General features: G+C 35.8%; 23 protein-coding genes, 2 non-coding genes and 2 pseudogenes across 34 annotated transcripts; 16 read left to right on the forward strand and 11 right to left on the reverse strand.

The window, feature by feature from the left end:
• The first annotated feature begins 3,004 nt into the window (after positions 1-3,004).
• Positions 3,005-6,811, forward strand: LOC148930074 (chloride channel protein CLC-b-like). The gene is made up of 6 exons (XM_089068181.1): positions 3,005-3,390; positions 3,472-3,672; positions 3,800-3,977; positions 4,467-4,999; positions 5,109-6,261; positions 6,507-6,811. Exons 1-6 carry the CDS (start codon positions 3,077-3,079, stop codon positions 6,612-6,614), a joined length of 2,487 nt encoding a protein of 828 aa, XP_088924307.1. The 5' UTR covers positions 3,005-3,076; the 3' UTR covers positions 6,615-6,811.
• Positions 6,725-11,421, reverse strand: LOC148930075 (S-adenosyl-L-methionine-dependent methyltransferases superfamily protein). The gene is made up of 15 exons (XM_089068182.1): positions 11,213-11,421; positions 11,015-11,129; positions 10,824-10,935; positions 10,665-10,709; positions 10,506-10,573; positions 10,306-10,360; positions 10,153-10,232; positions 9,987-10,070; positions 8,884-8,997; positions 8,544-8,662; positions 8,336-8,453; positions 8,041-8,156; positions 7,782-7,935; positions 7,528-7,607; positions 6,725-7,027 (listed from the first exon to the last, which is right to left on the reverse strand). The coding sequence occupies exons 1-15, from the start codon at positions 11,419-11,421 to the stop codon at positions 6,943-6,945; spliced, it is 1,554 nt and encodes a 517-aa protein (XP_088924308.1). The 3' UTR covers positions 6,725-6,942.
• Positions 11,422-11,660: 239 nt separating this feature from the next.
• Positions 11,661-14,909, reverse strand: LOC148930076 (receptor-like protein EIX2). The gene has a single exon (XM_089068180.1). It carries the CDS (start codon positions 14,623-14,625, stop codon positions 11,680-11,682), a length of 2,946 nt encoding a protein of 981 aa, XP_088924306.1. The 5' UTR covers positions 14,626-14,909; the 3' UTR covers positions 11,661-11,679.
• A 320-nt stretch (positions 14,910-15,229) lies between these two features.
• Positions 15,230-19,466, reverse strand: MPL1 (Myzus persicae-induced lipase 1). 2 transcript variants are annotated; one of them, XM_089068184.1, is made up of 9 exons: positions 19,163-19,466; positions 18,964-19,074; positions 16,690-16,830; positions 16,494-16,604; positions 16,255-16,356; positions 16,106-16,146; positions 15,935-16,014; positions 15,752-15,847; positions 15,230-15,661 (listed from the first exon to the last, which is right to left on the reverse strand). In XM_089068184.1, the coding sequence occupies exons 1-9, from the start codon at positions 19,328-19,330 to the stop codon at positions 15,339-15,341; spliced, it is 1,173 nt and encodes a 390-aa protein (XP_088924310.1). In that variant the 5' UTR covers positions 19,331-19,466; the 3' UTR covers positions 15,230-15,338. The 2 variants fall into 2 exon arrangements, with proteins under 2 accessions (XP_088924310.1, XP_088924309.1); XM_089068183.1 differs by having other exon boundaries at positions 16,255-16,398; positions 19,163-19,464.
• Positions 19,467-20,800: 1,334 nt separating this feature from the next.
• On the reverse strand, positions 20,801-24,247 carry LOC148930078 (uncharacterized protein At3g27210-like). The gene is made up of 3 exons (XM_089066920.1): positions 23,854-24,247; positions 22,075-22,155; positions 20,801-21,364 (listed from the first exon to the last, which is right to left on the reverse strand). Exons 1-3 carry the CDS (start codon positions 24,035-24,037, stop codon positions 21,054-21,056), a joined length of 576 nt encoding a protein of 191 aa, XP_088923046.1. The 5' UTR covers positions 24,038-24,247; the 3' UTR covers positions 20,801-21,053.
• A 6,380-nt stretch (positions 24,248-30,627) lies between these two features.
• On the forward strand, positions 30,628-32,563 carry LYK2 (Protein kinase superfamily protein). Its single transcript, XM_089069430.1, has one exon. It carries the CDS (start codon positions 30,682-30,684, stop codon positions 32,536-32,538), a length of 1,857 nt encoding a protein of 618 aa, XP_088925556.1. The 5' UTR covers positions 30,628-30,681; the 3' UTR covers positions 32,539-32,563.
• A 318-nt stretch (positions 32,564-32,881) lies between these two features.
• LOC148930080 (large ribosomal subunit protein P1-like) lies at positions 32,882-33,420 on the reverse strand. Its single transcript, XM_089066574.1, has 3 exons — positions 33,352-33,420; positions 33,059-33,262; positions 32,882-32,946 (listed from the first exon to the last, which is right to left on the reverse strand). The coding sequence occupies exons 1-3, from the start codon at positions 33,418-33,420 to the stop codon at positions 32,893-32,895; spliced, it is 327 nt and encodes a 108-aa protein (XP_088922700.1). The 3' UTR covers positions 32,882-32,892.
• A 4,696-nt stretch (positions 33,421-38,116) lies between these two features.
• LOC148930081 (calcium-binding protein CML38 pseudogene) lies at positions 38,117-38,768 on the reverse strand (annotated as a pseudogene).
• A 2,295-nt stretch (positions 38,769-41,063) lies between these two features.
• Positions 41,064-41,555, reverse strand: LOC148930082 (calcium-binding protein CML38-like). Its single transcript, XM_089069367.1, has one exon. It carries the CDS (start codon positions 41,509-41,511, stop codon positions 41,086-41,088), a length of 426 nt encoding a protein of 141 aa, XP_088925493.1. The 5' UTR covers positions 41,512-41,555; the 3' UTR covers positions 41,064-41,085.
• A 3,459-nt stretch (positions 41,556-45,014) lies between these two features.
• On the reverse strand, positions 45,015-45,587 carry LOC148930083 (calcium-binding protein CML38 pseudogene; annotated as a pseudogene).
• A 1,574-nt stretch (positions 45,588-47,161) lies between these two features.
• Positions 47,162-47,762, reverse strand: LOC148930084 (calcium-binding protein CML38-like). Its single transcript, XM_089067790.1, has one exon. The coding sequence runs from the start codon at positions 47,675-47,677 to the stop codon at positions 47,252-47,254; it is 426 nt and encodes a 141-aa protein (XP_088923916.1). The 5' UTR covers positions 47,678-47,762; the 3' UTR covers positions 47,162-47,251.
• A 3,413-nt stretch (positions 47,763-51,175) lies between these two features.
• Positions 51,176-51,248, forward strand: TRNAK-CUU (transfer RNA lysine (anticodon CUU)). The gene has a single exon. It is a non-coding gene; the product is annotated as a tRNA-Lys (tRNA).
• Positions 51,249-52,026: 778 nt separating this feature from the next.
• Positions 52,027-57,213, reverse strand: LOC148930086 (uncharacterized). Of its 2 annotated transcripts, XM_089068658.1 has the most exons (10): positions 57,048-57,213; positions 55,771-56,533; positions 55,090-55,612; positions 54,588-54,990; positions 53,935-54,214; positions 53,522-53,746; positions 53,136-53,309; positions 52,841-53,044; positions 52,642-52,755; positions 52,027-52,542 (listed from the first exon to the last, which is right to left on the reverse strand). In XM_089068658.1, exons 2-10 carry the CDS (start codon positions 56,482-56,484, stop codon positions 52,207-52,209), a joined length of 2,973 nt encoding a protein of 990 aa, XP_088924784.1. In that variant the 5' UTR covers positions 56,485-56,533; positions 57,048-57,213; the 3' UTR covers positions 52,027-52,206. The 2 variants fall into 2 exon arrangements, with proteins under 2 accessions (XP_088924784.1, XP_088924783.1); XM_089068657.1 differs by having other exon boundaries at positions 54,588-55,612; positions 57,048-57,212.
• A 5,632-nt stretch (positions 57,214-62,845) lies between these two features.
• On the reverse strand, positions 62,846-66,818 carry LOC148930087 (Ribosome recycling factor). Its single transcript, XM_089067949.1, has 9 exons — positions 66,515-66,818; positions 66,042-66,218; positions 65,848-65,963; positions 65,184-65,275; positions 64,641-64,662; positions 64,460-64,528; positions 63,826-63,954; positions 63,655-63,751; positions 62,846-63,135 (listed from the first exon to the last, which is right to left on the reverse strand). Exons 1-8 carry the CDS (start codon positions 66,738-66,740, stop codon positions 63,671-63,673), a joined length of 912 nt encoding a protein of 303 aa, XP_088924075.1. The 5' UTR covers positions 66,741-66,818; the 3' UTR covers positions 62,846-63,135; positions 63,655-63,670.
• A 103-nt stretch (positions 66,819-66,921) lies between these two features.
• MDA1 (Mitochondrial transcription termination factor family protein) lies at positions 66,922-69,610 on the forward strand. The gene is made up of 4 exons (XM_089067948.1): positions 66,922-67,082; positions 67,865-67,914; positions 68,007-68,207; positions 68,310-69,610. Exons 1-4 carry the CDS (start codon positions 67,009-67,011, stop codon positions 69,422-69,424), a joined length of 1,440 nt encoding a protein of 479 aa, XP_088924074.1. The 5' UTR covers positions 66,922-67,008; the 3' UTR covers positions 69,425-69,610.
• A 250-nt stretch (positions 69,611-69,860) lies between these two features.
• On the forward strand, positions 69,861-72,066 carry LOC125209955 (uncharacterized). Its single transcript, XM_089067950.1, has 4 exons — positions 69,861-70,416; positions 70,497-70,663; positions 70,809-70,920; positions 71,519-72,066. The coding sequence occupies exons 2-4, from the start codon at positions 70,584-70,586 to the stop codon at positions 71,747-71,749; spliced, it is 423 nt and encodes a 140-aa protein (XP_088924076.1). The 5' UTR covers positions 69,861-70,416; positions 70,497-70,583; the 3' UTR covers positions 71,750-72,066.
• Positions 72,067-72,223: 157 nt separating this feature from the next.
• On the forward strand, positions 72,224-76,069 carry LOC148930089 (COP9 signalosome complex subunit 3-like). Of its 3 annotated transcripts, none has more exons than XM_089067429.1 (11): positions 72,224-72,587; positions 72,980-73,029; positions 73,115-73,361; positions 73,465-73,522; positions 73,654-73,743; positions 74,097-74,165; positions 74,752-74,841; positions 74,936-75,094; positions 75,193-75,314; positions 75,583-75,655; positions 75,773-76,069. In XM_089067429.1, the coding sequence occupies exons 1-11, from the start codon at positions 72,391-72,393 to the stop codon at positions 75,839-75,841; spliced, it is 1,224 nt and encodes a 407-aa protein (XP_088923555.1). In that variant the 5' UTR covers positions 72,224-72,390; the 3' UTR covers positions 75,842-76,069. The 3 variants fall into 3 exon arrangements, with proteins under 3 accessions (XP_088923555.1, XP_088923553.1, XP_088923554.1); XM_089067427.1 differs by having other exon boundaries at positions 72,226-72,587; positions 72,914-73,029; XM_089067428.1 differs by having other exon boundaries at positions 72,227-72,587; positions 72,914-73,029; positions 74,100-74,165.
• A 555-nt stretch (positions 76,070-76,624) lies between these two features.
• Positions 76,625-81,174, forward strand: LOC148930090 (cytochrome c1-2, heme protein, mitochondrial). 2 transcript variants are annotated; one of them, XM_089068945.1, is made up of 8 exons: positions 76,625-76,743; positions 77,474-77,542; positions 77,937-78,154; positions 79,075-79,354; positions 79,440-79,511; positions 80,364-80,480; positions 80,579-80,644; positions 80,741-81,174. In XM_089068945.1, the coding sequence occupies exons 2-8, from the start codon at positions 77,483-77,485 to the stop codon at positions 80,855-80,857; spliced, it is 930 nt and encodes a 309-aa protein (XP_088925071.1). In that variant the 5' UTR covers positions 76,625-76,743; positions 77,474-77,482; the 3' UTR covers positions 80,858-81,174. The 2 variants fall into 2 exon arrangements, with proteins under 2 accessions (XP_088925071.1, XP_088925070.1); XM_089068944.1 differs by lacking the exon at positions 76,625-76,743 and adding an exon at positions 76,778-76,871.
• Positions 81,175-84,487: 3,313 nt separating this feature from the next.
• On the forward strand, positions 84,488-88,114 carry LOC148930091 (uncharacterized). Its single transcript, XM_089068470.1, has 2 exons — positions 84,488-85,366; positions 87,828-88,114. The coding sequence occupies exon 1, from the start codon at positions 84,630-84,632 to the stop codon at positions 85,341-85,343; it is 714 nt and encodes a 237-aa protein (XP_088924596.1). The 5' UTR covers positions 84,488-84,629; the 3' UTR covers positions 85,344-85,366; positions 87,828-88,114.
• Positions 88,115-93,413: 5,299 nt separating this feature from the next.
• On the forward strand, positions 93,414-95,850 carry LOC148930092 (lysine histidine transporter 1-like). The gene is made up of 8 exons (XM_089068469.1): positions 93,414-93,639; positions 93,730-93,887; positions 93,969-94,355; positions 94,448-94,841; positions 95,055-95,160; positions 95,252-95,343; positions 95,439-95,507; positions 95,600-95,850. The coding sequence occupies exons 1-8, from the start codon at positions 93,580-93,582 to the stop codon at positions 95,747-95,749; spliced, it is 1,416 nt and encodes a 471-aa protein (XP_088924595.1). The 5' UTR covers positions 93,414-93,579; the 3' UTR covers positions 95,750-95,850.
• A 1,609-nt stretch (positions 95,851-97,459) lies between these two features.
• LOC148930093 (lysine histidine transporter 1-like) lies at positions 97,460-100,063 on the forward strand. Its single transcript, XM_089069067.1, has 7 exons — positions 97,460-97,631; positions 97,706-98,247; positions 98,616-99,009; positions 99,085-99,190; positions 99,292-99,383; positions 99,464-99,532; positions 99,637-100,063. Exons 1-7 carry the CDS (start codon positions 97,569-97,571, stop codon positions 99,733-99,735), a joined length of 1,365 nt encoding a protein of 454 aa, XP_088925193.1. The 5' UTR covers positions 97,460-97,568; the 3' UTR covers positions 99,736-100,063.
• Positions 100,064-100,106: 43 nt separating this feature from the next.
• TRNAD-GUC (transfer RNA aspartic acid (anticodon GUC)) lies at positions 100,107-100,178 on the forward strand. The gene has a single exon. It is a non-coding gene; the product is annotated as a tRNA-Asp (tRNA).
• Positions 100,179-103,240: 3,062 nt separating this feature from the next.
• LOC148930095 (lysine histidine transporter 1-like) lies at positions 103,241-105,801 on the forward strand. 2 transcript variants are annotated; one of them, XM_089067389.1, is made up of 8 exons: positions 103,241-103,414; positions 103,577-103,734; positions 103,967-104,055; positions 104,182-104,350; positions 104,547-105,046; positions 105,123-105,214; positions 105,401-105,469; positions 105,561-105,801. In XM_089067389.1, the coding sequence occupies exons 1-8, from the start codon at positions 103,367-103,369 to the stop codon at positions 105,657-105,659; spliced, it is 1,224 nt and encodes a 407-aa protein (XP_088923515.1). In that variant the 5' UTR covers positions 103,241-103,366; the 3' UTR covers positions 105,660-105,801. The 2 variants fall into 2 exon arrangements, with proteins under 2 accessions (XP_088923515.1, XP_088923514.1); XM_089067388.1 differs by having other exon boundaries at positions 103,967-104,350.
• Positions 105,802-106,908: 1,107 nt separating this feature from the next.
• On the forward strand, positions 106,909-109,199 carry LOC148930096 (lysine histidine transporter 1-like). Its single transcript, XM_089066359.1, has 8 exons — positions 106,909-106,917; positions 106,974-107,006; positions 107,243-107,400; positions 107,501-107,884; positions 107,949-108,448; positions 108,556-108,647; positions 108,834-108,902; positions 108,991-109,199. The coding sequence occupies exons 1-8, from the start codon at positions 106,909-106,911 to the stop codon at positions 109,087-109,089; spliced, it is 1,344 nt and encodes a 447-aa protein (XP_088922485.1). The 3' UTR covers positions 109,090-109,199.
• Positions 109,200-112,997: 3,798 nt separating this feature from the next.
• LOC148930097 (lysine histidine transporter 1-like) lies at positions 112,998-115,759 on the forward strand. 3 transcript variants are annotated; one of them, XM_089066848.1, is made up of 8 exons: positions 112,998-113,274; positions 113,347-113,504; positions 113,707-114,029; positions 114,107-114,500; positions 114,581-114,686; positions 114,782-114,873; positions 114,962-115,030; positions 115,140-115,759. In XM_089066848.1, the coding sequence occupies exons 2-8, from the start codon at positions 113,418-113,420 to the stop codon at positions 115,254-115,256; spliced, it is 1,188 nt and encodes a 395-aa protein (XP_088922974.1). In that variant the 5' UTR covers positions 112,998-113,274; positions 113,347-113,417; the 3' UTR covers positions 115,257-115,759. The 3 variants fall into 3 exon arrangements, 2 of the variants coding, with proteins under 2 accessions (XP_088922974.1, XP_088922973.1); XM_089066847.1 differs by having other exon boundaries at positions 113,000-113,274; positions 113,646-114,029; XR_016136342.1 differs by lacking the exon at positions 114,782-114,873 and having other exon boundaries at positions 113,646-114,029; positions 115,140-115,206.
• Positions 115,760-117,920: 2,161 nt separating this feature from the next.
• LOC125209956 (lysine histidine transporter 1-like) lies at positions 117,921-120,275 on the forward strand. Of its 2 annotated transcripts, none has more exons than XM_089066814.1 (8): positions 117,921-118,181; positions 118,249-118,406; positions 118,607-118,929; positions 119,009-119,402; positions 119,495-119,600; positions 119,711-119,802; positions 119,888-119,956; positions 120,040-120,275. In XM_089066814.1, exons 2-8 carry the CDS (start codon positions 118,320-118,322, stop codon positions 120,163-120,165), a joined length of 1,197 nt encoding a protein of 398 aa, XP_088922940.1. In that variant the 5' UTR covers positions 117,921-118,181; positions 118,249-118,319; the 3' UTR covers positions 120,166-120,275. The 2 variants fall into 2 exon arrangements, with proteins under 2 accessions (XP_088922940.1, XP_088922939.1); XM_089066813.1 differs by having other exon boundaries at positions 117,923-118,181; positions 118,546-118,929.
• A 3,849-nt stretch (positions 120,276-124,124) lies between these two features.
• LOC148930098 (lysine histidine transporter 1-like) lies at positions 124,125-125,750 on the forward strand. Its single transcript, XM_089069218.1, has 6 exons — positions 124,125-124,243; positions 124,329-124,607; positions 124,684-125,183; positions 125,266-125,357; positions 125,431-125,499; positions 125,580-125,750. Exons 1-6 carry the CDS (start codon positions 124,200-124,202, stop codon positions 125,676-125,678), a joined length of 1,083 nt encoding a protein of 360 aa, XP_088925344.1. The 5' UTR covers positions 124,125-124,199; the 3' UTR covers positions 125,679-125,750.
• The last annotated feature ends 525 nt before the right edge of the window (positions 125,751-126,275 follow it).

A 126,275-nucleotide genomic window follows, 5' to 3' on the forward strand; every position in this document is an offset into this window, starting at 1 on the left:
ATAGTGATGTTTTCAAATTTAACAATAGTAACTTTAGTTATTACACAAGCCCAATAATAAGTCTTGGCCCATTTCTCATCGGGTTTCTACACAAACCCAAGATTGAAATGATGGGTTTATAATGGATGGTTAGTGGTTCCATTTTCAGTAGTGTGTGCAAAATAAATAATTATGTACTTGTTATATCGCGAAAAATCGATAAGAGATTAACTACTATTTTTTTTTTTTTCCCTGTAGTGTATATGATATATCGCACATGTATTAAAGAGATTAACTCATTGTGTCATATCAACAAGAAAAATTTAATATCCATGGACTTCTTATCGAGTCATTTTCATATTCTTTCTTATCATATTGTTTCGATAAAAAAAAGATTACACAATTGATGGTCCCCAATACGATGTGTTATGCATGCCTACTTAGGCTGGTTTAGGAAAGTGATTCGCAAATTATTCAAATCAACTCAATAAAAATCTCAAAATTGACCGAAATTTATTAAGTTGAGCTACCCAAATCCAACTATACCATGATTAACAGGCTACTGAACTAATCAAGCTTAACTTAGTCTCAAAATATTTGCAAAGTTGTTCACTCCTAATCTTTTCAATTAATCAGTTTTTTAGTAATGAAAACTTAACATATGATCTATAATTTTAATACTTAATTTATTGTCTAATGGGGTAGCTAAGCTTGAGCTTATCTTTGAATCTTCTTACTTGCCACCTATACAAAATAGGAACTTTACAAACTATTAATATATCGAAAATCAAAACTTTAGACTAGACCAAGAAGTCTAATGATAAAACAATATCTTTAATTGATAAAATGCAATTACATGTTAGAGTTGGAGTGGCCATGAATTTAGAACAAGACCGGTGGGTAGCAAGTGGCAAGCTACGGCTTGTGGTGGTCGTGGCATCCTTACCCTTATTTGGTGCATCATGTGGATATCAATAATATCATTGGCCTACAAATCTTTCTATCATATTATTACACCAATAATTTCTATCTTAAATTCTCTAACAAAATCATCATTTAAATCACGCATATAATATCATGTTAATTTGTGTGTAGATTCAAATTCTATCAATAGTATGTCTACTTAATTAGAGTGGAAAAAAATGGAGGACAATTTCATCTAACTATTTAGATCTAACTTCCAAAATTATTACTGTAATCTACGAAAATAGTGAGATAAATAGCACGTACTATTATTCACTAAATTAACATTCGCACCAAACGCATAATTCGTATAATATCCATTATCCATTACCTTGTAACATAGCTACTAAAAGTCTAAACACCATCTTAATATAATAAACACAGATGAAGATTGACATATGCAGTTGGGCTCATTTTGCATATTTTATGGGAGTTTATTCAACAATACAGCATAAGGTACCCGATGCTTACAAAGTTACGTATAATAAATGCATCACCTGTAGAAAATATGACATTCCTTATTTCAATATATTGATTCATTAAAGCAGATGAAGTGACACCACCAGCGTACATGTGCAAGCATTAAAATTATTTTAATACCTATTTTTTGTTCACAGCTAGTACTTCAAACTTTAATCCGAAGTAAATAACTATTAGAAATAGGTCACTCTCCCCTTAAAAGGTCTTATAAGAGGAAAAGTTATGTACTAATAGAAATGAGCCACTCACCCCTTAAAAGGAACCGCTTTGATACCATATTAGAAATCAGTCACTCACCCTTTTTAAAAAGCCTTATAAGGAGTAGGGTTATCCATATTTTTATAAGTGAACTAGGATCGTTACCAAGCCGATGTGGGACAAGATATTAAGAATTTTAACAATAACAATAAGAAATTACTAAAACTTTGTTAATCCGAGTGTTTAAGTACTTTTAAAAATTCAGACATGATTGTAAAAATCGATACTTTTAACGGTTTAGTAATAAGTGTGTGGAGGGGGTTACCAGATTTAACATACAATTTCACGTGGATACCCCATAATTTTGTGAATCAATTTCCAGATTTAACATACAATTTTACGTGGATACCCCATAATTTTGTGAATCAATTTCCATGGCCCCCTACCGATTTTACAAATGAATACGAGGCCCAACATATGTACTATAATGTATAGGTGCAAGATACTCATTGCTCAATCATTGCTTTCACATACGAAAAAACATTTAATAGGCCAATTTGCAATTTAAAAAGTGACTCGTCAACAATACAAAGGTCGTCAAACAAGCACCGTCAGATCCATTTATTTGGACGATTTGGATCATCGTTCCAACATTTTTCCTTCACAAGATTGATACTACTACCTATCTAGTTGGATGAGGATTTCAAATAATTAATTACAACATACAAACAAGTTGATCTAATTAATCGGCACTAGATAGATACTTTAATGCAAGAATCTTGGAGCATAATTGTTCCAACATAATTCAGTTCTAAGTTAATAATCCTTTCCTTTGTACAGAATCTTGGCTCACATAGCTCAATGATTCCATAAAAATAATCATTGAAAGGGAATCAATGTGATATACCAATGGAAATGTAACAAGTAATACTCCCATTACCCAACTTTTACTTAAAGAATTTATTGAGTCACATTCATGCTGAGCTCCACCCACCATGCCAAGTTAAACACTCACCTAAAAAAATTATGGTTAATGAGAAATAGGTAAAGGTTAAATATAAGGTCACTTGCAATAAGTTGGTTGGATAGTAGGCTGCAAACCACCTGATAATCACACAATTAATATTTATATTATATGTACCTTTCATCCCAAGAAGATATTTTGTGTGTCTTCAATTATGCATTAACATATATGGTGGTTATCCATAATGTTCCTCTACTACATAAATTATTAATAAGGACTGATAGTATCTAGTAACTTTCAAATTTGAATTATCAATTCAGAAAACACAAACTTAATGTAATAACTTGGTAGTATAATCTAACTACACTGATTGTATGAAGACAAATTTCCAACAAAGCAATGTCCATATGCAGCCAGGAAGAAGGCCAAGTCCACGTTAGCATTATTAACCGCATACAGACAAAGACTGATCTGTGTGGTGCCTAATTCTACATGTTATATATTCCAAGGACAAAGGAACAACTTACTCTTTATCGCAACTTCGAACTGATAACTGACTCAAGCAAACTTTTCTCCCACATTCCGCTTCATCATCCCGCTATCCTGATGGACGATTTTCGCAAGTTATCTGAAGCTGAAGCAGTAATAAATACACCAAGGCAAGAAGAAGACGAGGAAGAAGTCGACCCTGAAAGAAGCATGCTGCATCGGCCTCTGCTCAAAGAAAATCAAACACTTTCTTCAAACTCTATAGCCGTAGTTGGAGTTGGAGCAAAGGTTTCTCACATAGAGAGCTTGGACTATGAGTAAGGAGATTTTCATCTTTCTCCCATACCCTTTCTTGTGTTCACAAAATTTACTTGAATCTTCTCTTCTGACTGGTTTAGGATCAACGAAAACGATCTGTTTAAGCAAGACTGGAGAAGCAGATCGAAAAAAGACATACTGCAGTACATCTTCTCGAAATGGTTGCTGGCATTCCTTATTGGGCTGCTAACAGGGCTAATAGCCACCCTCATCAATCTCGCGGTCGAAAATATTGCAGGATACAAACTTCTAGTTGTCGTTGAATACATCGAGCAGAAAAGGTACAGTCCCATACCTTCTGGCAAGAGTGTGTTTAGTGTTTCAAATGTCTTGATCATACCTGCGTAGAGATATTGCCTGGATGATGGAACTTGTAATTTAGGATTGCTTCAATCTTGATGGTCGCAGATACCTAATGGGATTCGTATATATTGCTGTGGCAAACCTTCTCCTAACTCTGGTGGCTTCCGTTCTCTGTGTCTGTTTTGCACCTACAGCAGCAGGACCAGGAATTCCTGAAATAAAAGCTTATCTCAATGGAATTGACACCCCCAATATGTTTGGGGCAGCACCATTGTTTGTGAAGGTACCCTTTTATACAGAAAATTTAGCATCTCATATCATTGATCATGTTGACACAGCACCATCACATCAGCCTTAGCTTTCCAGCACTCCCATGACCTTTTTCTTTCAGCCTTATTTCTATGGACACCAAATTTTGGACTGTATATATATAATCTACTTAAATCAGGAACAGTTTCAGAAAGGTTATCAGAAAACTGTTTATCAAGTAATACTAATAAAGGGAATATAAAAATTATATAGGTAGAATCAAATAAAAATATTCCCTGAATTAACTATTAATCAATTTGGACCATTGATCTTTTTAAAACTTTTTTTCCCTTGAGTTAGCTTGCTTGACCCACGAGGCAAGATGAAACAGCCATCATGATGGAACTTATTTCCTCCGTATTTGTGTATCACACTAGTGCCACTCTAGCTATCACTGATATGCCAAAAGCTAGGAAAAATACCATCTTGTTAGCTGAGAGGTGTGCAACTCGCATCATCACAGATCATTGGAAGCATTGGAGCAGTTTCTGCTGGATTAGATCTTGGGAAAGAAGGTCCTCTGGTGCACATTGGTTGCTGCATTGCATCCCTATTGGGTCAAGGTGGCCCAGACAACTATCGCGTCAAATGGCGTTGGCTAAGATACTTCAACAATGACAGGGACCGTCGTGATCTAATCACATGCGGCTCTTCAGCTGGAGTATGTGCTGCTTTCAGGTCCCCAGTTGGTGGTGTCCTATTTGCTCTTGAGGAGGTGGCGACGTGGTGGAGAAGTGCTCTCCTTTGGAGAACCTTTTTCAGTACCGCAGTTGTGGTTGTAATTCTTAGGGCCTTCATAGAGTACTGCAAATCTGAAAACTGCGGCTTATTTGGGAGAGGAGGCTTGATCATGTTCGACGTGAGCGGTGTTTCTGTAACATACCACCTAACCGACATCATCCCTGTTGTTGTCATAGGAATTCTTGGGGGCGTCTTGGGAAGCCTCTACAACCACTTTCTCCATAAGGTCCTCAAGGTCTACAATATCATAAATGAGTAAGTACCATAAGTGACTTGTACTTTGCTAATATAACCGTGACTTGCCTGACTATATGAAGGTCTTTCTTCAATATTAAAATTATCCTGACTTGAGGCAATTTTGCAGGAAGGGAAAACTGCCTAAACTTCTTCTCAGTCTGAGTGTATCCCTTTTCACTTCTATATGCATGTTCGGGCTTCCTTTTCTTGCAAAGTGCAGACCATGTGATCCCGCCCTACTGGATATGGGATGTCCCACAACAGGTGGAACAGGAAACTTCAAAAAATTCAACTGCCCAGCAGGCTACTACAATGACCTAGCCACTCTTCTCGTTACCACCAACGATGAAGCTGTTCGGAACATTTTCTCCATAAACACTTCCGATGAGTTCCATATTTTCTCTCTCGTTCTCTTCTTCATACTATATTGCATACTGGGACTTATCACCTTTGGTATTGCCGTCCCATCTGGTCTCTTCCTCCCTATCATACTCATGGGTTCTGCTTATGGTCGTATTCTAGGTGTTATCATGGAACCATACACGAAAATTGATCAGGGCCTCTATGCTGTTCTTGCAGCAGCCTCCCTTATGGCTGGTTCCATGAGAATGACTGTTTCCCTGTGTGTCATATTCCTTGAGCTCACCAACAACCTTCTCTTGCTCCCCATTACAATGATAGTTATTCTAATTGCTAAAACAGTAGGCGACTGCTTCAATCCAAGCATTTATGACATAATACTGGAACTAAAAGGACTACCTTTCTTGGACGCGCATCCTGAGCCATGGATGAGGAATATTACAGTTGGTGAGCTCGCTGATCACAAGCCAGCAGTAGTCACCCTAAGTGGAATTGAGAAGGTTGGTCGAATTGTGGAAGTACTAAAAAATACCACACACAATGGTTTCCCAGTCGTAGATATGGGAGTAGTTCCACCAATGGGGGCACCAAATGATGCGGCTGAACTCCATGGCCTGGTCTTGAGAGCTCATCTCATTTTAGTGCTGAAGAAAAAGTGGTTCCTGCAAGAAAGAAGAAGAGCAGAAGATTGGGAAGTGAGACAGAATTTCACTTCTATGGAATTGGCTGAAAGGGGAGGCAAGATTGATGAGGTTAGAGTAACCAAGGATGAAATGGAGATGTTTGTTGATTTACATCCCTTGACCAACACGACTCCATACACGGTGGTCGAAAGCATGTCAGTAGCCAAGGCAATGGTGCTCTTCAGGCAATTAGGGCTCCGCCACATGCTTATCATACCCAAATATCAAGCAGCTGGGGTAAGTTTAAACTGCAACTTTTCGTATTTCTTGATCAAAATGGAGACATGGATGTGTTGCTAAAGTCCATGCCTGATCACCTACTACAAAATATGGTAGCAGATCATTGTTTACATATTCATCCCAATTGTTTTCTTTTTCACTAATAGAAAATTGATAAATATAGGAAAAACATACGATACTTAAGAAATATGATGCAGGTAGAAATAAATATATCTAACCTGTTGTTTTGACCCTTCAAACAGGTGCATCCTCTGGTGGGAATTTTGACAAGACAGGACTTGAGAGCCCACAACATTTTGAGTGCATTTCCTCAATTGGAAAAGTCAGCTGGAAATAAAAGGGGACATTGATCTTCAAGACTTCAACACAATTGCTCATTCACTTTCCAGATACATCAAATTCTTCTTTTAATTTTCCCATCATTTTGTTGCATAATTCATTCTATTTTAATCCATATGCATAGAATATACAAAGGGATGTAGATTGTCTATCATGATACAATTGTTAATCGTACATCATTTATAATTCATCACATCTCTTTGATCAATCTATCTATATATACAATGTTGCTCAAAATAGCAGCTATAATGACAAGATTGAAATGGTGTCATTCAGAGCTCATTTAACAAAATTTCTCCAAATCTTTATCTGGATCACATATGGATGTAGAAGTGCTCCTCAAGCCAGTCTTTTCTTTTTCCCAGATTTTTTTCTCTTTACTTTTACTCCAGAGCCTCTCTTAAACACAGCCAGGACCTCAATACTGCACATATAAGGACACCACGCTAGATTAGTCACTTGTAAAGAAGATAACTCACTTACAAGAGCAGTTCAAAGAGCACATCTTCAGGTTTAGCACATGACCTCATAAACTGGCTTTTATCACCTATGTACTCATACAAAATTTCTAAGACAAGCTCAATCTTATAGTCCATCTCAGATTAACCTCACTAAAGCATGCTCCAAAAGTATCTGGTAACATACACTCTTTATCTTTACCAGTACACTACATAACTAGCATTCAATTTTCTTCATGTTTATAATATTACTCTTGATACAAAGAAAAGCAGGCAACACGTCACAAAATAGGCATTCTCATCGGTGCGATATGGTAGGGTAGTTAACGATTTGAGTTCAATAAATTATACACTGGTTCGGTAATTTTATACCCCCGGTGAAATAATAGGAAAAGGGACTCAGGGACTCCCGATAAGAAGGGGAAACATAAATATATATAGAGAGAGAGGGGGGAGAGAGAAAGACCTCTGTGTTCCAGGAAAAAAATTGAAACCATGCGCCTTGGTCAGTTCCCATGCCTTACTAGAGAGCAGAGATTTGCAATCCTGTAGGTAAAATGCAGGATTATAAACTCGATATAATAGTGACAGGTTTCCAAAGCCAACAACTAAAGGTTTTAATAAAAGTTTAGAAATATGATATATATTCCGAACTTGGTTTAGTAATGCTGAAGCTCTGGGCGCAACAATATTTAATACTACCTAAAAGGCAGAAACTACCTTTTTGAAACTATCCCATCCACAGCTGATATATATAAGAGTTTGTGGCAGTGACGGAGCTTCATCTTGAGCCATCTGACCATTACTTTGCACAGAAGTCTCTCTTTCTCGAAGAACCCATGGTCTCTTTTCCATTTTGACCTTCTTCTCAGAGCTGAAATAATATGTTAAAAGTATGTACAATAATAAAAAGCAACATTTCACATGGTTTTGAAGTACTCTTTTCAAGCAATCCCTAAGATTTTCATCATAGCCCTACCTGCTTCTCTTCATGAATGCCACAGACTGCAAAGCACCAAGCAGAGATGGATCTAGTCCTTTCCTAGGAGGGTCAACCACAACGACATCGGATCCCAGTAGCCAAGTATGTGGTTCCTGAAAATTTGTGGTAACTGATAAAATGAACCCATATGCTGCAGCATTGTTTTTCGAATAGCAGTTCAAATGTGCTGCAAGGTGTGTGGTAGGATCAGACTGAGCTCCAATTCATTAACTTCATGTCATCAAGTATAAACATATGTTGACTAAGATAGGGAATGGGGGTCAAAATGTACTTTTGATGTATCTGCTTGATGCCAGCTGATGCTACTCTCCTCATCAATTTGTAATCGAGAAGCTGTCTTTTCAAAAGAATGCTTTGCTTCTTTATTCACCTCCACACATTTCACAGACCTGTTAATATGAAAATTTTTGTAACAAAATGCTGTTCCTAGTTACTCTGATTTAATTAATGACAATTAAAACCTCAAATATCAATTCCACCTGCACTTCCTTGTGGCTGCTAAAGACAAACCAATCACCCCAGCACCAGCATAAAGATCAACAACTGACGCTCCATAAGGGACGTATTTGTGAAGTTTACGGAGTAAAGAATCAAAAGCCTGCAAAAGTTCCAGGGAATAGGTCTATCATATTCTAGCAATGCATGTACAATTTCGGTTGTCTAAGGAACAAACTTTTATATTATATTAGTTGCTCAACTTTATGCAGCCACAATATGTAGCAAGCAGCACACTTTCAGTAAAAAGGAGGCACATGTGAAGTAAAATTTTCATTTTCATTGAATAAAGAAATTATATGAGCGTTTATTCTATATCCGAACCCGTGTATTTGCTTGCCCGAAGCTTGAGGGGGCTATTGAAACATCAATTCCTCCAACATGCTCCCAGAAGTCTGACTCCCCTAAAAGATGTCTCCATCTGTTCCCAAAAATAACCTGTACCAGCGCCAGAGAATTTGGGTACTGAGAGAATGTTTATTTGACTATGTCTATGTTTGCTTATGTTAAGCAGCTGTTCTCTTGAGCAAATATAGGTAAAGATAGATTATCACAAATTTCCATTTTCTGTCGAGAATAACTTAGTATCTTTACAAAACAAAGACTGGGCTGACATGTTAATAAGTTATTAAATCAAATAACTTCAGTAGATACAGGCATAAGCATTGTGAACAATGGAGGCTTTCAGAGAGAAAATATGAAGATATAAACATGTTTACAAGCATATGCAAGTGTCTTCCTTCTCCTAACAGTTTGCACTTCCTTAATTTAAATTAAGCTGTCAACATGATTTGTATATTTTTCAGATACCTTTCTCATACTCTCGAAGGTATTTCAAAGAACATATGCTAACTCACAAAATTGGGAGTTGATGATGACTATTAGCTGTTGATCTAAGTCAAATTTTAAGACTTGATTTTGCCAGATATGATTGCTCATCATTAAAAGAAAAAAAGATGTGACTTGTGAGATACTGAAGACTCAAAGTCTCGAAACATCATATCATAGTTGGATCAACATCTTATAGGTTATCTCTACAAAAACATAATTGGTTCTACATTTACATTCATCCACGGAGAAAAGATTTATTCCCCATAAGCAGGTAAACAATGAAAACACTATTCAAAATTCCCCACATTCAAAAAGGGAACCCTATCCCATAGAGAAATCTCCCGTCAAGCAGTCTTGTTCTACTTTCTCCACTTTAAAATTCAATATGAGAACAACTAATAGGTAACCAAAGATGGGCCTTAGAAACCAAGAGCAGCTATTATAACCATTGCATGAATAAAATATTAAAAAATCAAAATAAAGTGTGTGAAGAATGATTTGACACAAAAATAGTACGGTGAACTCTATTGTATTCACCAGGTTTACAACGCAACCAAACAAATACTTTATGTCTAACTTTCATGAGAGAAACTCACATTGCTTGTTGATGTCTGAAAGTTAGCCCAAACAGAATGAATCAAATGTAGTTCCCTCCTTGGCCCCCCTTTTCTCCACATGTACTATCATTTGGATATCCATCAATAGTTGTAGAAAGGATTTTTATACACCAAAGTGCCAGTAAAATAATTGAATTAATCTTACAGTGGCCAAGGCATTTAACTTTGCAAAACTAGTCGAATTCTCACTTCTATCATTCCAAACCAAAGCAACTTGCACCTTACCTGTTACATTTTCATGAAATCCATAAGCTCAATAATCAATTAAGCCACAATCTATGATGAAATACACACCGACCATTTTTATATCTTTCTGAGGCAGGAAGAGAAGTGTTGTATGTTGTGACAGCCATCTAACCGGTGCAATTTGTTGCCATGAAAGAAAATGTTAGTACCATCCATCAACAAGTGCTGAGGAGGGAATCCACTTCATATTCTAGGAAAATGTAATACTATAAAAAGAAGGCATGGATTATACATTTCCATTAAATACATCACCTGGACATATCTTAATTCACCCGTTCCTTCGTCTTCATCATAGGGCTCAATATTAAGTTCGGCCATTCCTTAAAGAAGTACACAAATAGAGCACCATTGGCAACATTTAACGGAAAAGGTAATTCAAGAGGTTTATTCTAATCTGATATGGAGTCTCACCTTGCTTGAGCAGGTCAACAGCTGCATTGATGCTCGGATGATGAGCTACAGAAAGAAAACTAGTCAGCCATACAAATAACAAAAACAATGTTGTAGCCGTTTATATATAGAAAACCAAAAGAAAGCAACGGATATATGTTAAATTGGTCATTATGTGACCTTTGCATTCAGGAATATCAACCACATTATGAGTGCCCTCTTCATAAAGACCAATTAAAGGTTTCATAGATGAGCCTCGAACTGCAAGCTTGGCGCGACACCTCCATCCCCACTAAGAATTCGAAAAAAAAAATTCAAAAAACAAATAAATTCACAAAAGTCCTAGATTTAGGAACTGTACATGAACTTACAAGTCTGCAGGTATCGAAAGTGAAGTTAGAAACACCGGTGCTCTTAAAGAATCTTATTGCCTCATCCAGAATTGGTGGCTGGTGCAGGTTGTACTCGTGAGTACAACCGGAGCAGCTGCAGATTTAGTTAGAGAGAGAATTAGGAAAATTTCGCAATCAAATAGCACGAATAAGATATTTCAGTGAGACTGAACCTACGATTCAAAGTGACGGCAGTGAAGCTCACAGGAAGAGGATTTGATAGGGTTTGTCTTCGGCTCCTCGTGAGTGAGCAGTAGAGGCGCCGACGCCGGCTGCGGAGAAAATCTGGTTGTTGTGGATGGCGAGGCGGTGCAGCGTGTGACAAAAGTGAAGGAGGGTGGCGGGGCACGTGCGGGAAGCGAGACGAAGCTTACGACGGCGGCCATGAGTTTGAGCTGCGGCTGAACTGCTCGTGGCGGGAAGCATGGAGAAAGATATAGATTTTCCGATGCTCGTTATCTCTTCCAAGAAATCGCTGTTTGCGCGGTCGGATATGTAATGCGATTTATGGTGAAATCTTTAATTTATTATATACGCATTTCTTTTATTTGAACGGAGTACAGTACATTATATAAAAAGAAAAAAAAAAGGAATTCATCAACTGTTTCAATTGCTAGCTACGGCTTGTGAGTTGTGAGGAGCTCTCAATAACGCACAGGTATTCGACGAAATGCTGAGCAGAATCTTGGCCACACCCTGTCAGCAAAACCAAAATATGCAGCCCTCCACCTGTCCTTGACAACCAAAGAACCACAAGTCCCCCAAAATCCAACAAAGAACCCGATCCCAGCTGAAACTAACACCCATAGCTTCTCGTATCTATCTTCGTCACCGTCACCATCACCATCACCATCACCTTCTTCTCCACCGTCCACATCTGGTAACGGAGCGATATCACATCGCGGCAATGGAGCGCCACACAGAAACTCGTTACCTTCATAGATTGACGGATCATTGAATGTCTCAAACTGATTACCATTTGGAATCTGCCCGGACAGATTATTATTCGACAAGTTCAAGTGGTTCAAGAAAGTTAGCGTTGCCATGGTCTGTGGAATCGGCCCCCAAAGTTGATTGCTTGACAAGTCCAACGTCTCAATCCGTTCCAATTTGTCGATATCGGTAGGGATTCTCCCAATTAGGTGATTCCTCGACAGGTTTAGGGTTCCCAATCTGAATAGGGCCGTGATTTCTTGAGGGATTTCTCCGGAAAATTTGTTTATCGAGAGATCAATGCTGTTGACAAGATACAGTATAGAGTCATACTGCAGTAATCTTCCCTTGACCACCAGCTGCACCCGCCCTTGGTAAAGCTGATCAGTGTCTTCGGGTGTCAAGTCTCTCTGAAAGCCGCTGAGGTTCTTGAAACAGGCAGGAATTGACCCCGACAGCTCGTTTTTCGATAAGTCCAGTATGTGTAGGACAGAGAGATTGCATATTTGTGAAGGGATGTTCCCTTTGAACGAGTTGTTTCTCAGGCGTAGGATTAGCAGTGATGCCATCTCAGCTCCAATCCAAGGCGGGATAGCTCCAGACAATGCGTTGTCACCTAGATCAATGCTGACTAGCTCAGTGCAGTTGCTCAAGCTGGAGGGTATTTGGGATGAAAGGATGTTGCTTGAGAGCATCAAGATTTTGAGAACGTGTAGGAATCCTAGGGAAGAAGGAATTCTTCCGGTGAGACTGTTGTTTGAGGCGTCGACAATGTAAAGCGTTGGTATGCTGGAGAAGACATCAGGGATTTGCCCCTGCAGGTTGTTGCTTGAGATGACTAAAGTGGTTAGTTGTGTCATATTTCCTATGGAAGATGGTATTGTGCCACTTAGTATGTTTCTTGAGATGTCCAAGTCTGTGAGATTAGGCAATGCTGTCCCAATATCCCGTGGAATGGCCCCGGAGAATCTGTTGTTGTTCAAATACAACGAGGTCACATTGCTTGACCAGAGTGGGAGAGGTCCCTCGAAGCTATTTTCACTCAGATCAACGTTGGATTTGCTGCTGAACCTTAACTTCTTGGGAACCTGTCCATGCAGTTGGTTGCTTGCGACATCGAATTCTTGCAGCTGCAAATCCATCTCCAAGAACCAACGAGGTATGGCATCGGAGATCCCACCTAAGTTGATGATGATTGTTTTAAGATCAGTTTGGTTTCTGAGGAATGTTGGGAACTTGGGGCCTAATTGGCAGCCTTGAATCTTGAGGTACTCGAGCTTGAAAGGAGGAGTCCAGCCGGTGCTGATGTTGAAAATGAGGGAAATGTTGGAGGAGAATCTGCCAATAGAGATCTCCCTCAAGCTCGAGAGATTGGCAAGATGGGCTTCTGTGACGACACCTTCCCAGGAGTTGCGAGACATGTCGAATGAGTTGAGGGAGTTAAGCTGCCCAAAGCTCTCTGGGATGTTCCCACTCATCTCATTGTCTTGGAGAGAAAGCAACTCCAATGATGACAAGTTTCCAATTGTTTGTGGAATTGGACCCGTGAATGAGTTTTGCGAAAGAATGCGATACCTCAGTCTTTTGAGTTGGCCTAATGTGATGGGAAGATTGCCATCAAATTCATTATATCCCAAACTTAGGCTCATCAACTTGCTATCTGAGCATCTAGATAGGCCATTGACAAACTCCGTTACACCACCATTGAGCCTGTTGTTTGTAAGAGTCAGAGTCTGCAAATTACAGAGTGCTTCGAGCCCTCTTGGGAGAGAGCCTTCAAGGTAATAATTTGAAGATAGATCCAACTTTTCAAGGGAAGTGAGCTCAGAAAATGCATCAGGCAGAGCCCCATATAGGTTATTTGTATTCAGATCAAGACTCTTGAGTCTAGTTAGACTGAACATCCACTTTGGCAGTGTGGAGTTGAACAGATTACCTGAAAGGTCAAGAACCAAAAGGGATGTGAAGTTGAGGGATGGGAGAGAAGGTGGAGGATCAATGAGCTGACACTGTGGCAAATGAAGTTCCAAGAGAGAAGGCAGGGTGTTCACGGCTTTGAGCCAGTGAGACGAGGTGGAGTGAAGATCAACGCTATTTAGATTTAGGTATTTCAACGAAGAGAGGCCGGGTAACCAGTACAGATCATTTGCAACAGATTCTGAGGTGTATAAACTTAGGTCTAAATACTGCAAGGCAGAAAGATTCCCTAGACTTGGAGGTATCCTACCACTAAAAGAAGCAGTAGAAAGATTGAGATATGTTAATCTTGAAAAAGAGCCAAGGAAATGAGGAACTTGAGCCCCTACAAAATTGTTCATGCTCAAGTCTAGATGCCTCAAGTACTTCAACTGAAGCAAAGAAGAACTTATCTCTCCACCCAGCGCGCCCGTTTCCACATCACTGTCTGGACTAGTTGGAGACGTGTTGCGGAGGCTGAGCTTGACCACATCCGCAGTTGTGCTGCTGCAGCTGACGCCTCTCCATCTGCAGCAATCTTCTTCTCCCCGCCAAGAAGAGAGCCTGCCTGTAGGATCGGTTAGATTATCTTTAAATTCGAGCAATGCTTTCTTTTCATGTTCTTTGCAACAAATTGTTTGGTGAGGAATATAGGACAAGAGCATGAGAAAGAAAAGATGGCGAAGTGAAACCTTAATCATATTTGTTTGTGCTGAGATTAAGTTTTGCTGTGAAAGCAGCTCAAATGGGATACAGTATATATACACATTAGTATTTCTTACTATTCCATGAGATTATTTCTATGATTTGCGTGTTTATTTGCTTGGAAAGACTTTATCGAGGTAGTTTCCTTTTGTCCACCCCTATCAATACGTTTGGCTAACTGAATTCCACTCACTTTTCTTGATAAATGTCAAGCTCAAATCAAAATATGAACGTGAAGGCTGATGCAGAAGTCATAGATCCAAAAACCTGTCTATTTTTTTTAATTTATAAAGTGCCTTAGTTTTCTTTGAACATCGAGTCAAGATTTTGGTCCAGATATAGAAAATGTATTATACTCCACATATTATCAAATTCAAAAAGCAAAATAATTATTCTCTCTCACCTACAGGGGCAAATGTATTATGTTGGTCAAACGGTAGAATGGTTAATATTCAGACCAGAGGTAACGAGTTCGAGTTCATTTTTAAAAATTATGTTTATTTGCCAATAAAAAAATGTGAAAAGTCGAATTGTATGAAAATGATTTTTATTTCACACCTTCGCACAGGGGTAGATGCAAATGCAGGAAGTTGCGTGATCTCTTTGCTATATACTCATATCTATATTTTGGTAAAAAGGTTTATCCAAGATCTCTTTTACTTCATAACCTTACACACTACTTACTCTCTAACACCTCAAGATTCCTGACTCAGTTGACGCTCTTAAAAAACGAGATCATCTGATTGTAGACAAGATCCTTAGCAGTAACCCCCATTATGAAATCCGCATGAGCATAATCCTTTATATACTGCACGTGCAGCTTCCCCACGTCATGCAGTTTAAGGCTGTCGAGCAACGTGGCCACGTCTCTGACATCCGAGAGAGCATCCTTGCCTCCATAACTGAGGAAGAGCGGCAGATTGCGAGGGATTCTCGATAGGTCGTAGACAGGGGGCCTCGCTTGACCGTAGTGGACCATGTTGAAAGGGGCATTGCCGTAGTCGTATTTCGACAACAGACCATCTCTTACGGCTGCACACATTGATTACCATCATCATATACTAATACTGTATGTATTAAGGATCTTTGTAATGGTAAGAAGATGTAGTGAAGAGAGCATACTTTGAGCCATGTGAATAAGATTTTTGGTGGAGGTGGATTGAGGCTCGTTCTTGAGAAACAGGTCAACCGTGGATGCATTCAGACAGCAATTCTTTCCTGAGAGAGAGAAAAAGAGAGCATGTCTGGTTTATAACACTTTTATAGGCCCTAAATTAGGAAGTAATTATTTGGAAAGATATATACCTGTGAAAGCAGTCATGAGATCGTAGCAATCTACATCATTAGCGGCACACAATGCTCTCAGAAAGGTGCTTACAATCTTACTGCGAATGCAAAGGCAAGATTCATCAATCTAACGTATCACTAAAAGTAAACGTCTCCTTAATAACAATTTGATGAGGCATGTACGTATACCTTTTCGGATTGAACTCCGCAAGGCCAAATACTTTAGTGATCTGAAGAACATAAGAGATCGGTAATTAGCATCTCGTGTTTCATTTGATCGGGTGTAAAGCATACTACATATATAGACGAGACAGACGAAATGAGATGAGAAGACGTACTTCACCAACAAAGGCCCTAGCAGAGAGAACTCCAATAGCAGTGTTCATGTAACTGAGATAAGCAATGGGGCTTAACATCACAGCTGATTTAATCTTGTCCACCTGCATTCCTTCCGAGAAGGATGCCAAAGCTATTAAAGTTCCCTATTTTCCACAAACAATGAACCAGCATTGATGAGATTATATCAAAGCATTCAATTAAATAAATTCAAATACACAACATATAAATTTGTAATCACCATTGAATGGCCAACATAGTGAACTTTCTGACCGGTTTGCTTGAAGACCAAGTCGATGAAAGATGGTAGGTCATGGCTAACCAATTCGTCCCATGTCCAGTTCCAGTAATCCTGTAATGCACGTGTACGTCTCATTTTTATTTTCATCCCTAGAAAATGAGTTTTAAGAGTAATATATAGTAGAAATTAGAGTTACAGGGTCGGAAGAAGTGAGTGTTTGATGGTTGCGGCTGAAACGAGAACCTCGGAGATTGGAAATCCACACATCAAATCCATTATCCGCCAATACCATCGCCAGCGACTCTTCCGGCGAATTTATCAGCCACGTCATCCCATCCTTTTCAATTCAATACCATTTTTCATTAATTTTCCTTTATTACAAAATACTCCATACAAATCTATAGTACTATAAAAAATATAACTATGAGTCAACCTTACGCCATTTCCAATCATTTTCGGTCAAGCTTATCCTCATATATATTTTGCATTGCCAAACAACACCTTAAGGATTAGGACGGAATGAGTATATTTTTAGGGGAAAAAAAAACCTAAAAAAGGGGGTGGGAGGAGTTTGATTCTATCCATCAAATTTCGCCTGATCACCTCGGAAACAGTTGTTTGGATTTAAGGAATAATAGAAACAAATTTAGCCGATCCCATAAAAAAAATTTATATATAAATAAACCAATAATAATTTTTCAGTGATGGGCTTAAATATATACTCCCTCTGTCTCGATTAGGAGTCACTCTTCCATTTCGCTCCGTCCTCAATTAAGAGTCACACTTCATTTTTACCATAAATAATAATGTAGGTCCCACATTCCACTAATTCAATTAACTCATATTTTATTATAAAACCAATATAAAAAAATGAGTCACACATTGCACTAATTTTTTCAACCAACTTTTCTTTACATTTCTTAAAACCCATGTTCGGTTAAAGTGTGACTCTTAATTGAAGACGGAGGGAGTAATTCTCGACCTATCCAAAGAAAATATGAACCATTTTTTTGGTGTCACCAATCACGGCCAAAATTTCGAAAAGTGCGTATTGATAGTTTCATTTTCAATTTCTGGGTTTCTAGCTACACATAATAAAAAACGCAAAATTAAATTTCCAAGATTGATTTCCCGACAAACTAGGTTTTACTGTACATGAATACATATTATATAGAATTAACTAATCTAATAAAAATACGATAGAAAATCTAGTACCGGACTGGTAATTAATTAAATTTAACTTGGCAATATGCATACGTATATGTACCATCAATGTAACGTGAACGTATAACTAGAGAATCCAAAACAGTTGCATAGTTAATGAAAAATGTAAAGTCTATTAAATTACTTAAGATCCTTCATTAATATTCATTTTTAGATTACTATAGATCATTCATTAATATTCATATTTTGGAATATAAATTTTTACAAGTATCGTGATAAATTCGGTTAGTTTTTTAAATAGTATTGCCATACATATGTATATAGCTAGTTCAATTTTTCAATGTCGTCATCACATATCAAAATAAAAACACTTTGCCAAGTTCAAAATTGTCAAATTGGAGTAGTTTTGATAGTAAACCACTAGTTTTAATACTCCCTCCGTCCCACTTTAGGAGTCCCGATTGAGTTTGGCACGGGTATTAAGAAAGGTGAAGGAAAGTTGGTGAAAAAAGATAGTGAAATGTGGGTCCTACTTTTTTATATTAGTTTTATTAGTAAAATGTGAGTGGAGAAAAGTTAGTGGAATGTGGGGCCTAATACCATTTATGGAATATTCCAACCGGGACTCCTAAAGTGGGACACTCAAAAATAGTAAATCGGACTCCTAAGATGGGATGGAGGGAGTAATTAAAAAAACACTAAAGCTATGCAACCAAATTTTGTACAACTAAAAATTGGTTTATTTGAAAAAAAATGTAATTTATTTATGCATTTAATTAAAAAGTTAGACATATTTATATTATAGGGATCATGCATAATATTATGGTATTTATGTATAATTTTTTAAAAAAAATTGAATCATAAAATATAATTAATGCATACTTTAATTCAAATTTGAAAAATAATAGAGAAATAATTCAAATATAAAAATAAAAAATTAAAAATGAAGCCAAAAACTAATAAAGTGTTTTTAATTTGTTAACCATCTATATTTATTATTTTAATATTTAATTAACACATCAAAATTAGTAATATAATCTTGTTTTGGTTGTACAAAATTTGGTTGTTTATCATTACTCTTAAAAAAAAATGTAAAAATTGTAACTTGTAATGACGAGGGAAACATGGACCAGTCACTCAAACAAAAATAATTGCACAACGTACTATATTAGTTTTATTGTCGGATTAACGTTATAGTTTTCACTAAAATCTTTGTACAACTACCTACTTACTATTTATAACTACAAAAACACACAATCAAGCACACACATACATTACTCAAAATAGAAATTAAGTAGATACTAACCACAAGAACACCATGCTGCAGCAAAACCGGCGGCCGCTTCCCGGCGACGCCTCCCCGGCGCCCCTCCGGAATTCTCGACACGCTCAAAATGTACCCATCGTCGGTTGTCACCTTACCAACCAGTCAACAAAATATCAATTTACCATATAATATGATCCCCCCAAAAAAATAGAAAAATGCAAATTTCTCTTTTAATTACTTTGAATTCTTGACACTTATAGCCGCCTACGGTGGCGATTGCGGCGCAAATTCCTTCCGACGCATCGTCGGGTGGAAATACAAGGCGACTAGAGCCCAATGCTTGATGAGAGAGAAGGGATAAAGCAAGAAGGGCAAAATTGAAAAAGAAGCAGCTGCGATGATCCATTAATTTACACTGAATATTATGAACTGAGGTGTGTGTGGTTTTGTGGGAGTTTCAGTAGAGAATAAAGAATTTATAGTGTGAGAAAAAGAAGTGTGAACACGAGAGCCGAAAATGGAAATATGGAGTATATAATGATTAACTATTTATAAATTCAAGGCTCAACTGAAATTATCAGTTTCGAGATTTTTGTGGGCTTTTATACTCCTACTAGTACTTAAGTGTGAAGGAATGGGCCTTGGCCACGCTGTATTCACATATCTTATCCATTCATTTATATGCCTCCCATTTATGCTTCATTTTTTGTATCATCAAAATATAGGCAATACGTGTATTCAGACATCTTATCCATTTATTTATATACATTCCTTTTATGCTAGATTTTTTGTATCAAAATATAGGAAATAGGAATAATGTAAATGGATGATTGTAACTTTTGGAGTTAGCTAAATTTATGATAAAATCGAGGAGTTGATAAGGCGGTTCTAGATTTAGTATCCAATGTGATAAATATCAATGGAGTTCTTGTAAAATTGTAGATACCAAAATCAAATCGAAATTAGAAAAAGTAAATCAATTCGTTAGATTTAATTCGGTAAAAATTAACTTCAATTAATGTTCTGCCCTATGCGTAATGGCATGGGATTTAAATATAGGAAAATTTTCATATAATGAGCTTATCTAGATTTCAGATTAATCTTATTAATAAGGGTCATATTCTTTATTTTTCTTAATTATTGTGTATCAAATTCCAATAATGACCCATTCAAGTGTAGCAACAGAACTTAGTAATTTTGATAAAGAGAATATGATGGAGTTAGCGTTTAATTAAAACTTCCAATTAGTTACACCCTAGTTAAATTGATGGTTATTTTTGTTACTTGATTTAATTAATGTATTCTTCGACGGGTTATAGTATGTTTATAAACACCCTAAATCCCTAATCCATGTATATTACAAATAATTAAATATCTGCTTCAATGATTGAAGAATTGGACAATTATAGCTAAGTCAATAGATTACATAACAATTCAACTCAAAAAAATATTGCTAGTGATTGAGCCCCACCAACACCACCACCACTACCCCATCATTATAATACCACATCTTCATATAGTTTTCACACAGTGACACAGTGTTGTATAAAATCATGACAAATTTACTAGGCATCTAAAAATCATTTTAAAATGTTATCTTCATAACCGTGAAAATAAGTAAAAAAGAAATGGAATTATGACAAGCAACCAATGAGACTTGTTACACGTTATTCTGCACTTGAATTGCGCCATTCACCAAAAGGTGATTGCATTTATGTGACGTTTGGGAGCAACTGTTTCAACTAAAAATGAACTTTTGTGGAGCCAGAAGAAAGCAAGAAAAGGTACACTTTAGTTCGAATTAGACTTTGTCAAATGGATGGGACCCTGATCGGGCTAGTAAAAAAAAATGGAGCGGGTTTGGGTTGAGCTACTCTTGAATTAGAAACGTCGTCTATATATAATCGTTCAGGTTATGCCAATAACCAAATAATCTCGAAACATAAATTCGGTATACACAGTATATATATAGTCTCTCGACCATAATATGGTGCTTTGCACAAAATTTAGCTACTAAGATTGCCAAATATGCACTTTGATTGTTCATCCACATTGCTATAAGCCTATAAGTGAGTGAACTGTATCTCATCATAACATATTATTTTCATTTCTCACCATGTTCATGGTGCCTAAACTTTCTCAACCTGTGCAGTTGCGAATGTTCGTCTTGATCGCAGCCTGGGAAGGCAACATTGTACTGACTTCTCCTCCGCTCCATTGCCACTTTTTTCACTGCTTGCTCCGTTTTCAACAACCACGCTCTCCTCGCTGGTGTCGTCCTCCTTATCTCCCCCTTGCTGGTGGCGTAAGCTGTCTTTGAAGAGCTCCGAGAGCCTCTTCTTTGGAGATGGTTCAGGCACCGGTGGGGGCTTATTGACCGTTGGATTCCCAGAAGAGAATCTGTGGTGGACAGGAGTGCTTCCACGAGATGGGGTGAAATCTGCAACAAAATCAACACTGCATTATGTAATGAGATCATATGAGGCGAAGGCTATGATATCCCTGTTTAGATAGTATGCTCCCTTATCAAACGTAGCCATGAAAGAGATATCGATCAACAACAAAAAGAACACCCTAGAATCAACATATTATGGACTTGGACATCACTACCTCCCCTTAACCACACCAGATTCCGCAACTGTAAATAAACCGAACCTTGCCCATTGCAATGCACCTTCATCGTATTAACAAGTATGGTCTATGAGATACAGTCCATTTAGTTCTTGACCCAAATAGTCATAAAGGATCACCTAATCCCCATCTCCCCTTATCATGAGTAAACGTTCACGCAGAATTTTAGTCAATGTGTCTGAATTTCAACTTCATCCAAATGAGGTTCCCACATAACTTTTCTATACACGAGATATCAAGATATTATTAGTGGGAAAATGATTTAGCTAAAAGAAGCGATATCGAGCTCATACAAAGTCTCGTCAAGAAATTCCTTTGCAATTAATTCACTTAAAGAGCAGAATGAGTTGTGCAGATGGATGTTACAGAGTAGTAAAGTTTTAACTGTAACAAATCTACACTTTGCTTGTTCTTGATCCAGCAATTTTGTTGTTTGCCAGGCATGCAGCAACCAATATTCGCTAATTAAGAAGTTAATGGAACAAAAATATGATATTCAGATAGATGTATATATTTTACCACCATTCACGCTTAAGAAGTCATCTTCACAATCTGACTCCAACCAAGGCTGGGAGTCGAAGAATGCATCATCTTTGCTGCCTGATAGAAATTGAGGGCACTTAGATCAGCATCATGTACAAAAAATAGGTTAAAAGTGGCATCAGTATGGCTAGATGTTCGAGGCCTTACATTTCTGATGCGAAACTTAACCAATCTGACTAGATTTCTAATGTTATTCACCAACTATAATAAAGCTCAACAAAATTAATCCTTTGAATTATGGAACCAGGGAAGAGGATAACTTTCAAATATTGGAATAAAAAAATGGGGACATCACAATATACATCTCAAGATATGCCTCGTTGTTGCAAATACATCATCACATAAGAGAGGGGAATGAGATACAGGGCACTGAGAAACTCAATGGACCGAATTGATGGACAAACACTTTAAAATCTTAATGTTATGACCTCTGTAGGAACTAAAACAAACTTCAAATTTCTACTCAAAACAAGTCGATAAAATTCTTTTTCTTTGACAGAGGTCATCGTATTCAAGTAATAAACAAGAAAAATTATCAGAGACAGTCACATTACATCAACAAAGAAAATCATCATTCATCAATAAAAATAACTTGACCCTATGGCCAGCATTGCAGATTTGCATAACAATTGTAGGAAAATATTTCAATTACTAGAAGGAATCTCTTTCAGCAAGTCAATTACTAGTTGATAACAATTCAAGTTCCCTTAAGAATGAGTTCGCATGATTAGCAGTCAGGTGATAGTTCTGTCACCCGAAGGGATATTTCGTTCGCATTGGATTTGGATGTTACCAGTTCCATAAAAGAAGCTAGACCCCACTGAAGGACATAATGTGCAAGGCCCTACCGAAGAACAAAATGTGCAGTTCCTAAACTTTAGTTGCCTTGTCCTTATCAGACAACAATTATTCTTGATGGGGTGGCTATGTAATAAATATTTTGTAGGTTGCTTTTTGTATTGTTAGTAAAGGGAAAGCACATCTCAAATCTTCAAGAAAAAGCTTCACCCTCAATTCCAACTGGTAACTAATTCACCTACCAAGAGATTTCCATGATATATCAAATTTGGACCAATTCATTTTGACAGCTCACAATCCTATTTTTTGCATAATTCTTGTTCACCAAAATTATAACCACAACCAACCACAAGATTGATTATCTGTGAATAAAAATTTAACAACATGATTGTGACCAGCTTGATAAACATTAATTTAATCTTGGTACAAGCAAGATAACAAACCTAAATTCTCCAGCCTTGTTGACAAGCCCAGAAATATTATTATGAAGTCAGCTCTGTAGCCAGTTGGACCACCAAACGAATAATAGAAACACTCATATATATTAACCACCATATTAAATCCAATTATGTCAGAATTAAAATATTTGCATCCAGACAAAATCATCATAAACTATAGACCTGTAGTTTGCAAGAAAAAAAAAATCCTGCAACCAGTCAACCTAGAAAAGTAATAGGAGAAAATTTCCAAATAAAAAAACATTAATCAGAAACAAATTTCAATTTGATGAACACCTCTTAAAAACAAGAAGCAGACAAAGTTTTAGAATCAAGCTCTGCACATAAATTAGTAGCACTATTATAAAATACATCTTCAAAACAGCAGCTATTGATGATTGAAATCATAATGAATTAGCCTTAATTTGAAACTAATTTAAACATGAAAAGAGCAAAATCATCTCATAAAAAACGTAGCAATATAAATGATCGAAAAAGGAGAGGTAGAAAATGAAAATACCATCGGCGCGGGAACGCGTACGAGAGCGAGAGCGGCGAGACATGACAGGCAAGTCGGCGGCGGAATGATTGTGGCCGTTGACCGTGAAGGAGTTGTGTTTGACCGGCGATGGTATGGTGAGATTCTGATTTTTGGAATGGAGTGGCTTGTGTGAGTGGTTGTGAAGAGAAACGCATGAACCCATAGATTTAGGGGCAGTAAAGCGAAAACAGTGTTCCGAGTTGTGCGGTGATGCTGTTTAGCAATAGGAAGCCATTTTTGAAGAGGAGTGCTTTGTTCCTATTTGTTTCTTCTTCGCTCCTTGTAATCTTGTATTGTATGATTCGTATCTACTGGAAATAAATGAGGAGAGAGACAGAGTGAAGTAGAAGGGAGCGAGATAAAAAGAAAAGGAAGAGGGGCCAGGGCTCAATTTCTCCTTTCCTGAATTTGATTGGTCAATCACTATAAATACACAACATTTTTATTGGTATTTTATGATTTACAAATTTATATGCGAAATGTGGTTTCAACGGTTTTCTGAGTACTCTCTTCTTCCAATTTAAATTAATCCACTTCTTTTTAGGAGTATGTTACACTAGTAAAACAACATCACTTTATTTATTTTATTTTCACTTTCACTTTATTCTCATATCATTAACTACTACAAATATTGTATAAAATCTAAAATCTAATATCGACTATAAAATACTCTACTTTATTAGTAGTTTTTACATTAAGATGTGCATGGATTGTAATGTATATGCAGAATATAAGAGCTAGTACATCCGAAAAATAGTTAAAGGGGAATGATATATTTAATGGTAAACATAGAAAATATTGTTTTAAATGAAATTAATTTTATTCTCTCGCGCTATCTTTTAGCGTCAATTTCTCGGCTATCAATATTAGCAGGAATATTGACTATAATTACATGGTCAGTAAAATCAAGACTCGAATAATTAATAATCAAATAAAATTATTATATATATACTCCTAGAAAGTGATAAAGTTTATACATAACCTTAAAGCAAATAATTCTAAAATTACGAAGTATCAAAACCATGAGTTTCTTCGTGGCTGATCGTAATATGATGTGATTATTAGGATGTGATGTGATAGTGAAACTATAACTAAGAAGTAAATAGTATTTGAAATCCCAAAATTATTCTCCTTTCATTATAAATGAAATGAACTATAAAAACATATTCATCGAATCGTGAACTGTGGAGGATATATTAAAAATATCTCAGGTTCATTTCGTCTCCGTAATATTTGTCTGGCTTGTCACATGCTACGAGCTGCAGAATAATTATCATTGTTGGTTATTTTATTTAAAATTAATGTGGGGTGTAGCTGCAAATAGGATTATTGTCGTAATTATATAGTAAGAATCTACATATTATTCGATTATGCTCTGGCCATAGTAGTTTAGACAAAATGGGTGAAAATACATATATGTAGAAAAGATTAGTAATCATACATGCCTTTTTTTGGAGGTGGGTACGAAAGTATCAATCTGACTATAAATTTTTTGTGTTCATGATTGAAATTTTACTGAAAGGCGCAACATATACTAATCGACTCGAGAATGAAACGTGTTTGTTTGAACTATTCTAAAATAGCAAAAGGAGGCAAGTATTAACATTGTTGTAAAAAGAATAATAAAATCAGAGTTAAGGAGTAAAAATTCAATGATCGGCGATATTGTCGTATGACGTATTTAGGCAATCATAATTGTAGAAAACGAAAAAAAAAATTACAATTATAATTGGCTGGACACACTACATGACAATATGTCTAGACATATTATATGTATTGATGTCCCTCTAAAACGGTGCAAAAGAGTTGTTTGTTTCTGGTAAATTTCATAATATGAGAAGCTTCAAATTATAGTAGGGGATTATGAATTTTTTTTATTTTTTATTTTTTATTTTTAATATAAGCTGAATGATAATTATGGTTTTACATACATGTAACAAATGCTGGTGCATGGTTACATAGAAAGATCAAGACAAAGTAACATTAGGGCTTAACCACTTGGGTATTATATGCCCCCTGAAAATTTAAATAGTGGAGTAGTATTTTTTTAATATTATATATAGTACATATTTAACCTTAGTGGTATTTATTTGTGCACTAGCCGCTAGCGTAAGTGATTCTAGTTGAGTCATATTTAACCCATTTATGGTTTTTATTATTATATGATGGGTACTCATGAAAATATAATCAATTTCATTTCCACCTTCTATATAACCTAATCCTCGTTTATTTTTATAACATGATCCAATTGTTTTTCTATTTACTCAATTTCAAATAACAATACTTTGATTATTTGTTTTTTTTTTTTCTATATATCAATTTAACATTAAAACTTGTGCACTATCAAAAATTTAATAGTAGCTAGGCCGAATTGAAGGAGTACATGTTACACATCTTTGTAATATTTTACTAATGTTGTACAAGTTTTTTGTTTTAGATATAAATTTTACATTTAATTTCTTATAGAGGAGTACAATTTTACTAGTAATAACCTCGATTTAATTGGTACAAGAGTTATTATCACAGACTTTTGAAAACCTGGTTTTAAGAATAAACTTTCAAGACACCAATTTTTTCTCGAAAATGTTATACTAATAATAACAAAGTAAATCTTTACAATAATTTCACACATATACACATCGAATTGTTATCTTTTTATTTGGTCTTGCTTTTTTCACAATATTGATCTTATGTCAAATTGCTAGTGGCCGACACTGGATATTTGCAAGAAAAGTTACACCAGGGAAAGGGAAATAATCTGAACCCAATGTGTATATGTCTGCATCGTCACGTTATTTAATGTTAAGTGGCAAAATTAAAGAAAATGACAAATAAAGGATGCGTTGTGACTGATATACTAGTATTATAGTAGTTGGTTGGTGGAATTAAAACATTGACTTTAACTGATCACATAAACGAAATAAATAATATAAGGAATTAACATATGTTAACAATAGTTAATATTAGTATAACAATCTCTCTTTGCATGTTCATTCTTTTATTTTCATTCATTTGTGTTTAATTATCAAGCTAAAACAATTCTAATAAAAATTGCTCCTTGTTTATTTCTTTAAATTACAACTCTATCATACACCCACACTCACAAAATTGAAGTCACTCTCGTTACCTATCTATTGAATTGTTAGTAAAAGATTAGTATTAGTATGCAAAGAATTTGAAACTTAAGCTTGATAATATATTGCATGCAATTGGATATGATCTACACACAGAAGGAATCAGCATTGAGGTTTCATCTATTCATTCAAGCATCCTTTTGATTTGGGAAAAGCATTTACTTAATTTTCACTATTAACCTTATTATGGAATTTCAAAGGGGATTAAAATGCTTTTGTTATTTTTTGAACAATTTATTTCATTTAATGTTTTGAATAATGATAATGCAACCTGTTGCATCTGAGTTTGATTAATATATACTGATACTGTCCTAATTAGGCTAGGGTTAAATTAGTTTGTCGTTTTTGTTAAATGCCAAATGTTGAAATATCCCACGGTAAACTCAACGGAAAGGGACGTGATGAGATATGAGTCATTGATGTCGATGCATCTATGTATGTTATCTTCGCCAAAAATGTTACAAGAAAAACTCATCATTTGGTTTAATCAATTTTGGGCATCCGTTCTTTTTGTGTATTGTTTTATAGTATAATACTCCTGTAATATTGCAAATTTCTCCTATTGAATGTATGAATATAGAAGAATAAAAAAATTTTGATACTCCCTCCGTCCCCCATTAGGAGTCACACTTTCACCGAGCACGGGTTTTAAGAAATGTAAAGAAAAGTTAGTTGAAAAAGTTAGTGGAATGTGAGACTCATTTTTAATATTGGTTTTATAATAAAATGTGAGTGAATTGAGTTAGTGGAATGTGAGACCTACTTACTATTTATGGTGAAAATGAAATGTGACTCTTAATTGGGGACGGATCGAAATGGAAAATTGTGACTCTTAATCGGGGATGGAGGGAGTATAAAGATACAAACAATTAAAATTATTATTGAAAAATCAAATACTACGACTATAAATTGTTTATAATTCCATACACTTACGAGTGTTGGAGGAGGCAATTTCCAAGACAAATAGTCCATAAACAAGTCTCGAGGCCATATGTAGATGATTTAATTTTGTTAATGTTTATTTATACTCCTTCCGTCCCACGTTACTTGATACGTTTATTTTCGGCATGGGATTTAAGAAAATTGTGTTTAGTGATTTAAATATAGTAGAAGAGAGAATAAATAAGAGATAGGAGAAATGGTAAAGTAAAAGAAAGAAAAATAAAGAATAAAATATGTGTGATTAGATGTATTATTTTTAGCTAAAAAAAATGACTCAAGTAACTTGGGACAATCCAAAATAGAATACGACTCAAGTAAATTGGGACGAAGAGAGTATATACTTGGTATTTTATTAAATAATTTATTTACAAAATCAACATATACAACCTCCATCCCATAAAAACATAATCTATAGTATTTTTTAAGTTTATCTCTTAATATTATAAAAACTTTCTATTTTTAAAAAAAATTCTCACTACAATGAGATGGGACTTATTCAATAATATTTCAATCATGCTTCCTTTGTCTTGCAAAGCTCTTACTAAAGGATATGCTAGTTTCATTTAACCTATTATTTTAACTGACCAATAGGAATATGACACGTGTTGATGATATACCATGGAGAAGAAAGGCTACTAAAATTGCGCCATTTATTAAAAGCCCATAATACGGTGGCCCAAAACTTGCACGCCCACTCTTCTTAATCGATGTTAGCTATAGTCCAAAGTCCAAACACCCCAACAAATATTCCAAGATTATCAAAGTGTTCTTTGAAAATCAAATCAAATCCACAAGCATCTCAGCTCGATACTTATTCACTAGAAAGATTTTTATTTTTACTTATATATGTGCGATTATATTACTCCCTCCGTACCGTAAAAAAAAAAAGTCTTATTTGAGCAACACAGGTTCTAATGAGAAATTGATAAAATAAGAGAGAAAAAAAAAGTGTGTAAGTATGAGTGAGATGAGAAAAAGTGGGTAAGTATGAGAAAAAAACTTTTTATTTTTAGAAATGAGACTATTTTTTACGGACAAATGATAAAATAAGACTATTTTTCGTAAAGATAAGGAGTATTCTGTTTTTGGAGGATTGACATGACACTAGTGTTAGAGTAGATTTGTTTTACAAGCCACAAATCTAGTTCGTTTCTCTTTAAAATCACTGTATAAATTTGAGTATATCTCTATTGGACTTGCTTTAATATACTCCAATGTTAGAGCATGGTTTTCAGTGATACTATAAATCTGTATTGTTTCATCAGAATTTCGTTATTGCACCGTAATTGATTGATGATTCTTTAAAATAAAGTAATGTTATCATGTGATATTGCGTTTGCTTTCTGACTCTAATTTACCTGCATATTATTAGTTTTGATAAGAAAAGAGAAAACACAGCCGATAGGATAAGCCGAATGTACAAGAAAAATATTGCCAATCGAGTGCAAATGAGAATTCTCTCCAATTTCTATGTTTTGCTTTAGTAATAAATATATTTATTGCCTCTGCTTTTCCAGACATTCATTTCTTTTCAATTATATATATCCTCATCCTTTTTGCCGCATACACACACTTGCCTCTCCTTCTTAATTCCAAAGTCTACACAATCATCTTTCCATCCAACAAAAGATGTTTCTATTCATCAAAATTCTTCGCATCCTACATTTCAATGGTGGCACTCATTATGTTAACTTTATCTATTACGTTACATGAATGACAATTATTTGATTTAATATATGTAGAATAAAAATTTTAGTTTACGTAAAGTTAAAAGAATAATGGATATACATCGATCATTTGGATAACGATGATAGTGTGCTATAACCTAACCATCAACCATTTATTCTGGTGCTACATAAATTCTCATATGATTAGAGTTAATATTTTTTGTAAATTATTTTTATTCATGTGATATCTTGACTTTATTTCTAGTCATATTAATGTTTTTCACTTAATAACATTAACTTTGTTTCTTTTCTTTTCTTTTCTTTCTCCATTTTGCATTCTCAGAAAATGGCATTACATCGGTTTATTAGTATAGTAGGAGTACTCCACTATGTAGTAGCATTATATAATTAAACTAAATGGGAAAAAAAAAAAAAAACACACAAGTCACCTCCTCTTTCCTATGACTCTAGAGATGCACAAACTACTGTGCCAGTTTCAACCTATAGAAAAGTTGTCACATTTATCTAAACATCATTAACAAGAACAAATAAAAAGTTCTAGGAATCCCCACATCTCTCTTAATTCTTATACTAGTAGTATTAAACTGCATGTAGTACTTTTTAATTTCATTATCTTTAATACTCATCAGTCATCACCAACTAACCCCATGTACATTGGTCACATATATTTAGATTTTTGGGAACAAACAAATCTCAAAATTCCTTGTCAACACGACTTATTCAACTGTCGATAAATTCTAAAGAAATCAATCTCCCACCAAAATGTATCAAATTCAAAGAATTCCATCATGACTAGCATAATAACAAATCTTTTACTTGGGATATTTAGCCACCCCAAAAGCCATTAAAATCACCAATGAACAAAAACCAACGTCATAAAAAATAACACTAACTTGTGCTAAATCCAAGAATCTTGTCCCTCAATTCTCCTTATTAAATAGATAAACCTTGTTATAGATCCAAAAATATTCACACCACCGCCCACCTTATAAAAGTTGCTCCCATTTCTTCTTTAACTTAGTTTTTTTCTGTCTTACACAAATATGATTCAAGTCACAGTTTTTGTATTCTTCCATCTTGTTATTACATCTGCACTTAGCCTAAACTGTGACAAATTCCCTACATCACAAGACTATCAATGTCTTGATAAAACACCTGATCAAAAATGCAATACTTATGCTATCCTTCATGCTAACTCTCACTACTCATCCCTCTCAAATCTGACCTCTTTGCTGAGCACGTCTCCGGCCGATCTTCTAGAAGCCAACGCCTTCTCCAACTCCGTTAACTTCTTGATCCCGATCCAATGCAAGTGCAGCAGCAATGGCTTCTCCACAGCTGAGTTGACAAAGATTAGCATCAAAGGTGAGAGCTTCTCTGACATTGCTGAATCCCTCAAGGGATTGACTTCTTGCAGCGCCATCAAGGCAAAAAACCCGAGCATCCCGCCACGGAACCTTCCAGAAGGAAAGAGCATTATAGTCCCAGTGAAGTGTGCCTGCCCTGCTTCGGATGAGTCTAGAAAGTTCCTAGTGACTTATCCTGTTAAGGCAGGCGACACACTAACTGAATTAGCTGCAAAGTTTAATATAACCCGAGATTTATTAGTCTCGGCTAATGCTAAGTATTCAGCATTGGGGTTCAGACAAGATCAAGGCAACCTTGTACCAACCTCAACACTTGTGATTCCTTCACAAGGGAAGCCGATTCTCGGCTTCTTGGAGCGGCCGGAAGAGAGTATTCGTGTTAAGAAGCAGCGGAGGAGGAGGAAGACGAAGAAGTGGATGATCGGATTGTTTGTAGCGATTGGAATGATCGGTTTCTTGGCGTGCATAGGCTTCGGATTAGCCTTTTTCTTCACTAATGTGAGGAAAAAGAGGGAGGAGGAGAGTTCTATAAAGAGGAAGAGGGCTTCGGATGTGGAAATGCAGCAGCTGAGTTTAAGCATCAGGACGACGAGCGATAAGAAGGTGTCGTTCGAGGGGTCTCAGTACAACGTGGAGGAGGCGACGAAGGCGAGGGTGGAGAGCTACGCGTTTGAGGATCTGCACAAGGCGACGGAGGGGTTCAGCTCCAGCAACCTCATCGCCGGCTCAGTTTTCCAAGGCCGTTTCAATGGGAAAAACGTGGCTGTGAAGCGCGTTTCTTGGGAGAAAATGAGCAAGATGGATTGTGAGGTGGTGGTGAATGGAGCCGTCCATGGCCACCCAAACATCATGGCAATGCTGGGGACTTGTTTGGTTGAAGGATCTGATTCTTTCATCGTGTTTGAGTACGCGAAGAATGGTTCGTTGAAGGACTGGATCCATGGGGGATTGGCGATCAAGAGCCATTTCATTGCTTCTTGCAGCTGCTTCCTCACTTGGAATCAGAGGATTAAAATCTGCCTCGATGTAGCTACCGCGTTGCAGCATATGCACCACATCATGAACCCGAGTTGCGTTCATGGGAACGTAAGGAGTCGGAACATATTCCTTGACGAAGATTTCACTGCAAAACTAGGTTTGGCGAAGTTGGGAGATGAGCAAGAATCCGACACTTGGTATTTAGCACCGGAGTTTGTCAGTCAAGGCAGGGTCTCGAGTGGGACGGATGTGTTCGCGTTGGGTGTGGTGATGCTGGAGGTTCTATCGGGGAAGCCTCCGGTGGAAAGAGACGGGGCAGGGAAGGTGTCGGACGAGATTAAGAGGATTCTGGAAACAGAGGAAACAGGGGAACTCAGGGGATGGATGGATGGTGCTTTGGGTGAGAGTTATTGCTTCGATGCGGCTGTGATGTTGGCCAACGTTGCGAGATCTTGCGTGGAAGACGACGTGTCGTTGAGGCCTAATGCGGGGGAGATCGTCGAGAAGTTGCTCAGATTAGTCGAGGAGTTGCCGGAGAAGGACCAGTTGAGTTGAGTATGTGTTGCAAACCACATTTTAGTATAGTGCTAAGGACTAAGGAGATGTGAAAGTTGGTCTTGTTAGTTTATGTATACATACGTTATAGGTTGTTCAACCTAAAAATCTAATTTTGTCAAGTTGGGTATCGAATTAGTACATATAAATGATAGGTAACGTTTAAGTTGTATTTGTACTTTTGCACTTGAGGGGCATAAATTGTACCTAGGCTATATTGTGTACCCTTGAAATGAATGAAAACTCAACTCACATTACAAAGTGAACAAAGCGCTTCGAAAGATACATGCAGTAACACTACATTTTAAAGTAAGATTTCACTAGAACAAAAAATGCCATTCAAACTAAATTCTCTTAATCAAACAAGTTGAGCATCAAGTCATCATCACTTCCCCCATCTTCCTCTTCCTGAAATGATTAAAAACAGAATAGTAATTATCTTCATAAAAACATCCACACAAAAATCATAGTTAACCAACAATTTTAATGAAGGACAATAAAATACAGTTGAAAGTTATACCTTCTTCTCCTCAGCAGCAGGGGCAGCTGCAGCAGCAATTGGAGCATTCGCAGCGGCTGCGACCACTGCAGCGCCACCACCAGCACCGAGGTTTAAAATAAGATCGTCAACATTCCTGTTCTGGCAAAGCTTAGCGAAAAGAGCTGGCCAGTACGATTCAACAGACACATTCGCAGCCTTGAGCACGGTCGATATTTTCTCAGCCTAAAATGGAATGCATATGAATTAAATCTACGAATACAAACATATGAAATTCCGACCAAAATGCGAAGATGTAGTAAAAAAATAGTTACAGTGATCGGGATTCCATCGTCGTGGAGCAACAAAGCAGCGTAGGTGCAACCGAGCTCTCCAACCGACATCTTTCCTTTAGACGAACTGACTTGTGTGGAGATGGAGATGTTGCTGCAGATATATATAACAAAGTATTTGCTACACTAACCAAACAAATAGATTGGAAATCAATTTTGTAATATTTTCTGTACGTGCATTGTAATACGATGCATTTCCAGTAGCAGTAATTCATAGTATTTAATTTGAGTAATTAAGGGAAATATTTACAATTTAAGAAAATTGACTATATTTGATTATGAATTATTTCGCCATGAGCAATTAACATAAATTCCGAAAGAGATCTTATGGAAATTAACAGAAGCCTGCACTGAGAGATCGTTAGTATATTCATACAATATGACCTCCAGAATATAGCTTGAATTTATATATAATTTTTAAATAATTATGCACAGATCAGAAAATAAATAGTCCATATATGTTGTTATACTCCAAAGTCAAGGTGCAATGCTGATATTTTTAATTTCAGCCAAAGAATTTATAAAGGGTTTCGTAAATCCAATTTAAATTTAATTACATATTAAGTATTTGCACAAATTACAATTATCATATAAGAGGAATGATATTCTACATATATTATGTGAGCTCCTTATGTGAGCATTACTCTCCTTTGACGCATGTTTTTTAATATTATTGAAAATTTTTATTTCACAAAATTCATAAAAATCGAAGGTCGATTATCCTCATTTTCTTTATAATTTCAAATACATTGATAAAATAACAAATCAAGTTTTGATGTTTATGAATTTTGTGAAATTAAAAAATTCAATAACATTAAAAATGTATTAGAATCAAACTAAATATATAAAACGAAACGAACAACGCTAAACGTGAGCTTCATTTTCGTTTGACGCACATTTAGCATTGTTCATTTCGATTTATATATTTAGTTTGGTTCTAATACCTTTTTAAATTTTATTAAAATTTTAAAATCAAAGGTTGGGCTTTATGAGCGAGCCTATTGAAAACGAGCTAAACGAACATGGGATATTATTTTATACAAGTAATTGGGCTTTGTGGGCCTAAATTAACTCTGCAGTGGGTTCACTTTAGCTGATACTGGGCTGTTATTTATTGAGCTAAAAAATCTTTTTTCACGCTTGTGGTAATTGGGCTGTGACAATATAGATCCGAGTGCAACATGTCTTTAATTATAAAGAATAATACTCCTATTAGAGAAAATATTACTCGACTCATATTTCTTTTTCAGTCGTCTTTTCCTGTTTTTTTGACATATTCTCTTCTATTTTTTTTTTTATCTCTATTCTATTTTTAGTACTTATACCTTTAAGGCATATTTGGTAGGGGTGATAACTCATGTAGGGATGAAAATCCATAAACTAAAATGTCAATTTTGTTCATAGATTTACATCTCTAGATGACTTACCACTCCTGATTGACTAACAAAACTCTAATTACCTAACCATATTAAATGGCATATTATAATTAATCCAGGAAATAAAAGTCAACTAATTAGATAAGGAGTGGTGGGGGAGATTTAGAACTTTATACTATATACTTTCTTTTAAAAATAATTTTTTGAGATAAAAATAAATATATATTGAAATATTGTTAATAAAGAATGAGTCTTACTTATTAGTAAAAATAGTATTTTTTTAAATTAAAAAGAAAATATTTTAAGAAACAAACAAAAATAAAATTAGTTTTATTTTTAATGGTATGAATATTTTTGCTTAAACATGATGAGAATTGAGTAAAAAATTGACGTAGGTGTTTTGAACACATTCCGGAATCCTAAATCGTGTAATGATGGACGCGACATTGACTTGAGTGTAAAGTTGTGGATGATATTTGAGTTTTGACTTGCTCTTTCAATTCAGCAACCGACTTAATTACCGACCCATGCATGGACTATCTATCATTCCAAGTCCAACTTCAATTTCATGCTATTTTTGTCTGCATCCAACTTTTAAGAGCATTCCAGAAGATTCTTCAACTTCTCGAACATTCTTTTTAAATGATCGTTAACTTCTTCAACATTGGACCAAACAACTCGATATGTAACCATCTCAAATTACTTTACATATATTTGACCTAGCTATTATTTTCTGAATTTCCATTGATATGATTTCAATTTTGTTAGGTTTATCTTCATGAATGTGATACCCATAATAATTGAATTGATCAAGGTTTTGATTCAAAATTATGGATTCGAAATACTTAAAACATTAAAAGGTATATTTGCAAAATAAATGTATATAAAAAATTGTCACACATGTGTAGGTGAGAAATGAAAATTATTTTCAACCTTTTAATTACAAAGATCTAACGTGGGTGCATCCCCTTAACGAACTATTGCAACACATAAAGAATGGAAATTTAATACTCTCTCGGTCCCATAAAGATTGTCCCCATTTTCCATTTCTGTCTGTCCCATAAAATTTGTCTCATTTCACTTTTTTACCATTTTTTGTAGTGAACCTCATATTCCACTAACTCATTCATACTCACATTTTATTAGTATAAAACTAATATATATAAAAGTAGGACTCACATTCCACCAATGTTTTAAAAATCGGACCGGACCGGCCGGTTCAACCGGTTCGACCGCGAACCGGAAGGCAGTCCGGTCCGGTTTGCCTCTAAAAATCGTTCGTAGGTTGACCCGCCCAGAATCGGTAAAACCGGCCGGTTGAACCGGTTAAACCGCTAGCCGGAAATCGGTTTACCTCATTTAAATATTTAATTATTTATTAAAATAGTATTTTACTTGGGTGGTGGGGCTATGCATTTAGATTAGGCGTCCCTTCCACTTCCCAAGCTTCCCACTTTCCAAGTTGTGGGCCATTGCTTATGTATTTATTTGTCTTTTTGATTTTTGAACTCAATATTTATTGTAAATTCTTGATGCAAGCTGACGAGCATGCATGCCAATGTGTGGAAAAATACTTTAAATGCATTTGTGGCCCAAATCTTTTATTTTTGATATTTTTATAAGGCCTTTTTTATATTTTATTCACATATTTTATTATATATATTTAATATTATATAATATATATGTTTATTATATATTCCGGTTCAACCAGTGGTTCGATCAATGAACCAGTTGAACCAGTGAACCAGTAACGACGCCGGTTCGCCGGCCGATCCGATTTTTAAAACATTGCATTCCACTAACTTTTCAACTTTTTTTTCATTACATTTCTTAAAATTCGTGTCTGGTCAAAGAGAGACAATCTTTGTGGGATGGAGGGGGTACTTGTTTGTTCATTTTCTATTCTTAATGCGTGCGTACGTGCTTTATCGTTCTCATTCTTCATTAAAAATATAATTCTCACCTAATCCTAGTAGATATGCTCCCTCTCGTCCCCAATTAATCGTCCATTTTAGCTATTTTCGTCTATCCCCTATTAATTGTTCACTTTCACTTTTTATAATAAATGATAAGTAGGTCTCACATTCCATTAACTCATTTTACTCGCATTTTATTACATAAAACTAATACTACCTCCGTCCCCCAAATTTTGACACAGTTTACTATTTCGGCCCGTCCCTGAAAATTTGACACGCTTCACTTTTTACCATTTTTGGTAGTGGACCCAATATTCCACTAACTCATTACTACTCACATTTTATTATAAAACTAATACTTTAAAGATAAGACCCACATCCCACCAACTTTTTCAACTCACTTTCCATTACATTTCTTAAAACCCGTGCCGGGTCGATCAAAGTGTGTCAAAATTTGGGGATGGAGATAGTATATAAAATCGAGACATGTATTCTACTAACGTTTTAAAGTCACGTTCCTAACATTTTTTTAAACCCGTATCAAAATCAAAATGGGCAATTATTGGAAAACGGATGGAGTATTAATTATGCTCTAGTTATTCCCAAACAGCAACTCAAAATTATCAAATTAATTTTTCCTTGCTTTAATTACTACACTGAGTAGGGCAGCAACTCAAGTGGATAACAATAACTGAATAATAACTCATTTAAGTTATCAAATTAATGTGTGTTCTAGCCGTTCCTATTTAGTTGGTAGCAACTCAAGTTGATAACAATAACTTAGTATAACAATATATATGTAACTAGAATCATCCACCACAGCACTAAATTATTAGCTACTGTTATATTGGAAATGACATGATAATTGACTTTGAACATCTACCATGGAATGTTTGGCTGTTTTCCATGCTCCTTTATCAATAATACTAGTAACTTTTTTTATTAAAAAAACTAACATCATATCTAGGCTAGTACTAATAGATTGTTTTTCATATTTTTTAAACTAAAATTTAACTTAATTTTCTCATGCTAATTTGATTTTAAAAAGTCGTTTTTATAAAAGTGATTTGAGATTAAATCTAATTTATGAAGACTCACTTCTAGGAAATGACATTATTAATGCGCTTTGCCATCTTATTATAATAGTAAGTGACAATTCAATATGGATAAATACTCCTAAACAATTGTACTCTATTACTATAAAATAGCCGTGCAAAAAATTAATTTGATTTTATAATCCTCCTATCTACTAGTACTTCATGGGTGTGTAAAAGTTTTAATTTGCAATACAATATCCACTTCATTAATAAGTGGAGTAGTACTCATCCCCCGAAAAGATGAAACAAATCCAGTTTGATTTAATTGACATAATTATTTAAAACTGATATCCGAACTAAATGCAAAACAAGATTTCGCATATCTATCATAAAAACCAAGTCAACGCTTCCCCAACAATAATTCAAAAACAAAACTTTACTCTATTATTTATTCAGCAGAATAAAAAAAATGGATAATGTGTATGACCAGATTAAGATTAATCAAACTCAATCAGAAAACAATAATCTGATCTAAAAAAAACTTAACAATCTGAGATCCATCAACAAGCAGACGACATCATAATCTTAAACTCATCGAAATTAAGCACTCCATCGCCATTGATATCAAAAGGGGCGATCATATTCTTGCAGTCATGAACACTCCTCCTCTCCCCCAATCTGGTGAGCATCTTCTTCAAGCTCTCTGCAGTAATGCACGAGCTTCCCTCCGGTGCGTACAGTTTGAACGCCGCCATCAAATCGCTCTGCCTCTCCTCCTCTCCCGCCCCCTCCACTATCTTCACGAAATCCTCCAAACTCAGCAACCCGTCCCCGTCCGAGTCCATCAGCGCCACCGCCGCCTCCGCCTCCTCACCCGTCATGTCGCTGCCGATCGAGGCCACGCACTGGCACAGCTCCTCGGCGCTTATTTTGCCGTCGTTGTTCGAGTCGAAGTGGCTGAAAACTCTCTCGAATTGTTCGTATTTCTCCATTGAGGAATTAGTACGAATATCGGAATTCAAAAAGTAAAATGTTTGGATTTTTGATGTGTTTGTTTTGTGGAAGTGAGGTTGTGTTTGAAGTATATATAGAGTTGTTTAGGATCATTATTTGAAATACTAACTTGGTATTATTAGGAAGAAACGAGGAAGCCTATTTTAGATATTATTAGCGACTTGCATACGTTTTTCATACGGTAGGACTTGCACTAACGCTAGTCTTTTGTTTTTATTTATCAAAACTATTGACGATGGCTCAACTTTAGAAAATAAAATTTTACTACTCAATGAATAATTACTACTCCTACGATTATAATTTTCATATATTATAGTTTTACATTAAAACTTGAGTTGTTCACTGTTAAAATGATTAATAAATTAATACTAGTATATGAATGTAGTATTTTTCATGTTCACCTTATAAATCATTAAAATTTCAGGAAATCAGTCACTATCTTATTCGGATTTTAAATCTCATCATCTATCATCCTCAATTTTGTTCATGAGAAATATTCACACTCATCAAATTGAAGATGAGCGGAATTGATTCGTTGAAGTACGTATCTGAATTACACCGATCTCCATCATTGATGGATTCGTACCATCTTATAAAATATTTTATTTTTATTTTTCAATAAAAACTTCACTTTCAATTAATTCATTTTATTCAAATTCTTTTTATAAAATTAATACTCGTATAAAAGTATATATACTAATATTTCATTCATTTTTTTCACAGACTTTTCTTTATAGCGTACAAGTACTAGTTTAGTTACGTTTACAAAAAAATGTTTGTTTTTCTATTTGGGATCATCTATAAAATTTAGTCTCTATTTACTATTAGTAAATTTTTCCTAAAATCAGATCCAACGGAGGAGGTAAACATACAAGTAAAAAAAAATACTCCCTCCGTCCCGCTACAAGTGAGGCGCTCCAAATTGGACATTGTTTTGCAAAAATAATAATAAATAGTTAGAGTAGAAATAAAGTAAAGTAAGTAAGATAATAATGTATGAACGACTCTCTTCTATATTATTATCTATCTTACTTTAATTTTTTTCAATTCTAACTATTTATTATTATCTTCATAAAAACACGGCCAGAAAGAAACGCCTCACTTGTAGTGGGACAGAATTCACTTCTTTTTCATAAAAACTATCTCTCCAATGGGAAAGATATTCGAGAAAATATTATACATCTTCTTATCCACCTAGAAGGTAAATATGATAATTACTTTTGTATACAGTTTACAATTACTATATTTTCTTTTTGAAGAGGAATGAGAAATATCTTCTCTTTTTTCTCTTAAAGATACTCTAACTAATGTAGCGGAAATCTTCATTTTTCACTAATACTAATAGTCTAATACTTTAGAAGTATTTTATTTCTCTATTTGTCTTTTACTTTACTAATTCTATCAAAACACGTGTCATCTACAACTAATACTATCTTTTATAAATGTGTATAGTACTACCTCCGTCTCTGAAAATTTAGCCCATTTTTTCATTTCCGTCCGTCCCCAAAATTTGTCCCATTTCATATTTACTATTTTTGGTAATGGACCTCATATTCCACCAACTCATTTCTCTTCACATTTTATTATAAAACTAATATATAAAAGTAAGATCCACAATCCATTAATTTTTTCAACCTATTTTCCATTACATTTTTTAAAACCCGTGCAGGGTCAAAGTGGGACAAATTTTAGGGGACGGAGGTAGTATTTCTTAAGGTGCATGAAGAATCAAAGTGAGATATTTTTCCATCTCATTTTTAGTTGAGTTATAGAGTATTCATTTTTTTGGTATCTTATTATGATTGAATATTTTTAAAAAGAAAAAAACAATATATTTAGTCTTTTTTCTTTTCTTTTCTTTTTCTTCTATATTCATTGTTATTTTCCATTTAATTGACTAAATAATTTTTTTGTAAGTCACATACAAAATGAAATGTCACGTAACTAGTGATTAAATTAATTATTTTTGAATTAATTAGTACTTTCATCTAAAAAATAATTATACTACTCTATTTTTTTGTTCGTCAATCATATTGTTGTTTGAAGTTTGAAGTTTGAACCACTTTTTCATGACCTAATTTTGCATTAAATTTTTCATTATCAAAACTATAGAAAGTTAAAATGGATTCATTATTTGATTATCAGTAAAGATTTCGAGTGACTTAATTAAGTCGGCACATTCTATACTCTGTCAATAAGAGGATCAGGATTCAGGGCGTAACTTTTGAAACAAATTATCATTGTATCAAAGTTAAATTGGATTTTATATGCAGAAATAAATATCAAATGAGGAACCAAAACATAAAACTATCGATTATTCAATCCATATATATATAGTCATCATAATCAGCTCAGCAGGTCATCATAATCAGCTCAGCAGGTCATCATAATCTTAAACTCGTCGAAATTGAGAACTCCATCGCCATTGAGATCGAAAGAGGCGATCATATTCTTGCAATCATGGACACTTCTTCTCTGCCCCAATTTACTCAGCATTCTCTTCAAGCTCTCAGGAGTGATGCACGCGCTTCCCTCCGGCGCGTACAGTTCGAACGCCGCCTTCAAATCGCTCTGCTTCTCCTCCTCTCCCGCCCCCTCCACTACCTTCACGAAATCCTCCAAACTCAGCAGCCCGTCCCCGTCTGAATCCGTGAGAGCCACCGCTGCCTCCGCCTCAGCCGCCGCCATGTCGCCGCCGATCGAGGCCACGCACTGCCGCAGCTCCTCCGGGCTTATTCTGCCGTCGCCGTCCGAATCGAAGTGGCTGAAAACTCTCTCGTATTGCTCGAATTTCTTCATTGACAAATTTGAGGGGGAAAATGTAAGATACTACTACTATAATTGATCGAATTATCAATTAGGAATGAAGATATTTTGTGCTGATGTTTTTTTTGGGATGGAGTTTGGGCTATTTATAGGTGTTGTAAAGGGAACGCGGAGAATGATGACGTGTCTTTTTCCTATAAGTCCAGAGTAATGGGAAGCATCTGCGAAGGCTGTTTCACCTTATCATAAACTTCGCCTACGTTTTCAAAACGGTTAACATAAATTTGCCAGTTATTTATGTAAGATTATTGAACATAAATTTGTTTTTTAATAAAATAATATATTCTACTTAATAGAGAATGTACAAAGTTCAATTCTCATCCTCGGTCATCCCATTCCTTCGATTCCAAGAGAAAAAAATCTAAATTTTGCAAATGTAATGAAGAATTAAGCAGTATGCTTTGACCATGTTTGGTAGGGGTGATAACTCATTTAGGGATGAAAATCCATGAACAAAATTACAAAAATGTCATTTTTTTCATAAAATTTCATTCCTAAATGAGTTATCACCCTTACCAAACATATCATTTGTATATAAATCAACAAAGAAATCACATTTCTAGTATCTTTTATGAGACGAGGAGAACAATAAGAATTTCATATAATTCATGAAAAAAATGATTTTAACATGGTTAATCCAACAAGAAAGAACACCGTCAAGTACGGTGGTAAATCTAATTTTGTTAAAGAACATTCCATAGTCCAATAATTGAGTAAAGGGAATAATTTACTATACTTTTTTGTTTATTAATTCATTGATACACGAATGAAAATTTAGAGAAACTCAAATCTAAAACCTTAAGCATTACATATTAAGCACACTATCATTAGAACAATGCAAGCACAATAATATGTGATTTTTTTCTGCATAAAGTAGTTATGCATGATTTGAAATTTGAAAAAAAAAATAGAATTTGGTTCTTAATTCATTGTAATTTCTGTATTAATTAAATGATATAATTCTTAGTCTCACTATTCAAAAATATAGCTTATTTGATCTCGACACCATTAATGTTATGGAGATAGTGGTGAAAATTGCAATAATATATGTAGTACTAATAAATTATACGTGTTGTGAATGCATAAAAAAGGTTTACTGCATAAATTTTAAACTTAATATGTATGTTACCGTAATTTTCACGATTCTCGCAATAAGAATTAAGGTAAACTATAGATTTATTGATAGTGGTATGGAATACTTACGTGATTGTTAATAATCCATTGAAAAGACTGATTTGATCGATGCCCATATCATAGTCTTGAGTCTCTTGGCACGATGAAAAAGCCAACTTAAAATATTAAAAAAATTAAATGTCCCAAACAAATAAACTAGTAAAATATACAGAAGAGCTGCAATTGATTGGTCCAAGTGGTCGGTCTTAATCCTTGTCACGATTACATCAACATGATTAGTGGTAATCCGACGGTTACCAAATTGCACAAACAATAAATTTCTGGTCTCTGTCAACATGAGTGTCATTGTTCAGGTCAAGATAAATTAATAAACTAATAATATGGTGCAATTTGCATGCCTATAATGTTTGTAGGTAAGACTATGAGCTATGATCCAACTGTCGACAAAGACCAATGGATGAATTAAATAAAACAACTGCGCAGAGATGAAGAATAAAAGATCTATATGTATAAATAATTTAGAAATAGAGATCGATCGACAGAGTCAAATATTTGGCCATGATGTGTGCATACTTTCTCATTTTCTGTGTTTAATACGTGGCACTTATTTTTATTGGCCGGTTGCGAAGATTCATTGATTCGGTTTACTTAATAGCATGGTGATTGACTTTTCTACCCTTGAATCAATGACAAATGGACTACTCCCACATTAATTTGGTGTCGTTATGTGAGACACAATTGATTTGATATGTTTCGTTCACTAAGATTTGCATTTTGATTGCTCAAAATTAATAAGAACGGATGATATCTCTAATGTATTTTATCACTTGGCCAGACGCACTCCCTTCGTTTTTTATCATGTGATTTTCTACTTTCAAATCACGCATATTAAGAAAATAACATTACATTTGTAATCATATATAACTAGGGATATAGTATTTAAATGCAAACTCTATATCTATATAGTGTATAAACTCAAACTATGATCTTGACCGTTAGAAAATATCAACAGATGACAAAATAACAGAAAATGAAGTTGTCAGTGTGTTGACATCAAAATCTTGAAATTTTATAATTTGTTGACATTGTATCGAGGAATTTAAAATTTGTACAATATATAGTGTTTGCATTTTATCACTACCATATAGTTAAGTATCAAATTTTAAAATTATTAAATAAGAATAGAATGCGCAGACTTCTGATTTTTGAAATAGGACATTTATTAGAGAGTAAGAAAAAAAGAATACATTTGCAAAAGGGATAAATTAATCATAAGGGTCTATCTAGATAAAACGAGAAATGTTTGTATATGGGCCCGCTCCACCTAAGTTAGGCTATATGAGTTTTTAGGTTTAAAATTAGGCATGTTTAGTGATGAAAGATTAGATACAATGGATTGGATACCCACCTTTAAGGCATTTCTGATATTCGAATTGATCTAAATTTGTTCATTCATTTTATTTTGATTTATGCGTATATACAAGAAATATGAGAAATGCCTTAAAGGTGGGTATCCAATCCATTGTATCTAATCTTTCATCACTAAACATACAGATTACAATTTACAAAGAATGGATCAAACATTTGTGACTAAGATGACACAGTCATAGACCTATATATAAAGATCACAACTTTTTACTGAGATCGCAAATTGATCTAAAAGGATTGACATAAGTTGTCGTCCAATCAACCCATAAACCCAAAACTCTACCACCAAACTAAACGCGTCACACAAAAATGCTCAGACTAGTTACAATATTGTATGAGTTTCTCAAGATTCACTCGTAAAACCACTTACAAAGTTTAGAGTGAAAGGATGTTCTTCATTAGTAACTCACACACACAACTTTTGATAAGAAAGAGAAGATTACATGCGAGTAAGATGATCAAAGAAAACAAAGTCTCTGAACAAGAATCCCCTAAAAGACGAGAGATAAATAAAAAGATCTCGAATGACATAAAGAATGAGTGAAAAAGTAGAATCAATTTGTTTGGGGAGTAGTATCAATTTCCTCGGGTCGGTTGAGCGGGCATCCGGATTTAGGGTGGCTGGGCTTGCGAAATAATGAACCTTAAGTAATCAACATTGTATAAGATATTTATACTATGTATGCATTCTGTGTCATTGAATAAAGGATTTAGGATAGATATAACTTTTATGAATATCTAATTGCTCAAACCAGGCGAGGCCGCTAGGTCCAATGCGTTTTAGCCATATCGCAATTTATAAATTGTGACGTATGTACCACATTATATTTGGAGCATATTTTTTAATTTACTTTGGAATTCTAGCGGCAAAATGCAGTTAAGAACACAGACCTCAAAAACAAACAAGCAAAAAAGAATCAAATCAATGGTGTGAATAATTGAATTGAATCCATGTACAGAAATAAAAAAAAATCGTAAATTTGAGGGGTATCAACACGACATCATAATCTTAAACTCGTCGAAATTAAGCACTCCGTCGCCATTAAGATCAAAAGGGGCGATCATATTCTTGCAATCGTGAACACTCCTTCTCTGCCCCAATCTGTTGAGCATCTTCTTCAAGCTCTCTGCAGTAATGCACGAGCTTCCCTCCGGTGCGTACAGTTTGAATGCCGCTTTCAAATCACTTTGCTTCTCTTCCTCTCCCGCCCCCTCCACTATCTTCACGAAATCCTCCAAACTCAACAACCCGTCCCCGTCCGAGTCCGTGAGCGCCACCGCCGCCGCCGATCGAGGCCACGCACAGGCGCAGCTCCTCCGGGCTGATTCTGCCGTCACCGTCCGAATCAAAGTGGTTGAAAACTCTCCCGTATTGCTCGAATTTGTCCATTGATGAATTTGTGAGATGCGAAAAGTAAGGCCTAATTTTGATTGAATGAGTGTAGAAGATAGTATTTTCAATGTTTGGGAACTGATGGAATCAAGGCTGGAGTTTGAGGTGTATTTATAGTGTTGTGGAGTAATTGTAAAGGGAACGCGGAGAATGATGACGTGTCCTTTTCAATAAGTAATGGGAAGCAACCACCAAGGCTCTTTGCCGTTATCAATAACTTCTCCTACGTATTCAAAACGCTTTTATGCTTTAATTAACTTTTGTTGATGCAATTATTTTTAGTAGTATTACTATATAAGAGTTTTCGTATTTAAATAGGTTGTTCAATTAAAAGAATATTCTAATATGTGTCATAGTCTTGCCACGGAGAAAAAGCCAACTTAAAATATTAAATGATTTAAATGTCCCAAACAAATAAACCAAATTATATTATTAGCAGAATTGCAATTGATTGGTCCAAGAGTACGGTCTTAATCCTTGTCACGATTACATGATCAAGATTAGTGATAATCCACGGTGATGATCCTATTTCCAGTGTCAATACCAAATTGCACAAACAATAAATTTCTGCCGGTCGTTATCAATTACTACATCGTTGTTCAATTCGCGATAAATATATTAATAATATTGTGCAATTTGCATGTCTATAAGACTATGAGCTATAATCCAACTGTCGACAGTATTGGGCCATGATGTGTGCATAGTATGCGATTTTATGTGTTTAATACGTGGCAGTAGATTGTCGCGAAGACTCATTGATTCCGTTAATTTAGAATGACTGACTTTTCTACCCTCGAATCAATTTCGATCACTTTCACCACACCAAGATTTGCATTTTGATGCCTCCAATTGAAATAAATGGATAATGTCTCAAAAGTATTTTTATCACGTGACCAGATGCATCCCTTGATCCCTTCCGTTTGTAATCTTATTTATAAATTTAAAATTTACATTTGTAATCTTATTAATTATCATAATAAATACATATATACAGCTAAATACAAAATTCCATAAATTATTAAATTAGAATAAAAGGGTATACACTATATATAAGGATAAAAAATTTACAATGTCTAGATAATTTATGGGCTCTCTCCAGTGAAGTTAGGCCATATGAGTTTTTAGGTCTAAATTCTAAAATTTGGCACATTTAGTGACCGTGACAATGGATTGGATACCCACCTTTAATGCATTTCTCAAACTCGAATTACTCTAAAATTTGTTTATTTATATTCAATGTGCATGTAATGCCTCCGTCTCAAGATAGTTGAGTTATATTACTTTTTTGTTTATCCTAAATTAGTTGAGTCATTTCCTTTTATAGCAAAAACTTTATTTTCTTTCTTACTTCATTCTCTTCATCTCTTTTACTTTATTCCATCTCTTACTTTTCTCTCCACTTTAACCTTTAACAAATCAATTTCTTAAATCTCATGTTCAAAAGAAATACTTCAACTACCTTGGGTATATAAACATACTTAAAAGCTTCTAAAAACCAAAGCTAATGTTATTATTAAAAACAATAATAATGTGAGGAATATATACCACATTACTGAGAGTCTGAGACAGTACTTAGATGTATATACCACAACATTACATCAAGCATATTTTTTACTTTAGTTTTGAATTCTGGCGGCAAAATGCAGTTAAAGAGCACAGACCTCGAAAAACAAAAGAAAGCAATCAATGGTGAATTATTGGATTGAATTTATATACAGAATAAAAAAGAAATTAGAAAAGGAAAAACATAAACTCCAATTAACACGACATCATAATCTTGAACTCGTCGAAATTGAGAACTCCATCGCCATTGATATCAAAAGGGGCGATCATATTCTTGCAGTCATGAACACTCCTTCTCTGCCCCAATCTGGTGAGCATCTTCTTCAAGCTCTCAGGAGTAATGCACGCGCTTCCCTCCGGCGCGTACAGCTTGAACGCCGCCCTCAGATCGCTCTGCTTCTCTTCCTCCTCCGCTCCCTCCACTATCTTCACGAAATCCTCCAAACACAACATCTCGTCCCCGTCCGCGTCCATCAGCGCCACCGTCGACGCCGCCTCCTCCGCCGACATGTCGCCGCCGATCGAGGCCACGCACTGCCGCAGCTCCTCGGGGCTTATTTTGCCGTCGCCGTTGGAGTCGAAGTGGCTGAAAACGCGCTTGTATTGCTCGTACTTCTCCATTGGAAATTAGGTGTATGTGAAATGTTAGAACTGGTTTAAAATGATTTAGTTGTTTTGAGAATTTTGGGTGATTGTTCAAGTTTAGGTTAAGTTTGGGGAATTTATAGAGAGTTGTGAGGGACGCGTGATGAGGTTAGGTTGACTGTAATTTAAAAATACTGCGTGCCTTCCAACAAAAAGGGGAAACTGCGGCGAAGCTTGTTTTTAGTATAGCCATATCTACTTGGTTTGAATTCAATAAATACATACATTATGGAGTAGTACAAGTTTAGACTTTGAATAAACGCCAAATTATTATATTGTGTTCCACACAAATTAGTTAAACTAAATATTGGAATTATTAAGCTCTTACGCACTTTTATGATAATACTCCCTCCGTCTCCGATTAAGAGTCACACTTTGACTGGACACGAGTTTTAAGAAATGTAAAGAAAAGTTAATTGAAAAAATTAGTGGAATGTGAGACTCATTTTTTTTATATTGGTTTTATAATAAAATGTGAGTAAATTGAGTTAGTGGAATGTGTACTGACCTACTTACTATTTATAGTAAAAATGAAGTGTGACTCTTAATTGCGGACGAACCGAAATGGAAAAGTGTGACTCTTAATCGGGGACGGAGGGAGTAATAATAATAATAATAATAATAATAATAATAATAATAATAATAATAATAATAATAATAATAATAATAATAATAATAATAATGTGTGCATGGCAATTTTAAAATAATGTTTAACTTTATAAAAAAAATTATGAAAAAAGGTAATATGTAGAATGTGAGCCCTATTTTCTAGAGAATGTATTAATTTTTTTTTGTAGACGCTCCAAATTCAAAACATCATGTACAGTTTTCATGAAGAAATTGATAATCCAATATTAATGATAATCAATTATGTGAGAAGAGATATAAGATAATTAAATATGTTTTGATAATTAGAGAATGCACAAATTACTGCATTCCAATATAGTATGAATTATCGAGTCAACGATCAAAGTTATGATTGGTATAACGGCAGTAACTGTGACCACCAAATGTGGATTTTAGGTACAAACAACACGGTATTAGATATCTTGGATAAGGCAGAATTCTACCCCAACAAGAAATATATAAGTTGCATTTTGTTTTTGTTTTTTTTTTATGTAATTGCGTCATTTGAAATTAATTTCCAAGTATTGTAGTTTCACCCTCTCATTCGTAAAATTCTAGCTCCGTCTTTGACGCTAACGTCATATCATATGTTAAAATTTTGATGTAGAAACCTTGCCTAAATACTTACATAGGAATAGGATCCCACAGATTAAATAAATCCGCGGCATTTTTTTAGCGGAAATCTCACATTTCATTATTTAGTTTTAATTCTATACGTATGAACAAATTAAGATGGTAATTAAATGTTCAGTACCTTTGGTTGTTAGAACATTACTCAATCCGTCCACTAATATATGACTAATTTTAATCAGGCACGAGTTTAAGAAATGTAGTAGAAAGTGTTTGGAAAATGTTAGTGCATGGAAAGTGGATCCTACTTTTATATATTCTCTCCGTATTTAAAAAATGTAGTAGAAAGTGTTTAGAAAATGTTAGCGCATGGAAAGTAGATCCTAATTTTATATAGTGAAATATTAGTTTTATAATAAAATATGAGTGAGATAAAAGTGGTGGAATACGAGGTTTATTATCAAAATAAACCTCGAAGAACAAATAGAAAATTTATTAGTGGACTAATAAAATGGTAATATGAGGGGGAAGGATCCTCTGCTGTGGTTAAAACCACAGCCAGCCCCTGCTGTGCACAAAACGCATAAGTTTCCTAATGAAACGGTAGCAAACTCTTGAACGACAAAAAACATTTACTATTATTCAATTCATCCCACCACGCCCACCCCCCTACCCCCCTAACCCATACCCCACGTTTTCTTTTAATCCGTTTATATTTTGTTTGAGTATCTTACATAATTCTTTAATTCTATATCAGGATTTCTTTGTTGTATAGTATTTTGTATATAAATAATTTTTTATTCTAATTTTTTATATACGTCATTTTGATATACAAGTTAGATTTTGTTATTAAAAATATAAAAGATGTTCCATAAAAAATATTAAAAGAAAAAAAGTGTATGTTGTGGTTTAACAGAAATATACATCTTTTCCTTAATATTTTTATTCTTTTTTATGGTATATTTTTATTTGAATATTTAAAAAAAAAACACCTTAAATTTTAATTATCAAAATGAAAAAATTAAAATGTCTAGCCAAAAAGTTACTTACTTGTAAATTGATGCATGTTATTGAAACTCAATCATAGTATAGTAAATTTACAAAAATAATTAATAAATATGAAATATTAACAAATTGATTACAAAGGATTCAATGGCATTTTGAGTGTAACAAAAAATAAATTAACGTGAATGAATTCAATAAGAAATACTATAATTAAAAATAAAAACATGAAAAGAATTCAATAGAATTTGTTACCTCAAAATGTAAATGAATTAAAAGAAATAGTTCATGCCAAGTTTCTTACCAAATGATTAAAAAAGTAAAGTTAAGTGGAGATTAAAAAATTGTTTATCAATTTACTATGGGAGATGAAATGAATATACATCCAAAATAACATGTAAACGGATTAAAAGAAAACGTGGGGTATGGGTTAGGGGGATAGGGGGTGGGGGTGGGGGTGGTGGGATGAATTGAATAATAGTAAATGTTTTTTGTCGTTCAAGAGTTTGCTACCGTTTCATTAGGAAACTTATGCGTTTTGTGCACAGTAGGGGTTGCTGTGATTTTAACCACAGCAGAGGATCCTTCCCCGTAATATGAGAAGTTTATTGATGGACGGAGGAATGGAGTACATATATGTACTACATGTTTTTACCTACATCAAGGGTTTCAGGGCAAATGACTCATGACATGGGACTAAATGTTGACACATACAATATTTAATTAGTTAATAATCAAAGGAGAAATTGTTTCTAGAACCACAAAATTTATATGGGAGTACTGTAAATATATACATGTAAATGTCACGTTCAAACTATTACGAAGCTATGAATCCTTATCGGGAGTGGCTAATTTCAGCCTGTTGATTCCGTGTGGTGTGGTCAATTGGTCAACCTGCACAAAATTTATATCAACGAATCACATGAATATCGTGTTGGTAATATGCACTTGCTTTATACAAGAATACAAAATGTCCTAATTTTATAAGGGACCAACAAACTCTTTTCCAACACGTGTAGCAATAAATTCTTTTGTTTCTAAGATGGCCAATTTCTAAAGTCTAATAGTACTATTATGTTAATTGCTGAGTCATCGCTATGAAATTTTGGGTGGTTGTACAAGAAATTTAAGGATAAATATCGGTTGTTACCCCAATACTCTTCCCTTCCAACTCATATAGGCTTATTTCCATTTTTTATTTAATTCATTAACCAATATAATTAAGACGAAACTAATTGGAGTAATAATTAAAAGGCACCGCAAAGTAAATAACATGCCCGTCTAGCTCAGTTGGTAGAGCGCAAGGCTCTTAACCTTGTGGTCGTGGGTTCGAGCCCCACGGTGGGCGATATATTTTTTACGACTTCTTTATTGGAAGTTTGACGTTTGTTTCTAGAAGGGCCGGCCCATGTGTTTCAGCCTGTTGTTTGTCTGGGCGGATTGTATATACTCCATTTTCTTCTAGTTTTATACAACTATTTTTTTAAGCTAATACTCCTTACAAGTTAGTATTTATTTTATTATACAATATTTCCAGTCAAACTCATATTTTTTAAACTCTAGTATTTAATTTCAAACATAAAACAACTTTATCTCAACTCTGTGTCGTTTTCAATTATAGATTCCCAGCTTCAATTTTTTATGTTTAAATTTTGTTTATATAGTACTCCCTCTTAGTTTTTATATGATAAAAGATATCACATTGTTTTTTTGAAAAAAATTACCCCACATTATAATATAAAATTATATTTGAACTTTTCACTTGACACACAAAACTAAACCTTCAAAAATCCGGTGTCATCGAGAGTGTGACGTCTTGTGTGTGTGACTAGGGGAGTAGTTCACTAGCTAGTCTAGCCCTACTACACTTTTTTATATTTCATTTATTATTCTAAAATTAATGTTTCCATAATTTGTATATAACGTTTTTTCAAGTTCCAGATTTAGTACTAGTAATAGTTAGGATAGGATTCATCAGTTTAATGATTTATATAATAAATTTTATTAAAATAGTGAAATTTATAACGGACAAGGTAGGAGAGAAGGAGTTGGACACACAAAACTTCCACCTACTTTTACCTTACACTTCTGAATTATTGCATCAAAAAAAGAGAATCTATTCTGGCTAAGAACTTAAATATCCCCTTTTTTATACGCAGCAACAAAAAAAGACCAACATGAAAGTCATATCAAGACGGCTAAACCTATACACTTTATTGCTACTATCTCTACACGATTTGCCAACATCTGACGATGAATATGCAGATTATTACGAGGTCGATTGATAGTTGCGATGAAATCATTCATTATTCACAATCCATCCACACGTCCCGAAGGAGCTGATACCTCAAAGGATTGCGGCTTCCATTCTCTTTCAGTGTCCAGCCATGCTTTGCTGATGAAGGAGATGCCTCGAACACGTCTGGGATGATGGATTTCAATGGTGAATCCAACTCGTCCAGTTCATCGTCACTCGTCTGTGATTTCCTCAGCAAAGAGGACCGGCTACGTGTGAGCTGAGGATGACTTTCGATTTCTCCTACGAAACTTGTAACTGAAGCAGCTGGTGGTGGCTGATATACTATAGGTGCTGCGCCACACGGGAAGTTCATGATGGAGCCATCCTCTGAATCAAAAGGATCCTACATTGCAATATAGGCAAGGGGGGTGTGATCATTTTTCAAAAGCAGCTATACCGACTTCTACTTGGGAGCCTATTTATGTTAATTACAAGGACAAACCTCTGAGTTTAAGGCTTCAAGTACAACTGCGGGAACTGGATCGGGGCAAAACTCATCAGGGATGAAAAAGTTGAGAACCCTTCTAATAAGGGGAGGACCAAATGTAGGACATACCTAAATAAGGAAAGTACAAAAGGTGTAAGAAAATGTGTGTTGGCACAAATGACAGAAGAAATAGGCTGTTGAGGTTCTCTCTCACCTCTTTTCGAACTGTCTGACTCAGTAGCAGGTCTTTGGGAAGCATCATAAGATCACTCAGTGCGTTGAGGAGATGAAAACACTTTGATGATGTATCCTTTGATATTTGCTCGTCATCATCAACAGCAGCTTCTGAGTTATTATCGAGCAAATCATCGTCATCGACACCAAATATATCAGTAAGACATCTGGACCAGTTCCCAATCTGTCACAAGTCACAACACATTAATCAGAGCATGTAAAATGAAGAGGAGAACAAAAATGGATTCTGATTCTAGTTCAAGGATAAGGCTCACCGCAACTTTTAGTTGTGCACCAGCACCAAAACTAGCTTTTCCTGCTGGAATGGGGAGAACCTCAGCATCACTAATAGGATCCGCTACAGGATCTGTTGGGATTTCATCAGCTGATTCTCGAAGGATGGCATTGAACATAGCCACATCTAGACGAGCTATCAATTGCTCTATGATCTAGTTATAAAAGAGTGCATCAGACTACATAGCAACTTCTTATGAGCATTAACAACCATTGTATTGATGTCTAGTAGGAAGTTAATTTTAGATCATGTAATGTCTAGGACTCAAGTTCTGATTATTACAACGAAAAATGTACAGCCATATTATTGAGGGTTTAACAACACCATCAAATTTGAACCATGAAAGGAAAAAACTGAAAATTTTACCACTTTCGAGAGCACAGGCAAACAGCCACAGTCATGTCCTCCAGCTCGAACAGGACATATCCTCTCACATGCATCTCTGAAAGCATTTCTCCAGAGTTCCAGAGAAAAACTACTCTGCTGCTGTTTAATGGAACTGGAGGTTCTCTGGTATAACTTGTTAAATTCAGAATCCGCACTGCTGGAAATTTCTTTGGCAGTACCCGACTGCATATGCGGAGTGAACGTCTAGAGGAAAGAAAGTATGAAAGCAACTTAGCTAAGTGGTTTAGATCATTCAGTTAGGGGAAAAATCAAAATAATGTCAACTGCCAAATACAAATTGGATGAATTGGTAATATGTTAGCCAGCTCAAATCTCATGATTTGACACAGAAATTGAAATAACCCCCCTATGGAATGGGTGGAAAAGATTACCTGCCACCATATGGACTCAATGATTCGTACAAATATCCATGCCTCAACCTTTTCCAAAGCAGCTATAAATGTTGAAGGTTCCTCCCAGTTGTCCAAACATTCCTCATTAGCACTTCTAGCACTCATACCAGGGAAGGACTCCCATTTTAGTGGCAATGATTTTCTCTTTCCACTGCTGTCCCCCTCTTTTCCAGTGACAGAACCAAGCAGCTTACTGTATCTAAGAAACTTGCTGACAATCACCCTCAATACAATTGAATTTGAGAGCCAGAAAGTTAATCTGTACCAGAAGAAGACTTTAATATCAGGACTCTGGTTAAAAGCAGGCATACCAGTTGATCAATTTTTATGAGAATTTAAAAAAACTTCGTCCTGCCAAACCAGAGCACTGCATAATAGCATGGATGGGCACTCAAATAGTCAATTAAACATAATAGCATCGAGATAATGAGAATATGCTCACATCCTTTTTTACACGGTGTTAATGTCAAATACTCAAGAGATGTATTTGACTAAAAAAAGGATGTATCAGACAGCCGAAAAACAAGGAAGATAGAACAAGTGTTGAGGCTGCCACTGCAGAAAAGCTGGTAGGTCATGTTAAGCCAGACCAAGCAAAAACTTCAGAAGAAGGATAATGAGAAGAGTTATACCTTGGTACATCGTTTCCACATGCCTTGGAAACTAAAACTAATCCAGATACAATACTTTTAGCAGCACTCCCTCTCCTTGTTTTCGACTTCAGTTTGCTCACATGGAAATAGAGCCTTGAGAGACGCCTAGCTGGAGCATGGACTTTAGTCATGGAACTTCCGTGTTCTGCTACCACAGAGTAAAGACTAACCTCTATAGCAGCAGCTTCCCTCAACTCTTCCTCCAAAACATTCATTCTATTTTCTAAATGCTGGACCCTACCATCAAAAATTGTCGCCCTTGTTTTCTTTTCACATGTCTTAGAATCTTTTGACTCAGAGCTTACTGAGACTCGAGAATGATTCTGAACATCGGCCACAAGAAATCGATTGCTTCTCACAGGGCCATTGCTCCTGCTTGAATCTGCAGATGATCGAACGGACTTCACATGCTTCAGTCTATCCACATTTGAATTAATATTATTATTAAATTCATAGTTTTCCTCAGTTTCAGAAGGTAGACCATTTTCCAGATTTGATTGCCTATGGGCATCAACTTCAGAAAAGCCACTGGTAGGGTCAACCTGAGGATGATGCTCTTTGTCTTCTTTATTAGTGTACTTCTGTTGTATTTCTTCTATGATCTCACCATCTATGAAACTACTTCCAGGTGAACTTGTTTGTTCAGCATCTTCTGTACCAACAAATGAAGCATTACAGCCATCCTGCTTGTGGCTGAGAACAGAATCCACATCCTCATCCCTTTGGTGAACTTGGACATCTCTACCACCACTAGAAACATTTTGCTTAATAAATTCTGCTTCATTTTCGTCAATTTCATTGTTTGAATTTAGCTGTTTCGCCATTTCTTCTGGTGCTGATGACAGTGAACTTCGTGAAAGAATTTTATTTGAGATCCATGCTAGATCAGAAGTTAAATCTGGTGAAGTGGACTGCAAAGAATTCTCTTCTGGTTTTACATAAGACTCAATCGCTTTCTCCCCATCTGATTTAGCTTCTTTATCATTCACAGCCACTGTTCTGTTCTGCAATTAATATATATTCCATCATGCTAAATCATTATATAGCACTACAAGAATGCTGAACAACAGAGCGATATAAGTTTAACTGTATGACTGTGATGAGGTGATGAAAAAACTCATCAACAACAAGGATATTGAAAAGGGTTTAAAAGAGATCTTACATCTTTATTTTGAGGTGATGCATTTCCATTTGAATCTGCTGAAGTAACAGCCAGAGATGAGTGTGAGGAGGCATCATCATCTGTCGTAAACGAGGCAACATCAGCTTCTTCTGCATATTCTTCACTCAACGCAGAAACCGATTCACTATTACTCATGTCTATCGAAGGTTCTCTCATCAAGTTGCCCCTTGATGAGGAGCTTCGCCTGCCCCTCTCATAAGGCTGGATCTTAAGGAAGAGAAGCGGTTGTGCCGTGTTCGAATATGTTCGCTTGCAGTTAACGGGAGCACTTATGCACAAACTTTCTCTGATAATGCCGCATTCTGCCAGGTCTACGACAGCAGTTCCCAGCAGCTGACCCTTCACTGACCTGTCCCTTCGTGGTTCATAAAGATTAAACTCAATGCAGTTCTTCTGGAAAGTGACCCCATTCCCACCTTTCATAGACTTCTCCCGCACCAGCATCGCTGTGAGCCTAAAAGACTCGTTGAATTCGATCTTTCCATCACCAACACCAGCATCCGCTCCAACCGAAGGCACAACTTGATTGGTGGACCCCGAATTCCTCTCACCATGTTCCCATTGAATCAGAGCAGCACGAATTGTTCTGAGAGACTGAGAAGGGGGCCACGGGCTTATCTCCTGAATTTGAATAACGTAGTCAAGCTGAACACAAGGGTTTTTCCTAGTTTTGGGCCTTGGACCTTGCACCATTGTCGCATCAACTCAGCTTCTCACCCCTCAAAATTAATTAGTAAGAATCCTGAACATGGAGAGCAAGACGTGAGCATAATCCTAAATTTCATGCTTAGATGTTTATCCGGCAGAGTAAATGGCATTTATCATATACTAATTCAACCATCAGCAACCATAAAAGGGAATCTTCACATAAAATGCACAATAAATGGTTTCACATGCTGGTCAGTTCAGTCACCAGAAAACATAAATGCTCCTCCATCAAATGCTAAGAAATTAAAAACAAAAATTACATGTAGAATCCCAACATGAAATCCAAAAAGCCATTGCAGAAACGTAAATGAAGACCATCAGCGACTAAATTAAAGATGAATTTTCACTTAAATTGCACCAATTAAGTAGAATTTGAGAAGGAAAATCAACAGGAATTTAAAGCATAACATTCACAAAAATAACTGTGCCCAAAACAGATCCAAACAGCAGCTCAAAATGCTGATGAAAATTGGAAGAAAAACTGTACACATTTAGAGCTAGTAAATGAACTAAAGCATCTGCATAGAAATGAGAGAAACAAATCTTACCGCGAAGACAGGAAATGTGTGGAATGATATCAAGAGAACCGCTAAAAGGCCTGTTTTGCAAGTTGCAACTGATGGTTTTAGTGAACTTGAGCTCTTATTTGTGTGTGACAGAAAGAGAGAGAAAGATGGAGGGATGAGTGATGTGCGAAGAATGTCTTTTCCCAATATTAAAAAAATAAAAAAGTTGGCTAAGGATTTTTCTTCTGTAGCGCTTGTACGAATTATTCCTTTTTAATCCCTCCGTCCACGATTAAGAGTCTCATTTCTAAATTAAGCAGAGTTTTAAAAAATGTTAAGAAAAGTGGGTGAAAGAAAGTTAGTGGAATAGAGGTCTCACTTGTATATATTAGTTTTAAATAATATGTGAGTGGAATGAGTCAATAGAATGTGAAATTTATTTACCATTTATGGTAATTATGAATCGGAGTTTTTATTTATGGATGGACCAAAATGAAAAAATGGGACTCTTATTCATGGACGGAGGGAGTAATACCCAAGGTAGCAACTAATCCTTTTAAAGTATGTATATTTAATTTCTGCATTCTTTAATAAGGTATGATAAAAAATTCCTCTTAAAAATGGATTGTATGAAGCTCTATTATAAATTTACTCTTTCAAGTGAATAGTACTTTTAGTAACTAGCTGGTCTAAAATTAAAACTTTTAGTAAAACTAGCTGGTCTCTAAAGTAACACCAAAATTAATTAAGCACAAACGCAATAATAAATGGTAGGAGAGTAAACCTTCGGTATATTAAATATTTTAGATTTATCGTTTTTCCAATTTCAAAAAATGGGAGGTTTCTTTCGAATCCAGAAAAAATCGCATGCCAAATACAGCGTGAGGAATAATTAGTTATTTATTACTACATGCTAAATCGAAATAGTTGAAAGTTGTGAAGCAGTGACGTTTTTAGCTGCTTGCTTTAATATTATTAAAATGAAGATTTTTGACTCAGGAATATGGGTTCGAAATTGTCGGTGTAGATAATGAGATTACTGAGCACGCGCTGAGTCTGAGATTCCGAGTTGAATAGTCAGCTTGATGACGTGTGGTAAACGTGACGATGAGCGCGTGGGTGGTGTTGAAGCGGTCGTGGTTAGTGCGCTCCCTCTCATTCTTGATTAGGATAATTCGCCGACGAAGCGAATTTTAGTTGCCGGTAATTTGTGTTAAGTTGTCACATATCCAATTTATGAGAAGTAAAATAAAAATCACAATGGGGCGGAGGGGCGGAGGATAGCCTAGAGGATGCATCCTCCGCTCCTTTGTCCGCCATTGCAGGGGTCCGGATTATGCAAACATTATCCTCCGCAGAGGATGCATCGTCCGTGGACTATGACACGGAGAATGCATCCTGGAGACCTATCTGCAGGGGTGCGGAGGATAGTCGAACTATGCACATATTTTTTTTTTATTTTTTTTTGTATTTTCTTCTATATATTTCACTATTTTTTTTTTAATAAATTTCACACTTTTCACTCCACTCTATTCCCCATCTCAATTTCTCTCTAAATTCAATAATGAATTCCGACGATTTTCCATTTTTGCAAGCATAAAAAATAAAAAATAAATATTGACAATAAGATTTTTCTTTAATTTGTGGTGTTTTTATATTTATTCTTGCTAATTGATATGTTTGCAAACATAAAAGATAAAAAAACAAATGCAAAATAGGAGTTAAAATTATAGGGCGGGCTATAGTCCGTCCCATTGCAGGTGGAAGGGTAGGAGGATTAAATAATGATATGGCGGTGCATAGGATGGAGTTTAGGGCGGGCTATCCTCTTATACTCATCTCTGTTTAGGGTTTAGGTAGTACAATTGTAACGGAAAATCAATTTTATACTCATCTCCGTTTCATGATATCTGAGTCATTTTTTCATTTTGAGACATTTCGTAATAGTTGAATCATTTCCTTTTTAGCAAAAAATAGGAGTAGTACACATTTTCTTACTATTATTTTATTCCCGCTCTTATTTTATTCTCTTTAACTTTCCCCCTCTCCTACTTTATTATGGAGTACTTTTTTAATACACTACAACATCTTTCTCTTAATCTCCATACCAAAAAAATGTTTCTACTACCATGGAACGGAGTTAATTGGGACACTTCTTTTCGACACAGAGATTAATAATAGTGTGTTAAGTACATGGTGGATAAAGTAAGAATGAATAAGGTAGGAGAGATAAAGAAAGACTAAAGTAAGAGATGTGATTACTTCTTGTCAAAAATAGAAATGATTCAATTATATGGAACTTTACAAAATAGAAAAATGACTCTATTAACATAAAACAAAGGGAGTAATATTTTGTATCACAAAAATGCTCCTTTATTTTATAAGAATAGTATTAGTACTACTACTACTTTGGGATAACATGAGTTTTTTTATGAAGAAATGGGGTTTTTTAAGTCATAATTGGCAAACTATTAAAATATAAGAAATTGAAAGAAAAACTAATTGAAATCTATTTTAAAATCAGCAATGGATGGTCAGGACCAGTGGCCGGACTATTTTTTTTAAAATCTATTTTTTATTTATTTTTTAATTTTAATTTTAATTTTGTTTTCATACATAATAAATAGCAAAATTAAATATTAAATTAAAAACAAAACCTACATTATCTAATTAAAAAATGTTACAACGGAAAAAGTGAGTGAGTGAGATTTGAGATGAAGAAAGAGATGTGAGAGAAATGAGTGAAAATGAAGTGTATTTATATATTGAAAAGTATTAAAAAAAAAAGGAAAATGCGTAACTCGTCCGTCGGCATGCAGTAGCCGGACTAGACAGGCGCAGCGTCATCCGCAGATGAACCTTCGGGCGAGGTGATTGTTCGTCGCTCTGCAGTGGGAGGATGGGGGCTGACGATCGACAGGACGATCTTCACCCTATTGTGAATGCTCTAAGCCAAGCACAATAAAGGTCGAGCTCGACTCAAAAATAATTTCTGATTCGCTTTGAGGCTTGGGCTTGCCTTCTTTCAATCATAATCTAAATGAACCTTTTCTTGTTATAGTTTTATAGCACTCCCTCCGTCGTAATATATGCCATACTTGGATAATGACACGAAATTTCGGAATATGTTATTTTGTGTGTTACGTGAAGAGAAAAAATAGTAGTAGTATATTTATAAGAACGTGAGAGAAGAATTTTTTTCTAAAAAAATATAATACTATCTTTTATGGGACAAATTAAAATAAAAAGTGCCTATTATGGGATGAAAAAGAGTACAACGTAGGCGCTTAATACGCACTGTCCTATAAGAGCATCCGCAACGCTGCCTCGTTGCGGACTCGATCTCGTCTCGACGAGACGAGACGGCATCGAGATAGCGTTGCGGCTCCCGTCTCGTCTCGACGAGAAGAGATGTCTCGACGCCCGACGCGTCCCGGCAAGGCAAGTCTCGAGCTCGTGAGACACGCGCCCGGCGCCACGTGGCGCGCGCGGGCTGCTGGCGTGACGCCCACTCGCCGACCCGCGAGTGGGCGTCGGATTTATGACGTCATAATTCAATTTTTTTTAAAAAAATCAGATTTTTTTTTAAAAAAAAAATAAAAAAAATAAAAAACGGTAATATTACTGTTGAACGGTAATATTTTTAATTTTTATTTTTTTTTATATATTCTATATATACTCTTCTTCATTCTCCATTTTACACACAAACACACATTTATTCTCTCATCTCTCTTTCTTTCCTCTCCAATCACTTCTATAAAATCATTCCTTTATTTTTTTTCTTCTCCCAAATTTAATCAATTATGGATCCATTTGAGCAAATGCGTCGAATAATGGAAGAATCGCTAGAAGCAGATCGACGTAGGGAGGAGGAAGCCGCCGCGCCTCCTAGGCGACGCCGGACATACATCCACCGTAACCGGGAGGAAGCCGCCGCAAGGTTGGAACGTGATTACTTCAGTCCGAACCCGGTGTGGGGAGATATCTACTTCCGTCGCCGTTTCCGTATGTCACGCCCGCTATTTTTGCATATCGCGAATACATTGGCGGCACGGGAAGAGTTCTTCAGAGAAGGGTTCGACGCTGTTGGCCGTCCTAGCCACACGACGCTCCAGAAATGTACTGCGGCGATCCGTCAGCTTGCTACTGGACAAACGGCGGATGCGTTCGACGAATACCTGCACGTCGGAGAATCCACTGGGCGACTTTGTTTGTTGAACTTCTGCAAAGGCGTCCGGGCAGCCTTCACCGCCGAATTTCTGAAGAAGCCAACCACCGCAGATTGTCAGTTTCTGCTCCGTCTTCACGAACAAGTGCACGGATTCCCCGGGATGCTCGGGAGTGTCGATTGCATGCATTGGCAATGGAAGAATTGCCCTGTGGCGTTGAAGGGGTCATACACGAGCGGCCACAAAGGCACCCACCCCACCGTTATACTCAAGGCCGTCGCCGACTACCGGCTATGGATTTGGCATGCATCAACGTGCTCAACAACTCCGACCTCTTCGCTGAAGTTTTGAATGGTAAAGCGCCGGCCATCAACTTCGTCGCTAACAATCGCCAGTATAAAATGGGGTACTATCTTGCTGACGACATCTATCCGAAGTGGCCAACCTTCGTGAAGACGTTCAACAGGCCTACGGACGAAAAGCAGTCTCTTTTTGCGCAGAAGCAAGAGTCTGCTCGCAAGGATGTGGAGAGAGCGTTCGGGGTTCTCCATGCTCGATGGAACATTATCAAAGCCCCGGCTCGACAGTGGTTTATAGAGAATATGGTCGACATCATGTATACGTGCATAATCTTGCACAACATGATTGTCGCCGACGAAGGACCTGAGGCGGGAAATTGGTTCGACCCTGAAACCCCGGGAAGCTCAACCGCAAGTAGTCCGCCTCGAACGGGAGTGCATCCGTCTTTGCAAGAGCGGTTGTCTATTCGGGCAAGGACACGTGATTCTACCGCCCACGCCCAACTCCAGGAGGATCTAGTGGAGCACATTTGGGCAAAATTTGGCAACCATTAGATGATCGTCACTAGAGAACTCCTTCTTCTGCTTCTTTGCCTCCATTTTTTTTTATTTGAGTTTAAGTGTGCAATTTGTAACTTCTAATTTTTTAATTATGTCTTTTTTATTTTTTTATGTATTTTAAATTGTAATTTTATTTTATTTATAATGAAGTGTGTTTTTTATTAATTGAATTTGTTGGAATTAAAAATAAAAAATGAAATTGAATGAATAGTTAAGAGATGGTTAAGAGATGGAGGGTTGCAGGTGTTGTCTCTTAGTTAAGAGATGAGCTGAAAAGTACAGTGGGCCCCATGAATAGTGAAGAGATGAGACGGTTAAGAGACGGTTAAGAGATAGCGTTGCGGATGGCCTAAAATACTCCGACTCGAAGCCTTTAGTTTCATAGTAGTACAATTCCACCAATCATTTCATAGTAACTTCTCTAAAATCTTTCAGAGTAAAGATTTCATTACTGACTTTAGAATTCTTTTCTTTTGAAATACTCCTACAAAATCTCAAAACTTTTAAACAGTAAGAATATAAGAGTGGGTACCATTTTTCAATTATGGCATGTGGAATAAATGCTAAGTGACATGTGACTCTGTCAGCTTGTTTCTGTAATCCAATGTTGGTATTACATTATTGCACTTTTGGTGGTGTCCATATCAGTTATCTTCAATTTTATGTATCCACAAAATATCGTATGATATTATCAGTATATAATTCAGTAGTAGTAGTAACTTTCTTCTTCTTCTTCTTATGCTGTTGTCGTGTTATGCTCAATCAATATCATCTTCATGTGTTTGTATATGTTGAAACGATGAGAGTTCAATAATACAATATCAAAAGAGCAATAATAACACAATATCATGATTCGTAGGTGGAAATACTTATATGGCTTAAATCCATCAAAGAACAATATGGTGATCTGCATCTCTTTTGCTTCACTAGTTTTACCAAAAACAATCCCAACACGAACGCCTAACTCACATAAGATCACTATTTCCATGGTGCAGCGCAATCCCTACTCTGCGCCTAGCTCCATAGCTACCAGACATTCATCCTTTACCATCACCAAGTTATATTTAAAGGGACTGCGACATTTCCTCTAACGAGGACTAACTGCATATTGGAAGTACAATTATTTGAGACTAAAACTCATATTTCCAAATGAGCATATATCTAGTAGTCATACTCCTTAAAGCAATAGGACTACTCTATTCGACATTCCACGACACTAGGCTGAAGGATATTCAGGTTAGTGGTTACAACCATGGACAGAACCCTCGAGGTATACACAATGTGAGACACAGTAGGATTAGTATGCTGCATAACAAACTCAAGTAGTAATATATTGCTCCAAGTGAACTCTTTTGGGAATGCATGTCAAACAATCTTTTTGTTTGAAATAATAGATGATAATATGCCTCAAAACTGATGACTCTGCATATGAGTGAGCAAACTTCTTATGGTTTTAGTTCACAAGTCCTGAGCATTGTGAAAACTTATTGAATTCCTTGTAATTTATCAATTATCAAGTGGCCATCTTCCGACTAGTAGGTCAAGAGAGCTTCTCAGTATTATCTAATCTATCAAGCAAAGGCACTAAGGTGAAAATTTTATCATACAAAGAAGCTATACCAAAATGCCTTGCCCCTCAGCCTCCTCTTATCTCCTTTTCCTTGGCCTTGCACATATCTTCAGCTGACTTTATGAACTTTTTCGTCAAGTCATCAATCTGTTGCATACAGAAAAATAAATTTAAATTGAGTAGACACGAGAGCCGTCATTGTTGCTATGGGTGACACTTACTTCTTTCTCCAATCTTTTCACATCATCTTCAGATATTGATGAACCACCTTTATCCTTTGAAGCATCCTTATCCTTATCAGATCGTTTTGATTCCTTCTTCGGAGCTGCTTTCTTAATTCTATCAAGTGCCTATAAAAGCAATGTCTGTCTTTTAGATATAAGCAGACAAAAAATTGATTGCACAAAATATATCTGGTGGCAGTGTATATAACGCAAATCACCTAGAACCCCCGAGTAAAACTTCCGGCATGATTTTATCAGGAGCATAAGGGCAGAGGCAGTTTAAATTTTTAACCAATACTTTTGGAAGTCACTAAAACAAATTTACCCTATTTTCATGCACAAAGAATAAAACAATCCATGCTACTTTCTCTATGTAACTTGATCAGGGTTCATGCAAAAAGTTTTATGAAAATCACTAGTTTATGCCAACAAGAGTAAAGAGTCCATGCCATTCTTTTCAATGCAATCCCAGTTCACAGAAAAAAGCCCCTTAAGTACCTTTACTACTTTATTTAACATACAATCACTTGCTAATCAAGGTAGGGATGCTCCGCAGAATGTCAAGCGCTCAGAGCAGAAAACTCAAAAGAAATCATCAACTTCAACGAGAAAATGACAAGTTGATCAATACCTTTTGTCGTGCTCTTCTAATGCTTTTTTTCACATCTTCAGATGATTTTACAACCACCTTACATACAGCCTGGCATAGACATTTTATAGTACAATATAAGTTATTTCCTTAAAACAAACAATGGTGCTAGTTGAGAGCAAAATAATGCCCATATACAGATAAAGAAGTTATTAAGACTTACTTGCATATGCTCCTTGGTCAATCTGCAATTATAAGAACCAAACATTCAGTAAATTAATACAGGAAAACAAAAAACCTTAGCTTATTATCAGAGACTGATAATTCACACAGCAAGAAAGTCATAGCACAGCCAGTAATATATATTCTAATGCTCTACTTTTATCTGTTAGAGTTAGAGTTAGTTTAGGATTAAGAGTCCTTATTTGAGTAGGACTTGGTCAGCAGTAGTTTATATTATAAATGGCTCCTCAATGAGAGCAGTGGGTCTTGGTTTTGGTTTAAGAACTATATTTACTGTGGGCCACAGTAGAGGATTTCTTTCTATATTTTTGGTGCAGTCTTCTCTGTAGTATATCTTCATTCTCACTTGTTCTATGTTTATGTTTATTTTCTGCTTGTTTGTGCTTAATGAGTTTCTATAAATCAGAAGAAATAATTCTGGACTATCATTTCAAAGTGAAACCACTATGCTGAGATGATCTCACTCCTACAAGCTAACATAATGAATTCATACAAGAAAGGGGAACAAATATGAAATCCTTACGGAGGTATTGGTACAATCAAACGTTGGCTGTCAGAATTGGGATTTAAGCCAAGAGGAGATGACATTATGGCTTTCTCCATCTCCTTAAGAGCCTGCGAAAGTAAATTGCTTCATTGAGACAGTAATTCCAAATCAATTGCCAACAATCTACGTAACACGGTTGAAATAAAACACTCATGAAGTCCTAGTAAGAATGGCTTAATGTAGAAGACTAATGAAAACATGTGATGAACACTTGGGATTAATTATTGGTTTCATGTACTAGAAGAATCCTAACGAGACTAGCATATGTAACAAACACAGGTCACTAACATATACTCCCTCCGTTTCCTAAAAATAGAAACTCTCCATGTTAGGAAATGGATCCCAAATCCGCTAACACTAATTCCACTACTTTTTATCCTCCTCTCACTTACTTTACCCATTTTTCTTTTTCTCTCTCTTACTTTACCAATTTTATATTAAAACCCGTGCCATTTTCTAAGTTCATATTTTTAGGAAACAGAGGGGGTATATATTGATGTAATAATAAGTAGATACTAGACATAACTATGAGTTCCCGTGAAAACAAGTAAATTTGTTCATCTGAACTTAATACATAGTTGGGGAGTAGGAATCAGTAGAGCTTGTTAACTTAACAAAGAAAGTATCAGCAGGGAATTACAGTAGAATCAAAAGGAGCAACAGATAGCGTCTTTGGGTCCAGTACTGATACAACAGCCATTCTGTTGAGGGGCGTCTTAACACCATAATGTTCCACCATAATGTGGTCAAGCATCCCTGAAAAGGATTGTAAGAAATTATCATGAACTAGACAAAAAAAACCAATAATGACTACATAAGATATTTTCTACACACCAGCTGAGGCTCTCCCAGTGCGCAATTTGGCCAATTCTCTCGACAACGCATCAACTGCTGCATTCATCTGGGAGAGGGCATTTGCTTTGACAGAGACCCCTAAATCAATGCCCTCGTCATCATCTTCCTCCTCCTCCTCCTCATCTTCCTCTTCTTCCGAATCATCCTTCACTTCCTCTAGAATATAGTAATGATAACAAACAATTAAAATTCAAAGTTACTAGAAAAAGGAGTACTTATAAACTGAATAATGACAATCATAAAAATTATTGAGATATTGAATCGAATAATTCTGGTGTAATATTTTTTCTTTTTTCTTTCTAACTATTTCACGGTGAGAAAGATACTACTTGACCAAAGGTAAATTATAGATTATAGAGGAAGTGAACTTGAATTCACTGGACTAATCACTAGCTAAACAAACAATGCACGTTGTAATTCATGGAGAGAAAAAATTCAGATAATAAGCTTACTAATTTGATGTTTCCTTGCTTTAGCGAACCCCCTCCTAGAAGTAAACTGATATAACCCCGTCGCTTGTAAACTCGAAAATCCATCGACAACAACAGATTCATGGGAATTGTCGATATATGAGGAGTTTAAGTATGAGAACGTGTGGGCTGAGCGAACAGATGCAATTCCGAGAGCGCGAGAGAGGATTCTAGCAGAAAGGAGAGCTCGTCTAATGGAGACAGCCATTGTTGAATCTCGATTGAAGCTTTGATTTTCTTTTGATCCGTGTAGGGTTTAAAGGGTTTTGCTATTTAACCGAAGAGAATTTTAAATTTAGAAATAGTGTTAGATAGGAGGACGACTTTAGCTTAAGCAGCACACGACTTTAGATTAAGGGCAAATGGATCAGAAAATATGCATCATTAAGCAAGAAGACAAGCTATATCTATTCCGTGGTGCACACACACCCCTTCTTACAAATTCACTGCACATCTTCCTTACTTCCCTCAAATAAATGATGAAATCTTCACCTTCGTTAAGGCTTCCAGAAATTCCTTGTTTTGCGAGAGCCGTCGTTCGCTATTCAAGGTATTTGTTACATTTTCGGGTGTTCTTTGTATTGAATAGGATGCAAGTATATTATTGTTTTTTCTCCCTTTCGTTTGGGGTTTTGTGATATCTACCAGTTACTTTTCGCATTCAGCTATGTGTAAAAGTTCTAGCTTTAATGCTTACTTTGAAGTAATTTTGGTTGCTTAGAAAGCCTTTGAGCTCAGTATTTTTTCATTGAATAGGCTGAAATTTGAGCTTTTGATATGAATCATCAGAAACTGCAGTAGTTTCTGGATTTTGTTGGTTCGGCACCAAATGAATTATGCCTGATGTAATTTTGAATATCCATAAAATGAAAGAGTTCACGACTTTTTTTGCATACCTACATTTACTTCTGATGTGCAAATTATTGTGGTTACTAAGCTAAAATCACAGAATTCGATTTTCTGACAACATAACTAGCTATGATAATAATTGGGTTGGACATGATGGCTGTGCTCCCCTACTTTAAGTACACGCAAGAAAATGACTTTACTTGAGCTGCAGTTACTTAGTATTTTTGAAAGTAGTGTATTGAATCAACTGAAAAGAAAATGAAATTGAGTCTATTAATGGGGTGTTAGAGCATTATCTCCTTAGTAGTTTGCAAGATACATGAATTTCTGAAGTGTGACCTTATGTGCCCTATAAACTAGAGAAGATCTTGATTATCTTCAGCTTGGGACCAATGTCTTTTCAGCTATTTTTTCATTGCATATTCTCGTGTTCCAATTCGACCTTCCAATCACATTCGGTTTCTCCATTTTCATTACCTGCAGGACTGAGCTGCGTGTTCCTCAGAAGGTTTTCTTATGTCGAGCCAAGCATGGTAAGATATCAATACTACTCCCTCCGTTGTTCCTTTTTTCACAAAATAACTTGGGTTGGATTCCTTTTGATTGAAACCTGAATCTTGGATAGATGGATCATTTAGCCTACGGTTAGTGCCTCCCACCTTGTTAGCAGCAGAAAAAGAGGAAGCCAAAGCTGTGTTGACTTTGTTCTTGAAGAAACAAGGTTTAAGCAATGCCGTTGCTGTAAGAACTATTAACAAGTCTGATGCTTTTGTTGACCACTTAGTGGCACGGCTTCACTCTGTCCACAAGTCTCGATACTTAGTAGGTTTGATTTCTTATTTTCTTGATAAATTAAATAGCACTTGAGAAGTATATGACCCCTTTTCTTGAATTCCATGATAACATCTCATATATTCTCTCACGTCAGGTCGGGAACTTACAACGTTGGAGATCAGAGATGCTCTTATCCCCTACCTCGAGACAGTACTAGATGAGTACGGTCCTATTATGGTGGATGTTGTGGAAAACTTCCCGGATCCGCCTGTGATTGAAAAACTAGAAGAAGTAGTCAAACAACCTGTGGTAGAAAATTCAGTTGCATCAGTTTCTCCTCCTATTCCTACTACGGTTGATGCCAAGAAGCTGAAGGCTTTGGCTCGGGTTAGTGACATTCTCCCAACTGGCAAACTTCCTTCTCATATTGTCTATCTTGTAGAGCTGGGGATGGAACTCGAAGCCATTAGGGAAGTTATACGGAAATTTCCAGCATTTGCCTACTATAGTTTGGAGGGTAAGATCAAGCCCGTTGTTGAATTTCTCCTCGATCTAGGCGTGCCAAAACAGGATATCCCCACCATCCTGAGCAAAAGGCCTCAACTCTGTGGAATCAGTCTCACTGACAACCTGATCCCCACCATGACATTCCTCGAGGAATTGGGCGTGGATAAGAAGCAATGGGCCAAAGTCATATATAGGTTTCCCCCCCTTCTCACTTACAGCCGACAGAAACTCCAATCAACTGTAGATTTTCTCTACGAGATGGGCCTCTCAGCTGAGAATGTGAGTAAGGTGTTAACTCGCTGCCCCAACATCATAAGTTATAGCGTGGAGGAGAAACTACGCCCCACTGCTGAGTACTTCCGGTCTTTGGATGTTGATGTTGCTCCTCTTCTCTATCGAGCACCTCAAACTTTTGGTCTCAGCATCGAGGGGAATTTGAAGCCTGTGACCAAATTCTTCTTGGAACGGGGGTATAGCATGGAAGACGTTGCAACTATGATCCAGAGGAACGGGGCTCTGTATACATTCAGCCTGCCGGACAATATGATGCCGAAGTGGGAGTTTTTCCTAACTATGGTATACCCTAAATCTGAATTGGTGAAGTTTCCACAATATTTTGGTTACAGTTTAGAAGAAAGGATCAAGCCGAGGTATGAGATCATGACGAAATGTGGAGTCAAGTTGCTGCTCAACCAGATGCTGTCCCTCTCAGAGGAAGATTTCCATAAACTTTTGAAGAAGAAAATGGAGAAAAAAACTTGAATACTAGCTTTTGTGGTTAATGTAGCTGATGTGATTAGATACTTCAAAACTCCTTTTAGTTGAAGAGAATTTGTTTGACAGAGCCTCAAGTTTGCTGCATTGATCATAGTTATGTAATGCTTAGTATATATACATGTTGTAAACTTGGTTTCTTTAAGGCAATGAAGGATTAGTGTTGCATAGTGATTGTTCTGGACATAAATGAATTCTAAATTTAGGTGATAATACCAATTAATTTTGTAATGTGCAGAAGAGGTTAAACTGTCTTTTGAAAAATACTCCAGACAATTAATTTATCCTAATTCGGTCAAAACCATATTTGACACCAAAAAGGATTAATAAACGGTTAATCTGGTTTTGCATCAATATTTGACTACTTATGGGCCAAATAATAACTTTAGGCCCAATATAATGTCAATAGGCCCATACATTACACAAATACACAGAAACATCATCACTTGTTCCTTTTTCTCTCCCCTTTTCTCTCTCTGCGAAGCTGAAATTTACTGAAAATTCTCGTTTTCGCTGCATGCCATCCGAGGAAGAATTCCAATATGTCGACTGCGGCTCAAGCTTTTAACGGCAATCTCAAGGCATGTCTTCTTTGTATTTTGTTTCGATTTGATTATTAATGGATGCACGATAGCTGTTTGTGAAAATTACTGAGAGATTTTTTACGAGAAAGTGGTATAGATTTTTAATTATCAATATGCATAGGAATGTTAATTATCAATAATTTCCGGCCTCTGCATTTCATCTTTGCTTAAGTTTGATAAGTGCAGCAAAGTAGGGTTTAAGTTCCTTTCAATGGCAGACTAGCTGACGACTTTTCCATGAGTAACGGAGATTGAATTCATGATGTGTTTCTAACAAGCGCATTGAGTTCCTGTTAATGAGACTACGATCATTTCATTTCACAGAAAGCACTTGCAGGACTAAGACGCATCGAATTGGATGGCCTGAGATGGAGAGTTTTTGATGCAAAAGGGCAGGTTTGATTCTCTGTTCAGTTATGTGTACTTAGTTATGAGTTTCAGTGTTGCACAGCATAACTGAACTTCGCTGATGTCAGGTCTTGGGTAGACTAGCATCCCAAATAGCAACTGTGGTTCAGGGGAAGGACAAGCCTACATATGCTCCCAATCGAGATGATGGGGATATGTGCGTCATTATCAATGCGAAAGATGTATGTGTTACTGGAAGGAAAATGACTGACAAGTTTTATCGGTGGCATACAGGGCAAGCACAACTTTTATATATCTTTCTTGCTTGAAAAGTTTGATGATTGCCATGTTATTGGAACTAACTATTGCATCAGTGCAAATTTGTGTATTTGTGGCATAGAAATGGTTGTGCCTGCTTATATATTGTAAAAATGGTATAGGTACATAGGCCACCTGAAGGAAAGGAGTTTGAAGGATCAGATGGCGAAGGATCCCACGGAAGTTATCCGCAAAGCTATCATGCGAATGCTTCCTAGAAACAAACTGCGTGACGTGAGTCTATTTGAGTGATATACAGCGTTTCTTTGATAATGCATCTTATCATGCTATGCATTGTCTTTCAATCTTATTTCAGTTTTTTCTCCTCTTTGGAGCTAAGGGCCTTTCACTAGTCTGAAATCAATTTATAGTCCTGAAAAAATGGTCAGACTACAAGTTAGAATATGAAACTACTCCCTGGAAAGTCAAACGTTGGAATTATGATATGTTTGAACAATGTGAGGCTGTGAGCTTGTCCATCTCTCTATCTGATGAGCTATTAAGAGTTAACTTGCTGGAGTGTGATTCCAGTGTCCATTAGAGATGAGATTTCTATCTTAGTTTTTCTTGCAAATTCTATAACACATGTAGCTTAATAACCTGCAACTACATGGGTGAGATTCACAATAATGTGACGTAGCATGCATAACTTGTGATGTCCCGGGCTATGGTATAAATGTATGTTTAGTGAACTTTTATTCTGGTTATCCTCATTCTATTTCTGTTCTATACTGCAATCTCTCGTTCCAGAATCATTTAGTTAGTCGATAATGTTTGATGTAAGATGTCTGTGTAGATTTATTTAGCTAAACATTATTGTTGACATGTTCAGGATAGAGACAGAAAATTAAGGATATTTGCTGGCAGTGAGCACCCTTTTGGTGATAGGGCTATTGAACCTTATGTGATGCCTCCAAGACAAGTGCGTGAAATGCGACCCCGTGCAAGACGTGCTATGATTCGAGCTCAAAAGAAAGCTGAAGAACAAGCACAGGGTTCTACAAATAATACCAAAAAAGGCAAGAAGAGAGACAACAAGCCTGAAGCAGAAATTAGTGCATGATGGCCTGGGCTTTATTCATCTACTGGCAATCTCTCCAATGATATACCGTGTGTACTGGTTTACTTGAGCATATATCTATGCTGTGACTTTAGTTTCGACGAATTACCTGACTGCTCAGCATTTAAGGGATTTTGATTAGAGAAACTTTGAAGGAAATTCTGGACACCCTTGTTTGTGTCTGCTATTTTGTAAAACTGTTTTGTGCCTAGAAATAATGCTTAGCAATCAACGTCTTTTGTTCCTCTATCTACTTCAGGATTTTATTACTGATGCAAATGGATTAGTTCGAGTTGTGAATTTATACACTTCATTTTGAACTGTTGTTTTTATTTTTCGTTTATTCCTGATGCTCGAGTTGTTTTACAGTTGATTTAGCGCTTCAATTATTATTTTGATATGTAAATAATAATTTCATGAGATGTGTGTAAAATGAATAACAAATAGTAACACAACTATACGTTGTTTATCCCCTTTGAAAACCTAAGCAAAATGACAAATGCGTAACTCACGATCCGGCCCATGACCTACATCATGAACGTTCAAGTTCAAATTTTTTTTATCGATGTTAATTATTAATTTTCCTACTTACGTATAATCGAAAAGGAAAATTCATCATAAACCAAGAAAGAAGATTTGATTTGATGAATCTGAACATGAGCTCAGTGGAATCGCTGGTTGCTCAAATCCAAGGGCTGTCCGGCAACATCGGCGAGTTAACTCAGTTACGCAACTACTTGAAGCAGTGCGATGATTTGCTCCGCACCGAGTCCACTCGCCTGTCTCCTCTGCTCACCGAACTCGACCCCTCCGTTCACTCCCTTGGCTATCTCTACATCTTGTGAGCATTCATGCCCTAATTATACTTGTACATACTGCCACAATTTCAATGTCATGCATGCTGTCAATATTTAAATTTGTTGAGAATTTCGTGGTATTTGTGAACTAGGGTTTATTTGTCGGTAGTGATTCCGTACCAGTTGTTTTGTGCACGGGTTATTTGCTCTGAAGGGATTTTCTAATTTCGTTTAGCCCTTTGATTTCTCAGTGTATGTTAAGCTGGTAGAATGGAGCGAATGTATGTTACCTAGTATGTAAAAGGAATTTTCATGGAGGTAGTTGTATCTATTGTTTATCATAATACTTTTTTGAATTATTTTGTATTAGGGAGGCCTGCACATCTGCTCCAATATCAAAACATCAAGCAAATGAGCTGGTGCTTTCTGTTGCCAGGTTCATCAATGTGTGTGCTGCGGAGCAAATCCATTTGGCGCCTGAGAAATGTAGCCTTTTTCTCTATAGAATACTCACTTATATTTAGATTTTTCCATACTGTTATTGATATTTTGGTGGCTTGTTGACTTGCAGTCATATCTATCTGTAAAAGGTTAATGTTACAAGTCATGTTGCTTGAAGATCCCATGAGTGGTGTGGCTCCATTGCTGACTTCCATACGCAAGCTTCAGTCGTCAACCGAACAGCTGACAACTTTACACCCTGACTTTTTGCTTCTGTGTTTGCTATCTAAGTGCTTTAAAATCGGCCTTTCTGTCCTGGAAGATGATGTATTTGAGGTTGATCAGCCTCGAGATCTTTTTCTATATTGTTATTATGGGTAAGTTGTCTCCTTTTCTTTTTTGTTTCTTATTTTCTATAGCTTGTTGATGATGACTGACATAAAGCTTACTGATACATTATTTGATTTTTGGGATAATTAGAGGTATGATTTGCATAGGACAAAAGCAGTTTCGCAAAGCCTTAGAGCTCTTACACAATGTATGTGATTTCTGATGATTATTATTTAATAGTTATTACCTTCATTTTTAATGTGTTCTAGATTTTTATTTGTATACTTACTAGTGTTATATCACTATCATCAACTTTGATTTATTTGATCTTTGTTTTAGGTTGTAACAGCACCTATGCCAATTATTAGTGCTATAGCAGTTGAAGCATACAAAAAATATATTCTAGTTTCTCTCATTCATCTTGGACAGGTATGAAGGATGCATGATGTAAACTACTTGTACCCTTTCCTACTGAAACTATGAAAGTTTTAATCTTTGCAATCTTAACCTTTTGGGGTAATATTTGCAATCTGTGTTATCGTTTTTGGAAAATTTGATGAACTCTTATGTTCAAATTTTGTAGTGTTGGAGTATCAATTATCATATTATCTGCATTTATATTATGATGAAGAATCTTTCTTGTAATATAGTATTTCCTTTCAGCTGTTGATAGCTTTAGCTCTTGATTTTTTGCCGAGTGCCTTCTTTGAAAAACTGTCGTTAGCATAATTGTTTTCGGGCCTTGAAAATGCTTAAGCTTATTCCCGTTTTGATCTTGATAGCAGTTTGCTACTAGTTTTCCCAAGTATACTTCATCAGCTGCTCAAAGGAATCTAAAGAATTTCTCTCAGGTATCTTTCGGGGAACCAATTTTCATTTATTACTAGGGCATTGGATTGTCTATTCATTTGGCGTTTACTATTCTTGGTGAAAAGCATTTAGTTTATTATTATTGCATGCACATTCGTGTCGATACCCTTGAAATCCTAATGTCTAAAGCATCGAGGCATATCGGTTTGGACTAAATCACTTAGAATCTTCTGCAATCAATGCTATGTGAAACCATGATCATCAAAGCCAACATAGATCGATGCACTAATCTGACCTATACAGAATGCCTTAACATTGAATTTGAACCAACTAGCACAAATCAGTTACATGCTTTAACTTGTCCTGGTAAGTTGTTTCAATTACATATGGATCTGCTGTTACACATGGTTTGCTTTATCACTTTCCTCCTAGCAATGGGACTTTGGGGTTTCAGTAGCTGGAGCTTTTATTAGGTTAATTTTATTTTCCAATCTCTTTTATCGCTGCATTCTTATGAATACTTTTTTTTAATAATACAAGTTCCTTGTGCAAGCTTCATATTTTGTTTTATTGCTGAACTTTCAGTTTTTAAATTTACTCATTTGTGTAATTTTATTTTCCGAGCAGTCTTACCTTGAGTTGGTAAATAGCTATAGCACTGGTAAAGTATCAGAGGTCGAGAAGTGTGTGGAGATATACAAGAACACGTTTGGAAGTGTAAGCCATTTTCATTGCTTCGGAATTCGTAAATTGCATTTTCATTCTGGTGCTTCCATTCGGAGTCTGATGTGAGATTTTCTTCAACTTCCAGGACAATAATCTTGGGTTGGTGAAGCAAGTGGTATCATCAATGTATAAACGCAATATTCAGAGGTTGACTCAGACATACCTGACTCTCTCCCTCCAAGACATAGCGGATACAGTTCAATTAAACAGCCCAAAAGAGGCTGAGATGCATGTTCTTCAAATGGTAAGTTTGAAGCATGAAATACTCACTTTGTCTGATTATGTACTGAAAATTATTGGTATGATCTGATGACTTATGTAACTATTTATCTCTTGAATTAGATTCAAGAAGGTGACATTTATGCTACAATCAACCAAAAGGATGGAATGGTTAGATTCCTTGAGGACCCCGAGCAATACAAAACCTGTGAGATGATTGAACACCTCGACTTCTCAATCCAGAGGTACTTTATGTTATCATAAAGTCATGTAGCATTAGCAAGAAAGTATATGATCCTTCTGAATATGCTCTCTATTAGGGATATCTTCTAAACTTTGCTGGTGTTTTGGATCCTAGAGTCTAAACCCAGTAGTATGTGAATGCTTCATATTTGCATTACAACTTTATTGGATGAACAGTTCCATCTGCTAGATTATAGGATACAAATGAATAGACAAAAAAGTTTTCAACTCACCTCTGAATCTGATGTCTCCTGTTAAACTTTGTTTCAGGATTATGAGGCTCTCGAAGAAACTAACGGCCATGAATGAAGTTATGTCATGCGACCCTTCTTACCTTGGAAAGGTACATATTCAGTTCTTTTTATGTTGCATAAGACACTCATATGTGTCAGCTGCAGCAAAGCTAGATTCTTTAGTTTCCTCACCAAACTGCATTTATTTGGTCGTTTTGCCTATTCAGGTTGGGAAGGAGCGGCAAAGATTTGATTATGATGATTTTGATACCGTTCCTTCTAAATTCATCGTATGAGGAAGGCGAAACTGAAAAACACAGGCCTTCCAGTGACTTGTGAGTTTTGGATAGGAGAAAAAACTTCCATTTTGTTATGAGATAAGCTGGGATTGGAAATCTTTGTAAAGCTAAAATTATTAGTTTTTTTTTTTTGTTTATTAAAAGGCACAAACAAGCACCATTTATTTTGATACTACTACTACTACTACTACTACTTTATGAAAGATGCTGCATAAGATTATTTCACTTGGATGAATTCCAAGGGCCAGGCCTTTTTTGGGTGCTTGGCTTATGCTGCAATCCTCTACCCTCACAAATCTAAATTTCATAATGAGTATCAAATCCATACTTGCCAGAAAGGCTATATGTTACAAATTATGTGAAGATATATGAAAGTAAAAGAAGCTTAGACAATCTTTGATACGCTAAAACTTAAATGAAGTAGGTAAATATTTCCAATGGTATTCAAACTCCATCTTACTTTTGGGTTTATATTACAACAAATCCAAATTACATTTTTAAACTTTGTGAGTAAAAAAAGCGTGGATAAATAATATTTTTTTAAATTTAAATTTAGTGTAAATGATTGGAGTAAAAATCGCTATTTAACATGATATTTTATATACTACTAAAACGAGTTTAAATTTAATGAAAATAATTTGTATGTATTCTGAGTGGAATATTTTTTTCCAACTAATTAACCAAGCCTAAATTTGGTAGCCACCCCTAAATGGGCCACTGCGGCCCAATAGCACAAAATTGCATTTATTTTAAAATTCTCTGTTTTTATCTTAAAAAAAATCCATCCTCAAATATACTCATATTCCAAATACAGTAATTTCATTTGGACAGGTCTTCGTCGGCTTCTTCGTTTTCTCGGATCTCCAAACAATCGCTGCCGTCGAGATTTTCGTATTTAGGTGAATTTTCTCCTCTCGATCTGCTATTTCCGTGAACTGAATTACCTCTCTATTTAATTATATTTTCTTCTTATTTTTCTATTTCTCTCCCTATTTTCGCATTGAAGTTGCAGCATTTCTACATGTTGGTAGGTTAAGTTTTCAGATTCAAATCGGACTATGGTAGTTTATACGATTCCGCCTTTGTTTCTTGGGAAGAGGCATCTCCTTTTTTTTTCGATTATTTCCGTCTTCAGTTATCAGTACCTTTTGTTTGTAGAAATACTAGGGCTGTTCTGAGTTTATATGATTTCGCCTTTGTTGCTTGTGAAAAGGATATCATCTCCTTTTTTATTATTAATTATTTACCATCTCCAGTTATCAGTACCTGTTGTTTGTAGAAATACTAGGGTTGTTCTGAATCACACGCACTAGATCCAGTGGAGTCATGTAGTGGCAGTGTTGCTCGTTTTGTGGAATGATGGCTTTCTTGTTTTATTGGGAGTGGTATTATGTTTGAGTGGCGATGGCTGTATTGCAAAACATTGGAATATCTCTTTACTTAATGTTTCCCCTAGAAAGGATAGGTTTGATGTGGCTATTTTTTTTCATGGTAATTCAAAATCTTTGCTGTGTGTTTTTTGTCCTTATATTGTTATTTGCTGTTAATGAGTCTATGTACCTACTGTCTTTGGTATTAGTTCGACATAAACTGAATGTCTACCTTTTTTCCTTTATTTCAATTAAACAGGGAGATAAGATGTTTGTAGGCAGAGCTCTCGGCCGGTTACTAAGAGAGAGACTTCAGTCACAAAACACTGTATGCTTATCTTTCTTGGTTAAAATATACCTATGTTCTATCCGGATAGTTTCTCATTTTTCTTCAATTTGATTAATGCAAGGTTGGTGAAATTCTGCCTCTGGTTCTAACAGTAGTTACTGAAAATATGTGCAAAATCCCCCCATGATTGAAAGCGGAATGGAATTTGTTCCATTCCTACTTGTCTAGTGCGATAAATGTATCCATTCGTTTCTGAAATTCTATTACTATCCATTATCACTGTCTATAGGAAATCTTAGGTTCAATTTTTTTTCCTGGCAAGTAACAGGGAAATCCTTTCATATTCTTTGGCATAATCACCATCTAGACAATTTCTTAACTCAGTGCTTAAGAAATACTGAAACAATGATGCCAATATTCATTTTTCCTTCAGGTGTCTCCATTGTCATCTCTTATTTCTAAGAAAGAGCAGGAAGCAGTTGGATCTGCTGCCACTAAGTCCTGGAGGGCATTGGCTCTATGTGGGGCAGGTGTCTCAGGGTTGTTAAGTTATGCAACAATAGCATCTTGTGATGAGGCTGAACATGGTTTGGAAGCTGCCACCTATCCTTGGCCACACAGTGGCATTCTAAATTCATATGACCATGCTTCGTAAGTTAATATGTTACTTTCTCAAGTTCTTTTTTGTACACTGTGTTTACAAGAACTGAATATCTTCAGTTCTGCATTCTCTATTGCAGATATACACTAAATGTACCTGCTTTCTCTATTGCAGATATACACTAAATGTACCTGCATTCTCTTTGCTTATAGATTCATTCTTGTAAAGTTTTCTCTTTAAAATAGTGGGACTAAAAAAATTCAGAAGCAACTCATCCTGTTTCATTACCTTTTGGCATCTATTATCCCCTTATTAGTCTGTAAACTAACCTTAAAGCCGGGAATTTGCACTGCATCATTTTTTCTAGTTGCTTTCAACTTATATTTATCTTTGGCAATATCATTTTGGTCAATGGAGGCCTATCAACACAGCTCTTTGTCCAGCCTCTGGTTGTTGACATTTGACAGTAAAGAACAAGTTTTATTTTGGGGTTGTCGGCTTTCATAGATTCTATCCTTGTATGTGCTGGATCCTTGTTGTTCTTAGGTTATGATCTAATCAAAGTATTTTATTTTGAATAATTAATGATGACCAGCTTGATTTCCAAATCGTACTATGCATTATGCAAAAAAGATAACCCTCACATTCTCATTATAAAAAGCTTTTTCCTTCAACTTATACTTGAGCATTAGAAGGTGAAAAGTGAAAATATGACGAGTCAAATAAAAGAAGATGAATATTTAATGAACCAAACAAACTATGGCAAGAGAAAGTGATACTGGATTCGTTGAACAACAATACAAGGATACCCTATTTGCTCCTATACCAGTATAGAGTCGTGTCTTTATTTGTTCTACCAAATATGATGGGTTAGTTTCTATGTTGTGATTGGATATCATCCTCTTCTCCATTTAAAAGCTTTTCATTTTCCATTGATTTTGAATTGAGATGCCTTTTCCATGTTAAACAGGATTCGTCGTGGTCACCAGGTGTATCAACAAGTTTGTGCCTCCTGCCATTCAATGTCATTAATTTCATTCCGTGACTTGGTTGGTGTTGCATATACAGAAGAGGAAACTAAAGCTATGGCCGCTGAGATTGAGGTAGTTGATGGGCCAAATGATGAGGGAGAGATGTTTACTCGTCCTGGCAAACTCAGTGACCGGTTTCCTCAGCCATATGCAAATGAACAAGCAGCTAGGTTCGCTAATGGCGGTGCTTATCCTCCTGATTTAAGTCTTATAACCAAAGTATTTTCTACCTCTCCCTCATATCTTCATCCTTGGATTGTCATGTTATCTATCTCTTCTAATATTTTTCCTCTTGCCTCTTTAGGCTCGTCACAATGGTCAAAATTATGTATTTGCCCTATTGACTGGATATCATGATCCTCCTGCTGGTGTTACAGTAAGTTTTTCTGGTTCATATTTGATTTACCTTCATAAGTGCAATATTATATTGAGTAATTTGTGTCTAAGCTGACCTCAACTTGGTATAGAATTTATCTACTTTGATTCTATATTTGGAAAATGCCAGCTCACTAAGTGGATTAATATGCTCGTTGCTGTTCTTCCCATTTTGAACTTGCTATTGTGCTCTGTTTTGGTTTATTTCCTTCTGTTTTAGTAGGTCTGGTGGCTGGGCGTGTCTGTGTATTCATTTGATCACCCTTGTAATCATCAAAATTCGTTTTACTTCTTACTTCATGATCCATATGGTATTGTATCGACAATACCATCAAATTTTGTTGTTATGGCTGGTAAAAATGTTTAAACTTCAAGCAGGTGAATTCCTCGTATTACGTGGCCCTCCCCTTGGAGTATTTTTTGTTTAATTATCCTAGTGGTTTTGAATACGCTTGAAGTGGAGCCCTGAATGTAGTAAATTGATGGTAAAATTCATTTTAAAATTAGTTGTGTATTCATGTCGAGTGTTCTGAGTACACAGACTGCCATGCATATTTGAGAATGAACAATTATTCATTCATTTTATTTGTGGATTTTGCTTTGGATCATCATTGTACTTGTTCAATTTTTCATTGGTCATTAAGGATCCACATTCCATCATCCATCACATTTGTTTGCAGTTTGTGATTGAACTCTAATTAACATTACTGATAATTTCCTTATAATTGTACTGATTGAACTCTAATTAACATTACTGATAATTTCCTTATAATTGTACTGTTCCTTTTTCTAAGTAGGGAATTTGTATTTATAATGGATAAATTCTAAATGGTGAAAGTATCTTCCTCTCTAGATTCGTGAAGGATTGCATTACAACCCTTACTTCCCTGGGGGAGCTATTGCTATGCCTAAAATGCTTAATGATGGTGCTGTTGAGTACGAAGATGGTACACCCGCAACAGAAGCTCAGGTTAAATCACATTTAACTTTCCGTTCATGCATATTTATCCGAGATCACATTCCCATTTTCCATATCATGCTCATCTCTTTATTTGCTATCTTTCACAGATGGGTAAAGATGTTGTCTCATTTCTAGCGTGGGCTGCAGAGCCTGAAATGGAAGAGAGAAAACTGGTATGGTTTCACTAACAAATATAGCGAAGACTGTACACACCCATTAGCGTGTTACCTCTTGTCTAACATATTTGGCATTGCTACCTGAAACCACAGATGGGATTCAAGTGGATATTTGTTCTATCACTCGCACTTCTTCAGGCTGGTTATTACAGGCGCATGAGGTGGTCTGTTCTCAAATCTCGTAAGCTGGTGCTTGATGTTGTGAACTAGATTTCCTCAGCTTCCTAGTTTATGTTCCAGAGGATCAACTTTGCTTGTCTTCATGCTACTTTATTCACGAATCGACATTTTTCCCAGGCCGTGGGCCGATTTATAGCTTTTCCATTTTGGTGGTGAATAATGAAATCTTACTAGGGAAAAGATTTCTTGGTTTTCCAGCTGCTGATGGTAACTGTTATTGTTTGGATTTTGATGAAAATGAGATGTAGAGAGCGAGATTCCTGAAAGGGGAAACTTCATGTAATAACCGAGTACTTCTATTTTCTCAGAAGAATTTGATTACTTGAGCAAAATTTTCTTTCTATTAATTGAAAGTTATTAAATCTTGTTAGATGCTACAGGTTGTGAAATAATGCTGCTTCTAAGGCTGCATTCTTTTTCATTTTCACACTCGTGCTTTATCCTGATTGGGTGATATGATGGTCAAGAAATATATTCTTGAATGCTTCTGCAGATTATCTTCACAATAAAATATTACTCCCTATATCAACGTCCTATAATATACTACCAAAGAATATCATTTTCTGTAACTTTGTGTGATAGTAAATGGGCCAACAATGTATCTATGATTTTCCCCTGGAATATATATTTATAGGAGATTATTGGTATGGTGGAATAACTTGACAATTGAACAATCAATTTTATATTCATTTCATATGTATGATTGTGATTTGAACTCATGACTTGTCTTTCCCAACGAATCATTTTTCTTAATGACGAGAGAATAATCACTCCTTCCATTCTGCATGGAGTATTAGCTATTTCTTGTGAATGACAACAACTAATGCGGCATACTTTTTATTCACTAGTATTCAAATTTCAAACATTGATAATTGATTTTATATTGTTTGATTTGAAAACAAATAAAGACATAGTAGTATAATTTTTTCATTTATATGGACATACCAACTACTCATCGCAATAAAAAAGTTTGACTTTTCATAGGATTTCCAATGAAAAATTCTTAATCATGGACAACAAACTACTACACTATTAATAATGAAGGCATGCATCATGCAAAATCAACATTACTTCATTTGCCCTTTTCCATAATAGAATGCGAGTTTTAGTTGCAACCAAATTTTATTTTAAGGAATTTACTTAAAGGTATGGCTCACATATCAAACTTGTTCCTATTTTATTTCTTTTCGGTTTAATTTTACGATGCCATGATTGGTGGGTTTGTAAGCAAATTTGGATTAATTTTTTAATGTGGGCACACTTTTCCTTTCTACTCCACCAATAAACTAATGCTCCGAACCACAACAAATCACATAATTGTTCTTTGCCCTAATGGTAATGACCTCTTAACAAGTTCCACGTGTTTCGATGTACTTTAGCAAGAGCATAGCATTAACTTGTCCATCCACTTTCTATATTCGTAGCCATCTCTTTTCATTATTTATACAAAATCTAATGGATAAAAACGAAGCAAGAAGTTCTTATTTACCCGTGACCTAGTTATATATAGAATGTCAGGTTAGATACTAAAAATATTTTTCAAAGTGCTTGTATTTATATAATTTTATTTTTCAATTTTGGTATGATTTCTTTTTGTAATATTTTGAATTTTTAACAAAACAGTTCAAATATTCTCTATTGATTTCTAGGATTGTTATATACTCCTATAACATTAAGCACATATTATTAATTTTACATTACATTGACTTCTCAAGAAGTGAGGGTTTCTAATAACCCGATGAAATCCCGATATCTTGGGTGATAATAATTATTGCTGATTGAGGTGCTAAGATTTTTATTGCATCAAATTTTGTCCTGATCGAGGTTAGCTTGCTGGTTGATTATATATCTTCATGAGGAGGTTAGCTTGATAAGACTAATGTTTTATCGAACATAAACTCAAGTTAGTTGCAATGTAATTCCAATACGATAAATAATTAATTATCTTGAACTAGACAAGTCTTGATCAAATGAGTAATTAAAATAAAATAGCAACATGTTTAATAGTACATTTATATATAGTACAATAAGAAAACTCGTAAAATTAAACTCGTTATTTATACATACTGAATGACTCGAATCCAGACACATTGGATAAATGAAAGCGTAATACCAGTTGAGTTGTGGTTCATTTTAATATATAAATTAATGAGTAAAACTTATGAAGTACCTATGATATTGTTTTCAAAGATTTTCAAACATATGTATATAAACATTTGTCTAAGAAACTATTCATTCCAATATTCCTCAAGTACTATTAATAAGGAAATTTTAGTATTTTTAACCAATTTATTGTACCCATCTATCCATTCTACAGTGACACTTAAAAAGTTGTTGAATTAAGATGTAGACAATACATAACAAATTTTGACTTACACATATTGTTTCTCTATGTGGTTATTGGACTTTTTGGAACATTACAAAACAAATTAAATGGAGAGTATATACAAAGCTTCGGAGGAATTGCATAACAACCAGAAACTAAGCGACAGCGCGTAGTTAAGTGTGTAGATTGCCAAATTCGCACTGTAAGTATTAGATTTATGTGTAGGTTTAAGAGATTCAATCTTCCGAATTGTCCTAATCTGTTAATTGTTATAGTTATGAAGTAAGGATGCTTGTGCTTCAACTATATTAAGATAATTTTGCAAGATGCTAGGGATTATTAATTATAAGCATTCTACACCTTCAATTCTTGCATGTATGAAACTCACAATATTCTCGAGGCCTTCTAGTTTGTTAGTGACCTGGACTCACTATTCATCTGTAAAAATATAGTACTAGTATTCTTTTTCATAATCCAAGAAAAGACTTGTGAAACTTTTAAATATGAACGAGTTATGCTTTTAATAATGAATATTTTAAGTTGAATGTCCAAAAATATTTGAAGACTGGGACATGGAACCTCTTATAAGTTGAATGTTTTTTTGAGAAAAGTACTGATTTATTTGGTTTAGTTGTAAAAGAATGTCCACAATATGGATTTGTTCAGTGGATTAGGCTGTTTTAGTTTTAGAAAAACAAATTAGAAAAAATGCATCCTGCATTTTGGCCATTTTATTAAAATTTCTTATTGGGCCCTAGAGTAATGTAAAATTCATTTAGCAGTGGTTATTTGTTTCAGTAGTCACTGACGCACTACGTGTTACATCACTGAAAAAGACAAATAAAAGAGAGAGTTAAGAAATACTCCTACAAAACCATATTTGAGTTATGATACAATAATAATAGCAGTCCATGAATTATTAGAGAGCTCAAATATAAGGAGACAAAAGTATATAATGAAGAACATAGGAGTATATATCATTTTATGGCTTATTAATCAGAGTGGATGGTAGCATTAAATTTCCAGTTCACCGTTTAATTGCAGCGACAGCGACTGAGCCTCCTTCACTCGTTATGCGTGTAGCTACGGTAATAGCTCTCTCTCTCTACACGTGTCCCTAACTCTGCGTGCATATATATATATATATGGAGTAGTAGTATATGATAAGCCGTAGCTTTCAAACGGAAAACGCACACGTGTCCATGTTCTGGAACCTTTCCATTAAGCTCCTAAAAACACCATTATTCCTGAGGAATGGCTGGTTGCGTCCGCCCCTACTGCACCTGCCGCTCTCCCATTGGCCCCTCGCCTCTCCACCAATCACATCCCGTTTTCAACTTCCTATATTGCTAACATGTGTCACTCAATTTCCTCTACACCAACTTTACTTTTCTTCCTCTTCAGCATACATGATATATCTGTATCACCCCACTTTGCTTTTCCTCATTTCCATGCTTAGGTCATAGTTTCAGATCCATGCGCCCTAGATCCACCCATCTCCACCCGATAATGCTCAGATTCCGCCCGATCGCGCCTAAACCCGCCGGCCACGATGCCGCGCCGGACCAGAATCGGAGAGATCTCACCGGAAAGCGAGTCAAGAGGAAGTATGTTCGGATTCGTGCTCGCCGCCCGAAGAGTAAGGGTTTGGACGGAGGAAACCTACCGTCGCCGCCGCCTGAGAAAAAAACGGTGACGCTCCAGCTTCTCGGTGAGAGATCTGAAGGTGAGAGGGAGATGTGTGAAATTAGAGGTAAGGAAATGAGTTTGAGAGATGAGGATGGTACGGCGGCGGATCTGAGCGGTGTGATGGTGACGTGGATAGTGATGGAAGGCGTGACGGACAAGTTTGCAGGGGTAGGGTTAGGGTGTTCGGATGAGGAAAAGATGAATAATCTGGAGAGGGACACGTGTCCGGGTTTCATATCGGACGGCGGAAACAACGTGATCTGGGTGAACTCTGCGTACAAGAGGATGGTGGCGGAGGAGAAGGGTTTTCTGGTGTGGTTGGTGGTAAAGGAACAGTTGCCCCAATTTTGCCCCTCGTTTGCATGCAGAGTTAGTGTCACTCATCAGAACGCACAGGGCCAAAAGTGGAATAAAATAGTGCCGTGTGATGTTTGGAGAATGGAATTTGCTGGATTTGCATGGAAATTGGACGTCAATACCGCCCTCAGTTTAGGTTTCTAGTGTGAGCGGAACAATATTTCCAGGTAATTACCAATTATTAACCTCCTATCCCTAATTTCCCCTTCACATCTGGTGTTAAATTAATTAAGAGCCAATTAACTTTACAAAATTAATTTTAATCCTTTTAAATTCATTAATCACTACTAAGATCGATCTGATTCGCCGGTCTATAGCATAATTTAGATCTATGGTGAATCGGTTTAATTGAGGGAGACTTTTTCAAATCCTAATTTTACCCCTAATAGTTTCTAAATATAATAGCATATCAAAATAATATCTATATTGACTGATGAAGACAACTACTCCTTGTTTCTATAATCTAATTATATATGCATAATGCAATTACAAAGTATTTCACCCATTAGCTGCCTTTAGAGTTTAAGTAAATATATGACTCATCATATATTTCTGCCACTATCCACAAATCCCCTTCATTTGCTCTTAAGATGATACTTATCCAGATTAAAAAAATATCAATATACATATTATTGGCTTTAAAATAACACTTCACATCACACACCCCTCCCCTCTATTATTCTTATGCTTATACTATAATTAAATATAAAAAATATGCCAATAATCAGTAGATTCCAAAATCACACCCAATTTATATAAATCAATATAAAATACATAATTTAGAAATCTTGGGTACGGCTCAAAAATCAAGATAAAACATCAAAGTCCAAAAAGGACACATATTACACATACACCCTTTGTCAAACCTAATTAAAAACATATTACTAAACCCTTCGTAATAGCTTATGAGTTGTCCAACACATCTTAATATATATTTAAAATGATGATATAAAATTTATTTTACCTTTTAACAAAATATGAAAATATATGTATCGATTGGTTCTTATAAACAAACACTCCGTACTAGTTTAAAAGCCCACATTGACCAAATATCTATTTATATATTTATATGCCTAAAACTATTTAACTTCCTATTATAGGATTAACTTAGGGTTCTAAAAATTTAGCTATTCTGAATCTCTGATAATATGTAGTACTATACATCAAACTGATCAACTTCAGAAGTAGGTATTTTTTCAATTTTTAGAAATGTCATATAACTGTTACTCCATTAATTATTCCCAGGTTTTTTCTTAAAAAATTTTTAACTGAACGATTTACAATATTGCGTAGGATTAATCACAAATTCAAAGTGCAATAACTTCTCAGTATAAATTATTTAGTTGATAAAAAATTCATTGCCATCATCATATAAGTTGTTTAAATGTGTAAAAATTCTTCATCATACATAGTTTTAATTTATCACTCGTCCTGTACTGTAACCATGCATGCTTTGCATGATATAAAGAACTTGAATAACACCGATTTTTTAACGTAATATTGACCCAGATATGCCAACCTTATGAAAATATACTCAGTTAAATGTTGGATCCTGAAGTTTATATGATCTTAAAATTTGGATATTATCGTTTTCCATATCCTTACCTTTATCATTATCCTTACCATTATCGTTTTATTTTCATCATCATTATCATTACTTTAGACTACTATTACAGTGATAACAATTGAAGAGCATTACTCTAGCAAAATATTCTTAGCAGAAAATATGAAATTTGAACTCCCATGACGAGTAAATGCCACGGCTAAAAAAATTAGTAACACTAGTATATTTTTTTTCTTTAAAAGCTTACTCTACAAAACACTATATATAGTACTATATGGAGTACTTATATCTTATTTCCGAGCCTACATACAAATTCATCAGCTTAAAAAAACTACTCCCTCCGTCTCACTATAAGTATTTTTTTTGCTCGTTCCACTGTAAGTGAGTTAGTTTTCTACTACAATTTTAACAAAAAACCACATATTTACTCTTTCTTACGTACTTTATTTTTTTTCCTATTTTCTCCTCATTTCTCTACTTTATTCTCTCTCATACTTGTTCTATCTCCATTTAACTCACCAAAATTATTTTTTATCGATTATGTGCCCAAATGAAATGCCTCAACTATAATGGAACGGAGGAAGCATAAGGGAGTATTCTTTTTTCTTCTTTTTTTCAATGGAAAATGATTCAAAATATAACCTATTTTTCACTTTTTCACATGTTGTATGGAATCGATAGTTTCATGCAGAAAAAATCTGGGCATTCCCTTTTTCTTCCTTTTTCATTATATTTAAGATAATTGTATTATAGGGTATCATTGTGATAATATTTTCTTTGTTTTCCACCTTGGAAAAAATGTGATAAAACAAAAGTGGTTTTATAAAAAAAATCCTCTTTCTTATTTTTCTCATGATAAATTCACAATGCATACTAATGCAGTTAATATTAGGTTTTGTTGATTATCAATGTCTTCTAGGAGTACTTTTTTTCTTTTGAAGATAGCTTAAGATCATTCCTTGTTAACTTGTTATCTACGATAATGTTTTCTGCACAAGTAGTCAAGAGCAATTAAGTTTATTTTAAACATGTAGCATTATAAATATCTCGATTTTCTTATGCAGGCGATTGACGGTGGGTTTAGTTCGTAGAAGAAGAGCCATGCCCAAGATACAATGTTGCAAGAGTAAGTTGTAAATAAACCTTTAATCTGCTGAAGCAGTGTGTATCTAATAATACACACAAAGGTTTCTAATGTAATATTATCATTCGAAAGAATTATGATGACAAGTTAAGGAAAACGCAGTGCGCGACAAAGACTTGAAATCAGATGTATTCTAGTGTCAGTGAAATGCCTAATCGGCCCATTTCACCTTAATCATTTACGACACCACCTTTCTTCATTTCCTCATTACTTAGCCAATCTTCTTTGAGTTAAATGGTTTTTAACAATCCTACAACTCCATGGATGTCGGATCTTCGCCTACAAGGTAATTTATTCATTTCATTTTTGGACCGTTACAAGGTAATTGACTCGTTTCATTTTTTTTGGCAAAAGTTTTTTTTTTTCTCTTGTACTTTATCTTTTTTCTTATCTTTTTTACTTAATTCTCTCTTCACTAACTTATAAACTCTCATTTCTTAATCTTTGAGCTAAAAAGAAATGCTCCAAGTAAGGTGAGACGAGGGGAGTGCGTAATTGTAAATGACAGACACATATCAATGAAATTTTATAATCTACATATCACATATCAATGAAATTTTATAATCTACCCATATTTTGATTTTAAAATTTTTAGTGATTTGTTTACATGATTATACATACTACGGAGTAGTAATTTTTGTAGATTTTTATTGATAAGCGTCAGTTATATGCATACAATAAGAAAATTGTTACTTTCACCAAAAATATCTCACGTCTGTTTTATTGTGACTGCAATAAAACATCTCACGTCTGCATTACGTAACATCTAGCTAGATTTTCAAATTAGTGATGTAACTGCAATTAATCATCTTGTATAATATTAATTTTTAAAGATATTATTTCGATTACGATAAAGCTCTCTTACCAGCCAAAAGGCTGTCTTGTCAGCTTTAGCCAATGAGAACTGTCGGTGCTTTGTTTAGATCTGATAAAATAACTCACATTATAAATTCTGATAAAAATGAATTACAACAATTTAAAGATCCTTAAATCGATTGATGACATTTACTCAACCCGCTTAGTTTTTATTTTTATTTTTTAAGCGATAAATGAACTTATCATTTCTATTTCTAATAATATTAGGACTAGAAAGTTCCACAAGTGACAATGTTCACTTTTTTTTAAACGATAAGTAAACCGTTTCTATTTTCCTGTCCTTGACGACCTTGTAACCTTTCTCAAGGAATAATTCAAGAAAGAATTATAAAGTTATTATACGGCTTCCAAATTAAGTTTGCTTCCTTTTGTGGCGCTAGTTTTGATTGGTTGAAGCCGAGTCTTCATTACCTTAATATCAAATTTGATTGGTAAGCATTCTAGTCGACAACACTAATAATTTATTCATATACTGATATACATACACCAATAATGTTATGAGGACATATCAACTTTCGTTTTCGTACAACTTAAAATAATTTGAAATAAGATTACTAACATATCTAGAAATGATGTGGTCTGGTTGAGATGATTGAATCTATCAAGTGTTATAAAAACCCAATACCAAGAAAAAAAAATTAAACATAGCTCTTTTGTGTGCGTGTATAGCCTAATGATAGAATAATTAATATCTAAGACCAAATGACTTCAGTTTAAAATCTATAGTGATACACTTTTAAAAACAATTCAATAGTAAAAACATAAACAAAAATAGCTATATTGAGTAATACTACATCTAAACATCATTAATCTTTTAAAAAGTCAAAAGAAAAGGAGTTAAAATAAGTGATTAAGGTTAAAGAGAAGATAATTTGATTATTAATAGGTGGTACTATGAGTATAAATATATAGAACTAAATTGTAGTCCAAAAGCTGAAAAGCTGCATATCCAATGATTTAGCATAATATAGTCCGACAAGACGTCATCGAACCATCCACGCGTCGTGAATCCAACACATGCACTGCACCAACTTATTCTCCATCTTTAAATAATTATGCCACGCGTAACCTCAGTCTCATAACTACTTTTTCATTTTTCATAATCCCAAAAGCTGTTCCTAGTGCTTTGCCATATGTCCTCCTCCACATTGGTCCATTTCTTAAACCCAATCCAAGCCCTATTTCATCTAGATACGCTGCTTTTTCACGGCCCCACAAATATTACCTTCACCAAATTAAAATATTCGAAATATCATCCATCATATACTATTCTAATACATGTCCTATTCCTATACACAACTACTACATAATATAACTCGTACATTTAACTTTTTTTTATACTATCAGAGTTCCTGACTCATTCGACCAATTGGCGTGAGCCCACGTGAGGTTCATGGGAATAATAAAAAAAATATTTAAAATGTCTCAAACTTAAAAGTAGTAACCTCTTCGCCTCTTTTAAAATAATCCATTTATCTTTTTATTGTCCCAATCAATATGATGCATTACTTAAAATAAAAATAAATTTATATCTACTTAGTTTATATATATTTTCTTACTTTATTCTTTTTAATTAAAACACAAAATAAAACTGCATAAAATTCTGTGTCGTCCAAAGAAAAGATCATTTTTGTTAAGACAGGGGAAGTAGTTGTATTATAAAATTGTATCAGAGGGGCAGTCATATTTCATTGAGTCAGTCAAATCTAAGTAAACTAACATACATTGTTGTCTTGATGAGGAAATATCCATAGACTTGATTATGTCAGTGTGAGTAGAAAAAGTAAATATCACCTCGCTAATTAGAGCATCCACAATAGCGGCTAGCCGAACTATTGTAATAGGCCAGTGCTGAATCGGCGAAAAAAACGGCGTGGGCTAGCCGATTTGAGGGTGCTGGCCGCCATTGTGGCGTACCGATCGGTCAGCGCCAATTTTCATTTTTTTTAAAATTATTTTTTGAAAACCTATATATACGCGATTTTAGTTTCATTTTCATTTGCACCACTTGTTTTAACGAGTTTTTTCTCTCTCTAAATTTCTGACAAGAGCAACATCGAACGATGAGTAACGTGGGTGGTAGCAGTGGTGGTAGTAGTGGTGGTAGTGGTGGTAGTGGTGGGGATACTGAGGAGTATGAACGACAGATGAACGAGGCTATGGAGGCCTACATGAACCGCGAGCTAGAGCGGTACATGCGAAGGGTCGAACAGCAGGCGGTACCTCGCCCTCCACCGGTTGTCCACCGCCGAGCAGTGATTGATCGGGATCACGTAGCTGCACATCAGCGGCTATATGACGACTACTTCGCTCCGGACCCGCGGTTTCCAGCAACCATGTTCAGGCGGCGTTTTAGAATGCGCAGGGAGTTGTTTATGTGTATCGTTGACGCTTTGGAGCGTCGATATCTTTATTTCTGCTTCAGGCACGATGCGGCTGGCAGACCCGGCTACACGCCTATCCAAAAGTGCACGACGGCAATCAGGCAGTTGGCCTACGGTGGCGCGGCAGACATGTGGGATGAGTACCTCCACATCGGTGAGACGACTTCTTTGGAATGTCTGAAGTTTTTCTGTTAGGGCGTGATTCACATTTTCGGTGAGCAGTACCTTCGAAGCCCTACACCCCAAGATTGTCAGAATCTGATGTAGATGCACGGGGAGCAGCATGGATTCCCTGGGATGTTAGGCAGCATAAATTTTATGCATTGGGAGTGGAAGAACTGTCCAACTGCCTAGAAAGGGGCCTACACGACCGGCTACAAGGGAAAGAATCTCACGATGATCCTCGAGGCCATAGCTGATTACCGGCTATGGATCTGGCATGCGTATTTTGGGGTAGCCGGGTTGAACAACGACCTCAACGTCATCAACTCGTCGCCCCTCTTCAACGAGAAGTGTCAGGACATCGGTCCAGCCGTCTCATTTGTGGCCAACGGCAACTGGCATGATATGAGCTACTACTTGGCGGATGGGATATACCCTAGGTGGCCTGTCTTTGTGAAGACGATCAGGCACGCGGCGGATGACAAGAAGGCCTACTTTGCGGAATGGCAGGAGTTGGCGCGCAAGGACGTGGATCGCTCATTTGGTGTGCTCCAGTCTCGATGGGCGGCAATTAAGGGTCCAACGCGTTTGTGGGATGTCAAATGCATTGCTGATATAATGTACGAATGCATTATCATGCACAACATGATCGTCGAAGACGAAGGCGTACAACTGACTAGTTGGGCCAATGACGATGAAGCCGGTCCAAGCCACGGAACGGCCACCCCTAGCGTACAACGTGGGGTACCTCACGATGAAGTCGGCCGCCTCCAGGAATATGCCGACATGCGCCAAGTGGATGTTCATATTCAACTCCAAAAGGATATAATTGAAGAGTTGTGGGCACGGAAGACTGCACGACGATAGGTTTTTTTCTTTATTATGTAATTTATTTTTTAAATTGAATGTACTTTTTTTTAATGCAATTAATGAATTTTCCCGTATATGTCTCGTAAATTTAATTCCGTAATTTGATCGTAAATTTAATTCCGTAAATGTAGTTGTTTTGAATTATTTTTATTGTGGCTGACCTATTTGAGTAAATGCTGACGTGGCAGGTGGATTTTTAGTGCTGCTGACGTGGCAGGGAGAGTGAGTGGCTGACCTATTCTTATTGTGGATGCTCTTATAAAAAGATCAAACAATATGGAGATTCTTCCTAATCAAATAATTGCCACACCCAATAATTTCAGAAGATCTTGCAGTCACGGTTCCACGAGCCAGTGGGATTATGAGAGACGAATGCTTGTATATTTGTATTGGGGAAGGCCCTAGCTTTTTTAAAATTTTTGTTTGTAATTTCTTAAAATCAATTTGAAATGATTTTGAATTTTTTTTCACATCTATGCAAGTATATTGCTAAATAAAAACTTCTACGAGTACTACTTATTGACGTTTTTAGGCTTTAGCGTTGCACTTTGTTTGATGTTTAGATCAACTGCTTTCATATCTGTGGAAGCCAAGGAGAGATTGGGCCGAAGTGACAATGTGTTAAAAGGCCCACATTAGTATCACTATGGGGCTCCATTTTATGAAGTTTGATCGTATTTTTTTTTAGTTTAACTAACTAATTAATCTGTTTAAAAATCTATCGAAAATCCACACATCAAATGTTGAAGCTCAAGAAAACAATGTTAACCTACGTGATTTGGCTATTGAAGGAAAGAATTATTTGGTATACGATTTTGCCTGATTAATGGACGTTAGACCAGTTTGATTGACTAGATCATGAACCGATAGCTTCATTAATTAGTTTATTTAGTGACCAAATTTTTAAAACATAAGTCTATACCAACAAATTATTGATCTCCAACCGTGAGAATTTTTAGCGGGACAAATTAACTCCCGGTCCATTCGTCGCTGGTATAGTAAAAGCTGAATGCGTCGGCATCTTGCAGTATTTCGTGTAGTGCAGTTTTTCTGCACCAATTAGTCCAAGAATGGACTGACCTGCAAAGACCCGTAACAATGTCAATGCAAACAAATTGAATTGGCCAACGTCATTAATTGTGTTAGACTAATTTATTAGGAGTGACTCTAAAGAATTAACATCAATAAGACCATTTATAATTCATTAATGCATTGAACAATTCAAATCAACTCACACATGACATCATTATTTTTTGATATACTCTACTAACTCCGAAGCAACTTGAGTTTCTTGGAAATTCATAATGGGCTAAACAAACAAACGTCAACTCCCAATTCAATCTTTAAAGTTTTAATTTACTCAGCTTTTCCTGCTTGAAGATGATGGAAGTGGAAACCAGAGTCCATTTTGGACACATGAAGTACTTCAACTCTCAACATGTATGTCCTAATTAATTTTTGGTTTTTTCATTTTGTACTAATTTGTATGACTGTTTTTTTTGGTTGTTGATTGATTTAATGTAATGATAGGCTGATGAGAGATGTGCAGAAGAGGAGGCTATAGATGATTGGATTCAAATCTCTCCACAAAAAAGTGCAAAGTGGTGGTTTTCAGCAGTTCATAATGTTACAGCGATGGTTGGTGCTGGAGTACTTGGTTTTCCTTATGCCATGTCTGAATTAGGATGGTACTATTATAACACAAATCAACTTTATTTATAATAACAATTAAATCCTTCATGTAATTATAAATTAAATGATGTTATTAGGGGGCCAGGAGTGACAGCCATGGTGCTATCTTGGGTGATAACACTCTACACTTTGTGGCAAATGGTGGAGATGCATGAAATGGTTCCAGGGAGGCGTTTCGACCGGTACCATGAGCTCGGGCAGCATGCGTTTGGGGAGAAGCTCGGGTTGTGGATCGTGGTTCCTCAACAGCTCATAGTTGGAGTTGGGGTCGACATAGTTTACATGATCACCGGAGGGAGATCTCTTTGTAAATTCCATGACTTGGTCTGCAGAAAGAATTGCAACAAGATTAATTTTACTTATTTTATCATGATTTTCGGGTCAGTCCACTTCGCGTTGTCCCAGCTGCCCGACATCAATTCAATCTCCGGCGTCTCCCTCGCTGCAGCAGTCATGTCCTTGAGGTATACCTCATATTGTAAATTGGTTATTACTATTGTTTTTGCTCAATTTTAATAAAACTGAGTTTTTTTATTTTTTTATTTTTTAAATTGAGTTACTCGACAATAGCATGGGGAGGTTCGTTAGCCGAGGAGCAGAAGGAGGAGGTGGAATATGGGTACAAAGCCGGTAACCCGGGCGGTACGATCATCTCCTTCTTCTGTGCGTTGGGAAATGTCGCTTTCGCCTACGCGGGTCACAATGTAGTGTTGGAGATTCAATCTACGATGCCATCTACACCGTCGAGGCCTTCCAAGAAAGCTATGTGGAAAGGAGTGTTGGTAGCTTATATCGTCGTGGCTCTTTGTTACTTCCCGGTCGCCATCGTTGGATATTGGAGGTTTGGCAATGGCGTCGATGATAACATCCTTGTCACGCTACAAGAGCCTGTTTGGCTCATCGCCATGGCTAACATGTTCGTCGTGGTCCATCTCATTGGCAGCTATCAGGTCCATTTGAGATATTTTTACTAACTTATTGCTCCTATTATATGTGGCTCTAATAATTTGAATGTTGTTTCGACTTGTCACATATATAGTGTGTTAGTGGCAGTTTGGTATTACATCACTAAAATAGTTAAAAATATCTAAATTGTGTATTTTTATTATATTTTTTTATTTATCTTTTGTACCAAACAGTCATGTATAGTTTAAGTGGTGCAGATCTACGCCATGCCAATTTTTGACCTGATTGAAATGGTTCTAGTGAAGAAACTAAAATTCAAGGCAAGTTGGTATCTACGTTTTATTGCAAGGAATACGTATGTGGGTATGTCACAACTATATATTTGAACAAAATAATAAGTTATGATCATAGGAAATATATATATATGTTGATGAGTTGTTAATTTTGAGTTCAGCTTTTACTATGTGTATTGCGATGACGTTCCCTTTCTTTGGTGGGCTACTTGGATTTTTTGGTGGATTTGCATTTGCGCCAACCACATACTTTGTAAGCAATTTTTAATTTACTGTCTTTGATATTTAATTACAACTTTGTTAAATTAATTTGGATTATAGAAAATTATAATTTGATCATTTTTTCAGCTTCCATGTATCATTTGGCTTGTAGTGAAGAAACCAAGAAAGTTCAGCCTCTCCTGGTTCATTAATTGGGTACGTACAATTTCAAGGTGTAATATATTGACTAGTATTTTTATTTTTGTTTTAATTAAGGTTATAATGATTTATTTGTGTGTATGAATCAGATTTGCATAGTACTTGGTGTGGTTTTGATGGTGGTTGCTGGGATTGGAGGGCTGAGAGAGATCATAGTCAATGCACATGGCTACAAGTTCTACTCTGGAAATAATTCAAGCTGTGCTAGCACATTTAACAAATTAAAATATCTTGCATGATAGTCCATTTTTACATTTTTTGTTAATCATTTATGTGTAATTAAATGTAAATTGATATTTGTGAAAGACTGAACTATTGAAATTAAGAAAGTCTTTAGAAACTGAGGTTGCAAATTTCCGATACCCCGTTATGAAAATATCACCGGAAATATTTGAATAAAGACATAATCTCATTTGAAATATTTTTGGATTTTGTTTATTTTTGAGCTATTTTTGTCCATCTATCATAGTTTGATCTCAATTAAGAAATATAGTATTAATGCATTTTGATATGATATATTTTTAATCATGAAGACGATATTTTTTTATTTTTATATAATACTATAACTGTACATATAATAATTATGATAAGGCTGTACATATATGCTATTTCATTAAAATTGAATTAATTTTAAATACCTGTTGTGCCAATCAAATGAAAGTTGACCTTACGGGAATATTACGAAATTATTGATTATCATAAAATTCCACCTAAACAGTGTCTGTCATGGATTATTTAAAGAATACTCCAACTTATCAATTTCCTTAATCTAACATAGATGATAAATTAAGTAAAATTTGGAAGAAGGGAATAATTAATGAAGACTCTTATTTAGCTCATTGACTTATAACTGTGGCTTTAAATTATTTCAAGAAGAACTTAGTCAACTTCATTCTTAATGCGGTATGTACATGCAATATTTTGCCAAATATTTGTTAATTAAAGTGAAGTACAGCTGGATAATCATTAATTACGAGGAACTATATTACTCCATAAATGACTTGTAGATAAGTTGGTACGATAGTATATATACTAATACTTCGAAAATAATTAGTTTAATCTAGCGAGTTATGTTCGTGCAAGCAACATGAAAGACTACTCTGATTAAATAAAGAAACCCAGTGATTCGTTGAAAATAAACCAGAATACAAATTACAATAAGTCCAGCTAGAAGCTTCGATATTCTTTATTATAAAAAATTGCATTTTTTTAATTTCTTGGTGTCTAGACCTATTTTAGAAATTTGGAATAAATTTGTAGTACATTCATCTCAAAGTAAAAGTGTGTGCCTCAAAATAAACTTCCCTTTTAAATGAAAACATTCAACAATTGTTTCGTAAATCCAACCAATTAGTAGTACAAACACGACGACTCGAACTATCTCAATCATTCATCAAGTCGACCTGAATTACGGATATTTAGCTGATCTTATATTTAAGCTCCTTAAAATAGTAGTACTACTATCTTTTAAATTGGTTGAGTTTAAAATCAATTTTTTAGAATTATCTGCCAAATTAAGCCGTAAACAATTTACTTATAAATAATGAAAATATACATAATATATTATTCTAAACATATCACATTTTTGTATAACACATACTACAGTTTTAAGTATTTAACTATCCAATCACACTTGGCAACATATAAACACTTGGTATGTTACTATGTTATAAACCCAATTGTAACGGCTTACTAATTTTTTACATTAAAACTCATAAGCTTTTTCAATATGTGTTTAGCTAAACATGATTACGGTGGGAAAAGACTTATTTAAGGAAAAAACGCATTGTCAATCGTTTTCTGGAAGAAGATTAAATCAAATATTTGTATATGCTAAAGTCAAAGAATTAAGTCTCAAAACTAGTTATATAACCAACTCTGATAAGGATCACTTTAGCCAATTAATTTTTAATCTCTCTAAGTAACATGAAACGTGATTTGCGCTACAACTCCGTTCCCACTCTCTCATATATTCAGTACTGTATTTCATAAAATGAAGGCAATGATCAAAGCACTCTTTTCAAGTTTTCTTTTTTTCTCCATAAACTTCATTAGTCCATGAAACAATTAATGGCAGCTGAAGGGCCTAGTAGTAGTTATGTCAATAAGTACTACGAAAATGTAAGGCTCATTTTCATATTTTTTTGGATTATTTGCCTATAAATACACGAAGTTTCAACATTTTGTGATGGCAGGAGGATGAGCGATCTGTAGAAGAGAGGGCTATAGACGACTGGCTTCCCATCACTGCTTCAAGAACAGCAAAATGGTGGCATTCAGCTTTCCACAACGTCACTGCCGTCGTTGGCGCGGGCGTTCTCGGCCTCCCTTACGCCATGTCTCAGCTAGGATGGGGGCCCGGGATGGCAGCTCTGGTGCTGTCATGGATCATCACTCTCTACTCTCTGTGGCAGATGGTGGAGATGCACGAGATGGTTCCGGGAAAGCGGTTTGACCGATACCACGAACTCGGCCAGCATGCCTTTGGGGAGAGGCTGGGGCTGTGGATCGTGGTGCCTCAGCAGCTCATCGTTGAAGTTGGCGTCGACATAGTTTACATGATCACGGGAGGCAAATCCCTCCAGAAATTCCACAATTTGGTTTGCTCTCACTGCAATCACATTAAGCTCACTTATTTCATCATGATCTTCGCCTCCGTCCACTTTGTCCTCTCCCAGCTCCCTAGCTTCAACTCCATCTCCGGCGTCTCCCTCGCCGCAGCTGTAATGTCGTTGAGGTCAGTGTTGAAAAATTAAACAAAAATCATTATTACAATATGATACCAGACCCCATCCCAAAAGACTAGTCTGGAGAGAGAATCCATTTAGTCTATATACCCCACACCAGTTGTTCTAACATGTCTAAATTTAACTGATCCATCAATATATATATGGCCTCTAAATTTTAGGCCCACTCCATAATATGCTAGTAAAAATTAGTCTAACCCCTACAGTATATTTGGGATCTAAATTTGGGCTAGTTCAATAATGGGCTACTCCAATCCGATCAGAAAAAGGGTACGAGAGATTGTGTTGGAAAATGAAATTAAAATTATTAATAATATATATTTATGTAAAACAAGAATTTTCTGTTTTGTTTTTTCAGTTATTCAACAATTGCGTGGGGTGCATCGGTTGACAAGGGGCGGCAGCCTGATGTGGAATACGGGTACAAGTCGCATACTACGGGTGGCACTGTGTTCGACTTCTTTAGCGCATTGGGGACGATTGTGTTTGCCTACGGTGGACACAATATTGTGATGGAGATACAGGCCACTATGCCTTCAACACCGGAGAGGCCCTCTAAAGGACCTATGTTGAAGGGAGTCATCGTTGCCTACGTAATCATCGCCTTGTGCTACCTCCCCGTTGCTCTCGTTGGTTACTACATATTTGGCAATAATTTGGAGGACAACATTCTCCTCACTCTGCAAACACCCACCTGGCTCATTGCCATGGCTAACATGTTTGTCGTCGTTCATCTCATTGGGAGCTATCAGGTTGGTTTCATGTCTTTACAAGGTTTATGGTAATTCGATATCATGATTGTGATATGGACTGATTGATTTATGCAGATATATGCAATGCCGGTTTTTGACATGATGGAATCCTTGCTTGTAAAGAAACTCATGTTTAGACCAACTTGGCATCTACGACTTATTACAAGGACTACTTATGTTGGTATGTAAAAAAGATGGAGTACTACTATACATGTTTTTACTTTTAATCTCCAAAACAAGTAATTAAGTGTTTTGTGATTTATTATGTTGTTTGATTGTCAGCTTTTACAATGTTTATTGCTATCACATTCCCTTTCTTCAACGGCCTTCTTGCATTTTTTGGAGGATTTGCGTTAGCGCCAACTACATACTTTGTAAGTAATTATAGTACTTACTACACTACATTAGATAAAAGAGATGTTTAATTGAGAGATCTTGTGTGTTATTTGTGCAGCTCCCTTGTATCATATGGCTTATAATCTGCAAACCAAAGAAATTCAGCTTATCTTGGTTCGCCAATTGGGTACGTTTTTTGAATGTTAAATTAATACTACTATAGAGTATGTGTTCAACTTAATTTGTGTGTTGTCTTAGCTAACTTATAACTTTGGGGTTGTGGCATTTCAGTTTTGCATAATCTTTGGAGTTAGTTTGACGATTGTTGGACCCATTGGAGGATTGAGAGAGATTATAACCAAAGCGAATACATATCGGTTCTACCAATAAACATAGATATATACATATACAAATAATCTTTGTTAATGCTATATATCATGTGTACTACATTGGTATCCATTCTTGTTTCTCTGATCTAAATCAACTTTATTCATAAAAAATACAGGTTTTGTGCATTTTCGAGTTATGTTAGGTAGGACAATGTAAAAGTGTGAATATGTTGGATGCTTTAATAAAGAAAAGCTTACTATTTTGGCCAAACATGGTGAAAATTACTCAGTTTACCTGCTAGTACTCCCGTGTAAAAGTGTGCAATTTTATAATTATTGGTTTTTTAGAATTTTAGTTGATGTTTTAGGATTTCACCATGAAGTTGTGTTTAGTCTTTCAATAAATTATATTTTTGTCAAACTCAACAACAAGTCGTTGTAGTATAGTGGTAAGTATTCCCGCCTGTCACGCGGGTGACCCGGGTTCGATCCCCGGCAACGGCGTATGGATATTTTAGGATTTTAGGTTTTAATATTTCCCTTTTTTATTTAAATTTGTTTAAACCTGTGATTTGTGTTTTTCTAAATTTGAAAATATGATATCCTACATCTTTTAAATTTGATTGAAAACATGAAATAATGACTAGAAAGTAGAAGAATTTATAAAACTAAACAAAGATAATAAACAAAAACAAATAATGAGAAGAAAATTAAAACTGAAATGGAGATGTTCAAAATAATTTCAGATGAAAGAATATCAAAACAAGGCAAGCTTTACTAAATTTGGGGAAGGGACACTAAATTTCTACTCTGAGGAAGTAAATGAGCTAATTTGTATTTACTTGATAAATTCATTTAATTAATTTAAAATTCTTTAACGTCTTAGTAATTTTTCAAATACACACCATTTTTTTTATCGTTTAACAAAATTTATTAATAATATTAAAGCTGATTATAAAACAACGAAAATCATTATTTGAAAGTGGTTTTGGAAACCCCGTGAATTTAAAAGTAAATAAAAAAAATACAAATATTATAAAAAAGCCAAAAAAAAAATAGTATACAATAAAATGATGATTTCACCTCTTAAACCATGCCAAATGCTCGAAATCAAAATCAACATGGCTGAGGCGATGTGCTTGTCTCGTCGGCCCATTTCGCAAGCGTCGTGCGTATTTCACCTCATTCTGATACAGTTGATGTTTTCGGCGCCATCATCGGCATCGACTGATGGAATCGCATTACCACGCAGAGTATGTATACTTATCCGCGATTGTTTTATGTCAGATCTTAAGTATGTTGAATATTTATACATATTATTATTTGATACAGTCAATCATATGAGAGTATTAAGAGTGACTTGAATAAGTTTTGCGTTTGTTTAGTTGTGTTTTCAATGCCAGTTCATCCTTTTTTCCTTTTACAGGTGATGAATCATGAATGCGTGTACAAGGAAATAATAATATGCCTACTTAATTACAGGTGTACGATTTAGGAATAAATCACGGCCTTCTAATTTCTCTCCTGATTATCTGTCACTAATTGATGACATATATTTTACCCAATTATATAAGATTATCCCACTTGTCATGCACAAGCCACAACATTCTATCCTAGTCATCACGACGTAAACAAAAGGTCAATAAACAAAGACTTAGATAATAAACAATGCCACAACTAAGTCTTTGTACCGATCGACTAATATGGACAAATCTTTGATAAGTCCATCGCTAGCTACAAGCAAGCTGCAAATGTTGAATAATATTGGCTCACACGCAATGCAGTCTTGTTGGAATAACAAGAAATCATTATTAAAAAATACTACTATTTCTTTAGTGATTTCACTAGTGTTATTTACTTGTGTAAGAAAACAGTTTTAGATGGCCTTTTGCGCGTTCTACATTTTCCACATTATTGTCATCAATAATTTAAATCTCATAAATAATTAATGAAAATTAGTGATTTACGGGCACCCACAAAAGTACTACTTCCTTCGCCCCACAAGAATATGCATTCATTCATTTTTAGCCTGTTCCATAAGAATACACACTTTTCAATTTTGGAAACTCTTTTTCTCTATAATGAAGTGGGACTCATTCTCTACTAACAATACTTTAATTACTTTTTCTCTCTCCTTCTCTCTTATTTATCAATTTTGCATTAAAATCCGTGTCGAGTCCAAAGTGTATATTCTTTGGGGATTGAGGTAGGGAGTAGCTAGGGAGTAGTGAGGTTGGGCCATCGGTGCGAATTTTTGAATAATTGGAATGGAATTTTGGTGACATCTTCGCATGCAAAAGCAAATGCAAATAATTATTGTATACCACACGATATGTGCTATAATTTCAAAGATGTTGAAAGTCACTCCTCTTGTAGAGGTGGGGTTCATCCTATCTCGGTATTTAGATGCTCAAATGTACTCTCTATTCGTCATTAAAAAAAATTAATTTTATTATTTTTGGTCATCTCCTGAAATTAAATTAAGTCTAAATATAGAAAGTTTTCATCAAATAATAACTTTAGACATAATTAATAATATGCATGGATCTCATAATTCATTAGCACTTCTTCAACTAGCTTTTCCCTCTCTCTCTTACTTTTTCTCATCACTCTATTACTTTACGAGTTGCATATTAAAACTTGTGTCATTTACAAGTGTATCTATTTTTTTAGAACAGAGTATATATTCTTACAATACTGTTTTTGAGTCCATTATAATATTACAGTACAATTGTAAACACTCAATTATTGATATTAAGTTGGTGTACTTAATACAAATAAATTACCAAGATAAATTTTTAATACTAATAGCCATATGATCTTAATTAATCATTGCTCTGTATAGAACTCAGAACATATATTTTTAATGAGGGTGTATATGCTTTATAACCTATTAGAAGAATTAAAGTTGTTATACTTAATACAATTCTCAATTCGACCATACTAACGATTGTCCAAAATATTAATTATATCTATTTTTTCTTATGAAGAATCTTTTTTAATACTAATAACGTCAATCTAGAAGCAGATGGTGGCATTTGACAACACTATTTTAAAGGACTATACACTTGTAGTAGTATATAATTTCATATCTAGCACTACGAAGACCTCGTCAACACTTGTCTTGTATATGCAGCAACTTCTTTTTCGCTTTCTTTTTATTTTTTCAAAAAACACTCAACGTTGAGCAAACTTGCAAGATTGATTTGTTTATCTATCTTTTCATTTAAAACCTGGATCTGTTATTTTTGCAAAATTAAATTCTTAAAATCCTTGGCCTGACAAATAAATTCTCAATAAGATAATGAATGGAGTAGGAGAAATCAATAAAAATAAGACGATAAATGTAGCTCACCTGCTGATCGAAGATTCGAAGCATCATATTCATGTCATAAATGAGAAATTATTATTATCAAGAGAAAAAAGAAAAGGAGAAAAATGGTAGAATATTTTTTTTAAGTCTTACCCGATCATTCACTTTCTAAGTCCACGGACTTTTATAGATCTTTTGTTTCGAACAAGACGAAAATAGAGATTTAAATAATTTGGAAAGAGAAGGCATGGCTACCAAACCAAGTAACCAACTTCCGTTGTATATAAAATAAAACAAGTAGCATTCCACACTTGTTTACATGGCTGGTCTCTCTTTTCAGTTGTTTTAGTTCTCAAATTTGCAATTCAAACATCAATTAATGGCTACGGATGGCCCATTTTTCGACAGGAAATACTACTACGAAGATGTAAGTCCATTTCATTTTCTTGTACATATTTTTTTCAAGCACTTCCACAACACAAAAATCTCTACTAGCGGAAAATTTCGCTGCTAATTATCATGATTCCACTAGTAAAAATGGTTAGCAGGATTAGATTTACGTTACTAATATTTTAGTAACGGATTATAGGCGACGGAGATCTCGGCACGAGAAAAGGCCATAGACGAGTGGCTCCCCATCACTGCTTCAAGAACCGCGAAATGGTGGCATTCGGCTTTCCACAACGTCACTGCTGTTGTTGGAGCCGGCGTCCTCGGCCTCCCCTATGCCATGTCCGAACTTGGATGGTAACACAACATGTTTCACCTTCAATAATAGTAATATCAACACATGTTTTTATACGAAATTGGTAAAGTACAAGAACCAAGAACCAGAAAGAAAAGTAAACTGAAGTTTAGTGGATAGTGAAGATGTTTCTAAAATCAGAAAGCGAAGTAATCTTGTGAGACGAACTAAAATAGCAAAATAAAACTATTTGCACACGTACATGCTTGTTGATGTTGATGACGATGTTGTCAGGGGCCCTGGGCTTACAATCCTGGTGATATCTTGGATTGTGACTCTGTATTCACTGTGGCAGATGGTGGAGATGCACGAGATTGTGCCAGGTAAGCGTTTCGACAGATACCACGAACTCGGGCAGCACGCCTTCGGGCCGAAGCTGGGGCTGTGGATCGTGGTGCCTCAGCAGCTCATCGTTGAAGTCGGTGTTGACATAGTTTACATGATCACAGGAGGCCAATCATTAAAAAAATTCCATCAATCTGTTTGCCAAGACTGCAGTGATATCAAGCTTACTTATTTCATCATGATCTTCGCCTCCGTCCACTTCCTCCTATCCCCCCTTCCCAGCTTCAACTCCATGTCCGTCCTGTCATTGGTCGCCGCCACCATGTCCTTGAGGTATATATATATACATCGCCTCGCTCAAGCCCTCACAGTTTTGTTTTTGAGACACTGTCCAAAAGGCTTCATTAGTATATAAGACTTTTTTCTTAGATATTACTTGCAACTTTACTCATTCCTCGATGTGGGATGTGGTTTGTACCCCTAACATAGTTTTGTCTTGAAGTTGTAATAAGCCTATCTGCCTGTGCAGTTACTCTGCAATTGCATGCTATGCCTCGATAAGCAGAGGCGTGCAGCCCGACGTGGAGTATGGCTACAGATCGAATACTGCAGCCGGGACTACTTTCAACTTGTTCAGTGGATTGGGGACGGTTGTGTTCGCCTATGGCGGCCACAACATTGTGATGGAAGTTCAAGCAACTATGCCTTCCACAGACCAAAAACCATCAAAGAAGCCTATGTGGAAAGGAGTGGTGGCTGCTTACATAATCATAGCCCTCTGCTATCTCCCTGTTGCCATAATTGGGTATTGGATCTTCGGAAACAATGTCAAGGAAAACATACTTCTCACCCTCCAACACCCGAAATGGCTCATCGCCATGGCTAATATGTTCGTCGTGTTTCATCTCATCGGAAGCTATCAGATATATGCCATTCCAGTTTTTGACATGATGGAAAGTGTGCTTGTGAAGAAAATGAAGCTGAATCCATCTTGGTTTTTGAGGATGGTTACAAGGAATACCTATGTTGGTATGTATAAACAACTGCCATTTTGTCCTAAGTTTGTTCAGCTTGTGCACTTGATCATTTTAGTTTTGTTTTGCAGCTTTTACCATGTTTATTGCCATCACATTTCCCTTCTTTGATGGGCTTCTAAGTTTTTTTGGAGGATTCGGCTTTGCCCCAACCACATACTTCGTAAGCAATTTGCATCTTATATAAAGGGTCCTACTACAGTAATACCGACACTCTAGTGCATAATAACTACGACACTAAATAAAAAAAATTGATGTCTTTCAGCGCACAATAGTTTCATTTGCGCTGAAAGGCATCAAAGAATGTCGATATCTTTTGAGTAATGTGAATTACACGATGCATTTGCAGCTTCCCTGTATATTGTGGCTCGCCATCTGCAAACCAAGGCGGTTCAGTTCATCATGGTTCGCAAATTGGGTACGTCTTCACCAAAATCAACTTTTTTTTATTCGTTCTCCTATTATCTAAACTGACAAGTGTTCTTGAATTTTTGGTTAAAAAATTGCAGTTTTGCATTATATTTGGAGTTAGCATGATGACGCTGGGACCTATAGGAGGGCTAAGGCAGATTATAACACATGCCAAAAATTATGAATTCTACGAGTAGCAAAAAAAAGTACTACTCGAAATAGATACTGTATCTTGATTGTAGTTATACTTTTTGGTATAGATTTTCGTGATCAAATTTCACTCAGTTTTGTTTATGATAAAAGTGTACAATCAAAATGAAGGTCAATCCCTTTTAAATACTGATTGAGATTACTGATAAGTAATGAGTCCCAAACTCCCAGTTGCACAAGCACTTAACATTTTCTTTTACCTTTTTTTTTATTTGCATTTGAGCGATTAATTAATTTAATTGTACAGCGATTAAGGGAATAGCTAGAATGTTCGGTGTTCACCAATTCATCCAGATGGAAAGTCATTAACTAAAATTTCACATTCATACGAGCTGTTGTCACGTTTCGCCGTTCCAACGGATTTGTGAAAGGAACAAATACTAAAATGACTTTATAATTTTTTATTGATGATTTTCATTGAATATGAGCTGCCTTGCCTACACCCAACTTTTATCATTTTACTCTAATAAGGAGTCAAACATTGTGATGATGTAATTCAGGTCTGTAATTGCGGTTATTCTCTAGTTTTTTTTTCTTATCCACTATCCAACAGCAGGATGGATTACATTTCTACCAGTTCTATAAGAACTCTTAATACATAATCTTTTCATCCTATAAAATTAAAAGTATTACTACATTAATATGTTCTCAAAAATTGCTAATACACATTAATGACAGAAGAAAACAAAATTCCGCAATCATAATAATACACAAATCACAATCACAATCAAACACACTTAAAACTCGTGCAAAATTATTCACGTATTTAAAATAGCTTTGAGACATACTTTAACTGACTTTATTTTCACTGTTTTACTTTTAACTCTAAAGAATGTTGTTGTTGTTTAGCTTTTACTTATCCAAATTAAGTCATTTTCTTCCTCCATATTTCATATACATATTCAAGAAGATATTTAATTTGATGTTTAAATAATTGATAGATTTTATAAAATTTAATTAGTCAAAGCTAGGGTGTCATACTGATGTTTGGAAACAACATAGGACCAGTTAAATTGCATGTGTTCCGTTGACACTATCCGACTTTCTTGGATTAATTATACAACCGATTATTGGTTAATCACTCTCTGAAATTCATATATAATTCCAGATTCTCACGATTCAGATATTTATATATGTATTTTGCAAAAAAGAATGTTATCATAATATAAGATTGATCTTCACGACCTACGGTGTATCACTAAAACAAAAGACAGAACAAAGTAAAATGGTCTAATAATGTTTAAGGTTCAGAATGCCAGCTACCACGAAAATAAAAATTAAACTAAATGTCAATGAAGTAGTTGCACCCCAGTTTACACGAGAATTCTAATAATGCTTTTTCTTACATGATCAACTTGAAATTCCACCCTTTTCTGATTCAGATTTGCAAGCTTCGGACAAACTACACAATATAATTCATGACTAGTGAAGATCACACCATTGTAAGCTAAATTCCTTAATTATCTTTCTGATTCCTTATGTCTGTAGTTAATTTGTTATTCAACTTCAAGATTTCCAATCATAAAATGAAAAACTCAGAAACAAGGGATCATATATAATATATGCATAGGTGGATGATGAATCCATACAAGAGAAAGCAATAGATGATTGGCTTCCAATCACTTCTTCAAGAACAGCAAAATGGTGGTTTTCAGCTTTCCACAACGTCACCGCCATAGTCGGGGCTGGAGTCCTCGCCCTCCCTTACGCTATGGCCCAACTCGGATGGTAAGACATAACAAAGGTTGATAGCAAGGCTTAATTTTTTATGTAAATACATGAATTACACCTAAAAGAGAATTGACATAATTCATGTAAATATTATCAGGGGGCCCGGAGTGACAGTGTTGGTTGTGTCGTGGATCGTGACACTCTACTCGTTGTGGCAAATGGTGGAGATGCATGAAATGGTTCCTGGGAGGCGGTTCGACAGGTACCATGAGTTGGGACAGTATGCTTTTGGACAAAAGCTTGGTGTATGGATCGTGGTACCAGCGCAGCTAACAGTTCTAGTCGGATTGAACACGGTTTACCTAATCACAGGCGGCCAATCCCTCGCCAAATTTCATGATTTGGTTTGCACAGATTGCCACAGAATCAGCACTACTTACTTCATACTCATCTTTGCCTCTGTTCACTTTGTCCTCTCCCAACTCCCCAGCCTAAACTCAATTTCCGGCGTCTCTCTCGCTGCTGCTGTTATGTCCATAAGGTACTCAACAAACTACAGGGTCATGGCAAGTTTTAGAGTTTGGTTTTGATTTTTGGTTTTGCAGTTACTCGACCGTTGCATGGGCTGCTTCAGTTGATAAAGGCGTTCAACCGGGCGTGGAATATGGATATAAGTCGAATACAACAAGTGGTACCGTCTTCAACTTCTTCAATGCAATGGGGACCATTGCCTTCGCCTATGGAGGCCACAATGTGATCATGGAGATCCAAGCGACTATGCCTTCCACTCCACATAGGCCTTCCAAGAAGCCTATGTGGAAGGGAGCTGTGGTTGCTTATGTCATCGTCGCGCTTTGCTATTTTCCTGTTGCTATAATTGGATACTGCAAATTTGGCAATGCAGTCGATGAAAACATTCTCATCACACTCCACAGGCCTACATGGCTCATCGCCATGGCTAACATGTTTGTCGTGGTTCATCTCATAGGAGGCTACCAGATTTATGCAATGCCAGTTTTCGACATGATAGAAGCTGCGCTGGTGAAGAAACGCAAGTTCAAACCGAGTTGGTATCTACGATTTTTCTCCAGGAATCTATATGTTGGTAATTTACTAGTAGTAACTAATTATCATCTAGGAGTATTTGTTTTCAATTTTCACTAGTATGGAGTCATTTATCAACTTAATTCGTTTCATCCGTACTTATTTCAGCATTGACAACATTTCTTGCTGTTACGTTCCCTTTCTTCAACGCGCTTCTTGGATTTTTCGGAGGATTTGGATTTGCGCCAACCACATATTTTGTAAGCCACTCTTCTAATTTGTTTAACTCGATTTTATGTTTCTTAGATCCTAAATAAGACAACTCATATTCACCTTTTAGAAAATGACATCTATTTCCGAATGATACAAAATTTGCAGTTTACTCTGTTTCTTATTAGAGCAAACAGAATATTTGATTAGTAATGATAGGAATGATGTATGTGCAGCTTCCTTGCGTGATGTGGCTTGTAGTTCACAAGCCAAAAGTGTTCAGCATGTCTTGGATCGCTAATTGGGTAAATTTAAGCACATATTTTTATAGTTTATCTTTTTTTATTTTGGAATATTAATGAATGAATTCAACTTGGATTGCTGAAATTGCAGTTTTGCATAACATTTGGTGTTGCTTTGATGGTTGTTGGACCAATCGGAGGGCTACGAGAGATTATACTTAAAACCAAAATCAGTTTCTACAAATCATGAACTTTTTTTTTATCACTGTATGTTTCTTACAATTTTTGCACATTTCTAATTCGTCGCCCCTGTACGGAGTCTACGGACGATGTTTGTGACCAGAAAGCTAATTCGTCGCCCCTGTTGAACTTTGCAAATTTACTTTGTGATTACTTATCTTTTGGGACATCATGTGGTAACAAAATGGATTTGATAAAACACCTAGTCTAATATGGTGCTTTTATGATTGTGTCTCGTTCATTTCTGGGATTCAATTATGCTCAGTAGGACCTATTGCATTATTTCAAGATTTTGTTCATTTCAAGAAGTAATTTTAATTCTTCATAGACTATTTTAACTAATATCAAAAAAATGATTCAAAAAATGTCGATTTGTGCTGATGAGTTAATTCGGTTGTGTCTATGAGATAATTTAGATTATTTTTATTCGTACCACGAAGCCATTTTTCCTCGGATATTTTTGGAAGAGAACATTGGTCTAAGTGACGTTCTACAAGATGTGGAGGGTTGTTGTTCAACTTTTTCATTAGTTGAGGGGCTTAATTGCACAATTTACTGAAGCTGGAGGGTTTCATTTACTTTCCTCCAAGTTGAGAGGACCGTTCTGCCATTTATGCGAATTAGGAGGGTTAAAATGTGGAGGACCTCTTTTCAGATTTCCAAGAAAATCTCTTCTCTCTCTTTTCCCCTTTCCGGAAACCCTAATTTAAGCTTCCCGCCGCCGGTTCTGTCAGCGCCGACTACCTCTCTGTTCTTGAGTTAAGTAACACAGCGCTTACTCCCTCGCTCTCTCTGTTTCACATTCCAAATGTCGACCAGTAAACAAAACACGGTAGAACAACGGCAATATGGGGTTACATTTCATGAGAATAATACACAAGTAAATCAAGTGCTTCAAGCAACTAGTAACACGCCGATTACTCCCCCAATCTCTATGTTTCCTATTCCAAATGTCCCGAATTTTTTAACTCCAGAGATACTAGATAGGTATAAAAGCATAGCAGACATTGACCTTAGGAAAGAATCACCTCTAGAGTGGGGTGATGCTGAAGCTCAACTATTACAAGGTCTTGATTTGAAGGTCTGAGACTTCAACACACACAAGCTGGAAATAGCAAATTATCTCAACAGAGCACTTGAGACTATCACTTTACCTTCAAAGGTGACTACTGTTAGGGTTGCAGAATTAATGGTATGTGCTTGGAATATGGCATCTTCTAAGGATCCAAACCAAAGACTATTTCCCCAACAGAGTCCCTTGAGGGGAAAATTAACCAGGTTGGAAGATATGGAGAGTCAGCCGTTTTTTGGGAGAGAATTCGGTTATCAACTTGGAATAAGAATACAGGCTGAAGATGCTACCCTTATGCAGTTGGCAAGGAGTATTACATTCCTTTGCGGGTCACTTCTACGGATGGTGGTTAAAGAAGAAGACAACATTGTGAGAGCATGGAGTTCAATATAGAATTAAGGGGCTTAATTATAGAATTAATTGAAGATGGAGGGCTTAATTATGGCATTTATGTGAATTAGGAGGGTTGAAATTTGGGGAATCTCTGCACAAATTCCGAAGGAAGTCCACTCTCCCCATTTCTGAAAACCCTAATTTTAGAATATCGCCTCTCTTTGCTCTCCTTCACGCCTGTTCTGTTGCTGCCTTTCCCGGCGATCTGCCTTCTGCTCGTGTCCAAGCCGCTGCTCCGACTGTCGTCGTTCTTCAGTTAAGTAACTCACTGCTTACTTCGTCGATATCTCTGTTTCATAGTCCAAATGTCTACTAGTAAACATACGACGGGAGAAGAGCCACAATATGGGGTTACATTTATTGATCCATCTAAAGAGATGACTCCACAAGCACTTGAACTGCTTCAAGCAAAGAGTACGCTTGCCCAAGGTTTAAGAAATCTCCAGAATATGTCTACTCCTGGGTTCATAAGTATCAAGATCTACCAGACATTCGCTGGGGGTTAAAATCAACTCTAGAGTGGAGTGATGCCTCAAGTTATAGCATTAGAAGGTCTTGATTTGATGGTCTGGGACTATGAGAAAGACAAGGTGGAAATAGCAAAATATCTCAACACAGCAATTGAGACTATTACTTCAGCTTCCAAGGTGACTGCTGTATTGATGGTGTGTGCTTGGAATATGGCATCTTGCAAGGATCCCAAACAAAGACTGTTTTCCCAATTGAGTCCCCTAGAAGGAAAATCAACCAGCTTGGACGATCTGTTAGTGAGTGAATCAGATGAGCAACCTCGAATTACTATAGACGCAGAAGATGCTGCACTTATGCATTGGGCAAGGGTAGTTTCATACCTTTGTGGGTCACTTCTTCGGATGGTGGTTAAAGAAGAAGACAATATTGTGCGAGCTTGGAGTTCGATATGCCGTCAGTATGGAGCTTTTTATGGGGAGGATATTGCTATCCGAATAACACCTGATAGAAGCTGTTTACAAGGAATCAGAAACTTACTCCAAAACAGAGCTGTGCTGAGAAATACAATTGCAGCCTTCCTACTGGAATACACAAAGCTTGAAGGGCAAGATCAGAGAATGTGTGAGATGTTGTATGAAAGAGACGTGTGTTATACAGGAATGCATGCATACAGGCTGCTGCTGGATTGTGCTGGTCGGTTGAAGGTTCCGGTTGATGTTCTTGCTACAAAACTTGATCATCGTCCTATCCACGATGCGCTACATGCCGCGGTCGAAATCTATAAAAGGTATGACTTTCCTCAGTCTGAAGAGGATAAGAGGGATGCAAACTCTATGCAAGGATTTTTGATCAAACGGTGTTCGCTGTTCTTAGGACAAACAACTGTGAATCCTTGGTAGCTCTCCTGGCAACGATTGACCAAAAGATAGGAGGAGGGTGTGGCGATGCTACCAAAATCAAGCAGATTGCGGGGTTTGTGGAAAGACGCAAGGAATGGCTTTCGAAGGTAGCAGATAATATCATACGCTCATGTGGCGAAGAAGTGAATTGATTCAACTTTGCTTTTGCTGAATTTGCATTTGGTGTTGCTTTAATGTTTGTTGGACCGATTGGAGTGCTGCGTGCGACTTATGTAATCTAGAATCAGTTTCCACGAGTCATGAATTGTTGTGTGTTTCTTTCAATTTCCACGAATCATGAATTGTTGTGTGGATATAACCAGAAATCAAGTCTCTGTTTGATTTCTCTGTTGTATGTGTATGTAGTGTTGTGTTTTACAAAATTTGTGCTTGTTTTCTTATCTAAATTGAGCACAATAATATCACATTATTATACCCCCTTTGTCCTAAGATTTTGGAGATTACACAAATTTTATTGCAAAATTGGTAAAATGAGAGAAAGATGGAAAGAAAAATAATTGGAGTATTGTAAGTGGTAAAAAGAGACTATCGTTTGGGAATGAGCCAAAATAACAAAAAGACTATTGTTTAAGAACTAAAGGAGTACTATATCTTATACTTATTGAACAAGAGAAGCTTATGGGAATTGAAAATCAAATTAGCCTCTCCTATTTGAATGTGGGAGACCATTTTTAGCACCATTCTTATAATAAAATTTATAACAAGTAAATAAATACTTACTATAGTTGATTAGCAGGGACAATTTATAACTTGCTGTAGATAGGTTAGTCGAAGATTATAAGTTTCTTGGCAATTACTGGTGAATGTTGAACATGGAATTGATTCGTTTTTAGTCAAAATATATTGTCGGCTCGCCTCTGATATTTGAGTATTTCCAAGTACTTGACTTATGGTTTTGGACTTGTGGTAATCTCAAACATTATTTCTTACTAGTAATTAATATTAGTATAAATTATTGCACAGTTAAAATTTAGAATAACTATATTACATAGGTTGCAATCTCTAATTCTTCTCTTTAAATTTGATGTTGAAACGATCTACGAAAAACTTTTTAGAAGTATTTGGTGATCAATCTGTATAATTAATTGTTTATGTACAACCAAAGGTACTGGTTAGCTAACCTCATAAGTCATAAGGTGTATTTCTTGGATTGTTCGGACTTTGAATATCACAAACGAGACTGCTCATTTCCGCAACCACGAAAAAAGCACAGCATCATTCCCAAAGCTTTTATTTAGTCCTATTTCTTCATAGATTCACTACAATGGAGGCTGAAGTTCCAATCCACACAATGGAGGCCGAAGTTCCAATCTATGGAAAGAACAATTACAACAATAATGCAAGCCACTCATGAATATCTCCCAATATATATTCTCTCTCTCTCCATTTAAATAAACTTGGAAATTTGCAGGCGGAAGAGCGGATGGCGGAAGAAAGAGCGATAGACGACTGGCTTCCGATCACATCCTCTCGCACCGCAAAATGGTGGTTTTCAGCTTTCCACAGCGTCACCGCCATCGTCGGCGCCGGAGTCCTCAGCCTCCCTTACGCCATGTCCCAACTCGGATGGTACCAATTCATTAACCTTTTTTTTTTCTTTTTCCAAAGTATAATAGTCATCTACCCGTCGTGACTCCTGACATACTGGTTAGAGGGGGAGAGTCTTAGCAACTACGATGAAAATATATATATGGTGACGACATGTTGCAGGGGGCCAGGTGTGTCGTTCTTGGTCCTCTCTTGGGTGGTGACGCTATACTCGTTATGGCAGATGGTGGAGATGCACGAGCTCGTCCCTGGGAAGCGTTTCGACCGCTACCATGAGCTCGGACAACATGCCTTTGGAGACAAGCTCGGTCTGTGGATCGTCGTCCCTGCGCAGCTCGTCGTTCTCATCGGATTGAACATAGTTTACCTCATCACCGGCGGCATATCGCTTCAAAAATTTCATAATCTAGTCTGTGAAAAATGCAATAAAATGAGGCTCACTTATTTCATCCTCATTTTTTCCTCCGTCCACTTCGTCCTCTCCCAACTCCCTACCTTCAACTCCATCTCCGGCGTCTCCCTCGCCGCTGCTGTCATGTCAATAAGGTACTACAACAGATCACCAAAAAAAAAAAAAGGAAAGTGATGGATTTAATTTTTGGTTGGGTTAATAATAATTGCAGTTATTCTACGGTGGCTTGGGCAGCTTCGATTGAGAAAGGTGTGCAAAGGGGAGTGGAATATGGTTATAAATCGGAGACCACGGCTGGAACCGTGTTTAACTTCTTCAATGCGTTGGGGAGCATGGCGTTCGCTTATGGCGGCCACAACGTGGTGATGGAGATTCAAGCGACTATGCCTTCCACTCCCCATAGGCCTTCCAAGAAGCCTATGTGGAAGGGAGCTGTGGTTGCTTATGTCATCGTCGCACTTTGCTATTTTCCTGTTGCTACAATTGGATACTGGAAATTTGGCAATGCAGTTGATGAAAACATCCTCATCACACTCCACAGGCCGAGATGGCTCATCGCCATGGCTAACATGTTTGTCGTCATCCATCTTATCGGAGGCTACCAGGTTTCATATTATTTCTACCACTTTGATTCATCTTGTTTATATTTCAAGTTGATATATACATTAATACGATATATATGCAGTTGTATGCAATGCCGGTTTTTGACATGATAGAAGCTGTGTTCACAAAGAAGCTCAATTTTAAGCCAACTTGGTACCTTCGTTTTATTTCAAGAAATACTTATGTTGGTAAGTTTTTCTATTTTTCCTCCAATGATACTCATTTTGGTTGCCAGTTTCTATTTTTTCGACATGATATGAGTTTTGTATTATTTTTTTTTCAGCTTTCACAACGTTTATTGCCATCACATTCCCTTTCTTCAATGCGCTTCTTGGATTTTTTGGAGGATTTGGCATCGTTCCAACCACATATTTTGTTAGAAACTAACTGTATATAATTAAATTCTATAGTACTATACTAACTGCAAAGATGTGACAGAAACTTGTAATTAATATTTGTGCAGCTTCCTAGTATCATATGGCTTATGGTTCACAAGCCCAGGAGGTGCAGTATTTCTTTTTGGGCATGCTGGGTATGTGTGCTATAATTATTTCCAGCTTCATTAATTAATCAGTGCCAATTATTCTTGATTATTTTATGAACATGGAACTGATTGCTGCAATTTGGTTTGTGAATTTCAGTTTTGCATAATATTTGGGGCTGTGTTGACGATTGTTGGACCTATTGGAGGGCTCAGGCAGATTATACTTCAAGCTAAACATTATAAATTCTACCACGAGTTAGGGGGATCAGAATAGATAATCACTGATGTAGTATTTGCCTTGCTAGACCAGGAATTTAAACAAGCTCGTGTTGAAATTTAACGATAAGCATGGTGGTACTAATATATACTCTGATTTGATCTTGCTGTTGTACTTGGTCATCATACTACTCGAGATGCCCATCTGCTGCGGTCCTAATCCATGTAAGAAATGAGGATATATAAGAGAGCTTCAAACATAAGAAAGACTTGCCACTATGCAAGGATTTTTTATCAAAAGATATACGTTGTTCTTCAAACAAACAACTGTGTGGTATTGGTAGGTCTTCTAGCAATCACTGCATAGAAAATAGGAATTGGAGGATCTTTGAATGCTATGTAGAAGTGCAGAAGGAATGGCTTTCTAAGGTCGCTGATAATGTAGTAGTACTATATTGTATGTTTGGACATACCAGAAATTAAGTCTATGTTTAGATTATTCTATTGTATGTTTGTATGTGTATTTCAATTTCACCAGTAGAACTACAAAAGTTGTTTTCATGTTATGTCCTTATTTTCTCATCTAAATTGAGCACAGTATTACTATTTATACTCCCCCTATCCGGACTTGGAAAACTTGCTAAAAATTTGAGTGGACGAAGAGGTAGTATATCATATACTCCATCTGTACCAACTAAATTGATGCATTTTTTTAACACAAAAATTATTAAGAAATTATGTTAAATGACTTAAATGAAGATAAAATAAATTATGAGGAAGAATAAAGTAGAAGAGATAATAGAGAGTAAAGTAAGAGATGAAATTCAGTACTACTATTAAGAGTCTTTCGATGTTTTGTTTTTTGAAAGAAAAAAAATGATTCAACATATCTGGGACATTTTTAAAAAAATAAATACGACTTAACTTAGATGGAACGAATGGAGTATAATTGATAGTCTTTCTCTTCCTAGTATATGGCTTATGGTTCACAAGCCTGGGAGGTGCAGTTTTTCTGGGTATGTAATATTTATATCCAACTTCATTAATTAACCAGTGCCAATTATTCTTGATTTTTTTTTATGAGCATGGAACTGATTGCTGCAATATGCATCGTGAATATCAGTTTTGCATAATATTGATGTTGTGTTGACGATTGTTGGACCAACTGGAGGGCTCAGGCAGATTATACTTCAAGCTGAAAATTATAAATTCTACAACGAGTTGGAGGGCTCATACTAGATAACCAGCGATAGACCAAGAATTTAAATAAGCTGGTATTCAAATTTATGATTTGAGAGCCTGCCCCGTTGTTGGGAGCGGCTAGCTTTCTTTCTTTAGTGCCACAAGTGATCTGTAGTGATGAATCCAAAATTTTCAATTTGGGTGTTTAAATAAAGTATTATTAGTATGTTTATATTAAAAACAGTGAACTTTAAAAAGTTGTATTTTTGAAAATTTTAAAATAAAAGGAAGAATACCATGAATTTTAAAAGGTGCCTATTGTATTCTTGAAAATTGTGTAAATAATTAAAAAAAATGTGTAAATGCTCCTCATAATGGATAAACTACAAATATTACGATCTGGAATTCTGGATATACCACAAAAAAAATTAGCACCGTGCGAAAAGTAAATAATTAAAGGTTGAGGAAATTGTACTATTGTTTAACAAAAAAACTGTTTCATACTCCTATATTTTATTTTCATCGAAACTAATTAACTATTACAAAAAAATACATTTGATCCGTGACGGAAGATAATGAATCGGATTACATGAAAAACATTAAAAAAATACGACGTATTAACTTCTCAAGAATAATAACAATTCAAAATATTTGTAATTTGAGCTTAATTAAATTCATGGTCTAAATTCGACGTATTTAGCATTTTACCAAATTCCAAACTTTCAAACCGTTAATGAAATTCCATCGCAAGTGTAACCTCGATCGTACTATTAAGATCATTATTGTCAAACAGTCAAATTCAACAACTTGAATACGACACAATATTCTAGCAATATTCTTGAAATAAAGATTTATTATTACTACTTGTAATATATTTTTGAGATAGTTGGCACATGGGATTGATCCTTTAAGTCAAGCTATATTGTCGGCACGTCGCCTCTCATATTTCTCAGTCGTGGACGAGTGGTAATATCAAAGATTAGTATAAATGTTTACTATTATTCTGTCTGGAATTTATTTGAGTATTATCGTAAAGTTCAAAATTTGAGAACTAATGAATTTTAATAGGTCACAGTATATATAATTTTGTACGGACTATATCCTTTAGGTGGCATGCGTCAATATATACTCCACTAAAAAATTATAAAACTAAAAAAACACTTATTTTTATGTCTTATCCTATAATGCATCATACAAATGAGTTAGACTTGTAAGAAAATGGAGGCAGCTCTATTTGAAGCTTATCTTTAAACGTGGAAATCAAGCTTGCAATTTCGATAAAAATGATATGTTTCACATTTGAGCCACGTGGGAAAGCGAATTGCGGCATGGTCTCAAGATTAATAAATTAATTAATAAAGTCAGAAAGTGTATAAATTTGATGAAAAGCATGTATGTGGCCTAACTAAATTTTATATTCACGAGCATGTACCATGGTTAAAAATAAGTAAGGGAGTCCATACATACACATATCACATATTTCCGGCCTAACCTTTTCTGTATCTTAATTTTGCCATTCTGTGTTTTTACTTTTTACGTTTTGATTTGTGTAAAATGAATAGTGTGGACAAATTAAAAATGAAAGTGTAAACGTAATGTATAAGTGCACTGGTGGCGCATAAAAAATTGGTTAACCCATTATTTCTCGGATGGTTCACACACCAGCTCATTTATTGAATTTTCAATTTTCTGCAAAGAAGAATAAAGGTTGAGGATTCCTATCTAGTTTCATTTTCTCCGATAGAATCAGTCGATGGAAAGTGAAGTTCCAATCTATGGCAAGAACAATTACTACAATAGTGTAAGTCTCTCATTTTGTGTGTGTTAGGCCCATAAATGGAAGTTGAATATAGTTGGAAAAATTGCAGGCAGAAGAGCGGTTGGCTGAAGAGAGGGCCATAGATGACTGGCTTCCAATCACTTCTTCAAGAACAGCAAAATGGTGGTTTTCAGCTTTCCACAACGTCACCGCCATCGTCGGCGCCGGCGTCCTCAGCCTCCCTTACGCCATGTCCCAACTCGGATGGTACCATTTCATTAACTTTTTTTTTTAATTTATTAAAAAAAGATCATCAATTACAGTTCCACATTCCCTAACTTAAAGATTAGTTAGGGAAGCCTCTTACCAACTAAACTGCTAAATATATGGTGACGTCATTTTGCAGGGGGCCAGGTTTGTCGTTCCTGGTCCTCTCTTGGCTCGTGACGCTATACTCGTTGTGGCAGATGGTGGAGATGCACGAGCTCGTGCCCGGGAAGCGCTTTGACCGTTACCACGAGCTCGGACAGCACGCTTTCGGCCACAAGCTCGGTCTTTGGATTGTCGTCCCCGTGCAGCTCGTCGTTCTCGCCGGACTCAACATAGTTTACCTCATCACCGGCGGCATATCGCTCCAAAAGTTTCATAATCTAGTCTGTGAAAATTGCAAAGAAATAAGGCTCACTTATTTCATCCTCATTTTCTCCTCCGTCCACTTCGTCCTCTCCCAACTCCCCACTTTCAACTCCATCTCCGGCGTCTCCCTCGCCGCTGCCGTCATGTCAATAAGGTACTACAACACATTATTAATAACTAAAAAAAGAAAAAGAAAAAGAAAATAAAGTGATGGATTTAATTTTAAATTGCAGTTATTCTACGGTGGCTTGGGCGGCTTCGATTGAGAAAGGTGTTCGAACGGGAGTGGAATACGGTTATAAGTCGACAACGAAGGCTGGAACCGTGTTCAACTTCTTCAACGCGCTGGGGAGCATGGCGTTCGCTTATGGCGGCCACAACGTGGTGATGGAGATTCAAGCGACTATGCCTTCCACTCCACACAGGCCTTCCAAGAAGCCTATGTGGAAGGGAGTAATCGTTGCTTACGTCATCGTCGCCTTCTGCTACTTTCCTGTTGCTATAGTTGGATACTGGGCTTTTGGTAATGAAGTAAACGAAAACATTCTCATAACTTTGAAAGAACCTAGATGGCTCATCGCCATGGCTAACATGTTTGTCGTGGTTCATCTAGTTGGCAGCTATCAGGTTCTTTTCTTTCCTTTTTTTACTACTACTACAATTTTATTCTTTTTCAAGTTGTTGATGATTTTGAAGTGATATGGAGTATATATGTGCAGTTGTATGCAATGCCAGTTTTTGACATGATAGAAGCTGTGCTCACAAAGAAGCTCAAGTTGAAGCCAACTTGGTATCTACGCTTTATTTCAAGGAATACTTATGTTGGTAAGTTTTACTACTCTACTGTATTTTTCCTCCAATGATAGTTGTTAATTATTCGTTCGTAATTTTTGACGTGATATGAGTTTTGAATTTTTTTTATTTTTTTTTTCCAGCTTTCACAACGTTTATTGCCATCACATTCCCTTTCTTCAATGCACTTCTTGGATTTTTTGGAGGATTTGGGTTTGCTCCTACCACATATTTTGTAAGCAAAACTAACCTTATATATACTCATAAACCATCAAATTCTAGTAATATTAAGTGGATCTAATTATTTGACATTTATGCAGCTTCCTAGTATTGTATGGCTAATGGTTCACAAGCCGAGGGTGTTGAGTTTTTCTTTTTGGGCATGCTGGGTATGTATGCCATATTTATCCAATTACTCTTGATTTTCTAACAACATACATCTGATCATATTAATTTGGTATGTGGATTTCAGTTTTGCATAATATTTGGAGTTCTGTTGATGATTGTTGGACCAATTGGAGGGCTCAGGCAGATTATACAGCAAGCTAAAAATTATGAATTCTACGGCGAATCAGATCCGATCGACTCATCCGACTAGATAGATAAGCTATATATATATGTAGACATGTAGTCCTCCTACTTTTCTTTATGGGTATTTGTATTTTACTGTATAGTATATGAAAATCTTGATTACTTGATTTGGTTCAATTAATTTTAGCTAGAGAAATTGTTCAGTTTAAAATGATATGAGTATCTTGATTTGGTTCGGTTAATTTCAGCTACAAAAATTGTTTAGTTGAAAATTAGTATTGGTAGCGTGTGTACAGAGATAAGTCATATTCAAGCTTTCTATATCACTATTATAGATAAAGGTGAAATACTGATTCTATTGATGAATCATAAAGATGACTTTGTCGTTATTATATTTTAATTTAAGATTAAATAATTTAATTGGAGAATGAGTAGGGTATGATTAATAAAAGAAAAGTCAAAGTTCTTTGCATATGTCTGCACCACATGGTATATTATAGATTAGGTAGTTTCGACCGCATTAGATAGTTCAAGGTTGACAACTTAGTAGTATGATTTAAATTGCAATTTCAGTGCATCTTCCGAGCGATGGGTATGTATTATGAAAACATTGAAAAGTATTTGATTGAGTAACATTCTATATTGTATCACGAAAAAAAATTTGATTGAAAGAATATATTCAAACTAAATGTCGGTCATGATAAATACTAGTAGTACCACTACTGTTCTGGACACATTTTAATTAAAATTCTATTTTGATTAATTTTGTACTGCAAAACCAAGTACTACAAACTTAAATTTATAGTTCTGGATTGTGGAGAGTCCTACCATCAAGTAGCGTCATTTCATTGTAGTTAACATATTTGATTTGTTGAAGCCAATAAATACGGAGTATTTGTTGTCTAAGTTATCATTGCCCGGGGAAATTACCATCATTGTATGGAAAATTACTGTCGTTGTTATGGATTCATATGAACAGCAAATATTTAACAGGAAAATAAAATAAAATAAAAATTGAGAGAATTTGGTGGCAAATGGAAAAAAACAGAAATTTGGTTGAATGAAGTAGGGGTTTTAACATAAAAATTTTGTAGTACATCACATAATGAGATAGAGATTAAAAGAACAAGTGATAAGACCTTGTTAGATGAGACTCGTTGCAATATAAAGGAAAAAAAAAAACCCAAAATAAAAATGTTTAATTTTATTAGACAGACCAAAATGGCAAAAAAAACAGTCTATTTTAATGAGACAGATCTAGTATTTTTATTTATAAAAAATTAATAAAATGTCACATATTGCTCATGGCTCGAACGGCGGCATATATAAGGAAACAATCGTGTGCTCAAGCACACACAGACGCGTAATCATGATATGCTCAATATCATGCAACACTGTTTCGTCGTTGAACATGGATACGGTTGGTGCTACTGATAAAAAGTCTTGACACATCTAGAGTTTTTGCTTCATTAATAAGACTAATTTTTTTGTGCTTTGAACATATTATCATGTTATGTGCCAGATTAATTATTTTTTGTGCTTTGAACATATTATCATGTTATGTGCCAGATTAATTATAATTGTAAAAATATTTTTATTCTCCTTTTCTATATTTTTTACAATTATAATTGATTAAACACGTCATATGTCAATGTGTATACGCTACTAAATTCTCATTGGTACAATCAATCAGCCATATTTTCTTCAATTAAAAAGGAATATTTTCTCCATTTATTGATCTTGTCATGGCCACTTGCAACTCACGCTTTTGTCATATCTACTAGAAAATTGACCAAAAACGAGTTTTTTTTGTCATATTTAAAAAATTGACCACAAAGGCACAAACGAGTTTTTTGTCATATTAAGTAGTATCAGAAAATTGACCACAAACGATACTAAAATAGTTCAACCGCATATACAGATATACTCCCTCCCTTCCCAAAAATTATGCACTATATTTGTCATTTTTGAAATATTTTTTAAAAATAAAGCAATTCTATTTAAAGAAATTTTTTTCTCTCTAATGAGGTGAGTCTCATTAGTGTCTATTTAATTTTTAGAGAACGAGGGAGTATAATCTATCGTGTTGTATACACATCAATTTTCAAACACATTACATCAATATTCAAACACATATATGTCTCACTATTTTACAATATTAATTTATAATCAAATAAATATTACTAGTACTATTTTTTTATAAAACTATAATGAATGCTTAATTCAAAAATGAACCCTAAAATTTGGAATAATCGACCCCCAAAAATGTTTTCAATTAAAAATGAAAATTAAATATAGAAAATAATTTAGAAGTGGATTTGTGAGACCTGGTTAATATTAATATAAATACAAAACTATAGTACAGCATCAAGTATTGAAATAGAGAAAAAATGGAAATGAGACATTCTAAGTTTTTAGGACAACTAAGTTGGAATAAACGATCTCAACTCGCAAGTACCACCTTATCGCCTTCCAAGCTCAAAGAAAATATAAATTAATATTCTTTTAAGTGTAATATTGCATGTAACGGCACAAGAAAGAATGGATAGCGAATACACAAAAATCGAAATAACAGGCTGAATGATATATTAAAATAGGTATTGAGAAATTCCTTTAGATTGGTTTAATTGGTAAGTTTTATGGATTTGGCCCAATGCATTGGCCCAACCCTCTCTCACTGCTTTTTATTTAATTTTTTTCTATTTTTACTTACTTTTTGTCTAGGGCACTTTCTCCCCATTATTTAATATTTTAATAAAACTTGAATTTAAAATTAATTTAATTAAAGTTAGTAATTTTTAATTACTCCACAATCTAATAAGTATTTCTTTTTTTAGTAAAGAAAACAGGCTAAGCCTGATAATAGTATTTCTTTAATTACTAATTAGTTTATTATTAAGAAACTAGTACTATAAAATAATATCTGCATTGTGCGGAGGGGAGTACAGCTCTTCGATAAAAGTGCATGATTTAAGAAAATCGAGAAAAGTTTGAACTGTACATATTCGCTTTTCAACAAAAAATTGAATTCGTGTAATTTTGTCAAAAATAATTATGTAAGATATATAGACTCTATAACACAAGAATATTAGGATGGAATCAGAATCAATCCATAATGAACGAAGCAATATCTTAATTCAAATTGTGTGCTTTCAATTTGGATGGTCCGGAATTTCAAAAGCACCATTTCCTTGGTCTTCACTGTTCACAATAAAAACTAATCTTATGTCATGATGTTAAGTAAAGAGAAATTTACATTTCAAATTGCAATAGAAAATTCAAACTATTACTTCCTCCACCAACTCTAAAAGACCATTAATGAAGAATGATAGTCTGAGTCTTTATTTATTAGTATTCCTACTAGTTTATTATATTTAACTGTTAAGGCTATATTTGTTTGTCTTTGAACTGTCAAGGCTATACTAATAGTCCATGTATAGAAGAATCTCATTATGCATATAGCCATTGTATTTTGAAGAATATAAGTTGAGGGTATTTCACTTTTATCTATGTCCTTTTTGTGAATCTTATTAATCAACAGAATAAACTCTTTCACAGATGAAATCTTTAATGTTCTGATAGCATACTACCTTATGCAGATTCTTGATTTCCTCATTGTGAAGCTTGCACACAACACAAACTACAACAGCTAATGGAAACTGGAGAGGAAATTCATAACCATAGCAAGTTCAGTCATGGAGTAAGTCTCCTTTTCTGCCTCAATGTGATGGTGCATATGCTAAAACTGTCTGCACTTGAATGAGCAAGCTTTGCATGACTATTTTACGCGTAAATTATGTAGTTGGATGAGCGATGTGCAGAAGACAGGGCCATCGATGATTGGCTTCCAATAACTCGTTCAAGAAGGGGAAGATGGTGGTTTTCAACTGTTCACAATGTCACTGCCATTGTTGGAGCTGGAGTCCTCGGCCTCCCACACAACATGTCTAAGTTAGGATGGTAATTACTAATATTTCAATCCAAATTTTTTTATAGATGAATGTTAATTTGATGTTTGTGCTTGGATTTGAATGTTTAAGGGGGCCTGGAGTGGCAGCCTTGATTCTGTCTTGGATCACCACTCTGTATTCGTTGTGGCAAATGGTTGAGATGCATGAGATTGTTCCTGGAAAACGCTTCGACAGGTACAAAATCAGTTAAACTTAAACTGCTGTGACTAGAAATATATATATATACACAATTGGATTAGCTAACTATGATATTGAATAGGTACCATGAGCTGGGGCAGCATGCCTTCGGCCAGAAGCTTGGCTTGTGGATCGTTGTCCCTCCGCAGCTAATATGTCTAGTCGGAGTAGACATAGTTTACATGATCACAGGAGGCCAATGCCTCTCCAAATTCCATCATTTGGTTTGTCAGGATTGTGATGCCATCAAACTTACCTACTTCATACTAATCTTCGCGTCTGTTCACCTCGTGCTCTCCCAGCTTCCCAGCTTTAATTCAATCTCTGGTGTCTCTCTTGCAGCAGCAGTGATGTCCATAAGGTGCAGTCCCCTAAAGGCTAAATGTACACCCCTTCTCTAGAATTAGTCACTAATCTTCGATATATGTGGTTTGCAGTTACTCAACAATTGCGTGGTGTGCCTCAGTGAAGAAGGGCGTGCAGCCCGGTGTGCAGTATGGTTATAAGTCGGAGACTGTCTCTGATACCGTCTTCAACTTCTTTAGTGGTTTGGGGAGTGTGGCCTTTGCATATGGAGGCCATAATGTGGTGATGGAAATCCAAGCTACTATGCCTTCAACACAAGACAAGCCTTCAAAGATACCTATGTGGAAAGGGGTGATTTTCGCTTATGTAATCATTGGCGTGTGCTACATCCCGGTTGCTGTGAGTGGATACTGGATATTTGGGAATGCAGTCGACGAGAACATTTTCTTCTCACTGCAACAACCTACGTGGCTAGTCGCGATGGCTAACATGTTAGTCGTGGTCCATCTCGTAGGAGGCTATCAGATAAATGCTATGCCAGTATTTGATATGATAGAAGCTGTGCTAGTGAAGAAGCTCAAGTTCGAGGCAAATAAACGTTTGCGGATTATTTCAAGGACTTCGTACGTTGGTAATGAGCTTCAACGTGGCTGTTTTTTAATGTTTATATATCTCTTACTATTAGCTTTGTGAATATTTGTGATTTTTTTCAGGTTTTACAATGTTTGTGGGAATTACTCTGCCTTTCTTTGATGGGCTGCTTGGGTTTCTTGGAGGATTTGGATTTGCACCAAACACATACTTTGTAAGAAACCAAATCCCCCATTGCATTGTTGTATGGAGAAAGCAATGAGTTTGATATGTTTGCACTGTTGCAGCTGCCATGTGTCATATGGCTTGTTATATTCAAACCAAGGAGATTCAGCTTGTCTTGGTTTGCAAATTGGGTAAGGCTTTTTTTCTTTCTTTTTCTTCTTTTGCTTGGAGATGGTATCTAAATGTTTTGAGTTGGTTTGTGGATTGTCAGTTTTGCATAATCTTTGGAGTTATTTTGATGATTTTGGGAGCCATTGGAGGGCTAAGGCAGATCATACTCCATGCCAAAACATACAATTTGTACGCCTAAAGCATTAGTTACTCATAGTCCATAGATCATAAATCATTTCATATTCGAATTGTAACATTTTATTAATCACAATTACTACAACAGATCTACCTTTATATTGTAAATTATCGTCATTATGAAAGAATTGTCGATCTATACACGAAGTGAAGCTGACACCTCAAGCTCCTCGACCGCAGACCGGCAAGGGGCAAGGGCATATCTCATGGTCTTAGATAAAGGCTTATGTTTTTTCAATAGCTCATGTGATACCTTTTTTATACCAAAATAAACTTTGTTAAATTTCAATTATGCAACTTTTTTATTTTTGAAAATATACTAGAATTTTTGGCTACTTGTATATAAATTTTGTTGAAAACGTGAGAAATTTGAAGAGCTTTAAGCTTTTCATTTTCTAAGCCTTTTGGCTTTTCACTTCTAGTGTAACCTCCAAATGCATTATGGGATGCCTTAATGCCGAGATCATGTGGTCACTCATATTCTATAAATAGGTGTGGATTTGAGAGATGGAAGACACACCAACAAATCATTATCTCTTCTATCTAGCTCTCAAGCATTTTAGTTCGCATATAGGAGCATTGCATAGCTCGGTTTTGGCCT

This window comes from Salvia hispanica, chromosome 3 (assembly GCF_029641045.1).
Source record: "Salvia hispanica isolate PSC_SH4W2 chromosome 3, Shi_PSC_v1, whole genome shotgun sequence".
Classification (NCBI taxonomy): domain Eukaryota; kingdom Viridiplantae; phylum Streptophyta; class Magnoliopsida; order Lamiales; family Lamiaceae; genus Salvia; species Salvia hispanica.

Excerpts from the sequence above, each read along its gene's own strand:
- LOC125209955 (XM_089067950.1), top strand. The coding sequence starts at position 70,584 with ATGTGCGTCATTATCAATGCGAAAGATGTATGTGTTACTGGAAGGAAA. Across the intron at positions 70,664-70,808 it reads TTTTATCGGTGGCATACAGG|GTACATAGGCCACCTGAAGG; the intron begins GCAAGCACAACT and ends AAAATGGTATAG. Across the intron at positions 70,921-71,518 it reads CTAGAAACAAACTGCGTGAC|GATAGAGACAGAAAATTAAG; the intron begins GTGAGTCTATTT and ends TGACATGTTCAG.
- LOC148930096 (XM_089066359.1), top strand. Across the intron at positions 107,007-107,242 it reads TACACGAGAATTCTAATAAT|GTGGATGATGAATCCATACA; the intron begins GCTTTTTCTTAC and ends ATATATGCATAG. Across the intron at positions 107,885-107,948 it reads GCTGCTGTTATGTCCATAAG|TTACTCGACCGTTGCATGGG; the intron begins GTACTCAACAAA and ends TTGGTTTTGCAG.
- LOC148930076 (XM_089068180.1), bottom strand. The coding sequence starts at position 14,625 with ATGATTAAGGTTTCACTTCGCCATCTTTTCTTTCTCATGCTCTTGTCC.
- MPL1 (XM_089068183.1), bottom strand. The coding sequence starts at position 19,330 with ATGGATCATCGCAGCTGCTTCTTTTTCAATTTTGCCCTTCTTGCTTTA. Across the intron at positions 15,848-15,934 it reads TCTCATGACTGCTTTCACAG|GAAAGAATTGCTGTCTGAAT; the intron begins GTATATATCTTT and ends TCTCTCTCTCAG. Across the intron at positions 15,662-15,751 it reads TCTTATTCACATGGCTCAAA|CCGTAAGAGATGGTCTGTTG; the intron begins GTATGCTCTCTT and ends CAATGTGTGCAG.
- LOC148930084 (XM_089067790.1), bottom strand. The coding sequence starts at position 47,677 with ATGGAGAAGTACGAGCAATACAAGCGCGTTTTCAGCCACTTCGACTCC.
- LOC148930075 (XM_089068182.1), bottom strand. The coding sequence starts at position 11,421 with ATGGCCGCCGTCGTAAGCTTCGTCTCGCTTCCCGCACGTGCCCCGCCA. Across the intron at positions 10,710-10,823 it reads TGATATTCCTGAATGCAAAG|CTCATCATCCGAGCATCAAT; the intron begins GTCACATAATGA and ends TTCTTTCTGTAG. Across the intron at positions 10,233-10,305 it reads CTCAGAAAGATATAAAAATG|GTAAGGTGCAAGTTGCTTTG; the intron begins GTCGGTGTGTAT and ends AAAATGTAACAG.
- LOC148930093 (XM_089069067.1), top strand. The coding sequence starts at position 97,569 with ATGAAACAATTAATGGCAGCTGAAGGGCCTAGTAGTAGTTATGTCAAT. Across the intron at positions 97,632-97,705 it reads TCAATAAGTACTACGAAAAT|GAGGATGAGCGATCTGTAGA; the intron begins GTAAGGCTCATT and ends TTGTGATGGCAG. Across the intron at positions 99,010-99,084 it reads ATCTCATTGGGAGCTATCAG|ATATATGCAATGCCGGTTTT; the intron begins GTTGGTTTCATG and ends TGATTTATGCAG.
- LOC148930087 (XM_089067949.1), bottom strand. The coding sequence starts at position 66,740 with ATGGCTGTCTCCATTAGACGAGCTCTCCTTTCTGCTAGAATCCTCTCT. Across the intron at positions 65,276-65,847 it reads TTGCTCCTTTTGATTCTACT|GCTCTTAAGGAGATGGAGAA; the intron begins GTAATTCCCTGC and ends TTACTTTCGCAG. Across the intron at positions 63,752-63,825 it reads TGAAAAGATTGGAGAAAGAA|ATTGATGACTTGACGAAAAA; the intron begins GTAAGTGTCACC and ends TGTATGCAACAG.
- MDA1 (XM_089067948.1), top strand. The coding sequence starts at position 67,009 with ATGATGAAATCTTCACCTTCGTTAAGGCTTCCAGAAATTCCTTGTTTT. Across the intron at positions 67,915-68,006 it reads CTTATGTCGAGCCAAGCATG|ATGGATCATTTAGCCTACGG; the intron begins GTAAGATATCAA and ends AATCTTGGATAG. Across the intron at positions 68,208-68,309 it reads CAAGTCTCGATACTTAGTAG|GTCGGGAACTTACAACGTTG; the intron begins GTTTGATTTCTT and ends CTCTCACGTCAG.
- LOC148930080 (XM_089066574.1), bottom strand. The coding sequence starts at position 33,420 with ATGTCGGTTGGAGAGCTCGGTTGCACCTACGCTGCTTTGTTGCTCCAC. Across the intron at positions 33,263-33,351 it reads ACGATGGAATCCCGATCACT|GCTGAGAAAATATCGACCGT; the intron begins GTAACTATTTTT and ends ATTCCATTTTAG. Across the intron at positions 32,947-33,058 it reads CTGCTGCTGAGGAGAAGAAG|GAAGAGGAAGATGGGGGAAG; the intron begins GTATAACTTTCA and ends TAATCATTTCAG.
- LOC148930074 (XM_089068181.1), top strand. The coding sequence starts at position 3,077 with ATGTTATATATTCCAAGGACAAAGGAACAACTTACTCTTTATCGCAAC. Across the intron at positions 3,673-3,799 it reads GAATACATCGAGCAGAAAAG|ATACCTAATGGGATTCGTAT; the intron begins GTACAGTCCCAT and ends TGATGGTCGCAG. Across the intron at positions 3,978-4,466 it reads CAGCACCATTGTTTGTGAAG|ATCATTGGAAGCATTGGAGC; the intron begins GTACCCTTTTAT and ends GCATCATCACAG.
- LOC148930097 (XM_089066847.1), top strand. The coding sequence starts at position 113,200 with ATGGAGGCTGAAGTTCCAATCCACACAATGGAGGCCGAAGTTCCAATC. Across the intron at positions 114,030-114,106 it reads GCTGCTGTCATGTCAATAAG|TTATTCTACGGTGGCTTGGG; the intron begins GTACTACAACAG and ends TAATAATTGCAG. Across the intron at positions 114,874-114,961 it reads TCGTTCCAACCACATATTTT|CTTCCTAGTATCATATGGCT; the intron begins GTTAGAAACTAA and ends ATATTTGTGCAG.
- LOC148930090 (XM_089068944.1), top strand. Across the intron at positions 80,481-80,578 it reads CACCCGCAACAGAAGCTCAG|ATGGGTAAAGATGTTGTCTC; the intron begins GTTAAATCACAT and ends TATCTTTCACAG. Across the intron at positions 80,645-80,740 it reads AAATGGAAGAGAGAAAACTG|ATGGGATTCAAGTGGATATT; the intron begins GTATGGTTTCAC and ends CTGAAACCACAG.
- LOC148930091 (XM_089068470.1), top strand. The coding sequence starts at position 84,630 with ATGCGCCCTAGATCCACCCATCTCCACCCGATAATGCTCAGATTCCGC.
- LOC148930095 (XM_089067388.1), top strand. The coding sequence starts at position 103,367 with ATGGCTACGGATGGCCCATTTTTCGACAGGAAATACTACTACGAAGAT. Across the intron at positions 103,415-103,576 it reads GGAAATACTACTACGAAGAT|GCGACGGAGATCTCGGCACG; the intron begins GTAAGTCCATTT and ends AACGGATTATAG. Across the intron at positions 104,351-104,546 it reads GCCGCCACCATGTCCTTGAG|TTACTCTGCAATTGCATGCT; the intron begins GTATATATATAT and ends CTGCCTGTGCAG.
- LOC148930078 (XM_089066920.1), bottom strand. The coding sequence starts at position 24,037 with ATGGGTTCATGCGTTTCTCTTCACAACCACTCACACAAGCCACTCCAT. Across the intron at positions 22,156-23,853 it reads TACGCGTTCCCGCGCCGATG|GCAGCAAAGATGATGCATTC; the intron begins GTATTTTCATTT and ends AATTTCTATCAG. Across the intron at positions 21,365-22,074 it reads CTTCTTAAGCGTGAATGGTG|ATTTCACCCCATCTCGTGGA; the intron begins GTAAAATATATA and ends ATTTTGTTGCAG.
- LOC125209956 (XM_089066813.1), top strand. The coding sequence starts at position 118,134 with ATGGAAAGTGAAGTTCCAATCTATGGCAAGAACAATTACTACAATAGT. Across the intron at positions 118,407-118,545 it reads GCCATGTCCCAACTCGGATG|GGGGCCAGGTTTGTCGTTCC; the intron begins GTACCATTTCAT and ends GTCATTTTGCAG. Across the intron at positions 119,957-120,039 it reads TTTCTTTTTGGGCATGCTGG|TTTTGCATAATATTTGGAGT; the intron begins GTATGTATGCCA and ends TGTGGATTTCAG.
- LOC148930086 (XM_089068657.1), bottom strand. The coding sequence starts at position 56,484 with ATGGTGCAAGGTCCAAGGCCCAAAACTAGGAAAAACCCTTGTGTTCAG. Across the intron at positions 53,310-53,521 it reads TGCCTGTGCTCTCGAAAGTG|ATCATAGAGCAATTGATAGC; the intron begins GTAAAATTTTCA and ends TTTTATAACTAG. Across the intron at positions 52,543-52,641 it reads TTGAAGCCTTAAACTCAGAG|GATCCTTTTGATTCAGAGGA; the intron begins GTTTGTCCTTGT and ends ATTGCAATGTAG.
- LOC148930098 (XM_089069218.1), top strand. The coding sequence starts at position 124,200 with ATGGTTGAGATGCATGAGATTGTTCCTGGAAAACGCTTCGACAG. Across the intron at positions 124,244-124,328 it reads CCTGGAAAACGCTTCGACAG|GTACCATGAGCTGGGGCAGC; the intron begins GTACAAAATCAG and ends GATATTGAATAG. Across the intron at positions 124,608-124,683 it reads GCAGCAGTGATGTCCATAAG|TTACTCAACAATTGCGTGGT; the intron begins GTGCAGTCCCCT and ends TGTGGTTTGCAG.
- LYK2 (XM_089069430.1), top strand. The coding sequence starts at position 30,682 with ATGATTCAAGTCACAGTTTTTGTATTCTTCCATCTTGTTATTACATCT.
- LOC148930089 (XM_089067427.1), top strand. The coding sequence starts at position 72,391 with ATGAATCTGAACATGAGCTCAGTGGAATCGCTGGTTGCTCAAATCCAA. Across the intron at positions 74,842-74,935 it reads ACAAGAACACGTTTGGAAGT|GACAATAATCTTGGGTTGGT; the intron begins GTAAGCCATTTT and ends TTCAACTTCCAG. Across the intron at positions 75,315-75,582 it reads CTCGACTTCTCAATCCAGAG|GATTATGAGGCTCTCGAAGA; the intron begins GTACTTTATGTT and ends ACTTTGTTTCAG.
- LOC148930092 (XM_089068469.1), top strand. The coding sequence starts at position 93,580 with ATGATGGAAGTGGAAACCAGAGTCCATTTTGGACACATGAAGTACTTC. Across the intron at positions 93,888-93,968 it reads GCCATGTCTGAATTAGGATG|GGGGCCAGGAGTGACAGCCA; the intron begins GTACTATTATAA and ends TGATGTTATTAG. Across the intron at positions 95,344-95,438 it reads TTGCGCCAACCACATACTTT|CTTCCATGTATCATTTGGCT; the intron begins GTAAGCAATTTT and ends TCATTTTTTCAG.
- LOC148930082 (XM_089069367.1), bottom strand. The coding sequence starts at position 41,511 with ATGAAGAAATTCGAGCAATACGAGAGAGTTTTCAGCCACTTCGATTCG.